Source organism: Phalacrocorax aristotelis, chromosome 1 (genome assembly GCF_949628215.1).
Source record: "Phalacrocorax aristotelis chromosome 1, bGulAri2.1, whole genome shotgun sequence".
Lineage (NCBI taxonomy): Eukaryota > Metazoa > Chordata > Aves > Suliformes > Phalacrocoracidae > Phalacrocorax > Phalacrocorax aristotelis.
In genome coordinates this window covers 164125641-164249328 of record NC_134276.1, presented here as the reverse complement: position 1 = coordinate 164249328, position 123688 = coordinate 164125641, and the positions used below count along the sequence as shown (strand labels likewise).

At 39.1% G+C, this 123688-nt stretch overlaps 1 protein-coding gene across 17 annotated transcripts; it reads left to right on the top strand.

Moving 5' to 3' along the window:
- The first annotated feature begins 7005 nt into the window (after positions 1–7005).
- ATF7IP (activating transcription factor 7 interacting protein) lies at positions 7006–115301 on the top strand. Of its 17 annotated transcripts, XM_075079001.1 has the most exons (16): positions 7006–7290; positions 61523–62583; positions 70963–70995; positions 71229–71312; positions 75382–75527; positions 76642–76779; positions 78619–78684; positions 79376–79449; positions 79962–80050; positions 81354–81992; positions 83585–83652; positions 100561–100639; positions 107018–107182; positions 108056–108241; positions 112525–112637; positions 114037–115301. In XM_075079001.1, the coding sequence occupies exons 2-16, from the start codon at positions 61530–61532 to the stop codon at positions 114451–114453; spliced, it is 3351 nt and encodes a 1116-aa protein (XP_074935102.1). In that variant the 5' UTR covers positions 7006–7290; positions 61523–61529; the 3' UTR covers positions 114454–115301. The 17 variants fall into 17 exon arrangements, with proteins under 17 accessions (XP_074935102.1, XP_074935125.1, XP_074934997.1 ...); XM_075079024.1 differs by lacking the exon at positions 70963–70995; XM_075079031.1 differs by lacking the exons at positions 7006–7290; positions 70963–70995 and adding an exon at positions 7407–7628.
- The last annotated feature ends 8387 nt before the right edge of the window (positions 115302–123688 follow it).

Genomic DNA, 123688 nt, shown 5'->3' with positions numbered 1-123688 from the left:
ATAGGTGCTGAGTTCTCCATTTGTTGACGACTTTAATCAAGATCAGTGAATATAATGTGTTTTTGTTAGTTACCTCCCTCAGTACTGGCAGAACTGTGGTATTTTCTAAGCTATATTTATACAGGATCTTGTTTTACCACATAATTAAAAGAACATATAGGAGGTTCTTTTTGACACTAGGAGTCATGAGAAAGTACTCAGAATGTTGTAAAAAAATAGCAGATGACGACTTCAATTAGGAAAAAGCTTTAAAGGCAAGACAATGATTTCTAGCAAAAATAACAGGCAACTTAACACTGACAAAACCCAAAACTTCAAAAGGTTTGGTTCTGGGTTTTTTTGTAAGTATGATTGCTTGTTTAGGTTTGGCATAAATACATAAAAATAGTGAGTTTAAAGTCGCCCTTCATTTGCACTTTAAGTCACCGTGGAGGATATTCAACCCAAGCAGGAAATACAACAGTAATAAACCAAACATTAATAAATAAGTAAACCCAAACTAGCACATTTTTACATTCCACCCCTTTTCTGATAGCTAAATTTTTATTTATGAAGCCTCCAGCAAGTTAATACAAGGCTAGTCATCCTGTGTTTAAGACAAAAAAAAAAAAAAAAAATATTAAAAACAACTGAGGAGATCATGAGATATTCTTAAGTCCCAATTATTTTGTAATTAACGTCTTCTTGAAAAAGTTCACTGTGGCTAAGTCCAAGTATTTTACCTTTTTAAGTTGTTAGTAAATCACACTGTATCTGATTCTTAACTGGAAATTTCCTGCAGATACACATCATTTATTGAGAAATTTTACCACTATTACCCCTTGGATTCATTAACCCATGAGTCTTCCACTTTCTAGAAAAATGTAAAGCAGGTATTACATTGAAAAATGCCCAAGGTTAGAGCCGAGAAAAAGAAATTGAGAAAAGATACTGATTCACCCCAAGAGCAAGGCTTTTTAAACAGTATAGAAATTTCTCTTTTAAAGAAAGTATTCCAATTTCTAAACATTCAAAAAGATCAAATATTTTCATTCATTTAAACTAAGTCAGTAACAAGACTACACAAAAATCAGCCCACACATTTCAGGTTATCTGCATAGTTCATTTACTGAAGACATCCCATATTCGTTACATTCCAGAGTGATGTTCAGATAGATTTCTTCCAACAGGTCAAAACATACTCCCAAGGGGAAAACGTATGAAATATTCTTTACATTTCTTCATCAGCTTCTAAAAGTACTTAAATGTATTGGATAAAACTTACGTTCATAAAACTTCACCTGTGTGATTTGGAGACCAATTTACAAGTGCATTGTATCAAGCACACTGCGTCCCAGTATTGTGGAAGTTAAAACTGAGCACTGATTTATCAACCTCTAGTGTAATAACAATGCTAACGCAGTATTACTTTGCATTTTTAGGGGGGAAAAGGCATCTTCCAAGCTTAGCTACTTCTAGAGCAATTATCTCTGAAGTAATGGAAAGAAAACTGTGTTCAGGAAGTAAGTTACACAGTCAACAGACTTGATGAAAACCAGATTGTTCCACAGCCACCACGTGAATACTTCTAATGATTCAAAATAAACTGCAAGAAAAATAGCTAAAACCAAAAAAGCTTTTATAGCTTTAAGGTTCTCCAGTATATCAGGTGCTGTTTTTACAACTATGTTTCACAGGTTTTCATATCAAAGAGTAATTGGGACAATGAGAGACAAGCTCTTCTTTCCAACAGCCAGATGCCTGATCAGTGCTTAGAATCAACTTAATTTTTAGATCCTTTGGAAAAGGATCTTCATTTAATAGATTCCAATTGTCAGTTAGGTCATATTTTATTAAAATTACTTTTTCCTTCAAAGTCCGATCGACTCTTCAGCTAGATGCTAGACACAAGAATTCACGGCGCAGATGATACTCAGAATATTGATGGTTTAGTGTAGTAGAAACAAATTTAACAAGCTATAAAAACATGTTTTTGTCACTACTTCATCATTGAACTCTGCACTTACCATTGAACTGTACCAGGCTTTATGGTACAAAATAAAATTTTCTTATTAAAGCCAGAAATGAAGTTAGATCTATTTTGTTGTGATGGAGGTGGAAGGTAGCAAAGGGAGAGGAGAAAAGGACTGGTATGTGCTTAACCTAAACACGTTGGCTCAGTAAATAAATGAGCTTGTTAATACAGCGAAGTCACCACAGAGCAAGTTCGGCCACAGAACAGATGAGCAGCAGAATATTTACTTCACGATTAGTAAAGGGTTTTTTTCAAAAAAACTATTATGAAATCAGAGAGGAATAGAGTAGATTTAGGAATTTTCCCCAAATCCTTTTATTACCCTTAAAGGTAATAGATAATATTAGCATATTTAGTCACATTACTGGAAGGTATTTAATCTACGGTGAAAAGTAATCTACAGCGAAAATGCCTTAAATAGTTTTAATTCATTATAGTACAATTTCTTCAAGTATTTTGGTTACATTTGCCATGTTTGTGCTCTTTGTATGTTGTTAAGTTGATGTTTTTAGAAAGTTTAGGACATGTCTTAACATATCTTCATAGATTTCTTCCTGCTGGCTGTGCTTTAAGTTTCTGTATTTAAAAAAAAAAGTGCCTTCATATGAAAAAGGAATTTTAAAAATCTTGTCTGGTTTTTGTCACCAGGAATATATCGTGCCATTCCATTTTCAGTAACATTTTGAGTCTTCCTAGTGAAATTCTTGAAGTCCCAAATAAGTAATTAAATCACAGATTATGTTGTCAGATAGGGAATTTTTTTTCCCCATGAATATTTCTGTTAGTGAAATTAGTTTCTGGTATTATGGTCTTTCTTTTGCCCTGTGTAGGAACTGTTTCTAATCAGAGAACGTGTAATCATTCCATCCTATTAGGCTATTACTATGCAAGAAATACTTACTAATCTAGTCAATTACCAAGAAACATTCACGTAAATCTTATTGGCTCAAAAGTGTCATCCATTTAGGAAGGTGACCTCTTGTAAATACACATTTTCCAGCAATGATTTAAAAATGTACAAATAAAATTACTTTTCTTTTTTCCCCAGTTGCTAACCATTTCTTACGATCAAATTTTGTTTTCACTGAAGTCAGTAGTTGTATGTATATAGAAAGTACAGTGTCAGGCTGAGAACCATGCCTCTTTTGTGCATCAATTTCCTTTTTTCCTTTTATCATTCCCATTTGTGACTCTGCAATGTCACCATTAGCAATTATTAAATCATATGGAGTTAATATTTGGGAAATATTTGAGGTGTTAAGTCTCATTTTTCTAACACAATGACATACAGAAAGAAAGAACATGTAATCAGCTTACTAGTGATATGTCATTCATAGGTTGGGAACTGTCCTATGACAGTACCTGGACATAAGAAAATGAAATGTTACATGCATAGTTCAAGAAGAAGTTCTCTGTTGCGCATAAAATACGCTTTTATTTTTGTAAAGTGTGTTGGATTCTATTGTTTTTTTCTCTGTGTTTATCATTACAATGCCTGAACACATTAGTAGAGTCCTCAGACAGGAAAGTGAACTACATGGACATCTACTTTTCCATGGTGGTACAATTTTAGTATCTTGTAAATTTAACTCCAGTGTAGAGTTTGATTTACATGCTATTTTCACAGAAAAAAAAATTTGCAAATAAGAAAAGCTGCTGAAGTAATGTTTTCTCAATATTTTTTTAACTTTCTTCTTGCAAAGAGTCTGGGCAATATAAACTGATGCCATTGCTTTTTTGAATTTATGACCGCTCTGACTTCAGCAAGAGCAGCTGACAGAAATCTGGACTTTTGCTTCCTCAAATGACTAATAATAATAATTCAAATACGTTTGCTCTTCAAACGTAAGGATGTTAGCCTACTACTTATACTGGTATATAAAATGCCATAAGCAGGGCATGTACTTGCTGTAACAGCTACATTAATACAGCTTTGGAGTTGATTAACATGACCGTGGAGTATGTGAATGAAGTAAATAAAACACAGGTTGGTTTTCTTTGCTTTTAAGGATAAGCAGGAACACTGCCTGAGAAAGAAGTTGAAAAAAGAGCACTAGCATGAAAAAAAATTATGGGGTATATTCTTTAGTTTTTCTATAAGCCCATTTTTAAGCAATAATAAATCATCTGATATGTATTTGTAATGATAGAAAATGGCTATGATATAATGATGAACATATTAACATAATTAGTGTTAAGTAAAACAAGAATGAACAAATTTTCCATTTAAAAATAATTTTTATGCTGATTTTCTTTTAATCTTTATTGTCTTTGGTGATCAACAAGTAGTTCTGAAAACAAAATTAACCAATTTTGTTTGCTTGCTTTTTAATAGTTTGTCTTTCCATAACTGTTTTGGAGCAAAGTTATTATATTCCACTTCTGTCATTGTTGTTAAGCTTTGGTGAAGAACAGGATCACATTCTGTCTTTGCAAAAAGAATTCGTACACCAAGTTAAATTTCTAGGCAATTCTATACAAAACTTTGAATGCACTTGTTTCCTGTCACCTTTCAACTAAGTGTTTAATTTATTAATAATTAAAAAAAGCCAACAGAACAAAAACCCCACAAAAAAAACCACTTTCTAAACAGCATTTGAAATATTGATGAGTAATTCTTAAGAAAAAAACATTGGTCTACTGGGCCTTGCAGAAACTTTCCCATGCTATTTAGGTGTGAGATTTCAATGGCAACTTTCATGTTTCTGTATTTCATTACAGAACTGGCTCTCTGAACTTCTTTCAGAGATTTCTCAGTTTCTGTCCTCATGAACAACATATAAACCCTGGACAGCTGGATTCTTCAGCATTTGAAAGAACAGTAGCACGTTTATAAGTAGATTTATAAACACTTCAGAGATTGACAGCAGTCTAGAGTCTGGGGATAATCACCCCTTGTAGTAGTTGATGGATCCCCTCAGTTGCTGATCAAACTGTGTCCTATCCTACCAAATGGAGACAGATAATAGGCCTGACAAACAGGATTTTTTTTAGGCACTCAGATTTTCAGTACTATCGGAGATCCAAGAAAGATTTTTGTAATCATTTGTTTCTTGATGCATTTCTATATTTTCTATTTATTTGTGAGAAAAAAATCAAGCTAATAGCAGCAAATTCGTACCTAACTGCAGACTTGACAAACTGCATATTTTTTAGGGTGACAAAACCTTCTTCATTCACCCTTTAGGTGCATGAAATGCACTGCAGTGGACAAAATACTATGTTGTTGTAACAGCGTCCGTACTAAATTAAGTTTGGAATAACACCAATTGTTATACAGAGAAGGCTGTACTAATACCCAGTCTTCTGAAAACATGCATCTTCTAGCCACAAAGCATTCACTCCTGATTTACTCTCAAAGGATGTATATGTATGGACCCTGTAAAAATGCTCACCAGCAGTGAAATTCCATGTTAAACAATGGGCATGGCTAGGAACTGCCCAATTCTGGACAGTTCTAGTCTTTCCTTTCCAAAATGCCTTGTCTTCTGACTCTACACAAAAGCTCAGAAGACTCAAATAAAATTCAAGTCTCCCTTTTTCTGAGACAAAACATTCCAGTGTTGCACTGCAGCTCAATAAAGCTAGCTATGAAAGTTTTAGAAAATACTGTTGCAGGTGCCTGCCACACTTTCTCTTAGAAATTGTCATACCTGTAGCAAAGATGGCAGAGAAAGATGTTCACATTTCAGCAGTTCAAGTTGCCAGGGTGGTACACCTGCTTAAAGCACTGTTGCAGATGCGTTTGCACAAATTTATGGGCACATATATACATTTCCTTCTTCTATCTTGGCTGTGCAATGGAGTTACGTAGCAGGGACATCAGGCAAAGCCCTGGGAATGGCAGCATCTTAAAACACTGCCCCTCAATCCACCAAGCACGTTTGACAGGACTCTTACAATGGCTGTGTCATAGATACTGTTTCACAACACACAGGAGCAAAGTGCCATGTTGGTCAGCCTGGTCTGTATACAACGGACAAAAACTTAATTCCTGTTTTGCTTACTCTTGAAGTAGATAAATCAGGATGCCATTTTTCAAACCTTCAGTAGGAAGAATGTGAGCTTTATTTGCCTTAATAAGGAGGGAATAGGACTCTCCATTACAGGGTTAGTAAGTGATTGGCACTTGAATCTCAGGACTAGATTAGCACAGGCGGTATACAAGCATTTCTGCCAAAAACTCTACACATGTCCTTCTATACTCTTCTACCTACTCGTGTACCTGAGGATACAGCTGCCGGTCTCTCTGCTAGACCTGACCTGTTCCTCATGGGACAGACCAGCTGTTGGCAATGGTCACTCCAGCCTTTGGCTATGGTACAAAGGGTGCCAAGTTCTGGCTCAGATTAAAGTAGGGCCCATGGTTTTCTCCCCCTCCCACCCACACCCCTGAGGCAGAAATGGAGGGTGGGTGACAATAAGCACAGCCAATGGTACTTTTTGATTTCTTGGCAACCTTGAAACCCAAAGCTGGTTATTGAAAAAACCCCAAGCCTCTGTGTTTTGGCCAGGTGCAACCTGTTGTAAACTTGAAGTTACTCCGCACACAGCCCAGAACCTGGACAAGAGGAGCAGTAACGGAGCCGCAACAAAAAATGTGGGATGCTGATAATACAGGTTATTTTCAGAGATGCCCGGCAGACCTCGGGCAGGCTTTTAAAGGTGTCAGAGAGGCTCCAGAGCCACATAGCCCACAGCCACTTTGGCAGGAAGCAGGTGAAGGGAAGTGGAGGAGGGGAAGGGGAAGGGGAGGAGGGGGAGGGGAAGGGGAAGGGGAAGGGGAAGGGGAAGGGGAGAGGAAGGGGAAGGGCGAACCGGATGCTCCTGCTCCTGCGCCCTGCCCCCGGCGCCACCACGGCGCCACCACAGCACCCCCTGGCGGCGGCGGCTGCTGCTGCAGCGCACCCCTCGGCCCCGACGCGTTATTGCGAATAACCGTCTACCACGGCCTGCGAAGGGGCGGAGCCACCTGCTCATTTAAATAAACCGGCGGCTCATTTGCATGCTGCCAAGATGGCAGGCCCTGGGATTGGCCGGCTCCGAGGCAGCCCCCACTGCCGGCCCCTGTGCCCACGGAGGGGGCGGGGTCAGCCGAGAGAGGGGAGGGGACACGAGGCTTATTTGCATAACGGCCCGGCGCGTGCGACGGGGGGAAGCGGCTTTGGTGCCTGGAGCGGGTTCCGATTTTGAATCTACAGCGGCGGCGGGAAGGCGGGAGCGGCGGCGGTCGCCGAGCGCTGAGGCGGGAGCTGCCGCGGGACGCAGGGGAGCAGGTACCGCACGTCCGGCTCAGGGCGCGGGCGGCCGGGCAGCGGCAGCACTCTGTGCGGAACGCTGCCCCGCGCGGCGGCGGCGGCGGCGGCGGCAGCAGTGCGCATGCTCCGGGGCTGCAGGTTTGCACACGCGCCGCTGCGCGCACCCACACTCGCTCACAAGCGTGGCGCAGCTACGCGCCCGCTGCATGGGAGCACGTGACTGGGCTCCAGTGCAGGCGGCGGCGCGCATGCGCGTTGCTATTTTCGCGCAGAGGTGGCAGCAGGTGGGGAGCGGGGTGCGGGGAGGCGCCTCCCACGCGTGGAGGGAGCCCCGCGGAGGCCGCTGTGGGTCACAGGTAGGTCTGGCTTGGGGCAGGGTACGGCTGGGCCGCTCTGCTGAGTCCTGAAGGCGCGGAGAGCTGGGTGACACCAGGCAGTTGCCTGACTGCGTTCTGCCCTGCACATCGGCCAGGTGAAGTGAGGCGGAGGCGCCTCCTACCCCGTGCCGGGCGGGTGTTTGGGTGGGGCAGTGGCATGTCCGGGCACCTCGAAAGCAGCTCCTTAACCTCTGTCCAAACGGGGGGTGGCGTGACCTGGATGGTGCCGTCCGCAGCTAGCGGATATTCTGGCAAACACGGTGGGCATGGATGTTGAGTGTCACACTGCATGGGTGATGGATGCAAGGAAGAGAAACTATTTTTCTTGTTATTGCACTTGACAGTGCACTGACGAACTTTAATCTTAATTTCCTGAAGCATATGGGCGTGCTAGTGTACAGGAAATGAGCATGTTTCGGGGCGGGGGGGGAGTTCTAGTTGTGTATTATTTATGTGATGTCATCAGTAAAGAAGGCTAGAGTGGCTACTCCAAGTTGTCGTGGAGGGCCCCATCAAACAAAATGGCGAAAATTAACAGTTTAAGTAGCATATTCATATAAAGAAGGTACACTGAAAATTCTAATTTTCTTTGAACTTAAGATTTTAAAATACTGAAGCTGTATGCATGGTTAGGTGTTTCATATTTTAATTCTGGTGTGACATTGGAACCTGTTAGAGGAGTAGCATTGTACTCAAGCAGTTTTTACTTTTAACAGGTATATATCTTTCTTATTAGATCTTCTAATCTTTGACAGATATCCAGTAGAAATGCCTACATTAGAATATTTTGTTGCATAATAGTTGATAAATCTATGTATTGTAATGTAGACTTGTTGGATGGAAAAGTTCAGTGGAATTGTTGATGGAAAGATACTCCCTTAAATGAGTGAACAGCTCAATTGTTCTAGACAACAGTCGATGAGCTTAAAACTGCAGCCTTCATGCAGTCACAGAAAAATAACACTTGTGCATGTAGACTGTTTATTTAATGTGCTAATTGGCGGAAATAAGAGTATGTTAATATGTTAGTATGTTAATATGTTTGTTCGATATCCCAGATTATACAAGTGAATGCAATGTTATTATGAACAAATTTACTGGAATTTGCAACTGCAAGACCAGTATATTCTACAAGCATGCTGTTTGGCTCTCTTTTGCAGGTTAAAGTATATTTTGGGCCATTATCTGTTATACCAGTTTAATCTATTTACAATTATTACAGTTATTTACTTTCTAATGGTTTTTTAAAAAGTATTTAAAAATAAAAATGTGAAGACTGTGCTTAATTTCTGCTTAAATCTGAAATTAATAGGTTAATCTTTAACTCTACACAAACAGCAGATATCAGTGTAAGAAATAAATATGTTTTTTGGATTAGGTGCTGGTTTGTGCAGTCCTACAGGAAGGTATGAAGGAGAGTATTACCTCAGATATTAAGAATTCTTTGGAGGGGAAAACACAAAAAAACACTGCTGTTTGATATGTGATCTTGGGTAGGTAATTTTTCAGTTTTCAGATCTCTGAAATGGGGCTAATGGTAGTTGCCAGGCCCAGCATAACATGAATTCACTAATGACTGCATGAGGACTTGTGCAATTCATGAATCATGGCAACTACACCCACTATTTATTCCTCGGGTTTGGCAGTTGTCTTATTTGGTATGCTCTAGAAGTATCAAATCAAGTTCCTATGTACATATAATCCAGAAAGAAATTGTACTAATAATTTTGGGTAGCAATACATTTTTTCAATAAATGCCGAGTAATTAAAATGCAGAAAAACTTGCTTTGTCACTGTTCATAAGTGACTGCTCATTGTATGTTCTTTTTCGGAGAATCCCAAGAGATCTTTTTGTTCTCGTCATTATGGTCTTAGTTCAGTAGGCTTATTACATTGCTTGGAGTAGAAGGTTTTTTATCAGCTGCAACCTTGCTACCAAGTGTAGCAGTGGTGAACCAATGCTTCCTGTGATAATGTGGAACTGTGCTGTATTTTGCTCTATGAATTAATTTAACAAGACTATCTTGAATGTTGTGTAGTCTTGAAACTGATCATAACAGAATGGATTCACAGAAGGATACAATAATTATATGCATCAATCGAAACAATCATTTTGATGCTTTTATTGAGGAACCTCTTAAATCTCATTTCCTAGCCATTACAAAGTCTCTTATCAATAAGATGCTAATCCCAATAGATATGCATGCATGTTGTACTCTGCTCCGTTTGCTGATACCTCCTGCTTCAGCCTGCATTGTTATGCCCATTTCACATATTTAGAAGATCAACATTAACTGTATTATGTTAGGTCTTCTGTAAAGGCTACTTTAGTAATGCTTCCGTTTGAGGCATAAAGACAGGAAATGTGGTATAATATAGACATACGCTTTCTTCCCAGCATGGGAGGTGTTCTTTCTAGCCAAGAGACTGAACAACCTATGAATTAAAATAGTTTAATTATAAGTATTTATTTTACAGAATCTGTTGCAAACAGAATCAGTTTACATGTTGAACAACTTTTAAATCCTATTTTAGTAACTGATTGCTATTTAGTAACTAAATCCTCTTTTTCATTGTGTTTGATTGTGATTTTCAGAAGGCATTTTTTCTGTTACAAACAGATAGTATTTCCACAGTGGAAAGTAGTTGACTAAACCAGATACTCTACTTTCCTTCCAAAACAAGAAAAAAAGAAAATTTCTCCCCATTTAGATGTTTTTAATAGTATAATCATTAGTTAGCCTTATCTGGATTTACTGTCAGAAATAACATTTATGCCAAAAATCTCAAGGTTATTAATGAAAGTAGGGCCAAAAGATGAGTATGTTGTTAAGAGTATGTTAAGAGTGTGATGTTCTTACTTAAATAATTTTCAAGTTGAATGCATTTTTCCATTTGTTCTCCACTTAGTGTTGTTTTTTATACCATGGGCTAATTATATGTTTATAGTAAGAGTTTATTTTGGAAATTACTGCAGTGACACAGATGTACATCACAGTTTTCAGAAGGGATATTACATTAGGAAAATAAGTTTCAAGTTATAAAATTATTATGATATATGAATGTGGAGGTTTGATTTTTTGGTTGGTGGTGGTGTTTTTTTTTCTCTCCTCCCCTATGTATTTTTATATACTATTTCTCTTAAATGTGGTGAAATCTAAGATGGTTAATATTTTTCAGTTAAATCTGTGGCTGGACTCTTTATTTCTCTTCTAGTATGTGCCATTACTTTGAGAGTAAAGCAAAACGATTGGGAACTCATAAACTGGCCAATGCAAATGATGCTTTTGTGATGTATATTTGTAATTCTGATACATCAGTTCTGCTTATTGCTCTATAGGCTGTACCATATGAAAAAACGCTCTCCTGTTTCCACCATACTGTAAGAACCTGTTCATCAAGCAGCAGTGACTTATTCAAATACAGGATAGGGAGTCAGATAGGGTTGTTGTGTGGGACAACAAAAACTTTTTTTTTTTTTTTTGACAGCTCATTAGGAAGCTCATTCCTCCATATTTCTGTAGCAGTAGAGGTCAGAAAATGCTTGAGTTCCTCTGTAGAACGTTTAAGTCTCTGGAAGCATCTGATCGTTCAAGTTCATTATTAGCCTACAGATCAGACCAGAAAAGTCAGTGTGATCACTTTTAGAGTTATGAAGTACTGATACTTGTTATCCAGAGACTGGATCTGCAGAATGCATTGGTATTTTTTTAGAATGATAAAGATTGAACTGAACCAATACATTCTCTAGTTTTTCAGGTGTAAACAATTGAATTGTGATTCAGAAATGGGAGCCTCTTTTGGTTGCTTGGGGTTTTGGCTTTTACTTCAGCTGCATATTCTGGTTTTAATTAACGTTGTAGTTCTTATCTCTGTTCTGTCTTGACTATTTGTGTATGTGTTTATATATATCTGCAAGAAACCATCCGAAAGTTGAGAGTAGAATTTCAGCTAAGCTTGATTTTTATGTGGCTTTGTGTTTTATGTCTTCATTTGAGGTTATATTAGGTGGTATTAAACAAAGACCAGAATGCTGTTAGTGAAAAATAAATGCCTGCATGAAACATAAAAAAAAAAATGCGTGAATAAGGTTATTAAATGGAACTTAGAAATTGCACTAATAAGACAAATTTGTTTAACGAATACAAATTGTCTTTTTTTTGCTTAAGCAGAAAATTGCAGAACGGATATGTGACAAAAATATTTAATTGTGCCACAGGCCTACAAGTTTTAATAGAAATCTGATTAGTTCTAGTATGGTAGTCCAGTTTTTTTCTGATCATGGTTTGTCAATTGTTCTATCTTCAGTAATTCTTGAAAGACTTGTTGGTTTTCAGTAAATTTGACAGAGTAATAACTATCAAAGATAATGAATTCCTGCAAATTTTGTGAAAACAAGCAGTTGGAGTGAGGAGAAGCTACCATTGTCCCAGTGAGGGAACTTGGCAGTTACATGTTGTTTTGGGGGGATAACTTGCTGTCAGTCAGGACATAGGTACTGTCTGTCAAAGCAGTATGGAGGCTGTCACATCAACATGCAGCTTCGGACTAGATGCGTACGTGCACTCGTCCAGGGTGGTATGGCATCAGTGATAACCTGAGGTTACTCTGATATGAAGTAGTAAGGCAATGTTCACGTATCTGCAGGAAATGTGGTTTCATTAGTTCCATTGCTCACTCATTATCTTCTTTAGAACCACTGGTGTATACTTTTAAAAATTGCCAGTGTATTTAACAGCAAGTCTCTCCCCCACCCCTTTTTTTTAGTAATGATTCCTTGGTGGTATAGCTGAAGGCTTAGTAGTAGCTATGTGGTATTAAATAAGTGCCTGATCCTCAGCTGTATGTCAGCATCCATCATATCACTATGGAAGAATTCAGAACACTGTGTATATGTATGCATATTGTATAAATGTTCTTTATGTTTGGGATTTACAAGGAACTTTAAAAAAGAATAAGCTATGCCCTTTGTTTTATTTTGAGCTGTGCATGTTATAAATTATTGAAAACTGTACTCACGAGTTACCAGTTGTTATTTCTTCCAGGAATAAACATCAAATCATGTGAGATGATAGTTAATTAAATGGCTGCGTGCAAAGTATTTTTTCTGGAATAATTTATTTTCTAAGATATTTAGGTAAACTAATAGAGCTTGTTTGGTATATGTAACTTGGATATTTTTAATACGGAAAAAATTTATCTTCTAGATCTAATTTCTGAAAATGCTCTTAAGTAAATTCACGTACTTAAAGCACAAGTTTTATGAATTATATGACTCTGGATACATCAGCCAGCTGTTCAAATAACCTGTATATTTGTTCTGTCATTTTGTGCTGTTCTAAGCATTATCCTCCATTTTACAATAGTGTAATGAAATGTTATGGTAAAAAAAAAAAACAAACCTGACATGAAAGAAAGTTCCGTCTACCTTTACCACCACCTTACTGCAGGTTCCAGAGGTCATTTTAAAAAGAGGTACATCCTAATTTTTTAAGTCTTTCAAAATGGGTTTAGTAGCAAACTACTTTTACAGTAGGTTACTTTAACTTAAGTACATGCTTGCTGACTTCAGTCAATACACTGAAAATTTCTGTCATTGGTCCTGCGTCAGGTACCTCAGAATTACGGGAAGACCTCAAATATTGTGCAGACTTTAACTTTTTGGACTCAAGTGTTCCTTGTCTCATGATCATTATGGACTCTTTCTTTTCCCCGATAGTTTAAGTAGTTTTTATCTATGAAGTTCTTGTAGTCCTAAGTGAGAGTTGAGATGTTTCTTGAAGTCAACCTACTGGCCTGTATAAATAGAGAAATAAAGGAGGGTTTCAGTAGATGGTCTATTGAGACTTCAATTCAGATGCATACAGACAGCAATAGTCTGATGAATTTCATCAGTGTAAGGACTATTTTGTCCACGTAATGTTAACTAACATACCAAAGACCAACAAAACAAAAAAGAACAAAAGAGGGTAAACGAGAAAAGTGGATGAGATGTGGTTTGCACACAAGAAAATGTGGGTGATATGTAGCAGACTGGTTTCTAAGTGCATAAGTAGAGCAAAAGAAATGCTTTATGCTGTGGTTGCTTTTTTACTACCATTGTAATGTGAGATAGCATAAAACCGTGTCTGAAGGTCCATAATTTTTTGCCTCCCCTTGATCCTTCAGGCTAGGAGCCCTAGTATAAAGTCTGACTCTGTGTAATGATATTTAAGAGAGGGGTATGTGGGGTGATATTACTTACAGAGAGCAACAATTAGAGAAATAACAGGGTACCATTCTCCTGAGTTCCGTGTTTGATGTTCATGAGAAGGATGGAAAATGGAAGCTCTGTTTTAAAATGTAATTTATGACTAGAATAATTGAACTTGCTGAGATGATACTGCAGTGTGTCGGCATGTCATAAAAAGAGGGCAGAGTTAAGGTTGTTTGGAGTTTTTAGCATGCATTTAAGAAAAATCTAAACATAAGAGGTTAAGTTTAAATTCCATTCTGAATCCTTTTAAAATGACCGATTTTTCTTACTTATTTTTGGTTTTTAGAGAACCTGTCTAGATGTCATCATAAGCAGCAATAAATTGTAGTCCCACGCTAATATAGGGTTTCTACATTAGTGTAGGTTCACTTTACTATTTCCTAGACCAAAGCATTCTCAGATGAATTACTTCACTCCTAATTTTGTGTTTAATTAAAAGTCAGATTTTATTTTAAAATTAGTTTGGTTATATTTTTTAACTTATTAACACAACTATGTATGTTAACCAAAGTATATAGAAGTGAACTCTTGAGTAAATGCGTATGGTTTCTTAACATTCAGCTAGATTATTTTTTTTGCAACTAGGTGTCTGTATTAACGTATCAATACCTCTGCATGTTCATGAAGCTTACTGACAAAGACGATTGACTGCAGCAACCGGAGCGTGACATGGGTTGTGTTTTCTCTGGCTTAGTGAAAGTGTTCTTTGAATTTTTTTTGCCAAGTAGTTATGCCTTTTCAAGCTTATTTAAGTCATCGAATTTCCATATATCCAGCTCAAAGACTGAATGTTAGATAATGCAGTATTGTACATCTGCAGCTCTTGGGTTCCAGATTAGAACCTCCCTCAGTTTTTCTTGAACTTCTAGGGCTGGAGGTCAAAATTCACCATTTGATGTAGGAATTTTGTAGTTGCACTAAACATAGGATTGTCTTCTATTTAAAACATTGCTACTGTGGAAATCAAAGTGTATGTATATTTTTCCTATAAATGAAATGCTAAATTTGAATTTTGAGGTGTTGTAAGTTACTATAAGTCCCTGTAAACTGGGGCTGTTCTGTGTATGAAGTTCAGAGTAAGCAACATGTGGATATAACTAGCTAACAGAAAATGTTTCTTTTGAATTTGTTGTAAACTTGATTTTTTTTTTTGTTTAGTAATAGGTTTTGGTGAAGAAAAGCTTCAGTATAGTGCGTAATTTTTAACTAATTTTAATGAAATTGTTCTCCAGTCTTCACAAATTTGTTTTTGAGAGACTCGTCTGTTGGGGATTTTGAATTTTAAGCACATTTTAGCTGAGTCCTCTGAATCTGTACTGCATTATCAAAGACAATAATATCAATGTGGTTGTTTACATGTATGTGGCATGTGCTTTTTCTTGTGTTGCAAATCGTATTTTTACTTTTTGCCCTTGGATTAGCCAGATGGTGTATTTCAACATTTTTTAAGTTTGCAGTACTGTGGTGTTGATGAGTGCATCAGACAACTACTGCCAGCATGATTATTCAGTCCTGAAATAACCGGCTACAGCTGGCAATAGACATGCAGAGTTACATAAGTTTAGACAATTTCATAAAAGAAGTAGATGGAGGGCATGTCCTCTGCTTTTTTGTGGGGCATCTTACCATGTTGGGCTAATTTTGGATCACACAGACTATTTTTTGTTAGGTTAGGAATAATTCAACATTAACGTCCTTCACGATCACCCCACGTGAGCTTGCAGTTATTTTGTTTCAAAATAGCTGTATTTGGATTTTGTAAAAGAGGTATACATTATGAAGTCAGGCAGATATCCATCCAGAACTGATTTCACTGTTGCCTTGACAAGAGTGGATGATTGGCGTTAATGGGAAGATACTAAAGAGAGTCCTGTATTATCTTAAATTCTGCTTGCATTAAAACTGTGTTTGTTTGACAACCCCTCTGTCCCCCCTCTAGGTTGCCAAACCAGTTCTTTAGGAACAAACTACTCAGTATCATTACAACAAGATGCCAGCAAAATTGCTCAAGGAGTTCTGGATAGGTCACTTCTTTGAAAAACTTACACACCATACTGCATCATTTTATAAAGAGTTAGATAATTGATTTCTGCAGGCACTGATGAAGTTCTGGAGCGTTCTTGGGTTTTTTGCTAGTTTCCTTATTTATAAAGTGAACTTCCTTCCCTTCCTCTACCCCCCCTCCCCCCCCCCCCCCCAGTAAAACTGTTTTATTGGGCAACTAATATTACACAATATTTCAAAATAGGTGGTGTAAAAAGGTATAGATCAGTTTCTTAAGCTTTTTTTTTTTTAAAGACTGCAGTGGGGCTGCTCTTAAAGTATTCCCTAATGTTTGTCTGTTCTATGCATGATCTGGCTCTCTCTCTGTGGCTGTTAATATGTGACGTGGATTCTGAACTGCCCGGAGTCGGGAGGGATTCGAAGTACCTGATACAAATCCTGGATCACTGACCTAGCAGGGCTGCCTCTCCGTGGTTTTTGGTTTATTTAGTTTTAGTGGTGCTCTGAGTAGCTGCAATGTTGCAGCTGTGCATTAACCATTTCCTGCCTGTCAGAGAAACCATTCCTCTGGCCCCTTTCTGCCTGTGCAGTTTGTTGCAGTGTGGCAAAGAGGGAGGTGCTTTGCTGTATAAATGTTTTATCCACTGCTGAGTTGTCACTGAGTGGCTGGTCTTGAGTGCACGTTGCAGCCATCTTAATCACATTTTCAGTGCAGCTGAGACAGAACAGTTTCAAAATGGCTGACGAGGTGCTCTTCATTGCAGCAGTTTAGCTTGACTGTATGCAAATGAGCAGAGCTGTTGCCATCACATGCTCCAGACCTTAGAGGTAAGCACCAGCTCTGCTTTGTTGAGAAACAATTTCAAACTTTGTTTAGGTAAAATTAACTAATTCTAAAGTGTATAAAATATTCAAAAATACTGTCCTCTTTTGTCAAGAGGAGGGTGTTTTTTGGTGATTTTTGTGTGTGTGTGTGTGTGTGTATTGATGGGGTGGTTTTTTTGTTTTCCTTCCCCTCTCACTGAATTAATTCATAGACCTCTGTCCTCTCAGTTGCAGGGTAGATTGGGTGGGACAGGAGAGGTCAAAGGTCAGACCCATGTGTCTTGCTAATAAAATTATTTCATTCTGGCTTACTTCCTACCCAGGCCAGAAGAGCTCTCACTTTATGCTGCCCTTTTTCAAAAGCTTGCTCATACTTCAACTAAAACATAAAATAAACTCTTTATAACCTTTGTTAAATTTTTGTAACCAAGTGGTTTGATTTACGTTTGATTCTCTTATTTTCAACATATAACTTTTCCAGTGGTAGGTAAGAACTACAAAACCTGCATAAATACATTGGAATAGCAATGATTATGTAAATGTTAACTCTTTTGCAGGTAGCAGTAATTTGCTATCCAAGAACAAAATTATTATAAATTCTGCAGAACTATGACAAATGATAGAATGAAAGTTTTGAGGTAAATTATTCTGGTATTTCTTTTGTATAGCTTAATTGAAACCTGAGGTTCAAAGTGCTAGTGGTTTCACACGGCCTAGTCTTTTCCTGTGTGTGTGTTACTGGTTGGTGGCCTAGCTATCTGTCATCCTCAAAACTCATTAAAAGGTAATTGATAGGTGTCAGTGTCCAGGGACATGAAGTTGGGAGAAGAGCAGTGCTCAGCCTTTTTTCCATTAGGGAGGGGAGAACAGAAGAGGAGAAAGAAGACAATTTTCCTCACGACTCTTTCCTTTTGTTGTTTTGTGTCTGTCTCAAATACATAGTTAAGGTCTTTCTGGAATCTTAAACTGAATATGAGTTAATTTGAAAGTAATTAAATAGGGAGTTACTTGAAGTTCTCCAGAAACGTATCAGGAGCAGCCGCAGATGTGAATAACTCATCAGGATATAGCTCATAGTGTTTTCCTGTCTGCAGTTGACCTTAGTGCTCAAGATGTGAAAGTCACTACTAAATGTCTAGAAGTGTAGTCCTTCCTTGTATTTCTGCACGTTAATTTGATGCTTTTAGCATGCTCTGTAACAAAGTACTTGGTGGTTAAATTAGTTTTAAAATATGTGTTCCCATAAATTCTCTTCTATAATTAACGACAATACAGTGTTTATAAAGAAATGATGTATTCTGGGCAGATAGTGCACATCAGGTTCTCAGGAGATGTGGTTTCTCCATGTTTACCATGTGTATTTGGTATGAAGAATTAAAAATAAATCAATAAAATACAGGATTTTAAGCCCAGGTTGATTGGTTATAGGATTTTCCTGCTTTAGGATAAAAGATCATTGACAGGAATAACAACGTGAATGTATGGTCACAGGTGATGATGAAATGCAGGTAGGTAGGTAGTTCTATTACTTGTTTTATTGCTGGTGGAATTTTGTTTAGTGCATTTGATTTAAGGTAAATTTTAGTTCAGAGTGGCTGTTCTTGGTTGGGTAACATAGTTAAGATCGTGAGAATATTACAGCACTTTTGTTGTCTGAGTTTTCAGACATTTAATTCTACTGAAATGCATTTATCTTGATAAAATGTGAAGTTTTGCCATACCTTCACCTCATCTAATGAATGCAGATTAATAATGTAGTGAGATTTCCTTCTTCCCATCCCCCAAACTATAAACTTTCACGTTTTGTGCAAGATACTCTTGAGTCAAGTCACCCTGACACCAGTCTTACAAATTATTATTGAGGTTTGTGTTTGTATGGCTTTTAGTCAGTTATTGTTGATTAATTCCAGATGTTAATAAATCATATTGTTCAAAGCAAGCAGAAACAATTTTTTAAAATAAGATCACCAAACTCCTACTTTGTAATCATTGAAGGGGATGAAATTTTATGTCTAAAACGTACTTTGCCATACATATCCTGTGGGGGTTTTGTTGTTGTTGTTTTTTTTTAAGGAACAGATGAAAAAGTTAGAAAGCAGTAGGCATATTAAAATTGTCAACTTCTATTGGTTTGTTGTTTTGGGGTTTTTTGTTAACCCCCCTTTAATGGGAACACAAAAAGGAAAAGTAGAGTACTTTTTTGACGTTCATTGCAAGGAGTGGTTCTTCACATGTATTGAGTAAAGTATTGTACATTCACACCATGTCTTTCATACAGTCCTTTTCATGCCTTTTTTGTTGCCTGTATGTTTTTTTCCTCTAAGCTGAGTAAGCTTACCCCCATTTTACAGAAAATGCACAGAGAGATTGCCGGAGTTCAGTGGAAAGCTCTTGCCTCAGTATCTTCCCTTCCCTTTGGTTTACTTTGCTCTTTAACAGGCTGTTTTGAAAACAGTACCATTCTTGGAAGTGCTTTACAAAGTGATTGGCCCAGCAGGGAGCTGTAGTCTTTTCTTGTAGTGAGCTGGGTGGGTGGTGTGGTCTGGGTTGGGTTTTTTGGTTGGTTTTCTTTTTTCTTTCCTAAAGTGGGTGTTGGAATGCATAAAGTAGGACAGGTTTTGAAAACTGTGTTCCATATGGAACACATCCCTGTTTCCAGAAGTCCAAGTACACTGTCATGCTTGCTGTACAGTAGTACTGGTAGCTGACAGCGTGATCTGCCCTCTGTTCCTTCCCATGGTGTTGATAGTTTTGTTCTTTAGTAGTCAAAAAGAAGATTAAACACACCAATTCACCTACAAGGGAACACGACATGTCAGTGGCAGCTTTTTTTTAAAAAAAGCTTTTATTAAATATATAAATTAGATGTCCATGATTTGAATTAGAAATAGTTGTGTATAATGAATTAACTATTTCAACTGATCACTATACATTTTTAATGCGAGATGCATTGTCAGATGCTGCTCAGTGCTTGTGTCTGCATTTGCTCCACTTCTGAGACCTGCTGCATTCTAGAACAATTAGCTTTCTACTGGTGATAGGTAAACTTGATGGATAGGCTTTCAGAAGTAAATAAATTGGGTAGCAGTCTCAAATACAAGTGACTTTCAAAGAGAAACACCCAATAGCTTACTCTGAAGGAGTGTACAGATTTTTCTTTTTCTTTGCAAATGGTGTATTTGATTGTAAGAAAATGACTACTTTATTTTCATTTGCGCTCCAACTATTTGGATAGTTTTTCATTACTAAATCGCACTTGCCTGGAACCGTTCTAACATGGCTTGATTATTTTTTATGTGCCTCTTAAAACTCAAAATGGTCTCAATTTGCACAGCTGCATCTTCTATTTTGGTAGATATTTTGGGAGCAAACAATTTCAGGCAGGATTTGAAACAAACTGGAATGGATTACTGAATTAACGCAATACAGTTTAATGCATGCTAATCACTTTCAAACAGCTGACTGGTTCTTTAGGTACTAAATGGTTAGCAAGCACTTAGAACTGTTTCGAGTCTTAAATACTTAATCACATTATGACTATTATTAAACAGTTAAATTGGACCTTTATTTTTAGCTGTAAACGTTACTGTTTTTCTCAAGCATGTAGTGTCTTCAAAGGAATTATCAGTAAGGCAAATGTTAAATTCTTTTATTTCTGCATCTTGATTTGCAGGTTAAAATCTTTCAGGTTTTCAGTGTTTATCTAGTAAAAGATAAAATTCTTCATGTAAATGTCCGTGAGCAAAATGTGTTTTTTCTGAAGTTCGTAATGAGTCAAAATGAGTGTTTTCCCTTTTATAAAAGAAAGGGAGTGCAACAAGAGACTGCCTGGAAATTACCCATTTTAGACACGTATTCACCCCTTTTCTACAGCAGATAAGTAGATACAACTTGTGTCAGCCCAGCCCCCCTTCCCTTTACTGCCTTCCCTGCTCGTTCTCTTGATATAGGCTTCTGCTGTAAAATATTTTGAAATAAACCACGCTGGCTAAGATAATGGCTTGATAGTTCTCTACTACAAAAATGAACTTAATTTTCTGTGCCTTTCAAAGACGAATGTGAGAAACACTTGGGACCTACCAAACTCCTGGCTGACTCCTATGTGAATCACTTGTTCAGTTTCATGCTTTGGAGAAGAGGCAAAGTGGGGGGAGAAGGGGCTGTTTTGGGCTCTATGTGGGTTGCCTATGGAAGGTCCAGGGCCTTTAATTTTCTTCTGCACTGTGTTGTTTTTTTCCTTTAGATCAAACTATTAGATACAAATTTCATGATGCTTTTTTTTTTTTTTGACAAACTTTGTCAATGAAATGCTTTCATACCTAAAATTGTGTCTGAATTAGGCATTCTGTGACAGACTTTTCTATATGTTTCTATTCTGAGATGAATCAACTGACATTTAAAATTTGAGGATGTTGTCTTTGATAGGTACCAACTGAAACCATACAGCTAATTGTAGTTCTTTTGAACACAACTGGCCTTATGATTTCTGACTGTAACATCTGCTCTTTAAGGTATTTCCTGACAGGAGACTAGAAAATTGTGTACATGTTAGGAGGAAGAGTCCCGTTAACCAGTGTTGAGAAGTCAAAGTCATAAAAGTTCTCGGGTGTTTCCACTGACTGTGTACTAATTGTGGGAGAGGCAGGCAGACATTTTGGCTTTTTCTGTAGTGGCAATCACTGGAGGATATAATTGAGTGTGCTAGTGTTCCTTCTCCCAGATTAGACTGTTGCATTAAAAAAACAACAAAAAAACCCCAAACAAACCTACTCCCACCCTCCCCCCCCGCCCCCAATCACACCGAAAAAAGAAAAACAACCCCAAAAACTAAACCCCACCCAGACAAACAGAAACCCTCCACCCTGACGTCCAGCCCTGGGCCTCACCCCACAGGTGACAGGTGGGTGTTGGGCAGTTGCCCTGGGACGCCCCAAGCCCTTAGCTCCCCTCGAGCCCGGGGCAGTCCCCCGTGCCCTGTATAACTGAGCTGCTGCGTTTCTAACTACTGACCCAATTGCTCCTCCTCTCCGTAAAAACGCTTTGCGATTGGAAGCAAGTTCTGTCATAGCTAGTGGTGCGAGAGGCAGGGAGGCGCAGAGAGGACGGCAAAGCCAAGGGAGTGCGGGTGACTGTGAGAAGGTTCTGGAAGCTGGGTGGTGCCTCCCCCAGACAGCAGATGGAGAGCTCGCCCTTGGGGCTGCTGGCAAGCTCCGGCCTGGACTTCCCTGAGCGGACCGGAGCTGAGGAGAGACAATGCTCCCAGCAAAGGCTCTTATTTTGCAGTATCTGGTTTACTCTGAGATTCATACTATTATTCTGGTATTTGTGCATAAGGCTGTAAAGCTGGGGGGAGGGGGGAACTGGGGGAGGGGGGGGAGCAGCTGTACATGGGAAACACAGTGGTTGTTTTGGTTTGCTTTTTTTAAAGCAGCATTGGTGCCCTTTATTTTCAAGCTCAGAGGCTGTTCATGATTCATTCTGCAAATAACAGCATCACTGAAAGATGTATTCTGCATGGTGCTTAAATGTGCTAACATACACAAATCTGTCTGAAAGTGAGATAAATCAAAAGATACACGTGATGTAGAAGAGCAGTACCAGATCACTTGTATAGTTAATGGCTGTCATTTTAATGTGACAGTCATTCTGGAAAAATAATTATTTTTCCCTTATACATCACTTTAGGCTTTTGGATACAACAGCTGAGGATGAATTGTAATAACCAATGAAGAGTAATTTGCATTACTAAATACTTTCAGACACAAAATCGGTATCTTTTTTACATTACAGATGAGCAAATTGTGTTATGCTCAAATAACCTAGAACCAGCCTAACAGCAAATTACACTTACAGTGGAAAAGGGGAGGTATAAAGTAATTTGACTATATATAGCCTTGATGCTGTAGGCATTCTAAAGAGGAACAATGCAGGGAACTAGAAGAGGCCGGTGGTGAAAAGCACGCTCTTCTGGTCCTGAGGCGCTCTGCCGTTGCCCTGCTGGAATCAATGGTGTCTCCATCACTTTCCTTTTCCGCTAAATGGTGCCAGGCTGCAGCTACAGCAGTGTTTCTAGATGTGTATATAGCCAAACATTAATGTGGGTTTAACTTTATTTTAGTTAGGGTTTCAAAAATTCATGTTTATAATTAGTATACTAACTAGTGTATTTATTCTCATTGACTTGTTTCATGCTTTGAGTTTTATCTAAGGAAGCAAATGGGGGGAAAGGTATTAGTGAATGATTCAACCTTTTTATATGCACATTTAATAGTAAGCAAAGCCTGGCTTCTTCCCCCCCCTCAAAAAAATACAGTGATTTTTAGAATAAGCATTTGTAAAAGGTAATTAATTTCCTTCCAAAGTCCAGTTATATTAATAAAAAGGTAAGAATTAATAAATTAACTATTTGAAATCAGTGAGGCTGAAATCCAAGCTTCTGCCTCCAGCTGTCACTGTACCTATTAGGTACTTGAAAAGATAAAGTCCACAGCTCCAGATAGGGGATTTTTTTTCCTCGTCTGCCTAGTGAAGGAAAACTAAATGTGAAGTGGAAAGAGCAAATTAAATAGCCAGACATGTTACCTGTCAGCGTTAGGTTAAAAATGTATCTGTCCTACTTGGATCTGATACTTAAATTTGTTATTGGTAGGCTGCAAAATATTGGAAATAGGAGTTTAGAGAAAAGCTGGTTGCTGGCCATTGAGAATATCCATTTTTTCAGTGTTATTTCAGTTACCACAGGGCGCTCACAGCGCAGTGTGTACCATCCTACTAGGAACAGGATTCAAAGTGGAATTTCTTTTGCGGAGACTATTGTCAATTTTTATTGATACAAACAGTAAGAGCAGCACTTGACTTTTGACATGGATCTGGATTATTAGTAAGCAAATAACTAGAGGATACATTCTAGAACCCGTAGTAATCTCACGGGGCGTGGGGAGGCTTTGCTCAGCAATATCCTGCTGCAATTTAGTCTGGAAATGAGGCCCCCTTTATGTAAATTTTTACTGGCGCCAGCTAGCTGTAACTGCAGTCTGGCTCTGCGTTGGCAGCAGCTAACATGTGTCATGGACTACTTCTGGGCACGGATTGCAGGAGCACTCTGGTTTCTGGACAGAAAGAGCTGCACTGACGTATGGGGAAAGATGTACAAAGCAACCTAGGTGTAATTAGATTGCTAGTAAGTGAAAATACTGAGGAAATTTCAGCTTTCTTCCCTTTTTTAGTGTGCTGTCTTGCCCGTGCTGTAATAAATTTCTGCTTGTTGGTACTACTGTGTGGTATGTGGGAGGTACTTCACTGCACATAGCTGCTGCAGTGCTAATAGTTGGCAGCACAGAAGGCAGTACAAAGAGTCCGAGTGGAGGCACTTGCTGTTGCAACGTTCCCTTGGAGGCTGTGGCACGCTCAGTGAGCTGCAGGGGCTCTCCTGACACGTTCAGTCACTTGTGTGGAGAAGTGGGAGTTCCAGCAGGCTTTAACAAGCAGATGTAGGCTACTAGCTGAGAGGTACAACAGCATAGCTCAGGCTGGCTAAAAAATAGTACTCATGCTGCTATGTAAACAAAACAAGATCTTAGTGTCAAGATGGCCGACCTGGAAGTCTACTTGTAGCTCGTGATACTTATGCAAATGAGCTACATGTCAGTGGCTTACTCGGAAGAGGAAGCTCAATTTGCACGTGCCACCTTCTCGCCAGGTAAGAGAAGCAACTTGTTTTCTGCATTAATGTTTTAGAGGCCTTTGAAGTTATTTTTCCACTTAAGTGCCCATCCCCCACTTTGGCATAATGCCAGGAATTAAACTGGAATATAAGAGGTGTTTTCTGGGAAGCCTGGAAGTTGTTTGTCTTGCTGTAATTATTTTGGGGTTACTGTTGTTATGGGGAGTGTTAACTAGCAATTCTTGTATAATGTTGACTTAAGTAAAACTGAAGGCTTTAAAAAATATTGGAAATTTGAGTATGCAGTTTCTGCTGTTAATGTTACTGGTTTTCTTTGGTTCAAACCTCTACTGTTTTGCTACTGTGTTATTTTTGTCTCTATAGTGACACCAGTTGATGCACATGAAAGCTTAGCAATACTGTGAGCTTACCCCTGAAAAGGGTGCAGAATTAAGAAGATTGAATCCACCAGTGGTGGTTTTTGGCTTCACGGTATTATGAAGAAACTTCATTATCCTCGTTGTGGTTTGAATTATTTTCTTTTTGAGATGGCAAAGCTGTTAAGTATTGGACACTGAACTGTTGTCCATGTATCATTTAGTATGAATGCACATTCCAAAGTGCATTTATGTAAATTTTAAAAAGGTGTATCTGTAAATAGGGAGATGGAATCAAATATGACATGTATCAGATCTTCCCCCTCAGAAGACAATAAGCTTGCCATAGAGCAGGAAATTTTAACAAAATTACAGTATTGCTAACTACATAATATACTATAATGTGGTTATGCATGTAGTGCATGAAATAACTGCATGGGGCAGATGAAGTAGTTCTGCACAAATGTATTTACGTTGTTTCTATTTTACAAGTCAAAGTTGTGACAGGGTGGGAGACTGGAAAGGGGAGATGGTAAAAGAAAATGACTGGATCTGGGAAGTCTCTTACCTAGAAGAAAGAGATAACTGGAGATTCCTGAAGAGGCAAAGGAAAACATGGTCACTTAAAGGTGGACAGCAGCTCAAGATAGTGATGTGGAACTTGCAGTAGATGGGCCTGGTCCAGTTGAAGGAAAATGAGATTAATTAAAGAGAATAAAAAGGCAGAGGGCAAAGTAGGCAGGTAGATTATTGAGCTTAAAATGGCAGTGATAGGGACTAAAAGTATTGGAGCCATTCTGAAATGGACTGTGTATTAAGGCCAATAGAGAAGATGTAAATATGCTAGGAAAGAGAACTATAACTGGTTGATATTGGAGGGGGGGTATTCGGTGATAATAGAGAAAGAGATACTTCTGCATTGATATGGCAGAGTAAAATGCTGGATGCCATTGACTCGGGCCAAATGAGTCATCTTTTATATGTATCTCATTTACTTTGCAACCTTTGGTAACTTTTTTTTAGTGATAACTTAAGATTTAATATGGGACAAAATTTTGCTTGATATTTAGAAGTCTGGCTATGTGCATGTCCAGACTGAAAAAAGTACAGGAATGGTGTGTTGGGCTGTGTGTGCAGGTGAGAAAGTATGTTAATAAGTATATGGTAGATTTCTGCAAATAAATTGTATTAGAAATTGCAGTTAACCACTATAAAGGTTGTCCATAAAGGGCAAATTCTGTTAAAATCAGTCTTGCTTTCATTGCAATATGAAGGAAGTAATTAAGGGTCCCTCCCTCCTTTTCTGTAAAGTCTAAGCATGAGGGTGGTAGAGGAGAAATAGCATTGAGTGGGGCATGAAAAATGTAGAAAACTGATTAAAAGAAATAAAGTGTTCCTGAGAAAGAACCTTGACTAGTAAAGTAAAGGATAACAACCATGAGATTTTCAAAAATTGAGAAGTTCTGACTGTGATGTAGGCGACAACGGTAATATGATTCATAGTGAAAGACAAAATGTTGACGATTACAATAACTATTTTTGGATTTTTTAGGTAGAAGTGAGATTACATTATATCATCTCAGGTGACTTAGGTACTTAAAATCTAGAAGCTGCAAGGAAGATACTAAAGAGTCCATGATAGCCATTTCTTAACAAAGGCTACAAGCAGGTCTTTGTAATCTGTACCCAGAAGTTCTAAAAGAATTGGCAGAGAATATTTCTTTTCTGAGGTGCCCCTCCCAATAACTTAAAATACAAGGGAAATTCCAGAAGACCTTGAAGAGTCCGTATTTAAAAAGGTCAAGCAGGATGACCTAAATAACTATTTAGCCTCACATCAATCCTGGTGAAAAATAACAGAGGGACAACTGAGGGATTTGGAAAACATGAAAGGATATTATTAGAATTAACACTGAGGTGGTATAATGGAAATAAAACTTTCTGTAATTTGTTTTATAATAAAGTGCCTTGGTGTAAATACCCAGTATGTATTATGCAGTTATGCCTTGATAGAGTCTTTTTTCTTAAATAACAAACAACTCCCTTCCCACCCCAAATCTATATCAATAAAACATCAACTTGATTTAAAAGCTTTTTAAAGTTTTTGAAGGGGAGCGGGGGTTTACTTGTTGCAAGTAAAGTTTCATTATGATTAGTATTGTAAAGCAGTTAATTTTTGTTAACTTGTAGAAGATAGAAAGATTGACTCTTAGATTCATCTGGGTCATTTGCATAGTGGGACCCTCTTGAACAGTCTACTGTTGCACAGCAAAATCTGAAGTTGTATATTTAGAAACCATCCATTACAGAACATACCTGTTTAACAGGAAACCCTACCCTGGCATTAAGTAGGGATCACAGAGACAAAAAAATTGAGCTGAAGTCACAAATGGAAGTAGAGGGTCTGAAACTCTGTTGAATACAGAGAAAGAGCGCAGTCATACACTTTAATCTGCCTTGGTTATACTGAAGATGTGAATTCTGCAATCAATACAGGTTAAAGCCCTGTTGCCCACCAGTTGTTTTTTTTTTTTTTTACAACATTGAAGAATTAGGAAGGGTCCTGGGAAAAGGCACAAAACCACAAAACCAGTAAAATAATTTAAAAGCTAAACTGATAATTTAGGTTGGAAGGGACCTCTGGAGGTCATCTAGTCTGATATCTTCAAAGGAGAGTAACTTCAAAATTGGACCAGGTTGCTCCAGGGTTTGTCAGCGTGGGGTCTGAAAATTGGCAAGGGTGAAGATTCCATAACCGCTTTGGATAAGCTGTTTCAGTGTTTGATCACCCTTGTGAAGAACTGTTCTCTGTATCTATCTGGAATTTCTCTTGCTGTAGGCTGTATCTGTTTCCTCTTGTCAGTGTGCTGTGTATCTCTGAAAATACCCTAGGTTTGTCTTTATGAACACCGGTAAGGTTGTTGAAGAGAGCAATTAGTTCTTAGCACTTAGCTACCTATTCTTCATACTACACAAATTCAGCTCAGTAGTCTCACCTCATCTGTTATATCCTCCAGCTTTCAACCATCTTGGTGGTCCTCCACTGGACATGCTTAGCAATATCTGGTTTGCATCCCTGATCCCAAAAGTGGATGTACCATACTTCAGATGTAGTTTCACAGGTGACAAGCAGAGTGGAATAATAATTTCCTTTGATCTGCAGGCTATGATTTTGCTTATGTAGCCCAGTTTAGAGTTTTAAAAGAAAGAATTAGTATAATGCAGTAATTCCATTGGATGTGTTCCTTCAGAAAGCAAAAAAGTCTACTAAAATAGGCACTCCAATACAGAGTGGGGAAAAAGGTAATAGGAAGCTGGAGGCAGACTACCTAGTATTTAAAAATGGTGCACTTTTTTTGGTTTTTAATTATCCTGTGAATAAAGGAAGCAGTGACATTTTTTTCTTTGTTTTGTCTCCTTCTGGAAAGAAATGTAATCTTGATTGAAGACAGGCTTAAAAGAATGGCCAACCTATGGCACTTAGATGGCATATGGATTTGGAACAGCTGTGTTCAATGTAATCTAAATTTCTGGTTATTGGATACAGTTACCAAGTAGGGACTGTTACAACCTTTATCACTAGTCTGACTCAGAGCTGGTTCTGTATTTAGCCAAACCATGCCCAGCCTTATACTGATTTGGTGAGACCCCACAAAAGTTGTCCAGGTCTTCTGCCCAAGAGTAATTACTGGACTGTCTCATCTGGTGGCTCTTAGCCAGATAACATATTTATAGATGATGAGGTCAAGAAAGTTAGCCAGCTTTGTATTAGCCTAGTGCCTTTCTGGTTTCAGCAAATGATGGCTAAGGCCATTTAATGGCCTGATGAGACTAGAAAAGGTTCCTTTTGTTGTCATGCTATACAATGTCTTCCTTAATTCTAGCAGTGTGGTATTTTTCACCAGACATGTTGCAGTGATTCTGGATACTTTCGTTGTTTCCCCCTGCCCCCTCCCTTCTGAAAGCACACTGGGTGTTCTTAATCTCCATGCAGCAAAACTTTTAACTGTTGAATGAAAACCTTTATGGTCAAGAGAAGTAAAATACCTAGTAATATTCAGTCATCCTAGTGGTGTGTAGTCAGCGACCTTATCTTCTTTATATTTACAATGTTATTTCTCTTTTGTTGTGGGACTTTTTTCTTAATTTGTGGTCAGACCTGCCCAAAAAATCTCATTTTATGTGATGTTCTCCTTTTGCAGTTAAATCTGCTTGCTTTGGTTTTGTTTGGTTTTTTTAATCAAAGAGAACAATACTTAAAGATGTGAACAGTGTGACTTTTATACTGCCTGGTTTTAGAACTTAGATGACATAAACATCAGTCACAAGCATATAGCTATCGTTTGCGGTGTAGGCCTGCATGCTGCATATGTGTGTTGGCGTGGGAGGAGAAGAGGTCCCTTGTGTTCTCCATCAGCAACCTCACAGAGGGAATGGTGAAGCCTTGTTTAGCTCTTCTGAATAGATCTGAACTCTACGTAGGAAAGATCAGCTAATCTATGCTGCAAACAATGAATATATTACCTTCACTGAAAACGGTTATATTGATGAAGTTTTCCAGCTTTGAGGTGGAGCATCAGCAACTTCCAGTGCATGCAGATGCATCCAATATGGGGTTTGGAAGGGGTCACACCTGGATTTGCTATCACAAGATGTGGTGGAAAGAGAATGCTGAGCATGCTGTAGCCCAGGATTTTGTGCTGACTTTCCTAATGGCATCTATTACCTGTGTTAAAGGAGAAGCCGCTGCCTGAGCATTCAAACACCATTCAGGGAGTCGCACACACACCACCCAAGACTTTGACTGTTAGCACCGGAGTATCTTCACAGCAGGTACCTCCACTGAGCCGACAGGTGCCCCTCTTCAACTCCTCACTCACACATACACACTTGGGCACTTTCTCCCCCCTCAGGCTTAACCCCCAGTTTCCCTGAAGCAGTCTCTAACACTACGTGTGCCAGATTAATTTACTGAGTGGTACAGCAGTAAAACACAGCTCAAGCTATGTGCCTCTGGGGAGGGACCTCAATCAAAGAAATCTGTGGGCTATTATACCCTTAGAGCTTAAGTTCTTCTCCCCTCAGGTGATGGTTTGGTCCAGTAGCCATATCTGAGTCTGCAGTCTTAGTGTTCTTTATTGGATTCTTTCTCTGTCTCCAGGTGCGACATTCCTTTTTCTTTGCGGATGCAGCTTCTGCTGATGGTTGTGGCTACCATACCTTTCTGGTTTGCACTAGTTTCAGGGCCTTCTGTCATGTAGCTAAGAGAAAATTCAGTATATGGTCAGCATATCCAGGTGAAAGTTCACAGCTTGCAGCCTAAGGCTTTAGTAAGCCTTGCTACTAATGCTATGCACTGGATTCCATTTGAGCTAGAAAGTGAATTCTACAACATGTTTGACAGCAGCAGGGAGAATGAAACTAATGTCTCATGAGCTAGCTCTCAAAGTGAGAAAGCTGTAGAATTGCATTTGCTTTCTGTTATTGGCTAGGATAAATCAAGTATCATGCATGCCAGCACAAGAGCTGCATGTATGTTCCAGGAAGCATTGCTGACAGTATAAAGCAAACTTTGTAAATAACTTGCATTCTCCAGGCAAGGAAATTATCAGCCAACTCGATAATGGAGGAGAGGCATTGCAAAACCAAGTCCAAGAGTGTTCATTTGGCACAGAAAATCCAGCTATCACAGCACCTATCAAAGTTAAAATGTTAAAACTAAACTTTAGTGCCATTTCAACTAGATGGATGCAGGCTATCAGTTGGTTTCGACATACCATGATTATTTCGAACTTAGTATGGGAGGTAAGCGTCCTCTAGGGGGAAGGCTTTGCCTCCATCTTATAAAGAGAAGTGATTATTTCTAACAAAGAACTAGCATTCATTTAACAAGGATGTTGGAACAACAGCCCACAGAATAATGAAAGCACTTTAATGAATGCAAACCTGATAAGACTGGCTTATACTTGAGCTGGGAAAAGCTAACGCTATTTATCCCTTAATAGCTACAGTGTTGTTTGCTTGTATGCAAAATCTGACCAGTTTTTAGTCTCCAAGCACAATATTATTATTTGTTTTTAAATCTCAACTCTGTTAAAATGGCATGTATTCCCTGACTTATTAGTCCCTCTTTGCTGCTGACTTTCCCTAGAGGAAGATGGAAGCACTTTGGCGATCAGTACTCTACTTATGGTAAATGGAAAAGACACTTTTCTTCCTAACCAGCTGTGGTAATGGACTATTCTGTTCAAATGCAGCATATGTATAGTTTGAAAATTGTCAATAGGATCTTTTTCTTCACATATTGAAGGGTTGCTGTGATACTGCTGTAGCTTCTGCATCATTTGGGAAGGCCATCGTACTGTTAGCAGCAGCCTCTACTTTGGGCATTGTGCGCTTTGAAAACAAGATGGAAATGCTCAAGATTTGTTGACTATTTAAAGAAAAATACATTAGTACCTGTGCTTAAACTTGAGCTTCATTTGGTTCTGAGTAACAAAAGTTAGTTTACAATTGTTTGAGAAGAAACCATTTGGGTGTCCAACACCACTGTCTTGATTGTCAAGAAGGCTGGTCCAGACAAAGTCTCTGCACAGGTACTGAAGTCAGTGAGCACAGTGAACCTGAGCCAGTGCTGTGAACCCGAACCCACCGCACTAGTATGTTAAGATGTGGAGCCTACCGCTTCGAAACTTTAGCATAAGTGTACTAGGTCTACCAAAAAAACACAACAACCAGATGTAATCCTAAAATTATAAGGTATCTCTAATGTGAAAGACCAAATGCATAAAATGGAAAATGGCAGCATCTACTTCCCAGGCCTCTTTTGTATTATGCTGTGTGATATGACTAGTCAAACACTTACATGCAAATGTATTGTGGTGTGCATATAACGTCAAGAGATTTCACAGAATTTTTGCATCTGAGCACCAGTTGTGGGAGCGAGAAGGTTTCTGTGGATGCCAAACTAAGCAGATACTTTCTAAGCTTTATAGCTTGCTCAAAGAATTGCTTCCTGATTTGCAATACAGTTTAAGTTCCAAGGAATAGAGATGGTTTTGATATAAAACATTTTCAAGTTGAGGGTAACATGTAGCTGAATTTCAGTCTTCCTATTTAAGATTCACAAGCAGATTGTCATGTATTTTACAAAAGATGAAAAGAAGCAGCTTGTTTTCTGCTACCTATCAAGCAGGTGTTTTATTTCATGAATCACCTTCGTTACTGTGTATCAAATCACTTACTTGTTTAGGAGATCAATCATGAGGTTAAGTGTTACATAATCGGAAATACATAGTTGGAAGTACAGTATTCCAGATGAGTCGTTTCTCAAGGTCAGTCAAGAGGTGAAGTGATTTGATTTTTTTAATCCTTTAATTCTGTTTTGGAAAGGTAGGGGACCTTTATGTCTTCAAGACTTCAATGCAAAGTCTTTTTCTAAGCTCCTCTGTGCTATCATTGTAGAAATTAGATGGAACAAAACCATAATGATGGTGTTTCTCATTCACATAATATGAACTTTGCATATGAGTATCCATATTTGTGATTAGCTGTTTCCCTGCAAAATTGGGCCAGTCTTCTTATTTGAGTCAAAATGTGGAAATTATACTGATTTGCTGAAGAGCTCTTCACTCCAGTCCTTTTTAGAGGTTAAATAAGCCTTTCTTTATGTACAATACAAAATTTTCATTAATTTGTAACTGTTACCAAGCTAGTACAGTCCATGTAATCTTTTCCCTTTGGTGAAGCACAAGGATAATTTTGAATTGGACTTTGCTTTTGATGTATTAAGCGTTTTGGGGGGTTTGGGTCCCTTAAGAGTATACCACAAAGTATTAGTTTTATTATGTAGCTTAGGTAGTCCCCAACAGATTTTTTTGTTTGTTTTGTTTTTCCCTACAGCAGCCAAAGCATTTGTTGGTAGCTTGGAGGCAGAAAGGAGGCATTTGCTGTGAGCTTCCTATGCTTCTGGAATTTAGCATTGGTTAGTTCTCAGGGGTAGGATTCATTTCACAAGCATAGTCATGTAGAGGCGTTTTAGATGCTCTAGGGTATGACTTCTGTTCTCAGCTGTGATTCCAGAAGGGCACTGGTCTCCTCTAGGTCTTGTGTTATGTCTGCTAGCTTCATGCAGATTCCAGAGCATCAAAACCAGCACTAGCTGCCTGTGCTTAGGCTGCTAGGTCTCATACTCTGTGTTCCTAAGTTCCCTGAACTTTTACATTTACCACAGCTTACTATAATCTCTGTCTCTGCATCCTGTTGTCCTTAAAGTTGGAAGGTCTGAGCGCTTCAGAAGTCTTCAGGTAAAACATGACGTTGTACTTTGCTTAAACTGAGATGCATGTGTTCAGATAATGGAGCACAAGTAGTTCTGGTTTTCTCCGTCAAAATATACTACTGTCTCTGTTCTGTGCTCGCATAAATTTGAATGATTTGATGTAGGGAATGGATTCTAGAAGCACTGTCTAAAATTTTTGGTGATGATATTTCCTAGAAACTGTTTTCATAGAAGCATTCTAATCCTCAGCAAAAATGTTGAAACACTGAAATAGGTATATTTGCTCTGGTTATTTGGGGGGTTTGGTCATGTTTATTTCAATATCCTTGTGAAAAAAGACTGAACAAACAGTGGCATTTGGAACGAACTTGTAACTTGTGGGATTTTCTTAGAAGCAGTGCAATTATTGATGAGAATTTCCACCCTTAAATGAATTCAATATCTGAATAATATTCTTAAAAAATAGGAAAGTGCCTTACATTGTGAAATATGACCTGCACAGTGTTATAATAACCCTAAGATCAAGAATTAAACCCAGGATATTCAGAACCAATGTTAAGCTTCTCAGAAAATCATACCAGATCATTGGAATTGGTAATCTGAGAGTCATCTAACCATACCTCTTCCATTAAATACCATGTAATCTTACAAGAAAAGCATTTTGGGTGGTTTTGTTCCAAAATTGCATAATACTGTTTTCAGATGTATTAGAAATCTTTCGTTCTTTATTTTACTTGAAAAGCAATGATTTTATGTGAAGCGTAGATTTAAAGATTCGTAAGTATGTTCCATATCCATTGTGAACTTGAATTGTATTGTCTTCTTAAAAAGCATAAACGAGATAAAAGCTGTGGGTTTTTTTTCAAAATAAATTTATTTGCTTTTGTATTTACTTACATGTGTTACTGAGTCTTTCACTTGTACCTGCTGACTAACTGAAGCTTTTTTCCAAAGAAAATGCAAGAGGCAAGATTCTTCTAGGTGACTTTGTCACAATTCCTGACTTTTAGCAGTAGAGTTGACAGAAAAACACTCATCTCCATATCTCACCTTACAGTCAAGACATTTGACAGGGCTAAATTGTTGATCAGTAGCGGAACTGAAATGGAAACAAGACCATCTTCTGCACCAGTCTTGTGCTTTATTGTCCGTGACATAATGTTTTGTGCTAAAGGCAACGACACATCCTCCTTCGTGGTTTGTCATTGTGCATATGCATGCGTGCACAAATGCGTGCACACAAACACACGCACGTGCACTGTGAGTAGAAAACAAGTTTTACAGTAATCCCAAAGTTTTATTTTGGGGTTGTCCCCATTCCGCTGCAATTTTATGCAACTGTGAGGAACAGTCATTTGGTGACTTTTTTGGCCAAAGCCATATGTATCTATAGGGATACACATACATTGTCTTGCCAGCATGCAGGCAGACCTTGCCCTGCAGCTCCAGTTGTCCAGGAAAGCATAGAGAGTTTGTTGCTACTACATTCTTGTCCCAAAGACGTCTGTTTTGCTCTCTCCTTTTTTTGCCTTCAGTGCTTCTCTGCTTTTATAGACTGGTGCGTCTTTGCTAGTGAAGTTCTGCTCTTGGCAAAAGGTCACTTGGGAATCTCCAGGCCTTTGGCCTTCACTGTACCTGGATCTAGTGTAAATCTTCACACATCCCCTCAGACTAACCGATGCTGAGAATCTTTCTGACTCTACTCAGGGATGGATTCAGTATGTATGGTGTCTGCTTCATCCCACCTTCACTGTGTAGATAACCTGAAATATAATGAACTTTTCAGTATTATGGATCTTTGTGAGAAATTAAAGTCCTTCCTATGGAACCGCTGATTTGAAGAAATCTTGAACAGAGAAGCTGAAAAAGCCACACCTTAAAAAGCAGAGAGCAGTTTCCAGAACAAGATGATAATGCAAGAATCTGAGCATTTTGACTTAATTTTTGGTGAGACTGCCTCTATGCCTAGCCAGGTTATTGATTATCATTCTGGGAATTAAGACTTCTAGAAGTGAAGTAAGCCTGATGAACTAGCGAGTTCCTTTTCCAGAACACCCTTTGGTGCAAAATGTTCTGTCAGTTTTTAGGATTTGGTTCTTAGCATGAGAGGCCATCACTTTCTTAGGTGCTTCTATGCCGCATTCTGACTAATCCACTACCCATATGACTTTGAGGCAGAGGAATGGATCACACCAGTCTCTTAACTCCCATCATGTTTCAGCTGTTCTTCAGGGTTACAGTTAAGGATATCTTCTAGGATGGCCAGATGAAGGACATATATCACTCCCAAGCAAAAGGTGTGGAGTGGATTATGAGATACTGCTTCAGACACAAAGAAACTCTTTCTCCCCGCATGAGAGAGAATCTGCTTCAGCCTGTCTTGTCCTGTTGCATAATTGTCAGTCGCACCTTCCTCAGCCAGAATCAGAGAGGGAACCATGTGTTACCAAGACATACACCTATCTATTTCAAGCCTTCAAACAGATTTCCTTACTTCAGGGTAATTCTGGTGCGTATATGGAGTTCTTTCCTGTTACTGTGCGGGTGCACACACTTTCTGGATAGTGCCAGAGGCAATGCCCACTATCCCCGGACAATGCAGGAAAGCAGATTTTTAATGCAGACAGGTGGTTTGGTTCATTGCTTTATCACAGGAGTGGCATAAGCACCATGCTGCTTTTTGAAAGGTAGATCAGCTTGCTGGTGCTTCTACCTTGTTCTCTTAGCTTAGGTATTGGGAAGCTTTTGGCAATGGAATGGACAGAAAATTAATAGGGGACATTTCAGGATGAAATTTTTGGCATGCTGATGTGATAGATCTCATCCCTCATAATTTCTCTATTTTTCTGAAATTACTTGGTAAGCCAAAGCCAGTTGAGTTACCCATGTTGTTCAAAAACATATGTAACTGCTGCGTTATTTGGCTGCCTATGGAAGATCAGTTCTCTTCTACATGGTGTTGAATTGCTTTTGTGTATTTAACCCATCTATTTTCCTTTGCTCTAGTTGTGATGGCTTAGGGAGATGTAAACATAGTCTCTGCCCTAATATCTTAGCAGATCAAGTCCAAATCTTTAGAAGTTTTTTTTTTTTGGGGGGGTGGTGGTGGGGTGTGTGTGTGTGGAACGGCACACGACGAACAATTAGTTTGGGGAGAGGGAGAGTTACAGCAAGCATTTATGTAGTTCATATTGTGTTTTCATTGAGATCTCTCTAAGGAATTGTTCTAAGTTTTCTTTCATTTTGGTCACAGTAGTTAATCTTATTTGGAAGGTTTCTCAATTTTTTTTTGAGCATTAGTTTCAAGTGCTGAGGCATCTGTACATATATTTGATATGAGAAGAGTCTTAATTTTTATCTGGGCTGAGCCAAATTTTTATGGAATTTTTCTCAACTGCTGGTTTTCATTACCAAAAAACCCACAAACATTGCATCTGTCCAAGAACTGTTTAGTTGAATATTGGATTGTGCCAAAGCTTGCAGCGGTGAATCAGTTAAGGATGGTCAGAGCTACTTTGTTAAGCAAAAGCTGAATCCTTTCTCTGGAGTATGTCTGCCTCTAAATGTTCTTTCAGGGAGGCCTTTTGAACTAGGTTAAATATCAAATGTCTAAAGAAAATACTGTGATGGGTAGAACAGATGATTTTTTTCAGAACCTGCCCACGTTACATTCTGAAAGTGGTCCACTGGTGCGGTGATGTGATTATGGACTTCCTCAGACGTAAATTTACCACCATTTAGACAAGTTTTATCAATAGTCAGAATTCCCTGAGATGCAGATGTTTGCCATCTCTGGCCTCATTTTTTGACTTCCCAGCAGTCTTAAGGGAAGACAGAGGTCACTGATAGAGCTGGGATGGCTTAGTTTGGGACAGCTGGTTTATTGACTGTTGTTCAGCTGCACAGATTTTTACTTGCTTGGTGGCTTTCTGAGTATTTCTGGTTTACAGTGGCACTTGAAGACAAATATTTTGCTAGTTCTGCTTTATCATTAAACACCTCATGATGTTGAACAGCTCGGACATCTTTGTGGCAGTAAAATTGCCCAAATGAGCCAAAAGCGTGAGGTTTTTTAAACTTACTTGCTATTGAGCATGGGGAAATGGGCGTGTACAGCTGCGTGTACAGGGAGGAAGAAATTGAGGTCAGAGTTTTGAGTATGTAGGCATACATGATGGGGAAGAGCATCTAGACAGCATAGCTTAAGGAACTTCACGTATAGGTAGATATACAGACACATCATCATCTAGTGGTAAAGTCATAAGCCACTGATAGTTGTGGCTTGAGTAGATTGAAAATGAGCTGGAAATAATCTAAGATGTGATTTCAACATTTTGCATCAACATTGCTTAAGCAGCCCTTGTAACTTCCTGGTTCTAGCTGTTTGTTCATAGCCTTTGCCATCCTCTTCGTTACACTGGCACAGCAAGGAGCTGGACCAGAAAACTGATCTGAAAGGCTGTGCGGGGGGTGGGGGGGAAGCTGGTTCAATGGCTTACTGTGTTGTGTTTTACAAACTGTTCTGCCAACACTGAAATAGTGTAGAGTGGAAATGAGGAATATGGGTGTAAGATCGATTTGTCACTGAAAAAATGCACATTGATCCTCTACTTAAGTGCCAACAATCCTGTAAATATGTGCAGTAACTGCAGAACAAAATTTTTGGTTGTGTCAGGGAAGGACCATTTTTCACAAGCACAGAGTGAAAATAAAGGATTGTTTTGAAGGGCATTGCATAATTTTTGTGTGTGAAAGTTTTGCTTTTGGTTTGGAGGGGGTTGAAGTCTAATCTTTCTTATTGATTCTGGAAAGTATTCTTATTAGTCTGGCTTTACAGAAAGCTATGTCCATGCAGAATAACAATGAGAAAGATCTATAAACTTGTGGAAGTTGTGGTGTAATGTGAGATGGTTCCTTGTCACACTGACATTTAGTCTGACTGAAAAAACAACTTTCTATTTTCAAGTGTAATTTCTGTTGAAATGCTTCCTGCCATAGGTCTGTCTTCCTTCTCATTTCCTCAGTTTACTCAAATCAGTGCAGAACATGAAGAAAGCCACAAATGGAGAAGCAAATGAATTTTGTCTTTTCTTAAACTTGAGCATATAGATGATGCAGGTTTTTTTTTTTTTCTTTGAGAAGTCTCAAGGCTTCTAAAGCATTCAGACTGGAGCAGGATTGTTTTTCAACCTTCTTAAGGAAGATCTTAGAAGAAGTGCTGGCAGACCCTCTGATGTAAAACCTCTTCCGCTTAGAAGAGAAGCGACTCTCCTTGCCTGGATAAGTGTGGAAAGGCAGAACTTGAACTGACTGAAATACTTAGTGCTTCTGAAGCTACTGTGGCAGGAAGGCATTGGCCAACAGGATTCCAAGACGGAGTAAGAGGTTCTAAAGCTCCTTGCTCACTCTTCCTATCAACCTTCATTATCTTTGTGCAGTTTCAAAGTGAACCAGAGCTGTGTCATGCCAGTAATGTCAGCCCAGTTGCATCTCAGTTGAGAAAGAACTCTGATGGCTAGTTTTGGATCTCATGGTTTAGAATCCGGTACTCTGGTCATGGGCTCAATACACTCGTACTGTGACAAAGGTTCTCCACTGAACAAAGAGAGGTGTCTAGGAGTCAGTATTTCAAACATGCATAAGCCTTCAAGTTAAAAAGACTGCTTGAAAGAATAAACCCAGAGTCCTGCAGTCAGAGGACTCCTATCTCAAATTCTATTCTACATGACAAAAAGAATCGGGAAGGACTAAATTTGGATCTTGCTGTGAAGCAAAAACTATGCAGCCCCAGCAAAAAGGATACGGAAAGGATTGTCCCTTTCTTTAACTACACTGAGATGGAGAGTAAGAAAATCCATCAAAGCCTCATCAACAAACTCCATTAAAAAAACAGCAGAGAAAGCAGTTTTTTGTCACTGTCATATGAGGATTTGCTGAAACATATGAAGCAGAATCTGCTTCTCTCTGTAGCATTTGGGAGAGAATATCCTGATATTGTCCATAAGAAAGAGTAGCTGCCTCCAGTTTTGATGCAGTTTCAGAAAGATATTTGGCAGGAGAGGGTGTGTTATCCCTATCAAACTATTTGGTATTAAAAAATAAACAAAACAACTTTGATAGGGAAATCTCTACAAAAGCATATTACTCAGCCGATCTGAGGTAGAATCCTTATTCAGTATCATTCTTTTTAGAATAGAAAAAATTTGAGATGAAGGCTTCTTCCACGCAAAACTGAAGGACTGCTAGGTATTATACTGTTTATTCAAAATAAGATTCTTTCTCCCTCTGTAAGATGGATACACTGATACAAAAAGAAGGCCAAACTACCTCATAAACAGAATAAAAAAGTGGGTCGTTTTCAAAGGTTACCTGTGATTTACACTATTGTAGCCACATTTACTCTTACAACCACTTCATTTGTTGGACCAATACTAGCTTATATTAGTAATCCAGTATCTGTTAAAAGGTGGGGGAAAATTTAACCATTAGTCTAGTCTCGATGTCAGAAAAGATTTATTGGATTTTGTATTTATAGTCAACTCAGTTTTATACCTGTTCATGGCCATTATGATACCTACAAGGTTATGCCACTTGAGGAAAAGCACTATGAGCATTTTAGGAGGTTGCCAGTATTGCTGGTTACCATCTTAATGTCATCCTTTTGGGTGGCTCCTTTTTGAAGTCTTTTTTTGGAATCAAAATGTCACAGCTATGAAGTAGAGTGTTCTGTTAACAGTCTTCTCATAGATGGGTGTGGGGGTGTCTTTTAACATTGTCCTGGCACATTCGGTCTTGAATATTCACAGAAGACTTCACAGAAATTTGCTTATTTCAAGGGAGAAGATAGAACTTTTTTCTCTCAAAACAAATAGTTTTTATAAAATGTCCCTTCAAGGATCAATAGTTTCTTGTGCAGACAGTTTCCACTGGAGCTGTACAAGATTTTAGAGATGCTAGTAACAGCTTCCTAAGAAAATGGATTAGAAGGATTCTTAGGAGGTTATCCAGTTCAGTAGCTTCTGCTACTTTCCTCAGCATTCTATTTAGAGAAAATCTTCCCCAAGCAGGTCCCATGGTGTCAAATGAATACGACCTGGTTAATATTCACTTTTTGGGTACATAAATGAGATAGTTTTATAATCACAAATGAAAACTTGGAGAGATATGGTCACACATACAGAATAATCAGGAGAGCCTGGAGTTAGTCTGCAGAATGATCAGGAAACGGCTCAGCTATGTTATGTGCCAGCACATGAAGAAAGGATGTATATTGATGTCTTCAGTCATTCAGAGAGAAATTTAGCCTTTGAGTTTTAGGATAAGGTGAAACTGCAGTGCTTTCTTTACAGGAAGCAAGCAATCAAGCATTGTGGCTTGCTGGTTCACCAGGCAAAAGTCAGCCTACGGAGGAGCTACATTCAGAATATTCCTTTTGATGTTAAAGGTTTCTGAGTAGAACCTTTCTGGAGGTTGAGCTATTACAGCTAAACTGAAATAGTCAAAATTTAAGACAGCTTTCCTTTGAGGCGCTTATACCATTTGTCAGTGGAGGCATTCCTGAGTATAATTCATACTGTCTGCTTCTGGCATGTAACTCTGTGTGGCATTTGGGAAGCTTTCTACATAAGAAAAAATGAAGTTTATTGTAGGTGATTGCTCCGAGTGACTCTGTGTGGATGCCTTTTTCCCCATATAATTTTCTATGGAATTTGGGAAGGCAAGCAGTCTAAAATAGCTGTATAAATTCTTCATGTACTTCTGTGTTTGCAGTGGTGGTGTTCCTGGATTGTTGCTTCATCAACTGCTTTTCTCCTTCCCACAGTGGTAAAATAAAGGATGTTTTTTTTAGAGCTATTTTGAGCTCTTCAGACAGCAGTTTGGAGAAGTCTTTTGCAGACCAAGTATTCACCGCTACTGAAAAGTGCTGGCAGTATCACTATAGCCTGGGCACTGATTTGTAGGTCCAGGATCAAAAACTTGTTATGGACTGTTCTGGCAAAACCATTGCCAAATAATATATCGGTTAAGCTAAAATTGCAGCTCCTCTTTTTTTGTATTTTTATACTGCTGTGAATGCTAGTTTGATGTTTTACGCAGGCTATCAATGATTCATGAATTTGTAATGTTGTTTTCTTTATTTTTAAAGGTTTGCAGTAGCAAGCAAAACAATGACCTCATTACTGGAAGAAGTGTGTTTTGCTTTTGTTTGCTTCCATCCTTTCCACTTAAGAATGCAACACTGGCATTGGAGGTGGCTCTAGAATCACTCTTCCTGAGCAGAAGGAGACATGGGTCCTAGGAGAATCATATCTCTAGATATATTTCTCTGGTTCACTAGGCTAGTATCTATGACCTTAGCAGTCAGCATCAACAAAACATTGCTGGCTGACTATTTCTGTCCACAAGTTCACTGCCAGCTACTGTGCACAGTTGATGGTGTTGAGTTGACTACAAACTGGGACTCATAGCTGTCTTTGAAAAGAATTCCACAGGGAAAAAAAGAATGAAAAGCTATCATCCTAGATGTGAAGTTTAAAGCCAGGAATGCCTTTTAGAGTATTTCTTGTGCATCCTGCATAATTGCAAGCCTCATTAGTGTCATTAGTGTAGGAGTCATTAGTGAAGAGCCTCTTAACTCAAGACTTAAGAAGCACTTCTGGAAGTGTAAGTTGATCTCATTTGAGTCCTGTAGCTTCTTATTCTAGAAGGCAGAGGTCTTCATTGATCAGGTGGAACATCTCTGCAGTCTTCCTTTTTATTTTGCATTTGTGTGCTCTTAAGGAACCTAGCCTGAGAAAACCTGCAGCGTACTGTGTTCAAGAGGACTGTCAAGAGGACATTTTGCATATAACTTTTTTTCTACTTTCTTCTTCAAGGGCCTTTTTCTAAGAAATTGAGGAAACAGAAAGATGGATTCTTTCTTGATGATGGAGAAGAGATGCCTTCGGACTACAGATTTTAATTTCATTTCCTCACATTTAGAAGCCCACATTCCTTTGTAATATTAACAATAAGCTGTAATTCACAGAATATATTTCAGATTTCTAGTACTAGTGTTTTGTTACAGGTATGGCTGTTGACATTTGGTCATCCCACACCACAAAAGATAAATGCAAGCTACTTAGCAGCTAGAGTACCTTGTTCATAGAGACTGGTGATTGAAAGGTTAATCCAAGTGAGATCACCCTTGTAAGTAACCAGCTTTCTTTGAATAATTTTAATGATCTTCATGGTTTACTGATCACAGAAATCCAGTCTTCAAAGGGACCTGTGTCAATACGAATTTGCAAGAAAAATTACTAACTGAAGGGAAGCTTTTTAATAAAGAGATATTGCCAAAAGTGTACTTATGATTTGATAGACTTATTCATGAAGCTGATTGAAGCAGTATGCCAGACTTCAGAAGTCTTCTGCAAAAGTACCTCAATGCAAAAAAACTTTTAGAGTGGATTGTATCTAGACCAGAGGCAGTGTTAGAATGACAGCTGTAAGCATCCCATCAAAACTTTCTTGCCAGTGGGTGAAGAAAAAAATGCGTGCAGTATGCTATCCATCCTTTACCCTTATCAAGGAATTTGGGAAGGACACTTCCAGCTAGACATGGGCAATACAGCTACATCATCTTCTGAAATAATGGAATTTCTTTTTCCCTGAAGATGTGTAAGAGTATTCTGGGAAATAAGGCCATCTAATTGGTCTGCCAGGAAATTCTGCCTTCCAATGAGAGAGTCCAGGCACTGACAGCGTAACAGCAGTCGGTTTTATATGTTCATAGAAAGGGAAGAACCAAGCCCTTGTTCTTTCAGAGAGCCATTATGTCTGGATTTTGAAGCAAGGTAGCGTTCTCAGACTGGTATTTTCAGGGAGGGCATCCAGAAATGTCTCTTAAAACATCTCTTTCCTTGAAGACTACAGTTTACATATGCCTCTTGGTACAGAAGGTAGAGTAACAGAAGAAAAGCCATAACAGACTTAAAAAGTGGACATGCAGTTTCTGTACACTCAAACTTACAAGTTCATTCTCAGTGTCTGTCTTGTTGATGCAGTCTGGCAGCATATCCCCCGGAAGGTTCTACTGTAAGTCCTGAACCAGACTTTCTTATATAAGTATATAAGAAATAAAAACGGAAACCCTCTTTCTCTGCAGTGTTTCCTTTGTCAATGTGATACTGCTTTGAAATTCTTTGACTTTCATTTTTGATAGTGATACAAAACTCTATAGTTGACTCCTTTTTATCAAGATCCATATTGCAAGATGAGAAAGCGCAACAGCTGGATTACTTTTAGATAATTTTTTTTACTCTGTGTGCTTGAATCAACTGTAGCATTAGTGGGGTTTGTTGTCTCCTATTTCAAATGGTTAACTAAACACTTGCTTTTTTCCCCGATCAGCTGAAAGTTAATATTTCCTAAAAATATAGCTATTTACAGTTCCCATCCCAAGAGCCTACACCTAATTATTGCAATTTCATCCTCTTCTTTTTCTTCCTCAATCCTTACTCAACCCAAAGGGAAATTTCATGGCATGTAGTTCACGTAACAGAACCCCTACTACAAGGCAATCAGGAATACTTATTAATGCTTAAATGCTACTCAATAAGGTCAGGAGAGAGTTTATGAGAATGGGACTCTATGTATGAACATTGACTAAACTATTTAAGATGGTGCTGCATAGCAGTGGTGGTGCTTATTCTGCTAGAGTTATGGAAAACTCATTGTTCTTTTGAATACTATTGCTGTATTCAGAATGTGCAGAATAACCATGTGGGGCCATAGGATGCTCTCCTGTAAGGCAGTGTTCGGTAGGAAGCGCCTCTGTGTTAGATGATGACCTGTGTGGGCAGTTTCTCAAGAAGCAGTTACCTTTTAGTAATATTACCTGCATAAATAGGTTGACTGCATGGATTTTTGAAGTCTGTTTTCTTTACCTGCCACTGTGGAATCTGCTGCTTGACGCTTGTGTATTGGTAGAGTCACTGAAGGTTGTTTAGATTGGTCCTTTTTTGGTAAGATAGAAGGAGAACATGCATAGGCTCATGTGTGATACTCTGACTGAGAGGGTTCAATCTCATTTATGGCATATATATATTCCAAGAGTAGAATAAATCTAGATAATATGCTAACTGCTCTGTGATTGACTTTTTATTATTGTTGTTACTATGAAAGTCTACTTTTTGTTGCTTATCTTAAGTGGAGGAACTAGAAATTGGAAAAGGCAAGACAGTCATTGAAACTAAGTAGGGTTTCTATAGCACTATGATGGCTGTCTCTTTCCACATGAAAATATTCTAAGATACTTTATCTGCAGAAGATACACATAGATATTTAGAAAGGCAGAGACTTTTCCCTCTTTTTATCTCTTCCCCCTCCTTATTTTGTTACTTTTGATTTTTGATGGCTTAATATGCAGACTTGGTGGGAAAAAGTCTTTATGGGAGAGGATCACCAAAACAGAATTGTATAGGCAGATTCCTATATATAAAGAAAAAGCACTCACTGGTCTCTGAAAAAAAACCTACTTGATTGCATTTCATAAAACAGTTGTGAAAAGCTTGCTTTTTCATTTGTTATGTGATGTTATGCAATTGGTGCATTATAGAGCTTTGAAAAAGGAGAGGAATGAGATGGCATTACTAAAAAAGTGTTGGGTTCCAGTGAGTATTCCCAAATGGCAAATGTCAAAACTTAGATGAAACTAAGAGGTGTTGCTTAGCAACTGCGGTAGTCTCTGGTGGCTACACATGAATACTGGGAGTGTTTACAGCAGCAGTACTGCTGTGAGTCTGTCTGAAGAAAGATGTCTAAAGAAACTAGTTTTCCTCATGAAATTCAATAATGATTTTTTCCTCATTCTGTTGAACCTTTAAACTACCTTTGCCAGGGATAAGAAACAACAACCTGGCAATAAAATTGATTTTGCAGATTGATGTTACCCTAGTGGTAAACAGCACTTTTAAATATTTTGGTATTATATTTTGTATTTTAGTAGCAATAAGATCTAGTGGTTTTGTTCCTTGACTTGTCTTCAGAATTTGAGGTAAGATTACACTGGATTAGTTGTGCATAGTCTACAATAGCAGAACTGGTAGAAAAAAATATACCTGGGGATAAATTTCTTTCAATATTTTTTTCTTGTTGCATCGGCCCTAATATCCTCTGTGACCCTTTTAACACTCCTTGTTGGCCATTTATTCAGCTGTATTGAACATTCTTAAAGAAGTTCCGCACACCCTACTGGCAGCAGCTTCATTTCTTCTTTCCTTCACTTAAATATTTCCTAGTGCAAACATGCTTTGAAATTGAACTTTGTACTTACGCAACTTGTGAACTGTTTTGAACATTCTTCCAAAATTAAGTTTTGCAGGTGGAAGATAAAGATGAGTAAATGAGATGTGAAGGTTGAAACCTATATATGAAAGCACAGTCTAAATTTGTGGAAATTTTAACAGTACTCATTTTAATCAAGTTTTGTAGGTGTGAGGATCTGAATCAAAAATACTTTGCATTGTGTTGCACTTCAGGTTTATCCTGATGTTTTCACTTGGGAAAAACAAACAAACCAAAAAAACCCCCACACAAAAAACCCACAAGCCACAAAACCCACCCAAAAAAGCAAAAAAGTGTTATGTTTTTGACAGGCACTTTAAAGTTTTATGTCACTTGCTCTAGTGTCCCCTAGTCTGGACTTCTAAACATTCTAAACATAACCTTCCCCTTCTAGAATGGGATCTTTAAGCCTTGCAGTGTACCTTGCCCTTAAAACAAAGACATTCATAGTAGTATTTATTTGACATCCTGTTTGTCTATGTTGTGATGTAGGGTATTCCTAAAGAAAAACAATTTCTGATGCATACCCTCTTTTTTCATTATTTCTCTTTCACCCCCTTAAATATTAAAACCACTGTCTTTATCTATTTGCATATAAAGTATGTCATGCGACTTGAAGAATTTTGTAAGATCCTGTTAAACCTGGATTTTCTTGCAGTGTCTTCAAGTATATTTCGCTATATTTTTATCAGCAGCATTTAATGAATGAATGGTTTATCTCACCATGTCAGAACAGTAAACAGTCAAAAAATGAATTCAAGAAGATACAAAATGAAGCTCTAATCATATTGGTTGACCAAAGAAATGGAAGCTAGGTACTTGGAATTCATATCTCAGGTCTGACAGAAGTCTGTGTCTTATATCATATAAATTAGAAATCACGCTTCAGAAGCAGAGCTTTACTTCAGTTGTATTAATTTTTTGCATATCTGACAAGAGGTGCCAGACAAGCCGAATTTGTTTTCCTCAGAGGAAGGTGGTTAAAGATAAATTCACTTCATCTTATTTCAGTTTCATCTTCTACTTTTTCAATATATTTTTTCAGCTTCTATATACAAGAGTTATATTTAAAAACTCTACGCAAATAAAACTAGATCCTTAAGTTCACATCCTAATTACCATCTTTTACACTTTTTTATTGTAAGCCAAAGAATCACATTTTCTCCAACGATATGTATCTATATAAATGCAAAATATATATCATATATAAAACGTATTTTATATATATGTGTGTGTATGTATATAACATCCAAAGAGGAATATTTTTAATAGCTTAGCTTATTGGTAGAAGATTGTTTCACTTGAAAGGTACTTCCTCAACTCTGCAATGACTGCTCTCTTGCTGAAGACGTAACACTCCTTCAGAAGACTGGTGGACTAGTCGTCTGTGCGCCTTTAAAGGTCCTATTTTAGAGGGGTTTTTAATATCTAGCAGCTAATGCTGATCTTTTGGTCATAAAATCAGTCTCTTACGGCTAAGTTCATAGAATAGCCCAGGTTGGAAGGGACCTTGAGAGATCATCTGACCCAGCCTTCCTTGGGAAGGGGAGCCTAGATGAGATTATCTAGTACCCTGTACAGTTGCATCTTGAAAACCTCTAGTGATGGGGATTTTATCACATCCATAGGGAGGTTGTTCCAGTGAATCGCTGTTCTCACAGTTAAAAAAAAAAAAAAAAAAAAAAAGGTTCTTTCTTACATTGAGACAAAAGTTCTTCCTCTTCATGATTCATTACCTACCAACTGATTTCAGCCAAACTTGAAAGGTATCGAGACCTTGAAGTTTGTTCCTACAAGCTTTATAAGAATTGCTAGTTTGGTAGAAGCAACCTCATGTTAGTGTTCCTACTGAGGCAGAGGCAGGGCTCTGTACAGTAGGTTCTGTTTAGTAGCAGTCAGCTCACCAACTGGTACATGTATAACTTTGGACAAGCCAGAGGAGATGCTTTCTTTTCTCTCCTGGGCGAATTCCAAAGCCTGTATTGACAAGAATAAGTTATGCAGAACTGGAGCAATCTCCTGTTTTCACAGGTTTTTTTTTCGTTATTTTTTAATATGCAGAAAAAGACTTCCTGATTTTGTGTGTACTATGTTTTTTTTCTGCCTGCGTATTGCTTTTTCCTACCCATAACGACTTTTTTAAGGTAGCCTGTAATGTTATCAACAGTAATAAAGCTCTTTCATTTTGCTTTTTTGCTCCAGATGGTACCAGAGAATAAAAGTGTAAATGCGTATGTGGCATCTTTCGGAATCACTGCTCATCTTTGTACTGCTTCTTTTTAGAACTGATTAGTGTTGACCTGTCCAGAGAGGATGCTGTCCGATACTGAAAAATAAATCTGTGAATTGGTGGCACTTGCACAGCTTGCTTCAGTTGTATTGCAGCTGAGCTAAACACAAATTTTATTTGAAGGACAGAAGACTCAGTTTTGTTATCTGGGCATATCATGGAGAAAATAGAGAGCAGTTCTTCAGGTTATTTCTACTGCAGGTTTCACTCACTGAGAAATGTGTTTGGAAAGATACTAATAATCACACTGTTGATCTTTCTATATTTAAGCATTTAGCGTACTGTGAGGGTGTTTTTGTTTTCCAATGGTGGGTTATCAACTTGATCCTTCTGAAAGAGTTGCTAATAAAAGCAAACCGAAGTAGTTTGTTAATGTTACCAATTGTCATTTAGAATAACTAGGAACCTTCAACAATTGTAGGATCACCTTGGAAATAGGCTCAAAAAAAGCTTAAGTGCTATGGGTGTAGGATTTTAGCTGTTGTTGTGTCCCTGTCCCCTGTCGTCCATTGCGTGTCCTCCCCCTCTCCCCACCCCAAAATATTCCAAGAATATTTTTTTCATCTTAAGCTTATATAATATGCAGCTACAATATGTTTACAAATCAAGAAAGGGCACGGGACTGTTGCCAGGTGCAGGCTTTGCAGTGTGTCCTTTTTGCATCAAATATAACAAGTATCTTCCTAGTTTCATTATGTTTGTCAAAGCACCATAGAGTACTGGACAGATTCAAAATACAGGTTTCAGTGGTTGTGGTGATGGGCTACAGACGTGAATGAGGGCAAAAAAGGGTAGATGTCACTCTTGTTTCTTCAGATAACATCAGTTTTCTCTTAGAAGAACCTAATCTAATGCAAGACCTGATATCACAAACTGAGGCGGTTTGGAAAGTTACTAGTTTACTGGAGTTTTACTGTTATTTTTAATGAAGACTAGGCATAAACGAAAGTAGGAGAGACTTGAGAGTCACAAATTGTGGGATGTTTTTTCTTGTTGTGGTTTGTTGGTTTTATTTCTAGGCTTTTTGTCTGATCTTAAGTAAGCCAGTTAGCATTCTCTCTCTATGGCTCAGTTCTCCATCAGTAGAGTAAGCGCAAGATAAATGCATTCAGTAGAGGGATAAGCCAGGTCTTTGTTAGCAAAGGAATCATAATGTACCAAGCAAAATAAAAGTAAATTTGACTGCTTGCTCACTCTGGTCACTATTAAATTTTTTCATAATGCAGTTAGAATTAAGATTCCTATCTTCTGGCTATCTTTCTGGTCATCATGTCCATCTGTGTGGCCCCCCCATGTTTTTACTTCCCCTGAACTATGTGGTTTTCTTTCTCTAGTTGTCTCAGTCTGGGAAACATCTGATGTTCTCTATGAAGTATATGTGAGGACAGAAAAGATAAATAGTGTAAACCAGCTTTGTCTAAAATTGTTCTTGACGGGAAATGTTATTGGCTTTTTGTATACATTAGAACTTATTTTCATCTGTAACAGTATTGTTGAATTCATGCATAATATATTGTCTGTGCCTGGTTTCGGATTTGGTACTTCAGCATTTGAAATTCTACCTTAGGAGTTCAAGGAGTGAATACAATCAACTGCCATCAGAATGATCTTACCTAGAATACTTATTGAAAATTATTTCAGAATTATAAATACGACAGAATTCTGCATGCCTTGTTCAAGATCAATATTTCATATCTGGGTTGAAAATGGGCGTGACTGTAAGTAACCAGGAAAAAGGAATCATCTAATTCAAACTATTTCACCAGTAGGTGTGTTTGGAATGCTGTACTCCAAATTACTTTTATGTGATATTGTTTGAAGCATGTGTCCCCAAATGGTCAGATCAGTCATCAGATACTAGTTCTCCTGAGACAGGAAAGCTGCATCAAATTTGAATGACTGTATTTATAGATGACTTTTGACAACATATACATATAACATTATGGTTTGCTTAGGTTATCTTCTTTGTTGTTATGTGTATTTTCAAATTATCTTGGAAGTTATAAACTCTAGAAAATATTTTAATCCCTAGATACTAAATGCTGATAAGCTGCACAGGAAGGTACATTTATGATTTGTATTTGCTGTGAAGTCATGCTGTACTATGTAATTAAAAACGATTGCTTGTAAGCTGTCTTTAATACTTAGTGAAGAGGTTTAGATGAGCAAAAACTCCAATTGTTTGGTATATGCCAAGCAGAACTAGTGTTTAGGGGGGTTATTCTTTTTATTTTTTTCCTAATATGGTTTCTCAGGGATTGGGATGTTGTTTGTTTGGTCTTTTTCCCCCAGTAAAGAATAGGACCAGGGAAATCAGCTTTCTGTCTTTGTAGCAAAAATGACTGGGGGAGAGGGGGGAAAATGCTTTAATGCTGTCAACCTCTGCTAAACATTAGAAATTTTCTTTTGAGTTTTGAGGTAATTTGTGACCCCTTAGGGAGCTACTTCTCCCTGTTGGTCCTTGTCATAAATGACTATTCTCTTTGATTATCAAATGCAGACACATGAATTTTGCAAATCATGTTTATGTAAGATATAATTAGTTTTAGGCTAAGTCATTTCAAGCTTCAATAGTTAAATTCCCTTAAGGATACTCTGGCACATTTGACATGGATTTTTCTCATTGGTCTGACCTTTTTGGTTGATGCAATACTCAACTTTGTGATGATGACACTTTGGGACAACTGAATAATAAGTAGGGCCATCCAAACCAGCTGTGGGTTATAAATATACTCTTTAATTCATTTTCCTGGAATGTTTCAAATAGATACCAAGTCACTAAATTAATGTATAATCCAAATAGATGAGTAAGTAGAGAATTTCCACAGAAAATTTCTACAGCTCAAACGTATGTAACTGGCTTCATGTGACCAGAAAAACATAAAATTTGTCATCCAATTTAAAGCACCAATGTAATGTTTAGTATAACATACTTGACTACCATCAGGTGAGTTGGCAAAAAGCTTAATATGAGCCATGACAAATACATTTTTTTTCTTTTTTTAAATAGAGAATAAAATGTTTGCACATACTGCAGGATGTTCACTAAAATCTTTTAAAAGGGATGGGATAGTATGGATTTCCATATTTCCTCTACTCAATTGAATATTCAGTGAATATTCAATATTCATGGTATTGAATTCATAATACGGAGTACAATCAACATTTGTTATCTGTAATTGAGTACATAAGTCTGGAAATATTTAAATAAATTTTCACATTAGGAGCGTGGTATTTTCCGTAGAGCAGAGGCAAATGTTTTGTCCCTTTCTGGTTAATACTCTTTTAGTACTTAAATGCTTTTAATACTTAAACGTTGTCTCCCCCTCTGCTTAATACTCTGTCCAAAAGCAGTGTGTGTTTCTGGGTTGTTTCACCATTGTATAACTAGTACAATGTCTGCAGAGTTTCTAAGCATGCTTATGTTGAAGAATCATCTATGCTATGGTTGCTTACGTGTTTGGTTATGAAACGTTTAAAGTGCAGTTTGGGTAATACCTCGGGTAATTTTTCTTACAAGTCTTTACAAGTTTGAGACGTGACAAATCTTTGCCTGGCAGCAAATACAGGAAAAGAGTCTGCCCATTGACCCAAGAGAATTTAATCTGCCACTGTACACTTTTACTAGGGTAAATAAATCTTATTCTATTGTATGCTAGGTATAATAAGAAGTTGACTGCCATAGAAATTTATTAGAGAGTGACTGCTTATCGTTGCAAAAATGTGAATTACCTGCCTTATCTAGGGTTCTTAGCATACTAACACAGTGGGTTACCAGCACTAAAAATATGCTTTTTGATTCTTCTCTTGTATTTAGCAATGAATAGAATATTAGGTTGATAGGTTTGTTTTGCAGTTCCTATCCTTCCCCAACGTTAGTTCCTTTTGGAAAACATTTAGGCTCCCATTAATTAATAACTGTCTTGTGGGCAGGGGGGCACAGTTGCTAGTAAAATTTATTAGCAGTAGCTAACTACCATCTGTTGAGTAAACTACCTTTTCTTAACTAAGGATGCATGTGACAAATAGTTCTAACAGTAGGTTTAGGAAATAAAGATTTGGTAAACTGTAGTTTTTACGAGAAACTTCTTGGGTTTTTTTTTTTTCTTCTAACATTATTTTGAAGATTTCTTATATTCCAACTTCTGTCTTTCTTTGCTTTAACCTTCCTATTGGGATTTTGGGTTAATTTTTGTGATTCTGTTTTGTCAAGTCACGCAAAGGCTAATGACCATTGTCATGGTCATTCTGTGACCATCTGCATTGGCCACTTTTCTTCCTTCTCTCTTCAGTTAATTGTGACAGCCTTGTAGAAAGTATGTTTTTACATACCAGAGGTGTTATATATATATATACACACACACCCCTTAGTATCAGGTGGTGCTTTTCAAGCTGCCGAAGTCCTGGATTAGGCAGCTGTACGTGTCCCACGTGCATTGGGTGCTGCTCTCATCCATCTCACCGTGTTGGCTTTTACCTGTCTTTAACCAGTTCGGTGAAACAGAAACATGGGGCAGACGTGGTGGATAGAAAGGTGCGGAAACCTCGTTATGTGCTTCTGCTGCAGTTGGAAGAGTTTATGCTGTCAGTTCAGTAGTACTTAAAATCGAAGTTGTGGAGATTATACCTGTTTTGTAGGTTGAAACTGGTAAAGTGCTGTACATGTAGATCGTTGCTGAAATTATTCATAATATAACTGTATTTACATACATACATTTTAAAATTGTGTTTACTTCCCCTGTTTTTTATTACATTTTTATTCTCAAGGTGCCTTATCTATTTATGGCATTTCTTTTCTTGGTTCAACCTGCTCACCTTTCCAAACACCAGAGAGTCTTTAGTTTGAGTGCACAAACTGTAGAGATGTGTCTCTGGTGAGGTGTGACTTACCAAGGCATAAATCAGGAGCTGAAAGTCTGTAACTTCAGTTATAGGAGCCCACATTTAAGGAGGACTTCATGACATCTGTTGCAGATGACTCAGTTTTCATGTCACCAAACTAACATGGGTTATTACTCTGTTTAAGAAATATGGTTTCTGTTCCTGCTTGCTTAGAAATGAAGGTGAGAAAGATGACGTGCAGATTATTATAGTGTATGTTTTGATTTGAAGAGAATGACTTCAGAAATTTTTTCTATTTTTAAAAAAGATGACCAAAACAAAAAAACCTTTGACAGTTAAGCGTGCCATACCCCCACGTAACCCCTCTGCTTTTGGCACAGATCTTGAAGACTGGGTGTCCCTTCGATCTTCGTGTTTACAGAGCCGCCGCTCCTCCGCGCCTCCTCTGCAGCCGCAGCCTCGCGGCTGCACGTTTCGGGAGCAGGAGGACCCGCCCGGCGTCTTCTCGTACGTGCGTTACGTCACCATTGCGAAGGCGCGGTGTTGCGTCTCGTCTTGGTGACGCGCCCGATCTATTTTTAGCCGGTTGCCGGGCAGATTGCACGGGCCTCCGGGCGTGGCTCCGCCTCGCCGTTGCGGATTGGCTTATGCAAAGCAGGTCTCCCGCAGCCAATCCCGAGCGGGTGTGCGGCTTTGCCCTGGTTGCCCGGCCACCGGGCAGGGGCCGTTCGGCTCCGCCGGCCCAGGGGCTGGCTGGGGCGCACGGCGGCTGCGGGGGTCGCTTCTGCAGCCCTCCGGCCCTTGCAGAACCAAGATGTGTCATCTAATGCAGGAAATATACAAATAGCCTTCCCGGCCCCAAAAGATAAAGGTTATGAGAAGTCCCACCCAGGCTTCAATGAGATGAAATTATGACAGGGGTGATTCCGTCGCATACTGAAGACCTGCCTCCTCTAATCAGAGGTGATGCGCTTGGTGGGAGTTCCGCTGTGAATTCTGTGAGTGAAAGGACTGGTCTGGGCAAGGAACAAGCAAGCAAGGCAGCAGGCGCACTGCCACTCCTGGGAAAGGGTGCCTTCCCTATAGGTATAGGAAATACTGATAATGCTTTATGAAACAGCAGGTTCCCACAGCCAACTCATCAACTGCTATTTTACTTCCATTTTAAATGGTTGCTTTTTTGTTACTGAGAACATGTAATCTTGCAAAAAAACTTACAAAAGGTGCTTGTATGCATGACAAATATTTAACAACATTTTAATGCAGCATCACCTGGTTTTATTGCAAGATTTTTCTTTTCACTTCTTTCTTCTGGCATTTGAGAAGCAACTTCAGGAAACTACTGTTAGCATCAGACAGCTCACCTCTGAAGTCTGATGTCACCAAGTTGCAAGTATTTGAAAGCCAAGGTTACATCACTACAGTTAGTTGCATATGTAATACATGAACTAGTTTAGAAAATAGTTCAGAGAATGTTAAGGGTGAATATATAATCTTCTAAAATTAGAACAGTGTTATTTTGCGTTTTATCCACAGAAGACTTGTAAAGAGATCTGCCTTAAAAGGATGCAGTTCTGCATACATTAGTGGTACATTCTCACTTTAAATTTCACCTGTAAAAGGAAAAATACTGTATTTTATAATGTGTAGAAAAGGCTAAACATGAACAGAACACCTTGACTATTTTATAAGGACTTTTTCCCCACAGAGTTTCTCATATTTTTGTGGTCTATATGTCCATGAACAATTAATTCAGGTTGTCCAGGTTTTAAGTTTGGAATATCAGAAGTTGGATAAGCTTTTAATTGTAGACGTGTTCTAGCAGTCAGTGTCCACCTCCGTGGAATTATTAGCACCTCCTCATATGTAAGGATAATGGTAACTGTTGATCCTGTGCCAGAGGTAGAACTTCAGTATAACACTTAAACTGTGTAGAATAAAAATATTCCACAAATGTATCTTAAAATGCACAAGTTCAACTTTTATATAAAACTTCAGTAAATAAATTTTTTACAGAACGAAATATAATTAGTGCTTTAGCTTGTGCTAAAAAAGTTAATACATAAGAAAGCTGAATTTTGCTGTCACAGATATTTCAAACAGCAGTACGTTCTTAGTGTTTGGAGATCTCACAGCTGAACTGAAAGTTTATGTTTTGAGTTGTTGATAAAAGTTGAAATCCCCAGCAATTGTAGGAAGTAAGAAAACACAGTACCTACCACTGTTGCTCTGGCTGAGTTCTGCTCAAGCAGTTCTGCAGTTTTAGTGACAAGAAGAGGCTGTTTAAATTTAGTGTACAGAAAAAGACAAAACTGTTCTTGGAGACTGAGCTTAAGCTTCATGTGCTAAAGAGCAGGTGTTTCTAAGGCATTTGAGTTGCTTGTATAAGGCTAACTGGAGTAAGTATCTTAATTTTGGCTAGGAAAGATTCTCACTTGTTTTCTGTTCTTCCATCTTCAAAAGTGTGCATTTTATGTGTATTACTTATCAAGACGTAAACTGATGAACCATGTAAGGACGATTCTGCAAAACCACCAGCGGATGAAAGATCTTAGTTGTGTAGATGGACCGGACAGTTCTTTTTTCCCATGAGGAATCCATTTTTCCCATGAGGAATCCATTTTTCCCATGAGGCAGGGCAGCTTTCTGGGAAAAGAACTCTAAAATTGCTAATTTAGTATGAGAAATGGGTTCATGAGCCAAAGTCAAAGGCAGTATTATGCTCTGGAGATAGAGGAGACGCAGGACAACTTTTAATTCACCGTGATGCCGAAGTGATGCGATTGTAATTCAAGTTTGTATATGAAGTTGTTGATCAAGTACGGTACACAAGAACATACAACCTGTTTGAAACTGTACTGTGAATTTACTCCAGTTTACCAAGCCTGTAATTTGGGTGTTTTTCTTAGGCATGGATACATGTGTGGACTCAACTGCTTCTTCAAAAAGGCAGTTTGCAAGGATGGGGGAGAATGGCCTCTACTTTCAAGGCAGAAGTCATATTGCACTCATGAAAAACACTGATTGTGATGCTTCTGTTAGGACACTAGGAAAGCACAGGCACTGCATGGTATTTGAAGAAAGGAAGGGTTACCAGCTGCCATACTTGAACCCGGGTTGGATCTCAGCAGGTTTTCTCGATCCAACACTTAATATCACTGAAATTCAGTAGTCTTAAAATAGCCTAAAAACACTCCTGCATGTTAAACACCAAACCTTTATTGCGGCTGTGCACCCCTGTGCGCTGTGCTTGTGGGTTAGCGTGTTTGCGCAGCTCCAGGTCTCACACTGAAACCCCTTCCCTCTTTTTTTTTTTTTTTTTTTACGTCATTTACCAGCTCTTTGGAAAACCGTGGTAGTTTGATGCAAACCCGCTGGCCCGCGCCCTGGCCGACTTCTCGCCGGCGGCTTGGTGGGGGTTTTGTTGCTGGGTGGAATCCAAGGAGTTGCCGCTTGATTGGCTGCTCCTTGCAGCCAATGGGACGGGGGGCTGGCGTCCCCTCCCCGCAGTGGGGCGGGGGTTGGTGCCTCCGGCGGGGCGGGGGGGAGGCGTGGGGGCCGGGGCGGCAGCGGGCTCTCCCTCGGGCTCCCCCTCGGGGGCGCGGGCGAAATTGCAGGGCTCTGCTGCCGCGGGAAGTGCCGCTGGGTGCTTAAACCGTGAACCTCAGTATTAAAAACGGGGCGGGGGGAAGTAAGCTTAATACTTTTTTTTCTTGTCACAGTGGGCCTTGGTTTGCTGTATGTGCACTAGGTGAAATAGGACAGGCTGGTGATGTAATTTTTTTCTTAGAAAATGGCACATTCTTCTTCCACTTTGTTCAGCCAACAGTAACATGATTTTAGCCTAAAAGGGAAGAAAACTCAAATCATCTGTGGTGTGCTAGAAGAAATGTTATTTGCACTTATCGTATGCCCTCTGTTTTGTTTATCCCATTTTAAAATAAAGGCATAACTGTACGTGAATCTCAATAGGCTGGTGGCGTGTCTTGCATTCAGTCAGATAAGTAGACATGTATTAGTGGTAGAAAAATTATTGGCATGTTATTGCAGCGCATGTTCTGTAAGAATAGATCACAAGCTTATTTTTTTCTTCTTCAAAAATAGCTTTTAAACTTCTGTCAATTTATATCAATACTGCTATAGAGGATTTAAACCGAAAACTGCTCTTTATAAACCCCTACTTAAAAGGTAGGTTCTATTCACCACTCTGATTCTCTGGGACTCTCCATCTAGAACAAAATACTCCCGACCATTTGCTGCCTCCCTTTCCTTGATTTGGCTGTGCTACGATTTAAGTAACTTTGCATATTTGAGCACTGATTTTCATGATCAAGGCTTTACTTCCTCCATGTAGTTCTTGCGTTTTGGCAAATGTTTTATGGTTGTGGTGCTTTTGGCTAGCACTGCCTGCACTCCAGGAACCCTGTGCCAATGCTGTTCTAGACTGATGATATTATGCAAACCCCATTGTGCACTATTGTTTAGATTCCAGCTTTCCCCCTCCCCCCCGCCCCCCATGTTTCCATGACCTTCTCTTTGTCTGCTGCCTGTTACCAGGCAGAATTCAGGCAGCCGCTTGCTGATTGGCTGATGTTGCGAGCAGCTCTTGGCCTGCTCAGAGGAACACACGGTTATAGGCTAATCCACAGCAGCCAAACTGATACCTTCCTTTGTTGCTTTAGAGCTGTGATCTCTCTCTATAGTAGTAGTAGTAGTAATAATAATAATACATACTTAGCAGGGGTCATTTATGCTTTTAGTACAAATGCCTTTCTTTGAAATAAAAGAATGCCCTCTGTTGTCTTGGTGCTTGGGCCACTCATTTCCTCCTTGTGACTTGGACACACGATGAGTAAAAACTGAAAATACGCAAGCATCAGGTGAGGGAAGTCCATAGCAAACATAACTAAACTGTGTTAATCGTCAATTATAAAGGGAGACTATCAACATACGTTCATTTAGAACGCTACTACTTTTAAATGTTCTATTTGTGCCAGACTGAATTCACGTAACCTGCTCTAGAGCTGCTCTCTGAAAGGCAACCTCCTTACCCTTTTGAAAGCCTGGAAGGCAGTATTTATCAGATGAATGCTGATTGGCTTGCACTGGTATGACCAAACCTGTCTGGACTGGTTACAGATTTATTTGTTTCTTCTTTTACTCTGCTCCCACATGAGATCTGTTACTTGGCTGCAGTGTGCTCCCTTGTGGGTATGGCTGGAAACGCTTTAAGGCTGGTCTGCAGTGGCACATGATATTTAGCTGTTTACCAGCGTTTAGGGTTCTTCTGTTAACCTTTTATGCTTATAATTTTGTCACTTACGGTAGCTTTTATTGGATATTCTTTGGTTGCAAAAGATTGTGGGATTGAGCTGAAAATACGCACGAGTTACTCAAATAACCGTCTAACAATGGAATTTTATGAGAAGCCTTTTTTTTTTTCCTTACAGGTTCACTGTAGAACTGTATTTGGATTTTTAGAGCTTGGGTTTTTAAGCTAGATTTTGTAGAATATCTTATGATATAAAATAATTTTGAAATATATTAGAAACTCAAGCTTATTCATTCACTATTTTTTAAAGAAAAAGTAAGGATGCATCAATATAAAGGTATTCTGATTTTTTTTAAGACTGCTATTCTTGGCAAATTTAAAAGGAAATGCCGTTCATTTTACTCTGTATTTACTGTATTTTATTTCATGTTAAAAGTATGAAAAGACGGCTTAGATGATTAAGGAAACTAGAGCAGAAGATATTAATTTGCTTTAAGTTATATTTTATGATTACTCAAGTGATACACTTACAAATTTGATTTTAAGTTGTCTGTGAATATTTTATTAATCTGTTAGTATATCTTTTCATCATAGGAAAAGTAGGATTGTGAATTTTGTAATATAAGAACTTTTAAATTCTGGGCAATGCTTTTAAAAGAAAGCATTGTAGTCCGGGAGATCAAACTACTTGTCTGTCTTAATTTTGATACAAAGGCCCTGTATCCTTATACTGCATTAACAGAAGACTGTCACTAGCTGGTCACCTATTAGGAGGTCTTGAAATTGATCAAGGTTAGTGAAGCCTGGAATTTTCTATTTTTTTTCCAAATTGGGTCTACAAGGTATACATCTGTAAGAGCATGCATGTTGGTTGTAGGGGATTATATGCATGGTATGTGAGTATGATGATCAGTACTATATTACATGACAGTCTGATACATGCTTTCATAGTGACATGAAAAAACATGCTTTACATTCCGAGTTCATGAGAAGTAGGAAGGGGTGTGTTTTCAAAAACCGCAGATGCACTTCTGAAATACTAGAGGTTTTTATATGCTTCTCCTAACTTAAGGACTAGAATTACTGTGTTAAATATATCCTCTTCTGGAGGAATATGGAGGTACTGTATTTAGCATGTAGACAGCTCTGGAGGGACATTAACAGCTCACCTGGAGTTAATATTTCATGCCTGGAAATGGTTATGTGATGAGAACATTTTCTAAAAACAAGTAAACTGATCTTTCAGATCAGTGTTTGTGTGTTACATTTTGCTCCCACTAGTGGTGATGCAGTAATAAAGAATCCTGTTCAGAAAATCTAGTTCAAGCGAGCAAAAATTCATGTCTTAATGGTATTAGTGAGAGTCTAAATAGAGCTGGTACAACCTTTTGTGAAGATTTGTTCATCTGTTCCTGAGGTGTGAATTGAAGTATTACTTAAGCACCATCAGTTACTCAAATACGAGGATTCTAGATTGTCGTGCAGAAAAGAACTGAAATAAAGTGGAAGGGAAACTCAATGTTATGTTATTAGGAAATGCAAGACAGGGTTTTTCTTTTTTTTTTTTTTGTCATATTGCTTTCTATTTTGCCCATATTTTTGTCAGGTTAACTAAGTGTAAAAGAAGCCTTATTATTGTACGGTATGTCATGATTGTAGGGTTTAGAGTTTTTCTCTATAGTTGAATTCACACTGAACCTTAGAATATATATTCATATCGTACCATAGACTGTTCTAGTTGGGCAATGCATAAGTGTTAAATAATTTCCCTCATAAACAAACTGTTGCAAGTAAACTGGGAAGGATCCAGCATAGGACTACCAAAATGGTAGGAGCCTAAGGAACATGACCTACGATGAGAGATGGAGGGAGCTCGACAGCTTTAATCTGCTGAAGAGAAGGCTAAAGGGCAACCTTATGGTTGCCTAAATAAAACTTGTAGGCAAGGTTGGTTACAAAGAGGGTGGAGCCAAACTGTTACTTAGTGGAATCTCTGTTTTGTGAATTTTACAACTCGGTTTTACAAAACCATTGCTGATCTGAGTTACTGTTGGCGATAGGTCTGCTTTTTCCTTCTTTTTTTTTAAAAAAGTTATATCCCACCTGAAAAGACAAAATGCAGTTTATTAATGAATTTTTCAGCTCTGTAAATGAAAGTTGATTAGGGAAGATGCTAAATGAACTGTACTAAATGTTTAAAAGGCATCCTTTTTGTAATAACTCTGCTATATCAATGGTATAAACATTGGCTTCTCTGGTGCTTGGGGGGATCATATAGAGGTAACTGCCTGCTTTCTTCCCTTTCCCTTTCCCTTTCCCTTTCCCTTTCCCTTTCCCTTTCCCTTTCCCTTTCCCTTTCCCTTTCCCTTTCCCTTTCCCTTTCCCTTTCCCTTTCCCTTTCCCTTTCCCTTTCCCTTTCCCTTTCCCTTTCCCTTTCCCTTTCCCTTTCCCTTTCCCTTTCCCTTTCCCTTTCCCTTTCCCTTTCCCTTTCCCTTTCCCTGTAGTATCTTTTAACTGCTGTTACCCCAGTGAATTTTTGGATATTTTGAGATTTAAGAAAAGCCATATCCTAGACAGGAGTAACTTATGATGGTGAGCTTCAGTAGAGCTAAATGGGATAGCATCAGCTAATTCAAGATCTTAATTGCTGAGTTTCATTTTGGATATAACAAGTTCCTCAACTGCTTTCTGATTCTGAACAATATTATCATATCTAATCCTTTAAAACTGGGTCCTAAAACCAGACCACATGGGGAAAAAATATAGTTTAAAGATCCTTATGGATTTTTTTGTTTTTGTTCAACAGAAACAAATTATATAAGATTTTGTTGCATTTCAACAAAATAATTTTAACTTCCTAGGTAATGCTGGATTTAATTCCATTTATGGATTTGATAAAGTCGATTTTTTAAACATTATTTTCCTTTTTTATATATATTTTTGTTCTTATTTTTCTAAATATTTGCATGGGTGGATGGAATTAATAAAATTATATGGAGGGCAAAACCATCAGTTTTCCTTGGCAAAGGAAATGTGACTAAAAGGAGCTACAAAAACTGCATTTTTTATGAGCACAGTTGGTCTTAGTCAAATATTATTGCAAATTGAATGAAAGTGCTCTAAAAACCCAAGTTCAGTTAACCATTGTATAAATATGGAGGATGAAGGTCTATTTTATCTATACAGAAGGAAAAAGGATCTTAATTACACATTCAGAAACTCTTTCAATACACTGAAGTTTTCTTACAAGTTAATGGACTTTAAAACCTTGTCATTTACCCCAGTTGTTAATTCTATTTGAAACTCATGAAATTACATAGTTTTAGAAAGGTAAAATAAATGTAAACTGATGGGCCAAGAATATTTCTTACTTTTTATAAGGGAGGCTGGTGGCTGTTACATTAGCACAATATCTGTTTCTAGCTAGAAAACTTCATTATGTGGCTTTGCTATAACAATACGAGACAACTGGTCTAAAATGTGCGGCCAGAACATTACTACATAATGTTACAGTGTGATCGCTGTGATCATCACATGCATGTGCTTGTGCAGTTTATGTAGAAACTTGTATTTGCTTTTTCTGAGGGCAAACAGTTGTCAGGTGTTTGTTTTTGTAAACACAGTTAAACTGTTTTGCTTTAAAAATGTGCTAAATACTACAGTCTTTCTTAGGAACACTGTAATATGAGGATAATAAATTGTTTCCTTCACAATTCTTTCTGAACTTTTTTTTAAGGATCAACATGGATAGCACAGATGAACCTCAGAAAAAGGTCTTTAAAGCACGAAAAACAATGAGAGTAAGTGATCGACAGCAACTTGAAGCTGTCTATAAGGTTAAAGAGGAGCTGTTGAAGACAACTGAAGTTAAACTGTTAAATGGAAAGCATGAGAATGGAGATTCTGATTTAAATTCGCCTTTAAACCATACAGACTGTATGGAGGACAAGAGGGAAGTCAATGGCCTAGTGGACTTGTGTGTTAACTCAGAAGAAGGAAGAACAGCTTCTGATGAAATTACTGAAGCTAAAAGCCCTGAAAGTAGGACAGGGAACATAGTCAATGACACAGAACCCAAACCTCTAACGCTGTCTCCAGAGAACGTTACTCCTGAGCAAGATAAAGATACTGCTACCGCTTTAGCTTGTGAGGCTGAAAATGGAGTGGTTGGTGGTAATAAGGATAACTTCCCTGAAGAAAATAATCCAAAAGATCATTTGGACCAAAGAGAGAGTGATGTCCCATCAGAAAGCAAAACTAAAGCAATCTGTGATGTTAGTGACTCTTCTGAAGAGAAGGGAGAAACAAATGACTTAACTATTAATTCCAATTCATCTTGTGAGGAAAAGAGGACTGAAAAAGTAACTGTTGAAGATGCTGTTGGAGAAGAAGCCATCTCTAGCAGTATGGAAGCTGACCAGGAACCAAAGGACAAACGAGACGGCACTTCAGGTCTTTCAGAAACCACTGCTCAGAAGGCAATAGATGAGCCAAGTGAAAGTATGTTGGACAATACTGACTCTATGGAAACAGATGAAATTATTCCAATTTTGGAAAAACTCGCCCCGGCTGAAGACAAACTGAGCTGTTTTTCTAAAAGTTCTCTGCTACCAGTGGATGAAGCAGTCACAGATTTAGAAGAGAAAATAGACAGCTGTTTAGGTTCACCATCCAAGCAGGAAAGCAATGAAAGTCTGCCAAAAGAGGCTTTCTTAGTACTGTCAGATGAAGAGGATCCCTGTGATGAGAAGGAGGAACGTGTTGAAGTGATACTACCAAACAAGTCAAGTCTTCCAGGTAAGAATTTTCTAGATTAGTAGTATTGATTCAGGTCTGGGATTTTGTTCATTTCGTAGAATGACATGCTTGTGACATGATTCTAAATCAAAAATGCAGTCTTACCCACCAATTATGTGTTACATAGTCTTACAATTTTCAAGGATAGAATTTGAGGCCCAGAAAAAAAATGAAAGGAACACAAAAACCTGTCATCTTAGAGACTGGTTTGTTTTGGTTTTTTTCTTATACTCTTTGCAAACTGGGGTGGTGTGGTGCGTGGAAGAAGAGGAAAGATGAGTAATTGCCAGACATGGAACAGAAAGTTTTGTGGGAAGAGAAGTGTGTTCATTTACTGTACATGAGGGAAAGAAAGAATGTCAACTTCATTTAACATGCAAATAAATAGTAAGAATGAAAGCATGCTGGTAGTCCAGGCATGCCACAAATCCAGTTTCTTTCAAATTTCTTTATTTCACCAGAAGACAGTATTGGACAGGTTTCATGAAGAATAGAAGTCATGTATGGTTTTCACGCCATGTAGCTTTTATTCGTTTAACTCATAGTGTTTTTTATCTAACTTACCTGATAGCTATGCCAACTGATTAACATTTGAAAGCATTAAACGTAGGAAGCTGGTACTTCAGTCTCTTCATGTAGTTAGCCGAAGTTTTTTTTTTTTTACGTTAAACTGAATGGATGTCCTTTATGTAGTCTATTATTGTCCTACAGTTTTGTAAGCAATTTTTTTTTTTGACATAGGACACTCATTGTCATACCATTGCACTTCTGAAATTATAACAGAGGAATAATTTACAGATAAGTTGGCACTGCTCTTTTATTTGTAAGAAAGCTCTTTCAAATCTTGGAGGGGTTTTTTGTTTTTTATTTCTGTTCCCTCCCCACCCACCCCCACAGGCACCCCCCCTCCCCCCATTGTATAGCTTTTTCTGAAATTATGACCATGCTAACCCAAATGTGCTTAAACATGCTTGACTGGGTAGGAATTCCATAGATTAAACAAGATTACAGTGTCTTTCAGTCTCTGGGAAGTTAGTAACCATATTTTCTCAACTCTTGTTTCGCTAATGATGAAACTGTGTCTTTCACAAACGTGTGATGGTATTCTGAGTCTTCAGTCTCTGAACAGCTAGAGAAAGGGATATAAGAATGTGTCTCTTCAGCCCATGTTTAAGACTATTCTTTCTTTTCTGATATTTACTTTTAAATTTACACCAGTTAAACAGAGAAAAGGTAGGTTTCATAGTTTCTTGCAAAGACCTTATTTAGGTGTTAGGTATTGCATGGCGATTGCAAAAGTGATACTGTGGCTGTGCAATTAAAGTCTTCCAGAAGCTATTTGGAGATGGGGGATGGCAGGGAGAAAGTACATTGTGTGTACTTGTGTGGAGATTGTCCTGTGTTAGAGTCCCTTTTATAAAACGTACACTACAAATGAATTGATGGTTCTTGTCTTTACTGCAGTATAAGGGTTCTTTCATTGGAGATGAATGAAACTAGGATATCTGTCATCTTTCCGAATGAGAAAATGTGGTCACAGAGGAGTGTTTTGCTCTGGAGCAAAAAGACTGAAGTGAATATTAAATATTGGACTACAGTTTGCAGAAGTCTAGAATTATTGTATCCAGCAGTATTTTTTTTTCAGATTTTCAGTTTTGGTGATGGGACAAATTCATAGAATTATAGAATGTTTTGGGTCAGAAGGGACCTATGGAGTCATCTAGTCCAACCCCCCTGCAGTGAGCAGGGACATCCCCAACTAGATCAGGTTGCTCAGAGCCCCATCCAACCTGACCTTGAATGTTTCTAGGGATGGGGCCTCCACAACCTCTCTGGGCAATCCGTTCCAGTGTTTTACACCTCTCATTGTAAAAAATTTATTCCTTATGTCTACTCTGAATCTACCCTCCTTTAGTTTAAAACAATTACCCCTTGTACTGTCACAACAGGCCTTGCTAAAAAGATTGTCCCAATCTTTCCTAGAGTTCCCCTATAAGTAAGGCTGCAATAAGGTTTCCCTGCAGCCTCCTCTCCTCCAGGCTGAATAACACCAACTCTCTCACCTTGTCCTCGTAGGAGGGGTGCTCCAGCCCTCTGATCATCTTTGTGGCCCTCCTCTGGACCTGCTCCAAACAATTCCATGTCCTCCTTATGCTTGAGGGTTCTGGAGCTGGACACAGTACTCCAGGTGGGGTCTCACCAGAGTGTAGCAGAGGGGCAAAATTACCTCCCTTGACCTGCTGGCCATGCTGCTTTTGATGCAGCCCAGGATACAGTTGGCCTTCTGAGCTACAAGTCCGCATTGTTGGCTCATGTCCAGCTTCTCGTCCACCAGTACCCTCAAGCCCTTCTCTGCAGGGCTGCTCTTAATTCTCAGATTCTCTTGACTAGTTGTTTTATTTATTAGCTGTAACAGTTTGACTTTTACAGTTGCGTGGCCATAACTGAGACTGTTCATGAAATGAAAACTGACCATTGTGAAGTATGCTCGGTCCTCAACCAGAAGTCGTATGTTAATTTCTGCATTCTAAGATTCATAAAGTTTGCCCATCAAGTTGCAGAAAAAGGATTATAAATTTTTCTGAATAGTATATTCTGTGTGAAACTTTTCAAGCTAATTTTTTGGGGACCCATTTTGTACTAAATTTAACATGGTATTACTACAACAATTTTGCCGTCCTTTCACCAACTTCAGTCTTTCAGTGACAAAGGCAATAGCAGAAAGGTTGCAGGGGCAGGAAACAATTGTAGGAGAAAACAGAGTTATCTTAGAAGATAAAACTTAACTTTTGGAAAGAGTCTTTGAGGATTAAATCTGTGGAGACTATATGAAGATCATTTGAAGATGCTATATTGGAGGCACAGGTGCAAGCTGCTCAGTTGAAAAGTACAGTTTTCAAAAAGTCTAGATGAAAACCAGCATGGCCTTAACAATGATATGAAGAATGGTACTAGAAGACTTTCTACAAATGGGCAGATTAATAGAATCTTTTTCTCATGTATAATTAGTAAATATAATGGCTATGTTGTCACTTAAGGTTTTGGTAGTGGAAAATCATACATTAGAAAACGTTGGAGCTCTTTAGGTAAGTAAACAAGAATGTGACAAGGAAGACCTGAGTGATGTACTTGAATTCTTTTGGATATCCAAACAAAATTATTTCTTACCAAGAACTTCTGGAAACTGAACTGTCTTTGGATAAGACAGAAAGTCCTCACGGAGGAAATAATGATTTGAAGAATGGAAACTAAACCTACAGTGATCTGTTCCAGAGACTGTGGTGTGTGACAGAATTAAAAATTTACGTAAAATGAAGGGTGACGAGCAAGATGAGAGTTTGCCCATGATACTGTGAGGAGCTGTAGAAGAATCTTACAATGCTGAATGACTGGAGTATAAAAAAGGCAGATGAAACTCATTGTGGTTAACTACAAAGTGGTACAGATGAGTATGAAAATTTTCATAACTTGATAGGAAGATAGAACTGACTCACGACTCAAGAACGATTTTCCAGGATTATAGTAGGTAGTTTTGTGAAAATATTGATACATTAGCAGATGAAGAAAGCTGGGAATAAATGAAGAAACTGAGGAAAACTTCATTATGGGACACCACATTCATAAACATCTTCTAGAATTCTGTTTCCTTCCCCCTCCCCATATCAAAGAAGTTGTCACAGGACTGGAAAAGATACATGAGAGAGCAACAGGGAAGACGATGGAATTGCAGAGTAATTTTAATTCAAACCTCTGATGGTCTTTATTCCAACCACCTACTCAAAGCAGGTCCAGTTATAGCAGATGGCTCAGGGACCTTGGCGGTTTACTTTTGTGCATCTCCAAGGATGGATATACCACAACTACTCCTTGGGTAGCCTAATATTTATCCAGCCTCAACAGTGTAAAAACTTTCTGCTTAATTGCAATCTTCTGTGTTACAACTTGTGTCCATCGCCTCCTGTCCTGTTGCTGTGTACCTTAAAGAGCAGTGGCTTCGTCTTCTCTCTGCCCTCTCATTATGTAATGGAAGGCAGTGGTACAATCTCCAGCTAGTCTTCACTTGTTAATCACAGAATCGCAGGTTGGAAGGGACCTCAGGGATCATCTACTCCAACCTTTCTAGGAAGAGCACAGTCGAGATAAGATGGCCCAGCACCCTGTCCAGACGACTCTTGAAGGTGTCCAACATGGCCAAGTCAACCACTTCCCTGGGGAGATTATTCCAATGGTTGACTGTCCTCACTGTGAAATATTTCCCTCTGGTGTCCAATTGGAATCTCCCCAAGAGCAACTTGTGTCCATTCCCGCTTGTCCTCTCCATGTGACTCCGTGTAAAAAGGGAGTCTCCATGTTCTTTGTAACTACACCTTAAGCACTGGTACATGGGGATGAGATCCCCTCTAAGCCTCCTTTTCTCAAGGCTGAACAAACCCAGTTCTCCCAGCCTGTCCTCATATGGCAGGCTTCCCAGTCCTTTGATCATCTTGGTGGCCCTTCTCTGGACCCCTTCCAGCCTGTCCACATCTTTTTTGTATAGAGGGGACCAGAACTGTACACAGTACTCGAGGTGTGGCCTGACAAGCGCTGAGTAGAGTGGGATGATGACTTCTTTCTCTCCGCTGGCAGTGCCCTTTTTGATGCAACCCAGCATCCTATTGGCCTTCTTGGCCACAGCAGCACACTGTTCGCTCATGTTGAGCTTCCTCTCCACCAAGACCCCCACATCCCTTTCCACAGAGCTGCTCTCCAGCCAGGTGGATCCCAGTCTGTGCTGCACTCACGGATTATGTTTTCCCAGGTGCATGATGGTTACACCTGTCCTTGCTGAACTTCATAAGGTTCTTCTTGGCCCACTCCTCCAGCCTATCCAGATCTTCCTCCAGAGCAGCTCTCCCTTCTGGAGTGTCTACTTTCCCACTCAACTTGGTGTCATCAGCAAACTTCATCAGGCTACACTTGATGCTGTTGTCCAGATCACTTATAAAGATGTTGAATAACATTGGTCCCAATATCGATCCCTAGGGGACTCCATTTGTGACAGGTTGCCAGTTTGAGAAAGAGCTATTTACCACCACCCTTTGGGTGAGGCCTGTCAGCTAGCTCCCCACCCACTGCACAGACCATTTGTCTAGGCCATAACTCATCAATTTCTTCAGGAGGAGACTATGGGGGACCGTATCAAAGGCCTTGGAGAAGTCCAGGAAAACAATGTCCACTGCCCATCCCATGTCAACCAGGCAAGTTACTTTGTCATAGAAGGACACCAGGTTCGTCAAGCACGATCTGCCTTCTAGATGTCTGCGAAAAAATATTTCAGCATTTGGGAAACAAACTTTATACTGGAAAGCTTAAAAGAACATAAGTTTGGTTCATCCAGTAGGAGAATGTAGCATCCAGAAGTAGGAGGAGGTCTATAATATCTGCAAACAGCAGCTGAATATATGGTGGAAAGAGGTTTCTTAAATACAGAGCAGACAAAACACAACTGCTGGGTTTTTGAGCCGCTGGATTTTGCAAACCAGAAATCAGGTACGCTTCTGTCCGACAGACTTTGGAGGACCGATTAATGGATGTTGAATTCCATCAGTTGTAATCTTTCAAGTCCTTTTAAGGTTTTTTTTTTTTCAAATAAAAATGTGGTAATAAACAACTAAAGATGACAATATTGTGCTTTGAGTTTGAATCACTTGATAATATTTTTATATACGTTTTGTAGGAGGAGTTATATAGGCAGGAAAAGTTGTAACCAAATAGTAGAGCATTTCAGGCCGGAAGGGACCTCGAGGTTTCTAGACCAGCCTCCTGCTCAAAGTAGGGTCAGCAGTGAGATTAGACAAGGTAGCTCAGAACTTTATCCAGTTAGGTCTTGAAAACTTCCACTGATGAACACTGGACGACCTCTTTGGGCAACCTGTTGCAATGACTCCCTTTAAGTTGGAAATGTTTTTCTTTCTATCGGATGGAATGTCTTGTTTCTGCTTACACATGTTGTCTCTTATCGTTTGCCATGGACCTTTACAATGAACCTGGCTCCATCTTCTCAGAAGCCACCTAACAGGTATTGGAAAGCTGGTTTTAAGTCCTCATTAAGCTTTGTCTTCTCCATGATGAACAAGCCCAGCTCCTTCAGCCTCTCTTACAGGTCATGTTCACCAGCCCCTAGCAGTCTATTACTTCTTACCAAGAGATGGCATAACAAGTGCCAAGTGAAGGGCAGCAACCACTTCTTATGGTACACGGGCTCTGTTCCTGTAAATGCAGCTCAGGATGCTATCTATGGACCTTTTCTGCCAGGGCATGCTCTTGGCTCATGCTTTGCTTGCTGTCTGTGCAAGTCCTCAAAGCAGAGGTGCTCCCCAGCCAAGCAGGCCCTAGTCTATGTCATTTTTATAAGGGTTCTGTGTCCCAGGTGTAGAACTTTTGTATTTGTCCTTGTTGAATATCATAAAGCATTTGTCATCCCATTTCTCCAGCTTGTTTAGATCATGATGATGCCATTAAGCACACATGAATCTATGATGTATTCCTCAACAAAAATAGTCAAATCCTGTCATGTTTCACGGGCGGGGGGGGGGGAATCAGTATTTCTGTTTTATAATAACTTTTGGGTAGAGTTTGATCAAGGATTCATTACTTAGAAAGGCTGTGTTTTTGTACTTTCTTGTGATTGCTGTCTTTGCACGTCAGTTCTAGCCGATTATAAGGATAATGTTGCAGTTCCATGATTATGGAATAGTGAGAGTATGACTGTGCAATCCAGAGTAACTTGCAAGTACTGTTCAGATGCTCTTAGGCTTACTCATTATTTTTGTTTCCATTTATATGTATATTTTATAGCAGAACTGACATCCAAATATGCAGTCAGTCACTAAGCAGATCTAAATGCTTCCAGTTGTAGAAATTAAGAGGAATTTTCAACTCTTTAGTGACGGGCAAACACCTAGTAAAAAAAAAAAACTACACACACAAAACCACCTTTGTTTTCAGATCCACAGCAAATAGCGTGACTTACTTAGATGACTGGGATAAATACAGTGGTAACAATATAATGAAATTATTGTTTTTTCAAAGGATTGCATTCCTTGGTTCTGCCCATCTAGCATCAGGATAATGAGATCGCAGCTTATTAGTGAAAAATAAGCTGATAGCCAATTGTAAAATTATCTGTGTATTATGGTTTGAACCTTCTTAACTGGAGTGTTTTAGCTGGACATCGTGTTTAAACCACTTTTAGTTAAACAAGCTATGTTTGTTCACAGTGATGGAAGATTGTAAGGAAGGGACTTTCTCATCCCTGAAATGACTTTGTTCCCTACATAGAACTCAAAAAGCTCAGCTTTGAAACTTGTAGCATTATATTTTAAAAACATTCGAAGTATGTTTATGTTTCTATGGAATATGTGTATCTTTTAGTTGAATATTAAAATCTGTATATTGTGGAAAAAGTACTCTTGAACTTAATGACTGTCCTTTGGTTTCTTTGGTAAACGAGTCCTGTTTTATTGATAACAATTAAATACAAGAAGCTTATCTATAAGGCTTAAAAAGAAGGTGGCATTTGCACTCTGCCATTTTGTTACCTTAAAAATAAATGAGTGGTTTCGATGAATTTATGTGGTATTATATTGTTTCTTGCATAAATTCTCAAAATTTTTAAAATCTCATAATTGCTGTTTTTGGGGTTCTGATTCCTTCCTTACTCTATTAGGCGACTTATTTTAAATCATTCAAATGTTCTTCATAACAGAAGTAAAATTTGGTGTTAAGAAAGCATCAAACATATCTTTGCAGCCAGAACTTTCTCTAAAAAGCTAGTAAACTCTGCTGTAATAACAACATGAAAATAGGAAATTGGAGAAGTGTACAGATCAAGATGTGCATGACAGTGCTGGGTTGTTCTGTTATATTATGCATAGATAGTGTAAAAAGTAATAGGTTTATGTTGTATACAGCAAGCATAGGGGGTAGCAAATATAGTCAGTACAAAACACATAATGGAAGTTCATGGAACATTAATAACAGCTTTCAGGAAGTGTTAGCAGTTTTCATTTTAACCTGTGTACATTTGGGGATGTTATTTCAGATTTTTCTTTATTTAAGATTTTTCTAAACTGTTTTTAAATGACTAGTCATAAACTGTGATACTTTTGCATTAGGAAGAAACTTTAAATGAAAATTTGTATTTTTAAAGAAAAGAATCTAGGCCTTTCTACCATTAAGATTATGGGTGAATTTGCCAATTGTAAATAAATAGAGAAACATATTAGTATTTGGTTACTGAAATTTTTATACTTTATTCCTAGGTAAAAAAAAAAAAAAACCAACTAAAATAATTTATTGAGAACTTTAATTACATAAGAATACATTGTTTCATTTCAGAGGTAACTTCGAGGCATTCTGTTAATTTTAAAGGTAAGCAAATCCAGAAGTGAATCTTACTGTGTTATATGGTCATTCAAGTTTTTGCTCTGAAGGTATCTGATTTTCTTAATCTCTGCATTCCCTCTGTGTCGTACTTATTTCTCTTGCCTTCCCCAATATGGTCATATGTAAGTGTTCTAAGTTTGTTGGTCAAAATAAGGACTCTTATGAGACTTCTGTAGGTCAGCATAAGTAATGCATGGTGTTTTTTCTTCTGTTTGTAGAAGAGGTGGAAGAGGAGAGAATAAAGGAGAGTGATGAGGATAATGAAGAAGAGGCCCACAAAGAAGAGAAACATGCAGAGAAAAGTACGTAATGTTAAAAATATTATAATTCACTGGTGGCATGTGTTAGAAACACAGAATGGTTGAGGTTGGAAGGGACCTTTGGAGATTCTCTAGTCCAAACCCCCTGCTCAAAACCTGGTCAACTAGAGCAGTTTGCTCGGAACCATGTCCAGACAGGTTTTGAGTATCTCCACAGATGGAGACTCCACAACCTTCCATTGTTCCCCTTCCAGTGTTTGACCACCCTCACAGTAAAAGTTTTTATATGTTTGAATGGACTTTCCTGTATTTCAGTTTGCATCTATTTCTCTTGTCCTTTTACTGGTACTGAGTCTTGCTCTGTCTTTTTCGCTCTCCACCCATCAGGTAATTTACACACATAATAAAATCTCCCCTAACTGCCTTATCCAGTTGGATAATGCCAGCTGTCATTTCCTTATATGATGAATGCTCGAGTCTATCAAACATCTTTGTGGCCCTACACTGAATTCTCTCCAGTATGCTCATGTCTGTCTTGTATTTAGAAGCCCAGAACTGGACACAAGACTGGACACAAGGTTCAGCCTCACGGTGCTGATTAGAGCTGGTGATACTCTTCCTCAGGCAGCCAAGGATGGTGGTGGCCTTCTTTGCCAGGAGAGCATATTGCTGGCTCATGTTCAATTTGATGTACATGAAGACCACCAGGGCCTTCTCTGCAAAGCTGTTTTCCAGCCAGTCAGTTCCCAGCCTGTACTAATTCATGGGTTTATTCCTGCCCAAGTGTAGGACTTTTCATTTTGTCGAACTTCATGATGCTCCTGTTGGCCTGTTAATCCAGCTTGTCAAGGTGACTCTGAATGGCAGCATAACCACCTAGTGTAGCAACCACTCCTTCTGGTTTTTCTACAAATTGCTGGGGGTGCCCTCTAACCTATTATCTTAAGTCATTAATGAAGACATTAGCGTTGGTACCCATATCATCTGCTGGTGTACGTTACTTGTGATGAGCTCCAACTGGACTTCATGCCACTAATCACAGCTCCTGGCGCCCAGCAGTTAAGCCAATACATTTATCTAGGCCATACATCATGAGTTCGTCTCTGAGGATGTTTTGGATGTCAAAAGCATTACTAAAGATCAGATAAATAGCATCCACTGCTCTCCCTTCATCTACCAAGCCAATCACCTTATCATAGAAGGCTGTCAGGCTGATGAAGCATGATTTCGCCTTGATAAATCCATTCTGACTATTCCCCCTCACCACCGTCTTAATATGTTTAGGGATGATTTCTAGAATTACTTGCTCCATCACATTCTGAAGGACTGAGATGTGGCTGACCATCCTGTAATTCCCTGGGTCCTTCTTGCCCTTCTTGAAGATTAGAAGAAAGCAAATGTTACGCAAATGTTACTCCTGTCTCCAGGAACCTTCAGATATTTCCACAACCTTTCAGAGGTTGAGAGTGGCCTTGCAGTTACCTTAGCCAGCTTCCTAAGCACTTGGGAGTGCATCCCTGTGACTTGCATAGACTTGTGTATGTCTGGTGTGTTTAAATGTTAACTCAATGTTCTTCCACCGAGAGCAAGTCTGCCTTTGCTCCAGACTGTCCCACTGGTCTCGGGGAGCTGCCGTTGCTGAAGGCAAGTTTTCTCATTAAAGTCTGAGGCAAAGGTGACATTGAGTGCCTGGGCTTTTTCCGTGTCCTTTGTCACTTGCTCCCCTGCCTCATTCAGCAGGGGGGGTTGACATATTTACCCTAGTTATTCTTTTGCTGTTGGTATATTGGTAGAAGCCCTTCTTGTTGCCCTTCATGTCCCTCACCAGATTCAGCTTAAGGTGAGCTTTGGCTTTCTTGACCCCATTCCCACCCATATAGTGCTTTTATCTTTCTCATAGGTCACCTGTCCCTAACAGATGAAGGCTACCCCTCCCTGTAGGCAGAGAGTCACTGGGTACTAATACAGTGCTGTTGCATGTCTCAGGCTTAGCCAGTTCAGACATTTCATGGGGCACAGCTCCCAGCCCCATGTCTGCTGTGAGGGCACTGAAGCCAATCTCACTGTCTTGTACATCTGCAGGCAGAGTGGGAGCTGCTGTCCTGGTGCTCCCAGCCTTTGTCATCATGGGAGTCTCCATTTCCCATCTGGATAAGCTCAAGCTCTGACTGTACCTCCATTGGTACAGCTGGGGGTTACCATTCCTGAGGCTGTAGGATCTTGGAGTATATCCAGTCAAGCTGTTTCTCATAATTTCTGATGCTGTGCCACCCCCGACCTCCTCCCATAGCTCCTTTAACTTGGCAACATAGCTCTCCCACTAGTTTGCACCTTCTGTAGCCAAGATGCACATCTCCCTCTGCCATTGCCTCAGGCAGAATGGGAGGCCCTGTATAATCCCTGCACCCCAATTCTTGTAAAGCCGTATCTTCCCCTAGAATAGCTCAGTCTGGGTGGAGGCTGTGACATTACCAGGAGAGTTGTTCCAGTAGCTGCCGAAGACCACACCACGTGGCACATTGCTACCATTACTGAGTGCAGGGACCATTCCCCTTCTGTGCAACCCCGCCGTGCAAAGTCCTATGTTTGTTAGCCGCTCTGGGTCCAGCAGTAATACAGGCTTCTCCCTGGTACCTGCGGAAAGAGTGTTTGAGCCTCCATAAGGAATCAGGTGGAACATAAGCACAAAGCACCCTTTGATCAAGAAAAGCTGACGTGGCTCATTAGAAGCTGCTAGAGTTTTCTAGAAGTCAGTTGCCTTTATATATCCCTTCCACTAGTAGCAAGCACCCTGAAGCTCTTCAAAGAGAATCTTACTGCAGTAAAATTAGATGTAGCATCTGCTTCAGAACAAATTACCTGAATATTAAGCATGTTCTGTTAAATGTGTAAGTAGCTCTTACATGTTACAAACTACTTGTTGTATTATTCAGTGGTTAGGCTTTTTCTAAAGAGACTGACTGGGAGTAGAAGAGAGTTGTATGGAAGATCCTGATAAACTTGTCTTCACTAGTCTGGGAACAGTGTTCTAACTATCCAGATTTTTTAAAAAATCTTATTTCTACAAGTTTTCCTGATGGATGGAAGAAAGCTGGAGATGTAGTTTCCCCCCCTTATTTTTCCACTGTTTACTGTCATTCTAAAAACAAAAAAAAGAAAAAAGAAAAACTCATACCTTAACCGTGTATATTGCTTGCAAATACTCAGCATTCTGCAGATGTTTAGGAAGAGCCCTGTGGCCCTATAAAACATTACCTTTTGATAATTTTTAGTATATTAGTGGGTTTTTAGGTTAACTTTCAAAAAAAAATGAAACCATCAGAAAATCAGATGAGACTGAAACCATCGGAAATCTGGCCATCAAAAAATCAGACTATAAGAAGTCTGAAGTTAGAAATATGATTCACAGAGTGGATGTAACACAAGTAAAGAAAAAATGGCAGTGGAAAGTGACTTTTTGTTACGCTGTTTCAGACTCCAGTGAATCTTCATTGATGTACTACTAATTCTGTCTTTCTGTATCATCCTCAGGGTTTGGGGTGGAGGGGTTGGGGGCTATGGTCTTTGGTGTTTTGGTGGTGGTCAGGTACCCACAGTATGCTCTGTAGCTTCCCTTCGTGATAACTTACCTAGGCTTGTTGTTTTATATGTGGATCTCTAGAAGATACAGTGACAGGAGCTGGAGGAGTGAATGAGGTCTCCTTGGTTCTTTTGTGCTTCATCACTGTGATGAAAATTATTTTATAATATAGTTCTGTTTTGAGCCTGTTCTTGTGTTAGATTTTTACTTTCCTTCTTACCCAAGAAGTAAGAAAAAGGTTTGAATGCTTTTTCAGTCAAGGATTGCAGGTACAGGTTAAAACTTCATGGCAGGTAGAAAAAAAGTTAATTGCTGACACAGGCAGAATAAGATGTAGTTTTATTTGGCTGGAATCCTGAGAAGAGGATTCCGTTTTCAGAAGAGGGTTTTGGTTTGCTTCTCTGAAGCCATGTTTCATTATAGGATGATGCTGATAGGAGCAGGAGGAACTGGAGGATAATAATAAAAACATTTTGCAGATACCTGTTTTTTCAAAGGTTCCTCACGAGCAGTTGTATCTAATTGTTCCAGGTGAAGTGTCAAGGAGAAAACGTTCCAGATCTGAGGACATGGACAGTGTTCATTCTAAACGTCGTCGGTACATGGGAGAAGATTATGAAGCAGAACTCCAAGTAAAAATTACAGCCAGAAGGGATGTTGACCAAAAATTACAAAAGGTAGAATGGAGGTGCAGAGCAAAGATGGCAAACACACACCTGTCACTTGTCTTACCATCTTTGAATTAGCTACCCTTTCCCACACACTCCCACCCACCCAAACACTTTTTCTTTTTTGTGGTTGAAAATTGGACGTAATTCAAATAACAAAGGGGGCTTAATTCATATAAAGTCCTATATATCCCTACTTTTAAGAAGAGACCAAATATCACTTAAAAACTATGCTGCAAGAGTATATGTGAAATGTGATAAACACTTAAGTCTCATGTGACCATAGATGGAGAATCTTAGCAAAGGGGGTATTTCAGTGTCATAAAGGTTTACTTGTGGTGTGCTTTATTGTGTGCCTAGCTTTAAAGAAAGTCTGTCTCCAAACACGAGTGCAGTCAACATAGTGTTTTGCAGATTTTTACAGAGCATGTAAAGAAACCTATGGTCCTGAAGAAAAAAACCAACCAATTGTGCCCATCTTCCATGAGTTAGCTAGTGTGTGTTGTAACTTCATTAATGTAAGGTGCAGAGAACCGTCTTTGTTGCTTATTTTTGTTTCCTAAAGAAAATTTTTGCACTGTAATAGGTGTAGGAGGGAGAAAAAAATTAAATAATAAGTATAGCAAGTAATCTTTGCAGAAATCAGTCCCTCTTCAATTTTTAGCTTCTGCAAGAAAAGCAACACTCAGCATTTCTCCTAGGAGAAAATGCATCTTCGAAACAAAGTTTTGTTAAATGTCTTTAGTTTCTGTTTTTTTGAATGCCAGTGTTCCCTTCAATAATTTTTCCTTAGTTTTCTGTTAATCTGTGGAAACACAGTACTTTATGAAAATATCTTCTGTTATTAAGGTTATTTTTCTATGTAACAAGGTTTTGTACACTTATTATACTGCAATGAAATTAATTTCTTGAGTTAATGGCAAAGAGGGACCATTTGTATTTGCCAGAATGGATGTAGAAACTTTTCTTAGCTATGCAACCACGTGCTCATTGGTGACTATAGATTTATTTGTAGCAGGATACTGGTTAAGAGTTGAGGATATTTTTATAGATGGTCTCCCAAATCCTGGGATTGCATTGTTATTTTTCTTTTTTTTTTTTTTTAAAAATATTATTATTGCAGGTTATCCAGAGACTGTTAGAAGAAAAACTTACTGCTTTACAGTGTGCTGTATTTGACAAGACTCTGGCAGACTTGAAAACTCGAATAGAGAAAGTAGAATGTAACAAGAGGCATAAAACTGTGCTTACTGAACTACAGGTGAGTATTTGTGTGTTGAACTGCATACTAGAATAAAATTATAGAAAGAGTTCCTCAACATTTAGAAGTAAGTCTTCTGTAGTTGTCAGTAGGGAAGCCATTTTAACTCTAGGGAGTAGGGGCGAAGCAGCAAATAGTAATGCTGCTTTTGAGTTGTAAAATTCCGTTTCCCTACTCAGAAAGAAGAAAGCAACCAATTAATCATCCAAAAAACCCAAAAGCAAATCTTCCTTCTGGCAAACTGATTCATTAGCTGTTAGTAAACTGTTTTTCCACTCTTCTGTTCCATTTAGACATCCTTCAAATAAATGTTAAGTATGAAAACATCTAATGCCTCTATGGAGCCAGAAATTTGCTTAAAAACAGAAAAGTGCTGAAAGGAGAGGACAATAGCACTAGACTTTGTAGAATATTAGAACAAAAAACCATCACATGATACTTACCCATGTAATTTCCTCAAACTGAATAATTATGTTCTAGCAAGGAAACAAATAGCTAGTGTTCAATGCATTCTTTATAGAAATTATGTACATAGTGGTGAGATGAGGAACGTGACCAAAATGAAAGGATTTTGAAGTGGCAAGACAATTAAAAGCTTATGTCATAACAAATTTGAACAACAAGGCCATTCTACTTGTAACATAAAAAAAGTATGGAGCTTGCCAGACCGGTTAGTACTGTATAACTCTTCCCCCTCGCTGCCCAGACCTTTTATGTTACTTTATAGACTTTTTATTAAGTGTTATCTAAGACGCTTTAAGTTTATCATTGTCTTTAGCCATCAACTACAGTGTCAAATTAATAATTTCTTACAAGGCTGTGAATATGTTGATATTAATATATTCACAATCTAAGCTTACATGGTTTTATAATGCATGGTGCTCCAAAAGGCCTATACATTGTAAAAGATAACAGAAATTGAAATATAAATGTAATTAAAGGCAGACTGTAATTGTAGCCTGTAATTGTTGCTTTGTAAAAATGTGAAAGAGGTGAGGTTTCTAAGTAGACCACCTCCTCTTACGTAAAGAATTCTGAAATCATGGTATACAAAACCTGCTGATTTTTTTTAAAACTTCTGTTTTCCTAGTGTTGTAAAAGTTTGTAAAAAGAATTTAACTCTTCTTTCTGTGCAAAAACCCCAAAATACCTGCTTAGAAGAAGTGGCATAGCTACTGCCTCCAGAATAAGTCAGCTATCAGAACTGCAACCTAGACAGGGTAAATTAGGATCTTGTAATGCTGAGATAATTATGGAAAGAATGGTCACCAAACAGTATATTGAGGGAAGCGCAAGAAGTAAAAAATGATATGTAAGGATGGTGTATAAGCAGATGATGAACCTGACACCTGAACATCAAATAGAGTGCAACAAAGCTGGCAGTAAGGTGTGTGTGTGCTATGTAGTGTATCAGTGAGAGGGAGAAATAGGATAAATGGGGGAAGAAGACATAATATGAAAGCCAAAAAGGGGTGAATTTTTCAATACGGTTGTTACGTAAGAAATTAAAACAGTCAAATACTTTCAGTTGCTTTCATTCATACAGAATGTTGCATGAACCTCTGCAAAATGGATTCTGTTTGTGCAATTGTGAATAGGAAGGAATATAATTCAAGTTGTCTCTAAGATATCTTGATTGTTATACATGGGTCTGTCTTTCTGCTGCTCTGAAGTAACATAGTTGTACTGTATTTCAGAGGAAAGTAATTTCCCCTGATTCAAAAACAGCATTTGACTTGATGTCTTAATTATGTATCTTTTAGTTTGCATAATGTCTTTGATGGTTATTGGGGAGGATATTTATGGTTTTGCTTTTGTTTTCATCTTCTTCCCATTTAGGCAAAAATTGCTAGATTGACAAAGCGGTTTGGAGCAGCCAGGGAGGACTTGAAGAAAAGGCAGGAAGTAAGAACTAATTTGTTACATTTGTTTTTCTGAGTTAGCCTAAACCTTGTGTTGAAAAACAAAGAAATTTTATATGCAGAAAGGTGTGACCTTGTTCAATGGTGTTCACAAGTAGGTTTGTCTCGTTTGGTTAAAGGCAGTGATATCAAAGAATAGTCTTTTCACATCTGTTATGTAATTCTGATTTGTGCAGAAGGTTCTTTAGGCATTATTAGTGTGCAAGCACCTTAGACTGCATGTAAGTAAATCTCACTTCAATACAAAGAGTAGAGAGTACATAACTGTGAATCCCAGTACCTTGATTTTGGGGGTGGAGGGGGGGAAAGGGGAGGAATCAATAAAAACAATAGTATTTCTCTGTGTCTAGAATTAATATTTTGGATTAATTACTGTGAAGAACTGGAAGCTAAAAGTCCACTAGCATTCAAGAAGAAATTTTGATTGTCATGTTAAAAACCTGAAGGCAAGGGAGTTTTAAAAAAGAAGGATGTAGAAGAGGGAGGCAGGTAGGACCAAGGAGGTTTTGGGGGACTGTAAAACATGTCAAGTTCTCCTGCAGTGTTGGCTCCAGAAAATGTACATCTCACACAGAAATTAGCGAATATGAAATACAATGAAAGCATAAGTCTGCAAGCTGACTTATGGTGGTTTTGTTGTGGCTTCTGTCTTTCTCCCTGTTTTTCTTTTGTAGAATTCACCAAATGCCCCCGTGTCTCCAGGGAAAGTAGCAAGTGACACTGCAAACACAAGCAATGTGACATATCGGTGAGCAAACCGCATTACTATGACCATGTTAAAATTTACAATAGGACACTTGAGATACGTAATGTAATGGATAATTCCTGTATTTTCTTTTTTAAATTGAAGTGCTCTTCCTTTTTCCTTCGTTGCTCTTCAATTGTAAAATTGGATTTTTTTTTCACAGAAGTCATAAATGGACAGTACTGAATCCATTCTTAGGTAAACTAAGATGAGCAGTTAAAAAATAATGGATAAAAACGGAAGTTTAATTTCAAAGAAGGGAAAATTCTTATGGTGAAAGGCAAACTTGGTGCAAGCACTTGAAAATTTACAAATAATTCTGCATTTTTTTTAAATTTTTTTTAGTAGGGGAATATCCAAAGTTAATTTGCATGGAGGGCAAAGGATAAATGGGTTTAGAAAATATCAATTAAAAGAATAGCTGTAAAATAAGGTGGTTTTTTCATTATTGTACTGTTCATAATTATATCTGGTGTGGCTCATTATGAAATGCTAATTGAAACTTCATTCCGTAGAAATGCCGGTACAGTGAGGCAGATGCTGGAGTCTAAGAGGAATGTAGGAGACAGCACGCCAGCAACCTTTCAAGCCCCTGTGAATACAGGTGAGAAACTGCCTATGGACTATAAACACACTTTTCAACAGCTTTATTGCTTTCCATTAAATAGGTAACTAACTGAACAAAGCAAAACTGGGTTTTATGAATTAAAAAATAATTCTTTTTAGCTCCCTACCACATTCCCAGTTTATAGTTGTGTAGTTTGTTTACCAGGTAAGCAAAAATTTTTTTGGTTTGGCCAACCAGAACATAGGGGTAAACAAGATGCTTCAGCAGACTTGTTGCTGCATATAGTGGAAAAACTTGCAGTTTCTCAGCGGCCCAGGAGTGCAACACATGGCTTAAAGGCCATATCATGCTGATACCTTCCTCTCTAACTAATGGCTACAGAAGTTGAGTGGGAAACTAGATGAAGTCAAAAGCCCCATTTCTTAAGGGAATCGAGTTGAAAAATTTAATTCCTAGATTAGGATTTTATAGAGAATGTAGAGTCAAAACCACCATTAATTACATTCATTGTAGTCACACCATCCTTGGTTTTAAAAATAGTCTACCTAATATTGGATGCTGCATCTTTTCCACAGAATCGTCTCATAGTAGGCATATACTGGTGTTCTCTAGTGTATTACGCTCCTGATCTTTAGATTTAATCCTGATTTTTTTTGTTGCACAAAACCAAGTATCTTCTCTGACACATTAATCTTTGGTTTCAGTAAAACCTTCTGGATACAAGGTCCTACCTATACAAAGCAAGTTAGTCATAACTGACTTATTTTCTTGTGTTTTATGAAGGACCAGTTGTCCTACCATTTCTGTAACAAGTGTTTAAAATGCTATATTTCATGTGTTTTCAACAGTTAAATCTTGGAGCTTTCTTCAGGCCTGTTTGTGTCATAGTTCTTTTTTGCCATTTGTGTATAGTTCTTTCAAACAGAAATACAGTATTGACTGTATCTTTAACTAGGCCATTGAATATCAGTGTACAACAGAAAAAGAGTATCTATAGCCTTTCTTTACAAATGTTAATCTTATACCACATTTCTCATAGAATCATAGAATGGTTTGGGTTGGAAGAGACCTTTGAAGATCACCTTGTCCAACACCCCCTGTCATGGGCCAGGGCATCTTTCACTAGATCACATTGATCAAAGCCCTGTCCAGCTTGACTTTGAACACTTACAGTGATAGGGCATTCATAACTTCTCTGGACAACCTGTTCCAGTGTCTCACCACCCTCATTGTAAATAATTTCCATTTGTTGTGTTGGAGTGAAAGTTCCCACTTGGTTCACATACTTGTTTTTTGTGTTTTTGGTTTTGTTCTTTTTTTTGTGTGTGTGTATGTGTAGTGCCAGCTTCCAGCCTCGCTGCTCCTCCGACAGTTGTCAGTGGACAACCTAAGCCTCAGACTCCAGTGACCTCCACCAGCTCTTTTACAACAACAGTTCTTCCCACATCTAACACAGCTACGGTTGTAGGCGCTAACCAAGTGCCCAGTGGCAGCACTCAGTCAGTGTCTGTCTCATTGCAGTCTTTGCCTGTAATCTTGCATGTACCTGTTGCAGTGTCATCCCAGCCCCAGCTCCTGCAAGGCCACACAGGGACTTTGGTCACTAACCAACAGTCAGGCAACGTTGAATTTATATCCGTACAAAGCTCATCTACAGTTGGTAGCCTTACCAAAACTACAGTGTCTTTGGCATCAACTAACCCAACTAAACCAAATAACAGCCCGTCTGTGCCCAGTCCTAGTATTCAAAGGAACTCTCCAGCCAGTGCTGGGTCAATAGGCACAACGTTGGCAGTACAGGCTGTTTCTGCTGCACATCCTGTTGCCCAGGCCACAAGGACTCCTTTGCCCACAGTGGGTACTTCAGGACTTTATAATGCTACCAGCAGTCGAACCCCCCTACAGATGAAGATTCCTCTCTCTGCATTTAGTAGTACAGCTCCTATTGAACCACCTGCCGTTACAGCACCCAGAGTTGGTAAGTTTATGCTTGAATGTTGACACTGGGAAAGGAAAATAGTTGTCAAAGGGAAACACAAAACTCTTGTAGAAATTTGTTACTGTATTTTACCGAGATGTTTCTTCTGGGTTGCCTTGCTGTTGAAATTGTCAAGATCAGCATCACGTCTGTCATAGATGTATTTCAGACATCGTTGAAAATGATCCCTCCTTAGAAGGAATCAACAGTGTGAATTTCTAAGCTTTGTTCTTTTTAGAATTTGATTTATATCATTCCTAGCATGAAATCAGAAACTCCTATTCTACCATTAACAACTTGGTATTTATTTTTAATACAGCCTCCCAAAATAATCTGGCTGTCTTTCTAAGGAAAAGACATACTGGAAGGAAAGTATAATGATTAACTTAATTGTCACACCGCTTAAATGTAAACAAAGTGGGGGGTTAAGAACGCAACTGAATACTATCCTAGTTCCAAAGTAGTACATTTATTGTATTTAAAATAAGTCTCTGAACACAATGAATGTTCAAATACAGTATCTAGATTAACTGTTAAAATACTTTCTCTCCATCTTTGGCCATGCCATGATGCTTCTCTGCACTTCTGATTTTACATACCTTGAAATTTTTTTTCTAAGATGTCCTCAAGATTTCCAAGTGAGTTGGAATTATAGCAAGTTTCTCATTGGCACAATATAATGCTAAAACGAACTAAAGCAGAGCTTGACATCAGAACTAGTTTTATTTCATTTTCTTATCTCTAAGTGACCTATGTTAAAATATGTCTTTCGTAGAGACAGTTATATGCTTTGTATTGATTTTTAGCTCTAAAGCTAATATAATGATTTAATAAAAATTAAAAAGGGTTGTGTCAGATCAGGCATAGTGACCAAAGGAAGGGTGTACGGGTCCAAAAATGTGTCTCATTTTCTGCAGTTCACATAGCCTTAGTGTGTACCCTAGTAGTTTTGTCACCAGAATGGAAACACTGCTTTGGGTCAGCACTGTTGCTGATGAGCTCTGGTTGGAATGAGAAGGGAGAATTTGGATTTAAAATTTTACATCAAATATTCAGGCAACTTCTGCTTAAGTTGCTAGTGTAGATATATGTGTGGCTGAGCTAATAAAGATACTTGGTCTCCCTGCATAAATCATCGCAGTTATGTATTTTGCAGTCTGTTTAACCATCCGTTATTCAGTCATTTTTTTTGTACACAAATGTTGAATAATTGTAACTTTTTTCAGTTTAATATCTCGTCAGTTTACATACAGAGGGAGGAGAGGTTGGAGTTATGCTTTGTCCTCAGATGGCAAGGGAATTGTTCGTAAAATACTTTTAATACATTGTCAGACTTTTAAGGAAGGAAACGTATGGCTTGTAGGCTGGAAAGTGCCATTTTGCTTTTCTGTATCTTCTGTTCCCGCTGAAAAATGGTAGCATTCAATCTTCAATACTTAATATTTTTCAGACCTGATTTTCAATTATTAATGTGACGCATAGTGAATATTTAGCATCAAAAAATTTTGAATATTGCCTCCAAATTTGTATAGTGTATAGCAGTATTCAGTACTGATTAGATACTGCAAATGAACAATTTCTTAACCCCTCAGAAAACCAGGCAAGCAGGCCACCAACAGATACTTCGGCAAACAAGCGAACTGCTGAGGGAACAACACAGGTAGGTTGTTGATTATGTTTCTATATAAAATTCTGAAGTTACAATCCACAGGAGAAAAGTTATTTACTTTTATTGCTCATAATGAAACAATTTTAGTTTCTTTTTTGTGCCATCCTTTCTAGTTTCTGTCCATTTGTATTTTTCTTCTTCTTCTGATCCAGAGTATTACTTGGAGCATGAGCTTCTGATAATCTTTTCAGAAGTTTTCTAATGGGGTTTATGTAAGTAGAGGAGTTACTAATTTAGGAGCACACTAAAAATGTGTTTGATACAACAGAGCTAACATACAAAAGAAAACCCTGCCCAGTTTTTGTCTGAAGGGCTTGAACTTAAAGCTACAAATATTTTGTAAATTATTACAGCTCTCATTTCCACACCAATCCAGAAGTTAATAAGAATTGGTGTTAATAAGAATTGGTGTTCTAGTATTTCATTTCCATATGTCATTTAAAAAAAAAAAAGGCAAAGTAAACTTTCTTCAGGAATAACTACTTCATGATAAAGGAGAACTTGCAGTACTTCTGGATTCCTCATCTAAGATTTGTTGAACTTGCTTTGAAATTTAAAGGTTGACCTTAAGCTATTTAAAATTACTTGTAACTAATTTTATTTCTGCATACAGATATTTCACAAAGCACCTCATACTTACAATGCTGTTAACTGGAAGTCATTTTATTGAGGGGAGTAACATTAATTTCTTCTAGCCAAAATTTCCACATTTAATAGTGTTACAAGGTACAGTTAAATCTGAATTGTATTTCAAAGCAAGAAGAAAATATACTGGACAAGATTCTGGTTTTCATCTGTCACAGAACTAGTCTGGCAGAGGTATCCAATATTAGTGCCTCACTCTACCTTTTTAATAAGGCATTTCATAAAGAATGGTTGTTTGGAACTTCGTTTTTTCAAAGATACCTGTGGATTATAGCTATTAAAACATTTATCAGTACTTGATATGTAGGAAATTCAGTACCAGAATGGATGACAGATGTATGGTTTTAAGATTTAATTGTCAATATAAGATGTATATTTTGGAATTTTTCTTCTTTGGTAGAGCCTGAAACCCGGAAAAGATTTTGGAAAAACAGATTGTGTGTGATGGTGGTATTTAGCAATGGAAGGTGAGCAAGGAGGGAAATAAATGACACAAGATGCTTTCCGGTTTTCAGTCTTCTGTTCTAGTGTGTGTGTCTAGGTTTGCTTTCAGTCAAATTAGTTAAAGCATGTGTAATGCCGTGGTTAATAAAGAAGGACCTGATGCATTTTAATTGGCTAGTGAGGTATGGAATTGACTTGCCATATCATTTCAAAAATCCAGTTAATGCCACCTGCTTTTTGTTATGTAAAATCCAAAATATTATGTATTGCTCCGCACTTCACAGCTCTCAGAACAAAAAGTAGTTCGCTGTGTGCCGTATACCTGTGGCATATTTGATGGTACAACTTTGATCAATTGTTTCGAAAAGCAGTTGAAACAGGAAGAGACTTCAACAGAAAATAAAGAAGCAGTAGAAGCAGCACAGACGAATTTTAACTTCCCTGAGGATGTCCTCTTTGGCTTGGAGGAAGAGGAAGAGGATGCTAAGAGCATCAAAAACACCCACAAGCAGACTGGCTGGGCAGCTAACCTATTAAAACAATGGCTGGCCAAAAATGGCAAGGATCCTAGCTTTGAATTGGTCCCAGTAAGTGAACTCAATGATATCTTAAGAGAGTTTTATTACACAATAAGGAATCATGATGGAAATACCTACAGTGTGGCAAGCTACAAGTCAATGCGTGCTGGCTTAAACCGGCATCTCAAAATGCCACCTTATAATCGTCAGATTTGCTTAATGAAGGACAAAGAGTTTGCTGGTGCAAACATGGTATTTGTGAGCGTGCTGAAGATGCTGCGCATGCAGGGAAAGGATGAGACTCACCACCATCCTCCTATAGCTGTTGAGGACTTGCGTAAGATTAAACAATCTGGTGTGCTGGGTTTGCACAGTCCACTGGCACTTGTCAACAAGGTGTGGTTTGATTTGCAGTTGCATTTTGCCAAACGAGGGAGGGAAATTTTAAGAGATCTGGCTCCAGATGCTTTTGTTGTTGAGAAGGACAAGAACGGGCGTCGATATGCTATGTTTAGGTATCCTGGCAAAGGAAAAAACGGAGAAGATCCTCATAAAATGGGTAAAATGTATGATATGCCAGGGGACCCAAACTGTCCTGTTTTTTCCTTGGAGCTTTATTTGTCTAAGTTGCCTCCGGAGCCCCCTGCCTTTTACCTGCATCCTTTAAAGCTAACATCAGAGCAAATGCAAGAACAGCCTGTCTGGTACAAAAGAGAACCGATGGGTGTGAACTACTTAGGTACCATGATGCCCAGGATAAGTGTGGCAGCCAGGCTCTCTCAACGATATACCAATCATTCTCTCCGAACTACCACCATCCAGCTACTATGTGAAGCAGGACTGGGGCCTAGAGAAATAATGGCAGTGACAGGCCATCGCTCAGAGTCTGCTATTAGACACTACTGGGGAGCTGCAGAAGTTCGCTACAGGGCATGGTCAGATATAATGGAGAATAACGCCCCCAATTACCTATATAGCAAGATCCCAAATGAAGTGATAAAAGAATCACTGTCTGGTGCCTCCACCTCCTCTATAAACCATGTTGTTCTAGAACAAAGCAAAATTTTATTCCCTAAGAAATCTGTGGTGCCACCTGGCACTAATTCTGTGACTTTAGTCCCTGAGGGACACCCAGCTCTGAATTCAAAAAGCCCCATCCTGTTGAACCACAGTTCTTCCAAGGTGTTTCTCCCCAAGAACATGGCCAGTGGGAACCTAACTGCCGGTCCCGTTCAAGGGTGTTGTAACGAACCTGTCTTTATAAAGCGTGTGATAAAACAAGAACCAATGACTTGATGCTTCTGTAATGGAACTGATTTCAAATGAATTGCTGAAATGGAAAAATTATCAGATTTGTTTTTTCTCTTCATCTAATAAGGAAATTTCTTATGGTCTAGTTCAGCAAGAAGTATCCTGTTCGCACTCCTGAAGTGAGCTATGGAACAGAAACTTAAACAGAGCAGGGCTTGGAGTTTGTATGACTTTCTGTGGCAGCTGGGACTCTTTAAGTGGCTGAGCAGAGCTATTTTAAAAGATGAAAGGGAGATACTGATTTCCACTTAGCTGAAGAGCTATGCTTTCTTCACTAAGTGCATGGCTTTTATATTTCGTGAAGAGTGTATTTATTATACCATTTTGTGCCTGCTGGCACTAATGTAGCATCTTACAAATCAAATACTTGATTACTGAAGAGCACGGAGAAAGTAGAAGCTGAATGAAATAGACACAGATACACTACAAATACATACATATGCATGAAAACACCTGGAATTGCTTGACCACTGTCACCCTCTGTTCAAATTGTTATCAGACCTACCAGAGGATTGTGCCTTTTTTCTTTTTCTTTTTTTTTTTTTTTTTAAGCATTCTTCTAAATTGCTTTTCTCTGTGAGCTATAGATTTGTATTGCAGGTCTTTCCTTTTCCTATTTAATATTTCTGGCTAAAATTTCAGTCATACTGTTCCCCAAAGGCACTATTTGATACAAATTATATTAAAATTGGGATCTCTTCAGTTGTGCGTGAAATGGGGAAAACATTCTCAAAAGAGTCGAACAGGTTTGTTGCTTAAGTGGAAAGTAATTGAAGTGTTGTCTCTATACGTGCTTATCTTGTGAGAGGTTTTTTTGTATTTCCTCTCACCTACCCCTTCCATTACATTTCACATTGTGTTGGCAGTATAGTCAGTATAGTCTTCGTCAGTATAGCATAATTCACAAAACCACATCTGTTTTTCCCCACCAAACCCTATCCAAATATTATTTTTGGTTTTAACTTATTTAAATCAGTTCACTGTAGTAAACTGATCCTGTCATTACGTTTTCCATGGGAGATTTTTACAGGTTAGAAATTCTAAGGATAGTGGATGCGATTTTTTTCAGAGAAATGAAATTGTAGTTTAAAAGGCTCTTTTAATGAAGAAAAATTACAAATTAGGAGGGCTAGTCATAGTTCATTTTTAATGAATCACACTTGAGAATCTAACTCATGGTCTGTCTCTGCTATTCTATGCCATGATTTTCATCAGAGATTCTGACCAACTGAGACACCTTCCTGTAAATAAAAATGGAAAACTGGTCATCAAATCACAAATCATGGTAGGTCCACTTTGGAAGAAGAAACCGTGTAGCATTTAAAACTGTTTTTAGTTACATTAACTGAATGAAACGCGAACGGCTTCGTCCTTTTGAAATGCATGTGTATATGTGTGTACGCACACACCCCCACACACGTGGTTTATCACACTAAGAACTTCACTGGAAGTGTTTTTGTAGCTCAGCAGTGGACAAAATAGAGGAAAATCCCAGCTGAAATAACAAATTGACTATGATAAACTCAATTCTGTGGAGAACTTCCTTGCTGGGAAAGGCTTTCAACTATTGAATGAGATTTATCATTTTGTTAGAGTCTGAACATAGGACTTGACGCGTGAATCTTGGAGTTTTTATCCTGGCTGATAATGTTTACCTTTGTGGCCTTGGGTAGGTTTTTCATACTTACTGCATCAATTCTCCAAAGTGTAAGACCAGCACAGTGTATTCCATTTTCTGATGGAACATGTTAAAGATTAAAAGGTTTTGAAAGTGCTATATTCATCTTACATATTGTGTTTACAGTCACTTTTAGTTGCTGTTGTTGTAATGATTGACCTAGTTGATCAGATATAATTGTGAATATAAAAATTACTTCTGCACAATTCTACACTACTTTAGTTCCAGCATTAACTTACGACATCAATGACTAGAGGAAGGAAATAATGGATCTAGGATTATCATTTTATTAAGCCTAGAGTAAATCAAATGAAAATAGTGAAGAAAGTAATCCTGTCTAGTGGCTAGAAAGAAGAAAAATTGAAAAAACGAAGGGCAAACAGTTCTTAAAATATAGGAGAACTGTGCAGTAACTTATGCTAGGATATTTTAGAGAAATACAGATTTCCAAGTTTTAAGGATTTGTAGAATTCATAATTCAGCCAGAGTGGAAAATTTAATTTCTTGTTCGAAAAGATTTACTCTAAACTTACACCAAGATGGGTATGTATTATTCCCCCCCCCCACCCACCCCCCCAAAAAAAAAAAATATTGCTGGCTTTGTCTCAGGTAGTTGCTTGTTCCAGCATACTGGCGTTGAACATTTATCTTGTAGAAACAAGAAAAGTATGTTGCCAGGAGATGATTCTTTTTTGTTCCCTCTTGCTGCGTACTGTGGTCATACTGACCACATGCCCTGCTCTGATCCTAACTGCATCTAGGTAACTTACTGTAACAGCACATTGCTGATTGTTTCATCCTTTAACATAAATCCAGTTGGTGATTTAAATTGAAAAAGGGTCTCTTGGCCAACCTGGGTGGGCATGTCTCTGATTCTTTTTAATTATCATTTGGCTTCTAACTTGACTTCCATTCTGTTGGCTCATAATTGGATATTTTTGGTTTCTCATTTGTTAAATTCCGATTCCGTTGGCACCAACTGTACAATGTCCTTTTACTACTGTCAGTTTGAACCTGATACTTCAAAGCTACTGACTGCAGTGTTACTGGCTTTTTATTTTTGTGTGGGAGAATTTTTTCTTGAAAATTAGTTAAAGCATTCCTGGTTTGGGCTGGAAGTATTATTGCTTCACAAGAGCTGTAGTCGGCTTTCGTTAAGCTTTCCGATAATATTTGAATTAATTCTGATTAATAGAACCTATTTTCAACCTTCCAGAACTGAAAAGCTTTCTCCTGTTCCCCTTCCCACCCAAAGTGTTCCATGAATCTTTGCTCATGTATTTCCTTTCTACAAAAGCTGGAGCAAGCAAACAGAATGGGTGTTTTGCTGCTTTTGTAAAGTCAACTTTGGCTATGTGTACAGTAATATGGGAAGCACGGGGTCTTTTTTTTCTTTCTTTTTTCTCAACTGTGAGATAAAATTTCAAGTCAGTCCTGTTCACTGCAGTACAGGTTATGCTGCATGAACATCATGAACTCTATCAAAATGGACATGAATTGAACTCCTCAGTGGCAGCATCAGCAGAGAACCCCAAACAGCAGGATAAATCAGTTTTTGCATTGTTTGTGGTTTGGGATTTTTTTTTTCCTCCATTATATTTTTGTTAGAGGTGAAGCAAGTTGGTGAACCAGTAGGTTACGTGCAGTTCATTTGTCTGAACTTAAATTTAGACTTCGGCTGTTAAATTAATACAAAATTGTTACTCATCATTTAAAATTCACTTTAAAATTCTAATATAACAAATATACTTTGAAAAAATGTTATCATTTATCACTCTTGAATTTTCCAATTAGAACTTTTCCTAAAATTAGAATATTTCATTTCAGTGGAAAGAAACCCAGCACTTAGTTGGTCAGCTAAACTAGTCAAGCAAGTCAACCAAACTGATCTTCATAAATAATGGCTGCCATGTCATTGATTAAATTCCATTCCCCTTGATGGAGATGACTCTGAAAACAGTGGGGAGTGACTGGAACCTTATATAATACATCCATATACTTAGTTTTGCATCTCATTTTCATAGTGAAGCTTTGATACTGGTGCTGTGCCTCTAGAACTTGTGTTTTCTGTGCTTTTTCCTGTTAAGTTTGGAAATCTCTGCTGTTACTTCAAGGATTTACCCTAATTACTTTTTATTTTTACAAAGTTGGCACAGTATCTTACAGTATGTTAAATTTTTATTCTTTTATTGCTATTTAAGTAATTCATCCCCACTGTAAGTTACTGTGATCTACAGTGTGGGAGATCTAGAAGCTAAATGTTCTTCAGTTTATGCACCTTCACTCTGCCCCTTGAAGAGCTCCATTCTGCGCAATGTCAGATAAGTGAAGGCATGGAAAGGATGCTTTGAAGCTGAACGTGTTCTTAGCTTTGTTGTGTTTTTAGTCTGGTACATCTTTTTGGCTATCCTGAACTATACAGCTTCTCAATAGTTTCCTACTGTTTATGTCAGTATAGTCAAAGTTTTCAGTAAGCAGCTTGGATGTATGATTTTTTGCTCTGACTGCTTCTCCTTTTTCAGCTTTCCTCTGCTTCTTGCTCCAAAAGAATGGCCACAAGGATGTGGGAGGGGGCATCTTACCATGTTTTAGTTGCTCAACTTCAACTTTTTCATACGTACACAGAGATTTAAAGGTTGTAATTCAGTCCCAGTCATTTTACCGATGGCCGCTCCAGTGCCTAAGGTCCTAGAATTGCATTTCTGAAGACATGACAAGCACTTTTAATGTATTGGGGTAAATATTATTGTTACAGAGGCAAAGGCATTTTTTAAATTATATAACAAATCTTTAGAATGGTTTTTAAGTATTTTATTATGAATCCCAGTTTCAGATTCAGGATTTATATATATTATATGTAATATATACATATAACTATGGTATACTGTGGGAATCTATGAAAGCAGCTTTTTTTATGTTGTGACATGAAATAACAGTGAACAAATCTGCATGAGGTTGGGCGTGTTAAAAATGGCTGTCACAAAGTCAGTCTGTTCAAGAACGATTGCGTGATACTTATTAAAACCCCAGGTCAGGTGAATAGTCTTTTCTTCCCTGCTTCCCACTCCAGATGCACCTTATTCTCTTACAGAGTAAATCTTTCTTCAGTCTAAGTTTCGTCTGTGCATTTCACCTTTTCAGCTAATATCAGGTGTTTGGTTTTTTTTAAAAAAATAATCCACCAGTGTCCTATCCATTTCCCATTGTTTCTGACATGCCTTGATTTTGTTTGGTTGAACTACAGTTTCATTTAAGCTATTTTGCTGACTATTGGAAATTCATCTGGTAAAATGTTAATAAAGTACATTTATAACTCCTATCCCTTTACTTTGCAATGTGTAATGAACTTCGTGAATGTCTGTTGGGAAACAGTGTGAACAAAGTGGATATGTCAGCTTACAATTCATAGCGGCTATTAATTCTATATTGTTGAAGCATTATTGATGACTATGTTTCCTTGCATTTCACGGTTTTGTCACTGAAAATAAACATGCATAATTATATATGTAAAATGGGATACTTTATTTTTGTCTCTGACCCTGGGGTTATGTTTGTGCTGTTTAAAATGCAACTAGCTCTCATCTGTGAGGTGGAACCTTTACCTAAGACTAATTAGAAATTTAAATTATAAAGATGTTAGCAGCAGGACAGTTTAAAAGTCATACAAGAATGGATTTACTTGATTTTTGTTCCTTAAAACAGCCACCCAATTCAGCTACATGATGTCCTGTTGGGAATTTTTCAGATTACTTTAAAAAATTAAGTTAATTGTTTTTCCCTGACACCATATCTGGGTTACCTAAACCACCCCCAGTTACTGAGAGCAGCTTTCAACAGGTAAATATATTTGTGTTTTACAGACTCCAATTTGTCATTTTGGGCCAAAAATTTGAGAGGCATATGAATGCAATCTAACTGATTATGTCATTACATCAGATGTAGATAATAGCTTTTAAAAGCTGCATTAAACTAATCTGAAAAGCACTATAAATAAAACCTATTTACTGATTAATAAGATGATCTTCCATCATCCAAGGTGGCCATCCCACCTAATACTCTTGGGAAACTGTCAGTGGGCTTTGGGGAAACAAGGTAGATGTTTCACCTTAAAAGAGTAAGAACCAGTAGAGAGGTGTGTGTGTGCATGCATGCATGCATGTATCTGTTTATTATATACCCTTTTAACTGTTTGATTAAGGAAAAACAAAATCACAGCAGTAAAAAAATACTTTAAGCATTGTGTCAAGTGTTCCTTTATGGCTTTTATTTGGAAATATGATTGCTAGTGCCTAAAAACGACATTTCTGGCAACGAATTTCTCAGCCTTCTTGGTTTATGACTCTTCTATTAATAGGGGTAGCAGAGCCAACATCTACTCTGCACCAAAGAAACGAAAGGGTATATAATACAAAGGGATTACTGAGACCGGTTATTAATTTTTTCCATGCTTGCATTGTTGTTGTTCTGTAGGAAGTGTTGCACAGTACTGTTTAAGGATAAGGGGAACACAGCGATCTCGCAAATGCGATACGTAAAATGTCTGATAATGTTTGAGTATTATACAAGTATTCAACCACACACTACCAAAATGTGTATTGCAGCCCTGTGAAATTTTGTTTGTGCAAACTGTGATCTCGGTAAACTGCTAACTTTAATGAATTATCATTTTCACTTTTATCTTGGTAAGAGATGGCAAATACATTTGGTGCCTGGTCAAATAAATCTTCATGACAGCTTTGCAAGGCTGGAATAATTACTTCAGTTTTGTGGGAGATACTGCATTGGAAAAATAACTGTTAAGGAATGATAAGTCTGACATTGAAGCAGTTAGTGACTTAAATATGCTCAAAAATGTATTTTAAAAAATAATTTCCACAGCTGCTTAGACTGTGCTTGAAATCTGTTGTTTTCTATGTGGGTGACTAAAAAAGTAATATGGACCTTATAATTATGCATACAAACACAGTATCACCACCCTCCCCACACACCCCCCGTTACCAGAACATATTTTTAACATCACTTCACATAAATTAAGATTGATTTTTTGCTATTATATAACGCCTTGGTGCATCATGTATGGTTGTGGTGGTGTGGTGCTTCATAGATTGTCTGTTTTACAACCCCCAGAATGTTTTCTGTTTTGTTGCTAAAGAAACTGTTAATAACAACATTGTCCACACTATGTCAGCGTGCCACATGTAATATTCAGAATTTTGATCTTTACTACCCTGGAATTAATTTTTATTTTGCACTGCATTTTGTTGCTGCTGCTGTTGTTCTTGTTGCATTTCTCCCCCTCTCCTCTCCCGCTTCGTTTTTAACTTTTGCATACTGAAATGTTCCTTTATGAAAAGCAGGTGGCATTACAATGAGTAGCGTTGTTATCTCTATGTGATGAACTGGAACCATGGCGTTATATAATACCAAAACCTTACTTTTAATAGAAGTACATATTCAGAATTTTCTTCAAAGTACCAACATTTACATTTTGGGTTTTTGTATGGTAAAATATGTGTGCATGTTGGCATTTCTTTGTGTGCAGTTATAGAAAATGATGTAACAGATAACATTTTCTGTTCAATTTGAGTTTGAGAGATTTCTTTCCTAGTGTCGTGGTTTAACCCTAGCCAGCACCTAAGCACCACACAGCTGCTCACACATTCCCTTCTCCTCCCCCCACCCTCATCCCTCCCCGGTGGGATGGGGGAAAGAATTGGAAGAGTAAAATTTGAAAACTCTTGTGGGTTGAGATAAGAACAGTTTAATAACTGAAATAAAATATAATAACAAATTTTAATGAAAAGGAAAATAGCAAAAAGAGAATTAAACCCCAAGAAAGTCAAGTGATGCAAATGAAAAACAATTGCTCACCACGAACCAACAACTACCCAGCCTGTTCCTGAGCAGTGACCAAGCCTGGCCAACTCCCCCAGTTTACATGCTGAGCAAGGCGTCATATGGTATGGAATATCCCTTTAGCTAGTTTGAGTCAGCTGTTCCGGCTGTGCCCCCTCCCAGTTTCTTGTGCCCCTCCAGCCTTCTCGTTGGCAGGCTAGTATGAGAAGCTGAAAAGTCCTCGACTGCTCAGCAACAACTAAAATATCAGTGTTTTATCAACTTTATTCTCATACTAAATACAAAACACAGCACTATACCAGCTACTAGAAAGGGAATTAACTCTAGCCAGCCAAAACCAGGAAACCCAGTTTTCTCAAGTAGTTTGCCATTGACATATATATGCTGTGATGTTCTAGCTAGTACTTTCTGGGCTAAATTTCACAATTGTAGTGTGGTGGAAGATACCTCCTTTTCTCAACATCATGTCAACCATATGTGCTTTGGCCTTTAAATTCAGTCTCCTTCCTTATATTTGTTTTCCTCATGGAACTGAAATAGCTTTTCTTCTTCCCTGGCCCCCCGGCCCTTTTTTCTTTTTCTTTGCAAAATTACAAATGATGTATCACCCTAATTGGCAGCAGTGCTGATCTGGATGGCACAGCTACAGTGATATTCTTTCTCCCACTACAGTATTTTACAATATGTTACAATATTTTACAATAAATTACTACAGTGTATTTTACAATAGTGTGAAATGGTCTCAGCATGTGTTAAAATGGACTGTAGTACATAAGATAGGCAGGGTGTCTTGATGTCCCTACTTTGCCAGAGGCAGATGAGGACACTGCTTCAGAATCATTTCAACAGCAGAGGCAGCCCTTCATTTCATTGTGAGGCTGATTACCCTTCTGATTTCCCTTTATTAATTTACTATTGACTGGTGTGTAGGTTAATTATCAGATATTGCAATCAGTGACATACGGGATATAATGACAGCCTTCCAAAAGAAGGAAGAAGCTTCTTCATTATAAAGCATTTACTTTGCTTGTATTGCAAATCTTAATTGTGGCTTCAGATTCAGGTGACCCTGTTCACTGTATTTATGCATTTTTAACAGGTTCCAGGATTTCTATTACCTCTAAGGACTCTTTTTCTATAATACTTTTTAAAACTAATATACATATGGCAGAGTAACCGGCTAGTTCTTTTCCTCAAAGAAAACTGTATTATTGCTGCCTTTTCCTAGCACTTCTCCTCATAAGTATATCTTTTTTTTTTTTTCTTGATCAGTGCATCTATTTCTCAGTACTTTCTTTAATTGTTAAAAAGACTTTTGTGGTTGGGATTGGAAGAAAACAGATGTTATGCTGTCATAGTATATACAGTGGAAATTGCATGAAATTATGAGTATAGGTCACTTTTACCAATCCTTTGTAGAAAACTGAATTGGAGTGTAATGACTGTAATATGAATAGACATTTTATGTAAGACATTAAAACCAAGTCTGTTTGTGGTAGCTTTCATGGTAAAAAAAAAATCTGAAAATGTTACTCAGAAGAATCGGTACTATAGATCGCGTCAGAAAAATTTTTGCAGCTAGTAGAACATGTAAAAATACCAATTTCTAATAATTTAAGTGAGAAAAATGCACAAATCTGCATAGTTGCATTCATTTTATACATACTTTTCAGTATTTTATCCTTCATATGCACTATAAAGCAGTTCAGGCTTAAATAATTACGTGGTGCTTAGAGAGGGTTATGGCATAGCCTCTGTTTCAGGACTTACCAGGTTTCACTCAGATATTTGAAAGGGATGAGATATTACTCTTTTGGTTTTGTCCCTCCTCTAGGGTCTTTCAGTTCCTGCTTTCACAAGTTATGCGCTTGGCATTAAAATACTTTTCTTTCACGCTTGCCAGGTTAGATGCTTGCCTGGGCCATTTGGCAGGCAAATAGAGCCTAGGGATAGTTATATATTGGTAAAGAAGGTACGTGTGGGCATGACTTTGCAAACTGAAGAAGCTGGGGCAGAGGGCCTGCAATTTGACAAGATTTTCTTTAAAGAAAACACTTTCCAAAACAGATGGAGATTGTAAATGTGAAGTGCCTTCTCCTGGTTGGCTGGTTCAGGAAAAACACACCACCCTGAATGAGAATAGCAGAGTAATATTATAGTACACCCACACTGTCCTTCTGTATTTGGGGTAGTGCATGCTTGGCTGCTGCTTGGCTTGTAAGTCTCTTTTCCCCTGCTTCCTTTTTTCAGCTTTGTTTCTGCTCTTAATCATTCCTTGCAGTCTTCTTCCCCACTTCCTGTACTGTTTTGCCTTTCAACTCCAAGTTGCATGCCTCTTCTTGGGCTGGATCTACATAAGACTTAAGTATGACATTTTCTGTCACAGGACACATTGTTTTTATGCAAAACATCTTAATTGCAAATGGAAGTTCAGTAACCAGATGAATAATAATGATGTGACTATATTAAAATTAGGAAGTCAGGAAAAGATGAAGTCTTATATTTTTCTTGCTTTCTCCTAAAACTTTTTGCATATTTATCTTTGAAACTGTGACATCTCAGAGTAGGATTTGCTAGGTTTAATTTTTAATTTCACTTTTAATTTAGTTTATTCACTGCATTGTTTTTTTGTTAAGTTGAAATTGCTACACTGCTGGCTGCTGTGTGAAAGCAGAGAAAGATTTAAACTAAGGCAGCTGAGATACAGTTGTGGTTACCTGGATGGCTCAGTTTGTGATGTTACTACTTCCAGGTTGTACAACATTACCTCATCAGCTATGGATAAAACAGGTCTCAAGTGACAGTGTGAACGACAGTATTGTGGAGGTTTTCCACTTACTTGGAGTTTAAAGGCATACACGTTAACGTCCGTGAGCTGTTAAAAAGGATGGAAAAGAGAGTCTGGCAGTTTACATATTTTGAATCTCAGTGTAATCTTTTTTCTGTTTGATTACTAGAAACTACCTAGATGCTGTTGTAAACAGATTTAAGTGCCACTTCTGGTCTGTTTGGAGACTGGTGCTCTGGTTCTGACAAATGAAATGGTGGTTTTAGGGGTCTTGATTTTGTTTGCTTTGGTTTTTTTTGTAACTGTGGTCTTCAGATAGATAGAGATCACTTCATATTACTGTGGCTGTTTTGTTTCTGCTCCAGCTTATTTGATATGCTAAGGGAGACTGAATCTTCTGTCATTCAGACTTACTAGGCAATGTGAACTAAAGCACCAGGCATTTGTTTTGGATTCTCATCAAATGGTTTTAATTATTTTGATAGTGTGACTGTACTGATGAAAAGGTGTGATGATTGCATCATCTTGCTCTTCTGCAGATATCAGTTGAAGCAGGTTCAGGTTCTTGGCTTTCTGTGTTTGGGGAAAACTGATAGCAGACCATAATGCCTTGACTTTGCATTTTTCTGTTAGCAGTTTCTGCCCAAATGCTTGCTGAAATCTAATATTAGGAGCTGAAAGACTTGTTCTCTTATTTCACTTTTTGACATAAATGTGAAGGTGGTTCATACATGACTGAAACTCTGTCAGGCTTCCTTTGGCCTTCAGCAGGGCTGCAAGCCTTCTTAAGCTGGTTTCTGATTTTGCTCGGAGCACTACGTCTGAATCTCCTCCTCTGATGTATGACATGGCAGTCTCCTCCTCAGAATCCCATTCCCTTCTATTTACAGAAGCGATAGCAGTTGTTTCTCTCTAACCTTTCCTCAAACATAGCTCTGTTGTAAACTGGAGTTTTCACAAGTCCTTGTAGCAGCAAAAATTGCTCTGAGAGACTTTGAGTAAAATAGTCACGATACTCAAAAGGGGTGGGTTTATTTCCCTGATTGGCTGGGCACAGGATTTTTTGAAAACCATTTATTACTTGCTTTTGGGAGGGGTGATTCCAAATGGTTCCATTTGTAGGTCTTAACCATTCCAGTAGAAAGTGACAACACTGCTACACCGTCTGCCCTAGGTGGGAAATACAATATGCAATGTTTCCAGTGTTTCAAGTTTCCTTAAAATTTTTCTGTACCCCTAAATTTCATTCAAGGGAGATGCATGGGTGGTGAACTAGGGGAACTTAGTTGGGGAGACTGGAGAGTCAGGACTTCAGGGTGAGTTGTATGTGGAGTATACCAGGACTTGGGGATGTACCACAGAGCACCACTCAAAATGCTGCCCTGCAGATCTGCAATTTCTAGTGTGGGTTGTGGAAAGAACCTAACTGCTTAGGGGTAGTTTCCGTTGAGGAGATTGCTACCAGGGTTGTATAGTTGAAAACCTGGAATAGTGTGGCTAACTACAAGAACGTCTTTCCTCCTGAGAAGTGCATGTATAAGACCTTGTTGACTGATTGGTTTTATCATTCAATAGTTGCCTAACTAACTTAAGATTTTGGCCTTCCAGACACACCAAAATTAAAAAAAAAAAAATGCATGCATTGACACTTGCTGACTTGGAAATTCAGAGAACTTTCTTGACTGGCATAGTTAAGTTGGGCTTCAAAACAGTTAGCTCTCGTACAGAGTATTTTTCTAAGGATTTAGATTTCCTTGTAGAGGAAGAATTGAAAGGAAATCACTTCAGACTACTGTATTTCATAGTGGCGAGAAATTAATAACTTAGCATTAGATATTTTTTTCTCCAGTTCCTTATAAATCTCCCCCTCCGTTTTGCAATCTGCTTTCTCCTGGCAGAGAGGGCCATAGTTTAAAACACACGTCATTGACTGGGAAGATTATCAAGTTGGAATGAAATTCCTCTTGACTTTATGCTAATCAAGTAATCATTGATTATTTGAACGTGCCTTTTATCTTAAGCTCCAAGTGGGTAAATCAGCTCATCATACTAAGAAAACTGAAGCTGGAAAGTCTTTGAAATAGAAATTGCTCAACAGAAGAGTTCCATGGTTAATATATCTGAAAGATGTTTCTCTATGTATAGCAAAGATGGAGTCCCTATAGAGGTCTCTTCTGTCAGCTCTGAATATACGTAGATATACCTTACTCAAATTGTGTATCATGTAGGTTATTAGCAGAATTTCATCAGTGGCAGCATCAGAACTTAAGGCAAAAAGAAATCGGGTTCTAATAATGCATAATGAAGAGATCACTCATGTTAGGCACTCCAAATTTCGTGTCCAATAATTTGGACACAGCTTTTTGTGTGCATTTAGTAATCATACCATACCTCTTTTCCCTCTCCTTAAAGTCTTGCCTATGTGAGAATTGTCTTTAGACCTCCGTAAAGGCTTAGTTTTATCCAAATGAAGAGTCATAAAGCAGATAATCTCAGTGCTTAGGCTTTTTAAGCATCTGTCCCCATCAGACTGCACAGAAAAATCTCTAATCTTCCTAGGATTTATCATGTTGGCATTTGTACAGGCCTTGTTGGGCTGATAACACTTATGCTTTTTTTCCATGTTAATTGTTCAGAGATTTTTATAGTTATGTTGCTTTCCTAACCCTTTGTCCTAAGGAACCTGATTTACTCTAATACATAAATTGGGAGCAGTTCTGTCCAATAATAAATGATCATCTCTTCTGCAAATCCCCTAATTTTTGCAGCAAGTTTAAGAAACTAGAAATTGACATAATTTGAGATTTTTTCTAGAAAGTGTATTTAAAAACACATAAGTATATAGGACCTCCCTCAGTATGTTTTCCATCCCTCTAGCCTTGAACAGCCAAGGGACAGGAATTGATCTGGAAGATAACCTAGACCATCAAACAAAGGGGGGTTTTATAACATTTAGCCTTCACTATAGCGTAAATCCTCTTTCACCATTCCTAATTCCTGATCACCACATCTTTATCCTCTCTAAAGAGGCGGTTACAAATGGCTTCATATGTAGAATAATAGAATGGTAAAATTTGTGATACTCAGTGAAAATTACTTTAAAAAGCTGGATACAATTGGAGTTTTCTGATGGCTTTTGATGACATGTTTTATAAGCATACAGGTTCCAGTGTAACTTTCTCTTTTTCTTATTGTGAAGTCTGTTTCTTTATAGGCACATAGGCCAAGCTGTCTCAAGATAAATAATATATTGTCCTGGTGACTGTTCTGTCAAAAGGTTATACTACTGTACAGGAAAGCACAGATTACAACCAGCTTAAAATGTTAAGAGTCATAATTGAAAGGTACTCTATAACACCAAATCATTATTTATTTACCCGTAAAATAGCAATACACTACTGGTCATCAGGTTTTTTTACTCCTTACAAAGCTAAAAATAATGAAGTATTTGATACCGCAATACAGTCGTTCGGTTATTGCCTTTTTTCCAAGTCCTGGGAAGTTTGTCTGAAATTTCCTCCTCCTGCTCATTTCATCAGTTCTTTTCTAATACGTGCATCGGTTCTGAGACCTCTTCTTCTCAATGTTCAATTCGTATCCCTTTTCCACCTGCGTTCCCTGGATTTGCTTTTGCAAAATGAAGGAGTTTTGTCTTTCAGAGCGGGAAGGTCACAGGAAGTGATTCAGGAGGTGTCATTGATCTTACACTGGACGAAGAGGATGATGGCTCTTCTCAGGGTAGGTGAAAAAGATTTTGCTAGCTGCAGGGGTAACTGAGCTAGAAGTGTTTCATCCCTTGAATGATAGAAAGGGATAAACTTCTGTTTCTGTCTAGTGTATTTTATTCCTTGGTGGTTTAGTTATACAGGACTGCTATTAAAGAATTCTGATAGGCATTAAATAAGAGGAATTCTGCTTACTGTAAAACCATCTTTAAGATTTTTACCTTTCCCTTAATTTAAGCACTGTTGCTGTATATGCTTAAATGTGTTAGGCTTGTGGAATAATTTGAGATGCTTGACTTCTTTATTATATTTTGGAAAGTTCTTCTAGATGTATTTAATTTTTCTGTTTACTGATTAAAGACCTTTTAATTCAGCAGTTGGTATTCAGGCATTAGATTATTATAGCTTCTAATCTTTTGTTTAACTAAAATACTTAGTTTGTGAGCATTTAGATACCAAATGCAGAGCTGTTCTTTGCTTTGGGAATGTATGCCAAGATTAGAGTTAATATAGTTGTGCTCTTATGTGCTTTGGCAGCGTGGATGCACCTCATATTTTTAAAAAATACTTTTTTTTTTTTTAATAAGTCTTGTGTAACTGTAGGCAGGTCTAATTATAATTAGCATTAGATTAGTGAGGAATTACAGTATTTCAGAGAATTAATAGGAGGCTGTGCTTAAAGCTATGTATTGCGCTGTCATATTAACTGAAAAATTGATTTTTTTTAATTTTTTTTTTTTACTATTAGAGACAAAATTTTAATTCTGTGTGCCCTCTAAATGCATTCCTCTGTGCTGCATGCTGAAGTCCAGGCACAAAGCAGCTTTGATTCCTCTAGCCAATCTCAATAGCTATCTCTCTAGCTGGCACATTCAAGTTCTATACAAATGTTCATAATATTTTGACTTGCTGTGTATTTTTATTACACAAGTGTAGAAAATCATACTGGAATGGTTTGCATTTCTTTCAGTAAGCAAGAAATGTAATGTTACCTCTAAAAGCAGTTCATGTGGTACACAAGTATTGGAGAAGCATTATGCAATTCAGGTGACTGACAGTCTGGTTCTTTTATCAGCAGAGGATATATGGTGGACACTGAATTGAGTTTGAGCCAACAGCGTGCTCTCATTTAAGTTAGTATTTCTCCCACATTGACACTAGTGTGACCAGACCTGAAATACGGTGTCCAGTTCCAGTTCCCCCTTCCTTGAGTTCAGAAGAGTTGTGCTACTACAAGAGAGGGCCCAATAGATGGTGTCAGGATGGTGGGGGCCTAGAGCACGTGGCCTGTGAGAAGAGATTGACAGACCATGGCATGTTTGGCAAAGAGCAAACTGAGAGACAATGTAATAGCAACCTACAACTACTTGGAGGATAGTTACAAAGATGATGGAGCACAACTCTTCTCAGCAGTGCCAGATGATATATCAAGGGGCAGTGGCCATGAACTATAAGTTCAGGAGGTTCAGGTTGAGCTTGAGAGGAAAAGAAATCACAGTAGGCAGCACAGAGGGATGGTAGATATTCCACTTTTGAATGTTCTCAAGATTCAGTTGGGCAAAATTGCAACTCATTTGATTTAGGGTTGGTGACAGTCCAGCTTCAACAAGAGGTTGGACTACATGGCCACCAGAGGTCCCTTCCAGCCAAGATTTTGATGATTTTGTGAATTGCTTAGGTGAGTTTCAGAATAGCATAGGGTATCAAGTTTTTACCACTGTCATCTCTACTGAGGGTTAGTTGTCAGAAAGATAAAGATGATGGTTATGCTTGGACAGTAGAACTCTGTCAGGTGGGGTTAAGCAACCCAGTCCTATTTAATAGTCTGTAAAAGACACCAGCAGATCTAAATGGATTTACGGTATGTTTTAAAGTAGCATGTCACAGCATTGTAATGCATTTCAGCTAAACTTTTTCTATCAAAAGTAACATTTTTCAGAGAGTTTTTTCCTCGCTGATTGCATTAAGTATGTCTTCACATCACAATTACCATAGAAGATCAACAAACATCGTGGTTGCATGTGCAACCATAAGAATGCTTCTCTGAGTACTTTCAGGCTGGGTTTGCTCCTGTGTTTCTCTTCACTGCAAAGCAGAAGCCAGGCTGTCACTGATAGTCTGCAGCCTTGCAGATTTAGAGTTTGTGTGAGGAGTCAGTATTTTTCATACAAGTTGTAGAAATGTATTGACTAAAACCCTAATAAAAGCTTGAGTTCTGCCATGCAGTGAAAACACATCTTTAGGATTTTGAGCAAGTTACTTGGGAAATAATTCGCTTATTCTGATAATAACATTCACGTTAAACAGAGGAAAAGTACACTGCTGACAGCCTTTGCATAATCGTAAGTATGTATATACCTTTAACCAAGTATTCGTTTACAGCGAATGTGGAACAAGTTTTATTTTGTTCTAGATAACCTCAGGATAGAAAGTACCTCCAGCATTACGGTGTTCACTGCAGTGTGCTAGAATACCAGTTCAGTACCAAATCAAATAGAAGAGCAACACCTATATAGTGTTCCGAGGAACACTCAGATCCTGATTATTTTGTTTAAAGCGCTGTCACCTGCATACCAAGTCAACCTAATTCTGTTACTTATAAAAAGTATTTAAAGAGATGTTAACATTTAGAGACAGAGGTCTATTGTGTGCTTCATGTTAAATCTATCCTGGTACAACTAGAAACAAAGTTACACTATTTTGGTAGTATACAACTACAATGCGTGTCCTTGTTTATTGAAATTACTAAAGATTCAGGCTTAGAGTAAATGTTAACATTGTCGTAGATTTTTAAACTTGTCTGTGTAATCTACTCTCCATTCCTTCCTTCTTCCAATCATGTTTCCGTTTGGATTAACAATTAAAATCAATATCTGAAATACTGTATACCAAAGTATGCATATAGAGTAAATTAGACTCAAAGTCTAGGTTAAGAACTATAGAATTTTTAGGTGTTTCATGAGGTTATAAAACTGAAATCAGAGTTTCCATATTGGGTCATGGAAGAGCAGATCTGTATAGACAGTCATCAAGCCCAATCTTCAGTCGTGGTAGATAGACAAAACCCTGTGCGTTATTTTTAAGGGCTAATCATGGTCTGGGGATGGAGGGTGGGGGTGTTTGGTTTTTTGGGTGGTTTTTTTTTCTGGGTGGTTTGGGTTTTTTTTTTTTTGAGTGACTAGGGCCTCTCATCATGCTTGAGCCACTGAGTTTGGACACAGTACTCCTACGAAACACAATAGCTGTCCTTCGACAACTGTTGGTTTGGTATTTTGAAATCCCACTCCTCTACTAACACAGAAGCACAGCTCTCTAACTTCCAACCCCTTTTTTACATACAACAGTTTGCTTTCATATAGTGCTTTGTGTAGGGGGGGTGGGGAAAGTATTACCATCACACTGTGGAAACACCCAATACAGCCTAGATTTGCATTTCCTGTCTTCTTTATCAGACAAGCAATGCACAGATGTTCCATAATCAACAACATATGCAGGTTTTCCTGATCATCTTCACTGCCCCACACATGATTTCCCACATTAATAGTAGAAGTTCTTATCAATTCCTAAATGGCTGATGTTGTGCACTCTACTGTCGTCTTCTTTTTTCTAGTTTTCAAGTCTTAGCTTTGTTCCCATGTTCTGTATTTGTCCACCTCCATACTGGTAGCATCTTCCAGTTTAGTACACTGGCAATTAAATTTAGTGCACACCTGACGTGTGCAAAAACTCCTAATGGAAAAGTTGCATAACGTATGAGAAACCAGGTTAATTTCTGTTCAGAGTAATTATTGTCATCCTTTTAGTAAAGAGCAATTTAGATACTCCTTTGTCTTGCAAGTGTCTTGCAATACTGGTACAGTCCCCTTTCTGTCCTTTTTATTAAACACTTGGGTAGCACACTGCATCACATCATTTCATAAAAATACCAAAACAACAGATTTAGCTGATACCTATCCCTCATCTAAAGTGGATTTGTAATCTAAGAAAGATGCACAAGTGTACTCTCAAACACAGCCATATTCCACTTTTTTTTTTGCATCTATCTTTCTGTAGGAAAAATTATTAAATACCTACAGTATCATTTTATATGATGTTTTATCTGATTAACAAATCTGTAGTTTTCTGGATCATTTTTTGTCTTACTCATGAACACACATATGGTATGTGTGCTGTTCTGTACTCCCGTTATACCACTTCTGAATTAGTATGCTGATTAAAACTCCTTCCTGCTATAGCTGCAGTGTTGTAGGCCTATTTTCGCTATGGAAATCAGCCCCTCCTCTTTTTCCTTTTGTGTATTTGGAGTTTTGCTTACATCTCCAGTAGTAATGATTTCTACTTTATGCTCATTTCCATAAATCAGATTGTCCTGTCTCCTCCAGTTCCACATTTTTAGTGAATGTGATGCTGTGTTCATTTAGCATTGGAACTGTTCCTGTATTACTTTCAACCTTAGTCCTGTGCTTACTGTGCTCCCAGTCTTACTGTTTTTCTTGGTTTTTCACTTTCATGGCTAAATAAGCCTTTGCTATTTGTTTCTATTTATTTAGTGAAGTCTAGTTGGCTATCTTACATAATTTCCTGTGGCTGGTACAATCCTGACCAAGTGGCCAGCAACTGGAATCTCCACAGGGTTCTAGATTTGTCAGGGAAATATGAACTTGCTTCTGTGTGAGATTAAAAACAAAAGCAAAGTCAAAGACGTCCTCGCATTTGTCCAGATAGTTCAAGTAAAAATTACCATGTTTTTACAGCGGTAGTGTGTCTTCTTTTTACTAGTTGGATCATGAGCACATCTTCTCTAGGTCATGAGTAAGAATGCACTCACATCACTTGTATTATCCAATGGTAGCTGAAATGTGCATCGGACTGTAAACATTCAAAGTAAACAGGCATATGCATCTCTGTAGGAATCTCTTCAGAGCCAAATAATTTCTTGAACACTGGGAAATCTCTCATACTCATGGAAAATAAAAGAAGCTTGAAATAATTACATGCCCTCTTAGTTGATGAAAGAGCAGGAAACAGCTCACGTTTTGTTTTCAATCTGAGCATCCCTTTACTGCTCCTTTTATAGACGTTGAAAAAAAGAAAATAAAATTACATTTTCATCAAATGGCTTCAGTGAAGTAGCTCGGCTGTTCAGTCTACAGAAAGACAATATAGTCTGCAATTTATATTATATTTTCTTTCTGAAGTCTTGAGTTGTATTTAATTTATCATATAGCAGTTTGTGAAGGGTAGTGCTACTTCAAGCTATTAGTAGCTACTATTAAAGACAGCCTGGTGAGACCACCAAAACAGTTTCCAACTACTAAAAAACCCAACATTTTGAGCTACACTGCCATTGACTTCTTAGTACATTGAAATCTAGTTAGTATACTTAATTGATAGTTTCTAAATGTGTTTTGATACATTTCCTCAAAAGTAAAATACATTAACGTATTTTTTTATTTTTATATTCTGCACACTTTTATTAAGTTAGTGGCTGCTGCATGTATTACGGCAAATCTTTTTTTGAATGAGTGCCCTTAAAACCTACTCTTTTATTGTGGTTTTTAGTTTTTGGTGGTGCCTTCTCTGCCCACTATTACTCTAATCCAACTGAAATATCTAGGCAAAAGCTCCTCAGTTCTTCTTTATTCAACTTGTGCACAGGCTTGATTACATACAGACTTGCACTCATGAATATTTTATGTTGTTACAAATAAACTAAAGCAGGAAAAAACATTGCTGTAGTAAAGTACAGATACAGACACTATTTGTCACTTGTCACAAGTCAGTAAGTCATGTTGAGGAGGGTGTCAATGTGAGAAAACAACTTAATTTCTCTTTTTAAAGTTTTCTATAAATAAAACTATTCCCCTCTTTTTAGAAAATAGCATGAAAATTCAAGACAGCAACAAACAGGGCTGACTAACAGGTTGAGCAAATGAAAAGAGTCAGCAAATAACAAAAGGATGTAAGCATCAAAGGTAGACAAGATGTATTCATGGAGCTCTGTCAGGTGTTTTTTTAAATGAGTTCAGTACATCAGTGTTTAGGCCTTTTTAAGGTTTTAGGCTATTCTTTTCTTAATAGAAACTTTCAAAGACTTTGGCATAGTGTTCCATTAAATTCAGGTTTCCAAATTATACTGAAACATGAAGACTTCATGATGATAGAATGAAACGTTATGGAATATGGGGGGTGGAAGATTGAGATGATGAAAGTGAGGGGAACTGAATGAGTTTTCTACAGTTTTGTTCGCAGAATGAAAAGATCAAAGAAATATCATGCTAGGAAATATTTGCTAATGTGTGAATGACGGGGGGAGGGAAAGATTTAAAGACACTGTTATGTTCTAATTTCTGTTTGCTGTTGTGTATAACTTTACTTTATTCTAAAGCAGATGGCAAGAAGCAGAACCAGACTCCTGTTACAGGATTGAGCATACCCACCCAGCCCTTGGCTCGACCCTTGCAGCCTTTGCAGCCTTTGCAGCCAAACCCTGTGCAGCAGACAGGTGTGCCAACAAGTGGACCCTCCCCGACCACCATACATGTATTACCTACCGGTAACTTCATTTTACATCATTATGTGAATGCAGTGACTGGCTTTTTTTCCTTAAACTAGACAATTGTGTGTTCTACTTTGTGCTCATCTTTTCAGGTGAATATTCATTATGTTTGAGTCACTTTTTAATCTTCCATTCTAGTCAGTTTCCCATAACTATTAAAAAAAATTATGAAGTGAAAGGGGAAGACAGTCCTATTGGTTTAGAAAGAATTCAGGATCAAATTCATTCCATGGAGAGGAAGAAATCCTGCTAAGGATGGACATGGGAATTAGTAAATATACTGTTGTCTGAAGGAGAAGAAACCTGTGGCAGTTGCGTTAGTTAAGTAATAGGGATAAAAAACATTAGCACCATCACTCCTAGCTCTGTGCACCTGCACTTAGCAGTTAATTCTTTTGGCAGAGTAAATGGCAAGGTTGATACTGAACTTCAGTCCCTAGTTAAATGTTAGTTTGTCTACAGTGCAATTTCTCCCCCGCACACCCCCACACACCCCCACCCTCTTACTTTTCTTTCTAACATAAAGAAACACAGATCCTCTTTTTTTTTTTCTTTATTTTACTCTCTTCTTCTGTAGATGATTGTTGAAGATCAGTTGGTATTGGAATTGTCTTATGACTGATCTGTTCTACAGACTCTTTGGTGGTGGGTTACCTATATATTTATATTATTTCAGGTGAAAATTACTGTTTGTTTAGGCTGTTTTTTCTTGCCTTATCAGTAGGAGATAGAATTTCACAGAGACAGTTTTTATTTTGCATGGCTCAGAGGAGTCATTTTTCCAAAGGAGGTGTGTGCTCTGGAATAGGCATATGAGCTTCATGTCGTGGAATTCCATTATAGGCTGTGGTTTGTCTGTCTTTTTTCCAGCTCCGACAACAGTGAATGTAACTCATCGGCCTGTGACTCAAACTGCTACAAAACTTCCTATACCAAGAGCCCCTGCTAACCATCAGGTGGTCTATACCACTCTTCCTGCACCACCAGCTCAGAATCCTGTAAGAGGTGCTGTCATGCCAAGCCCAAGTTTAAGGCCAGTCAACCCACAGACTGGAGGTAGGGGATGCTTTCTTCCATGCAAATTTTAGCATGATGCAGCTTGATAGGTTCTACCTGATGTATGTGGAGCTTGGTGGGGTTTGGGGGCTTGTTGTTTGGGGGTTTTTTAATTATTAAAATACTAGTATAAATTATGGAGGTTAGGGTTTTTTGCACCTTACAGGCTTGAGGAAAATCTCAAGCTATTAAGAAGTCATTCCCCCTGCAGCTATGTGAATGAGTTAAAACTGGATTTAAGTCCTCTCAGGCACTAGCTCTGACAGTTATGCCAAATACATTACGAGGTAACAAAAAGTAATGTGATGAGCACCACTGTTTTGTGGAAAGATAGTTAGAGACCACTTCGTTATTATGGAGTAAGATTAAAATAAATAAGTATGTAGGAAATCATGTTTGATTTCTCATCTAAAGCTACATTTATATCAGGCATCCTAATGTAATTCCTTAACAATTTCTGATGTCCTGTGCCCAGCAAATTTTCTTACTTTCTCTAGGCCTGGACAGATGAAATTTCTCACCAAATGTATGAGAAATGGATGCATGCTTGAGTTTCCTTGACTAGAGATGTCAGCAAGTTCATCTTGACTTTGCAAGCGTGTAACTGGTAACTTCCCATAGCAGTAAACTCATTTTCTGAAAAGTCTAGTAGATGTAAAAAATAAAGAACTTAAATTTTGGTTTGTTTTGTTATGAAGTAGTGGATCTTAACTGCCTTTTTCTTAGTTCCGCACAATTTCTACGCTGTGGTTATTTTAACACTGTTATATTAAACATGCATTTCCCTGTTCTAGTGTACTGAGTATGAGCCTACTTTTGTGACATCCAGGTAGTGATTTTTTTAGACACCGTCTGCATAAGCCAGACTCGGAGCACTGTGTGCTTGAGCCATGTAAGACTGTACCTATATAGGTTTGTGCAGAAATAATTGATCCCTTGTTCTGAAATGATAGTTTTTGGAGAGAATAATACCCATGTATGTTTGTAGCAATTTAATTTGAAGTCTGTCTTACTGGATTCAGCTGCATTGCCATAGGCTGTGAAAAATCAGCTGCACTAGCTAAACAGAAGTTGATCAGACAGTTCTTGAGCTACCTCTACGAAATGGTAAGGTGTGAGGAAATTGCTGTTCTTTTCAGAGTACTTGTTCATATTTCTTAAACTTCTTATACTCTTGTGCCATGTGCATTTGAGGTCAGGTTCTTCTGACCAGCATTATCTTTTGAGGAGCACGTCTGCATCTTGCGTTCCTCTTGGCAAAAGGCCATAAAAGGCAAGTTAACCTCAGCCCACGCTTAGTTTTCTCCTTCATTACCCTTAGCTGCACATTAGACACGTCATCCACCTGTTGTTTTGGAAGGAGTTTTGAGTACTTAACCGTGCGTTCACTTGCGTTAAATGTTTTTAATAGTATTTTCTTCTTTTGTACCAAAATATAAAATATATGTTTTTGTCAGAATCTGCCACTTCTTAGACCAGTTACTAGGATTAAATACACATCACTAGTATTAATATCTACAGAATACCTTTTAGTGTTAGACATGAAAGATAATTAATGTGTTGTTGAAGAACGTATGCTAGGTAATACACTATTTTAAGGCCTTTTCTAGGAGAACTCAATGAAGTAGGGAGCTCGTATGGTTTTTTGGGCAAGGTCATCCAAGAACACATCTCTCTGTAATTTGCTTCTGACCTGATGGTCCAGTGATACAATGAATGCTTATTCTTCAGTTGTCTGCTTACAAATTCTCGGAAATCAAGGCAGGTTTCCACCAAAATAATTAAGATTCAGCTTGGCCAGACGATGAATAACCTAATCTAAGAGCATTCTTGCAACAGAAGGTAGGGCCAGGTCATCTCCAGAGGTCCCTTCAAATCCAGACTTTTCTGTGATTCTGTTAGAGGCAGTTTTGTTACTCTGGCTTGAAAAGTATGTCTGCTTATTATACAGTACCATTGCCTGACAAGCCATATAAGACACGAGAAAATGATGGTCCCTCCAGAGCATTGTGCATTCCCTGTACCGCAGGACAAGGAAGCCAGATAGTTAACCTGAGTAAATAAAAGACCAGTTTAGTTAGAACACAGATTATTTCAAGGCTTGTTATTTGCTTACTGCATGGAGAGGTTTCACATATTGTTAACAAAAAAGCAGTCATGTTTCTTGATCCCTGTTAGCTGTCATGAGTTTTCATCCTTTAGTCCATTCTACATTTTTTACCGTCTTTGTTAAACAGCTTTCAGAGATACTGCTACTGATGTGTATGGGTTTATATGTTCACTTAAACAGTCTTTAGTGTCAGTAGCAGATGCTTCAAGAGTAAGATCTCTGCCCTTTGCCTTTGAAAGATTAACTGTGAGAACTCATTCATTGTAGATTTTAAAAAATAAATAAATTTTAAAAAAACTAGTTTTGTACTTCTGCCTCAACTAAGTACTATGCCTACCTAGAAATAATGCTTCGTTTGTACCATATATCTTATTAAGGCATTTCTGTCCATCTTTTTTCAGGTTATTGTAATTTCCTGAGAGAGAATCACAGTCATGCTAAAACAGCGTATCTGATAGGATTTTCACAGATGAGAAATAGCCAGTTCAGGTGACTGTTTATCCTACAAGAGTTTGCACAGCTTCATTAGTTTTAGATAGATGTGCCAATAGGAAAAAGACGTGAAGCAGCTAGAGTTCTGCACTTTTATAATAAAAGCATTAAGATTTAGCACTCTGAGCTCCCTACCTCAGACTCACAGATTATGTAGACTTCTGACACTCATCACCTATGATTATAGCTTGATGACTGTTTATATGGAGAAGGTACTACTATACAATAGCTGTGGCTTCCTGGTATGTGTTGCTCTGCAAGCTTTTCTTCTGGAGTATTATAACGCTTCAATATCATACAAGTGTGGAACTAGGGTAGAAGGTGGTGGAGATTGCCGCAAATCACGTATTTCTAGACAGAAATTGAGGGACACCCTAGGCAACCCATAATGAGCAAAAGCTCTGAGCTCACAGAACATCCATGTTCCAAAAATAAACAGACAAAAAGTTACTTACGTGAGTGAGATACATTATAAAATGAGTGAAAACTTGGTAGTTTGCAAGAGTTCTGGATATTATCTACAAGGCTACGGAATAATCTATTGCATTCTTGCCAGTGAGGTCAGTTTGCTGTGGGAGTGAATGAAATGGTAATATCCATTCTGGTGTCTGTTCTGTGAGGTAGGACAAGCTGCTTGAGAGTGACTTATTGTTGTGGTTTAACCCCAGCTGGCAACCAAGCCCCACACAGCCGCTCACTCATTCCCCGACCAGTGCGATGGGGGAGAGGATCGGAAGAGTAAAAGTGAGAAAACTTATGGGCTGAGATACAGTTTAATAAGTAAATCAAAAGCCGTGCACACAAGCAAAGCAAAACAAGGAATTAATTCACTACTTCCCATTCGCAGGCAGGTGTTCAGCCATCTCCAGGAAAGCAGGGCTCCATCACACATAATGGTTACTTGGGAAGACAAACACCATCATTCTGAATGTCCCCCACCTTCCTTCTTCTTCCCCCAGCTTTATGTGCTGAGCTTGACATCACATGGTGTGGAATATCCCTTTGGTCAGCTGGGATCAGCTGTCCCGGCTGTGTCCCCTCCCAGCTTCTTGTGCACCCCCAGCCTGCTCACTGGTGGGGTCAGGTGAGAGGCAGAAAAGGCCTTGACTCTGTGTAAGCCCCGCTCAGCAATAACTAAAACATCTCTGCATTATCCATGCTGTTTTCAGCACAAATCCAAAACATAGCCCTGTACTAGCTACTATGAAGAAAATTAACAATATCCCAGCCAAAACCAGCACACTTATCTTTTTTGTTTTCAGTGCCATCCACAGCACAACCTTCTGGTATTTGAATACTGAGTGGGTATCATTCTGCTGCAGCAGCATTTGTCTTTTCCTCTGTGAATCCCAAAATGGTGTAATTTTTCTTTTCATACTTAAGATGCCTGTATCTCCCACACTTCCCCTCCCCACCCATTTGTTTCACGCTGTAATTATTAAAACGTCACTCTGTTCCCTTCGCAGACATAAGCACTTGCTGCCTTTCACTTTCACAGCCTCGGGATGGGAGGTGGTTTTGTTGTTTTGCAGTACTTCATCAGTCTGCTGGCAGTTTAAGGAGAGTGTGTCCGTATGAAATTGGGTGTTATCCAGTGGAACCAAGGACTTGGTCTACCAGTGTTCTGTTTAGCTGATTTTAAGTACTGCATACTCAGAAGTGTTCACTGTGCTTCTTATAGGTATGACGGTGCGAATGCCTCAAACAGCTGCATATGTTGTGAACAATGGACTAACTCTTGGATCTGGAGCACCTCAGCTTACAGTGCATCATCGACCACCACCAGTGCATGCTGTGAGTAGTCCTTTTGAAACTGCTTAATGCAATTTAACAGGATCTTCTCTGCATTAATGTCTTTCAAACCGCTTCTTAGCGTGAACTGCAGAATAGTGAAATGCCTTGCTAGACACTTTGCAGCCAGTTCACCTGCATAGCGCTACCCTGTCACCTACAGCAGCTTCTGCCAGGAATGGTAAAAGCTATGCAACCTGTTAGCTTACCCCAGAGTTTCCAGATCACCAGTAGCACACATTGAAAAGTGGTGCACGAATTGTCTGCAGGTGACTTGTGGAGTCAAGGGAACAGAAGAACTGCCACTAAAAATTTTAGCCATGGTTTGGCTACGAATTGTATGACCAAGTTCTCCGTACAGCTGTTTGCAAAACTGAGGTAGGAGAACAAGGTATAAACAAGATCCTCAAGGTTGCCGACTCCCAAATTGCAGAGGGTTTTCTTTATCACTGTTTGGGGTGATTACTTCTGCATCACCTCAAACCCCTTTTCCTAAGTGTTTGAGAATTTACTGATTTAATATGGTTTTGCTGTCCAGACAACCAAATACATTGCCTGCATACTTACTGTGGGGTAGCCACATCACTTGTGATGTCCTGAAATGGTAAATATATTGTGAACAAGTTGGCTCATCACTCTTTCAATCTAGACACCATTCAACTTAATGCATTTTCCAGTGAGAAATAATGAGAATAAATCAAGCCAGTATCACACAGGCCTGAAAGGCCCCTGGCTTGAAGAACAACATTTTGTAATCATTGTATCCCCATTCCTAAATTCATCTTAACTAACATAAATGGGACACCTATGACTCTTTCTGTGGTGTAAAAAAAACAGTGGAAAGCCACATTTGTGCCCTTATTAAAATTTTCTGGAAACTGAGGCTAAGATTCTGTGATCAATTTAAGGTGATAAAATCTATGTGGCACCGTTACCCATTCTTCTTTTTGTGACTGAAAACCTGCCTGTTGAAGAGATGATGAGTTGTCAGCTTAATCCACTGCCTGGGATATTTTGGGGAATGCGGGAACAGCAGCTCAAATGCAGCTCAAAGTCACTGTGAACCTGCCTGCTCAGTGTTGGTAAAGGACACAGTGTTCAGTCCATCGCCTCTTGGGTGGGAAGCAAAGAGGATATAGGGAAATAACTGTAGCAATTACCACCTGTACAGCTAGGGATTGATATGTGAATAATAAAAATCTATGGCACCCTTGGTCCCACCCCTTCTCAACCTTTGCTGCTGCTCTCTTGCCTGTGTGCCCTCTGCACACAGGACTTAGAGTTGTGATGGTTCAGTGACTGCAGGCTCATTTGCTGCCATTTACCTGGGGAGTGATGAATTAAAGCCTCCTTCCAGTGCTGCAGACTCTGACCTTTCCCTTACTGCTCTTATGTTGCTTAGGAGCCACCACGCCCTGTACATCCTGCCCCGCTCCCAGAGGCACCACAGCCATCACGTCTGCCTCCTGAAGCTGCCAACACTTCTCTGCCTCAAAAGCCACAGCTGAAGCTGGCACGGGTACAGAGCCAGAATGGTATTGTGCTGTCATGGAGTGTCATGGAGGTGGACCGGAGCTGTGCCACTGTGGACAGTTACCATCTCTACGCCTACCACGAGGACCCGAGTGCCACTATGCCCTCCCAGTGGAAGAAGATCGGGGAAGTGAAGGCCCTCCCGCTACCTATGGCATGCACTCTTACGCAGTTTGTCTCTGGCAGCAAATACTACTTTGCGGTCCGGGCTAAGGACATCTATGGACGTTTTGGACCCTTCTGTGACCCCCAGTCCACAGATGTGATCTCTTCCCAGAGCAGTTAAACTAGAGATCTTTGGAGCCTTTAAACCTGTCCTACTACCAAGAATTACCCCAGTTCTGGGGGGTTGATCCCATGCATGAAATTCACTTTTAAATCCACTCTCTGCAGGATTATTTTAGACAGTTGTGTGATACACTACATGCATTCAGAACCAAAAGAAAAATAAAGTCTCACCTGCAGCAAGAGAGCCTGTTTTCTCTGGATAGCTCAAGTCATGGGCTGTTTGAAAATTTTATTTTCTCTTCCATGACAGCTGTTCCACCTAGATACCTCCCTATCCTTTATCCAAGGGCACCCTGGATGCCTGGGATTCTGCTTCAGAGTGGGAACAAAATAACAAATTACAGTTTCTCTGAAGCAAAACATACACGTCTGTAATATCTATCAAGGCGCTAACATGAGGGCAAGAACAGATTTGCTTTTTGCCCCCCACCGCTCCATGAGCAGGCTGTGATACGAAGGGTGATTCAAGGTCTCGCTTTTGTACTGGAAGATTGAGTGGTCTGATCTTATTTTACAAACTGTAATAAGCTCTCTTAGGGGAGGGAAGGGAACTTGAGTCCGGCCAGGGAACCAATATGTGTGTAAATTTGGAGGTGGTGGAAAAAAAATAAATCACCCCACTACCTCCTACCTCTCCTAAATAAGAATGCTCCTCAACTTTCACCATCCTCCCCCACTCACACTGGGAGCAGTCCCAGGTCAGATCTGAAACTGGATTGTAGAGACTGCATTCACACCTCTCCAGCTCAGATGATTTCCCTGCCCCTCCCCTCATACATCCAGTCCTATTTTTTAGATTTATTTTGTGCCTTAAAAAATAATTTCAGAAATAAATGTAGCCAGATACCTTGTGGTGTTATTTTATTTGTTTGGAGTTATTTTTCCCTTCTAGCCTTTCGTTACTGCTGCTCATTTTCCTGGCCTGCAGTAATCATTATTTCTGTAAAGACCAGGAAGCGTAACATCCGCTGCTGCTGGATTCGTTCTCGTCGGCGGTATCGTTCAACCCTTTCCTCACTGTAGTAGCTCTTGAGTAGTTGTTTTTGTCCTGTCCAGAATATTAGAGTGTACAGACAGTATTTTCCACCGGAGCCTTTCCCCTTTTCTTTTGGGAAAGCTGTATGCTGCAGTTCAGCCAAAGAAGAAACCTCCGTGGTGTGGCACCATGAAAGCTGCTCCCTGTTTGCACTCAGTTTGGATGTTCAGTTAGTACAAAAAGATAGAAGTCGGCTTTCCAGTCCTCTCCTCTCTATCTCAGTCGCCTGCCTGCCTCTGCAGAAAGCTAAGTCACCCAAAGCAGTTTAGAAGCAATTTTAGACACTGGCCTAAAACTTTTGAGCAACTGCAAATGTTCATAGATGCTTTCATGATGCTTCTGAGTTGGCGAAAGAAATTGGTGCATCTGCCCCACTGTCGTTGACATGTTAAACTTACGTTTTGCAGAATCAAAACGTAACGCCACCTGGACAAGAAAGGATATGTAAGGGTTTTATTTGGCACTTTTCAGAACAAGGACAGTGTTCTCATTCCTGCCCAGCAGAACCAAACAGTGGATTTAGAAGGGAGAGAGTTGTTGTTTTTTGTTGTGGTTTTTGTTTTGGTTTTTTTTTTTTAAAATCCACTTTGCCATGTAGCAAAGCTGTAGAAGAAAAAAATTTTTAATTTTGGTGCTCTCTTTCTTAAAAGCAACGTTTTTAAATGTAAAGCAAGGTCAGAAAAGGGCAGGAAAAATTAAATCCCAAAACATGGCTGGTGAGATGCGCTATGAGATTGTGGGTTCTTTAGTTGTGCTCCCTTCAAGAACTTTTATCAGTGAAAGAAACTGCATTGTAGACTTTTGTCTGTGCTATTTTACTGCACTCCGTGTAGCTGGGATTGTCACTTCTGTCAGGTGAGTAACGAAAACTTTCTGTATGGAGACTTGCTTTTGAAGTACAGCAGCTTTGTTGATTTGGGCAAGTAAAAATTCTGGCCAAATCCAAGGATCACGAGAGAAGGTTCACACTGAATCTTATGTATGAATGATGTGTAACCTTTCCTTTGAATAACAGTTGTCCCTGTATTACTGGTGCCAATAATCAATAATGCCTTGAATTTTTCTATGTTTAATTAAATGTTTTGTCTGGCTATTTCGAGGAATAATTACTTAATAATTCATTTGGTCTACTTCTGGAAAGTTGGGTCCTTATAAAGCCAGTTCTGTATTAGAGGGTAGAGCAGTTCATTCCAGTTGATGGCTGTCACGTCCTCCCCGGGCAATTTTTTTTAATGCGTCTTTGAGGCAGTACCAAAGGGCCATTGGCCACATGATTAAAATGAGGTTTTATAGTTTGAAAGTTAAAATAAATATTAGAATACAACCTAGAACCTATGCTGCTTATTTAATTGTGATTCCAGCCCAAACTATACACGAGCTTTTCTATAGTTTGTGCTTGCGTTTAGGTCACGATTGTTCTTAGTTTTGTCTTGCCTGGGGGAGGCGGGGGGTGAGAGTCCTGCGTTAGAATGTTTTACTTTCCTCCAATTGAGGTATTATTAGGGATGGTCCGGGACTGTGTTTGGAGGTTTTGTGGGCTGTATCTTCTTGAACTCGTCTTTACTTACTAAGGAAAGATGTAGCTCTCAGCTGAACTGACTTGTAAAACCTGGCTTCTTGGCTCAGTAGATCCATTTCTGCTACGTACGTATGGCAGAGTGGAGTTGATATTTTGTGAAAAGATTAAATAAGCTGGTTACGGTTTGTCGGCTGAAGCCATCGCAGCTCTGGACTGAAAGCCGAGTTCTGCTTTCGTTGCAGCAGAGCTGCTAAAGGTCCAATTTCAGGATCTTGAGCAAGTAGTGGTGGCAAAGTACGGGATAAAGCATGGCTTGGCTTTCAAAGGCCTAGCTTAGTCTGGAGACCTTAAAGGTAGCTGGTTCTTAAGTCACTGGCACACAAAGAAAGAACTGTGCCATGTCTGCAACATCATTTTCATGGTGGAGCAGATCTCTGCAGCGAGCATTCACCCCTTACGGCAACGAGCAGGAGTATTTCGTAATTCCTTAACCCGTGGCGCTTTTCCCTGTGTAGGGGGGTAGCTGGTTAATTTTGTTACCCTTTACCTCCCAGAAACAATAAAACTATTGAGAAACTCAATTTCTAATAGCAACAAACATTCAGAAATAATTGATTTCATTTAACAGACTTTATTTGAAAGTACCACCAAAATATCCGGGAACATTCAGAACAGGTCTGTTAGCACCCTGCTTCTAGGCTGGGCTCTTCATAAACGCGTTAGTTGGCCGAGGCTTCCAATAATCCACTTTTAAATATGCTAAAAATCTCTAGATGGCTTTTAAGTGGAAGGGTTGGTTTTAGTTTCTTCTCTACACTTCATGCAAGTTTTTTCCATCTTTTCAGCACCCTGGTATCAAGTTGTTCCTGACTGAGTGTTTTGCTGTTGCCACTGAGTACGTGACTTTTCAGCAGTGCCACCTGGGATCTAACTCCCCATGTTTTAGCAAACACAGCCCCGATACTACAGCTGCGCCTTCCATCCTCATTTACTTTCCGGTCTGTTTTGGGTTTGGTTTGTTTTTGCTGTGTGATACAAGGGCATCTGGATATCCAGGTTGAAAGTAATTTGAGTTAGTTCAGTTTCTGGATGGAGAGGAGCCCTGCCGTGGAGTGCTGATGGCAAAATGCCGTTCCTTTCCACTGCGTTCCTCCTAGTCTCAGCTTCACTGGCCTCCTTTATTTTACTGTATGTCTAAAAAGCTTTGTTGGATTCAAATAACTAAACGCTAGGAGTGGGGCAGACCGGAGGTATAGCATCTGTATGTACCTGCAGCGGCAGAACATGTGAGGCTGCAGAGGCAGGATCCCCATAGCCTGTATTTATTTCCATGCTCTGACCAGCTTCTCAAGGGGAGGCAGCTGGTCTTGGGCTTTGCTCCTTTGAATTACCTGTGCTACTGTTGACCATGTCGGACCACTGAGCACAAGCACTGAGACACTCGCCCATCCCGAGGGTTTTGGCACAAGGCTGGAAATGTCTGTGGTATCTTCCCTGTAAAAATAAGGGGTCTTACCCTGCCTCCTTTGGAAGCATTGGCAAAACCCCTCGTGCCTTTCAGTGGGAGCACGACTGGGCCCAATAGTAGGATCCGAGCACGGTTTTGTACTGTAACACAAATAGTCACTTCAGCCCTTCCTTTATGCTGTTTGTCTTAAGTGTCCAATAAGTTAGAATCCATATTACATGTAGGGACAGGTCAAATCTGTTCCTGCTCCCCAAACAGCCATTCCCCGCTATGAGAGTATTGCAAACACTGTACAAAATCAAGCTGTGATTCTGCCTTCTTAGAAACTCTGTAGTGTTTTCATTTAGTCAAAAATATCTATCCAGACTTTTTAAATAGAAGCTTGTTATATTAAATATATATTTTTTTTAATTTGTTCGTTTGGATAGGAGTGGGCATTGTATGAAAACCCTGGAGGGAGCAGAGCTGAAATGACACTGAGCCAGCCCTGCCGCCAACATCTGTATTCCCTTCTGAGGGGAGAATGAAAAAAATAAGGATAGTTAAGAGAAAGCGAATGAGTTTTCCTTTTCATCCCTCCTAAGTACCTGTTAAAATGCATCTTTATTTCTCATTGTCATTATGCAGGCTGAGCATTCTTTTTTTCTTTTATATATATATACACACACACATACATATATATATATATTTGAAGTGCTGTCTTAATTTAATGGGGTATAGCTGTAAATAAGACAACTGGGTAATAGCTGTTTGGGGAGTCCTGTTCAGCTTCAGTAATTTATTGGCTATTGGGAGTCAAACGTACAAAATCCTTTCTTATGAACTTCAGAATCTGATTTCTTGTTTGTTTTGCAGCTGGACTTGTAAATACAAAAAACAAAAATAGGATGGATTTAATGTCCAATTCAAAGCGGGCAGTTGCAAGCTCTCCCCATTTTTGTATGTACTGTAGATTAGCGTGTGTGTCTGTGTTAACTGTAGTGGGGTTTTGTCTGACAAGCCTGAAATTTATACTTTGAAATAAACTACTGGGTTTTTAACATTTTGAGTCATCTGTGGTTAGTTCCAGACATTTCAGGAGGCAACTCTTTCCGAAAGAGCCCAGCGTGTGCCCTTTCTCTTCAGAAGTGCTGCCACCTGGAGGAGGGGGCACCGCAGGCCTTTCAGGTTAGCGGCCTCGTTGCCACCTTTGCTCAAGTACCAAGTTGAGCAGCGATGGTTTGGCTCTAGGTCATGCCCAGGTCAGTGCATGGCGCTGCCCTCCCAGCCTTCTCACACAAGCAAAAAACGAAAGCAATGCTGTAACTTCTAGGCAGTCACCTTCCAGGTGCTTTTGCAAAGCAAAGAGGGGCTATGTATCCTGGAGAGCCAGAATCCAGTAACTTGCACCCCAGAGTTGCCCCAGAGTGGGACAGGAATGGAAACAAGTTTGCTGGTGCTGCCCTCCGCTCCCTCCAAGGGGTTGGGTTTGGTCTCTGAAAAAATGGTCATTGTTTTGGCAAGAGACTTTGGGCAAAGTACAGGGGCTGCATTTGGTTTTTCACAGCACCCTTAGAGCAGCTTTAGAGCCTTGAGCCTGCAGCAGTGGTCTGAGCATGCCTGACTGGCCGCGCTTCTCAGGCTGGCGGCAAGCTGTTGTGCACAGAACTAATTGCATGAATCAGGTAATGCAATTGGGGGTGATAAAAAGGGTGTTTCAGTGCAGGGATCAAGAAAGAATCCACACACCCCCACCCCCACCCTCCCCAGCTGCTTTTTCAAGTGTAGAAGCCAGGTATTTCACCATTAAATATGTTGTGCAACTTACTCAAGAACCAATAAACTGCCTTACGAGACGGCAGCAGGGTAAAAGCTGCCTCTTGGGCCCAACTCTGCTGCCAAATCGTAGGGAACTCAAATGGAGTTCTTAAAACTTGGAGTTCCTGACATGCCTACCCTGAGTTAGTGCTGAGCCGATACATCAAGGGCATATACTTAATTTGTGATGGTAATAATTAGTTTTCTGGCACTTACTAAAGCTTGCTTCAAGTCTGACCAAAAGATGATGGCCTCTTGTGAAGCGACGCCTGAACACAACCGCACTTGAAAGTCCAGAGAGTCGCTGAAACTGCCCATTTAGAATAAGCATAGACGTACTGCACATAGTTTAGACCATTGGTTTTATTATAAGACGTAGTGTAACAGCGCTGCTGAAGCGTTGTAATTGCAGCTGGTGCTGGTATAGAGAGATGTGAAGACGTAAACATCCAGAGTGCTCGCTCTGTTTTGCTGCAGGGTAGCTTTGCCATATGCTCAATGGTATGGCTGGGGAGAAGTGCTACAACCACAGAGCAGAACGTACCTAAGGCAAAGTGCCCCACTGTGGGCCACTGGTGCGCCTAGTGTGTAATGTAAGGGAACAAAAAAAAACCAGGAATGGGCTGCGAAGGAATCTGCCCCAGCAGCACCAGGATGCTGACAAAGAAATGCAGTTGGTTTCTCCCTGGGAAGCGCGGTGTGGCCCAGTCTTGCCTAGAGAGTCACTGCTCAGCCCTTGCATGGGCATCCCCTGCTACAAGGGCAGAACACGCTCCTGTCACACCCGGCCCCCTGTGAGAGCTGAGGCTGTGCAGGGTGTGACCAGCAGTGCCTATGGGCTGAACTGGGAGGGGTGAATTGCTTCAAAACGGGGCATGGTAAAGGAAGCAAAAGCTTGCATTAGATGTAGTAGTGGCAGTGGTCTTGCTGGGAGCAGTCATTTCCTCTGTAGGCACGCTCCAGTGACCCAACGGTGATTTCATTATTCCAAGGGACAGGGTTTGTCACAACCACCTCTCAATCCACACCCCCATGCCCATTCCCACCCCCCAAAAAAAGGGAAGTCCCTCTCTAGCCACAGGAACTGGGGAAAAAAACCCTGCAAGCAGGGTGTTGAAGGGGGGGTAGGGGCAGCTTCTGCCACAAAACCCTCTGCTTAGAGCACACCTTCCCTTTTTTTTTTTCCCAGTGTGCACTGCAGAGAGGAACAAGATGATGAACCAGACCTTTTAGCTTTATGCAGCTGCCTGGGAATTAAGCTGTCAGTTCTCTCTTGTGCCCAGCCTGTAGGTCCCTGTGGCTGCACTCCCAGCCGTCTCCTCCAGTCCCTGGCCTTGCTCTAGTGGGGAGAGGAGCTGGACCTGGTTCCTGTGGTTGTGGTTGGCAGACCAACCCGGGCTGGCCTGCTGACAAAGAAAGCACCGCGGGCAGCACAGCAGGAGGAATGCTGTGACCTTTAACCATCAAAGGCGAAAAAAAAAAAGCTGCAGTCATATGGCTTGCAGTCCTAAGACTCATAAGATCCCATTGATGTAAACATTTACTCATAGAAAAGGGCTCTTAAAAGTAGAGCGCTGTTCTCCCACAACGCTGGGGTTGAGCACAAAGCAGCTCTTGCCTCAGGGTAGGAGGCTGAAGGTGGGAGAAAGGCAGAGCTCCCATTTCCCTGGCCTGGCGCTTCCACTGCATGCCTCCCAGCGGGGGGAGGGGGGCAGGGGAGCATCCAGGTGTGCACCGGTCAAGGACACTGTCCAACACCGTAACCAACTGGCAATTTCCTCGTCCCTGGGGACCAATGTCTAAACAATACTCTTCTGTTAGTATTTTTATATAAGATTGGGTGAAAAGCCAATAAATACACCCTGCAAAGTTGCTGTGTTGCCTGGCAGTTACGGTCAAGTAGCAAACAGCCATCCTCCAGCCACCCTGTGCTTCCAGTCTCACACAGGCAGCTGATTCTTGGTTCTCTGCTTGCCTGACAGCTCAGATCCCTGTACTGCCCTTCATGACCCGGCTCCGTTTCTTCGTTTAAGTGTGCGCCTTAATGCCTGTTACAGCCTGTTCCAGTCAATTCAGTCTGTGGCAGTGGCTCTGTAGCAGCCAGTCGCCACTGCAGGACTTCAAGACCTGTCTCTCAAGGCAGCAATCGGCTGCAAACACCTGAAGGCTGCACACAAAAAAGTGCTTAGTTCATATTTGATGCTTACCCAAAAAAGCATCAAGGCTGCTGTCCTGTAAGGCTGCAGCTGTGCTCAGAGCATCCCCGTGAGAGCTCACAAAGCTGACAAACTAGCTAGAGGGTGAGACATAAGGCAAGTGACACACAGCAGGTCGAGCCGCCCCATGTGTGGTGCTGCCAGGGCCCAACACAGACGCAGGGCTGTTTCGGGGAGCACTGCTGTTCGTGCTGGGGGGGGACAGCGCAAGTCCCCACTGCCCTCCATGCAGCACAGCTGCACAGGGCAGGGATGGGTGGCTGGGGTTGCAAAACCCTACCTGGAGGTGGTCTGTGCGCTTGGAGCTTGGGGCAAGGACCAGCCACCCGGGGCAGGGGCCGACACAGGGACCGGTGTCCCTGGAGTCCTAGCTGCAGGCGAGCAAGAAGCCTTCACTGATAGAGAACCTCAGGGGTAGGAGTAAAGGGAGAGGGTACTCTATTTAAAAACTCTGTGGCTTGGGGTGCCTCCTCCCTGCTGGTGCAAGGCACCTGTGCAGCACTGCCATCGCTTTTGGTTCATAAGAGGCACCGAGTGACCACACATTCACCCCCCTGCTAGCCTGGTCACAGCTGCAGCTGGCACATCCACCAAGGCGTATAGTGACTCTGTGTGCCTGGCTACCACGGCTGCTTTAATTTTGCTGCTTTACCCAATGAAGTACTGTATCGCAGACCAAAAAGCAGCTCTGTGGCATGTACTTTGGCAGTTACAGCCATTTTACATGGTGATCTCCCACCCCTGGACCCACCCACTCCTCCTGCACCTGCACGTGGCACAGGTGCTCTCTGCTCTCTCACACCTGCTCCAGCAAACGAGTCATTTAAGTCGTTCCATGGATTTTTCATCCTCAGCAAAAGCTTTGCTGTGACTTGTGGTCTCCCTCTCCCCTTGAGGGAAACCAGCCCTACTGTGACAGCCAAACGTTTAGGCTAGACCCTCACCCAAGCTGCAGTAACTCACTTCCTTCCCCCTCACGCAAGCTAAACTCCAGCGGCCTGACCAAAACCTCCCACTGCTCATCCTCCACTTTTGTAACACAGGGCAGTTGCTTCGCAGTTTAGTTTGGACCGCCAAGGCCATGAGGCAAGAGCTGTTTATTTTGTTTTACTTAATTACATGTAAAATATCTAGCACTAAACAGACCAGTGACTCCTCAGTGTAAACATCGGTAACTAGGAGTAATACATACAGCCC

Bases quoted from the DNA above. Each gene is read 5' to 3' on its own strand.
- ATF7IP (XM_075078896.1), top strand. From the start codon at position 61,530: ATGGATAGCACAGATGAACCTCAGAAAAAGGTCTTTAAAGCACGAAAA. The intron at 71,313-75,381 runs GTACGTAATGTT...TAATTGTTCCAG, and splicing joins AGAGAAACATGCAGAGAAAA to GTGAAGTGTCAAGGAGAAAA. The intron at 76,780-78,618 runs GTGAGTATTTGT...CTTCCCATTTAG, and splicing joins CTGTGCTTACTGAACTACAG to GCAAAAATTGCTAGATTGAC.